General features: G+C 35.0%; 1 protein-coding gene across 1 annotated transcript; it reads right to left on the bottom strand.

Annotated features, from left to right (window-relative positions):
- Positions 1–33,505: 33,505 nt before the first annotated feature.
- DNAH5 (dynein axonemal heavy chain 5) lies at positions 33,506–139,197 on the bottom strand. Its single transcript, XM_052704175.1, has 79 exons — positions 139,141–139,197; positions 136,052–136,186; positions 134,353–134,437; positions 132,387–132,544; positions 131,579–131,800; positions 130,882–131,019; positions 129,516–129,692; positions 129,058–129,171; positions 128,047–128,154; positions 127,173–127,295; positions 125,229–125,444; positions 123,585–123,692; positions 122,854–122,939; positions 121,792–122,113; positions 119,087–119,293; positions 117,809–117,980; positions 116,405–116,550; positions 115,177–115,312; positions 114,428–114,700; positions 113,420–113,610; positions 113,236–113,335; positions 111,778–111,914; positions 110,950–111,151; positions 109,248–109,483; positions 106,915–107,133; positions 106,164–106,226; positions 105,402–105,640; positions 104,490–104,730; positions 103,801–104,000; positions 103,096–103,249; positions 102,285–102,448; positions 101,484–101,640; positions 100,597–100,809; positions 99,691–99,915; positions 98,334–98,506; positions 97,133–97,311; positions 96,063–96,250; positions 94,015–94,209; positions 93,554–93,688; positions 92,885–92,992; positions 90,424–90,577; positions 89,711–89,857; positions 87,809–88,050; positions 82,915–83,091; positions 82,225–82,429; positions 81,619–81,761; positions 80,785–80,919; positions 78,898–79,020; positions 76,712–76,925; positions 75,887–76,110; positions 74,171–74,381; positions 71,122–71,279; positions 69,913–70,043; positions 68,344–68,497; positions 67,506–67,773; positions 66,344–66,575; positions 64,603–64,717; positions 64,189–64,365; positions 63,171–63,374; positions 61,593–61,772; positions 60,628–60,765; positions 59,874–60,009; positions 58,638–58,954; positions 57,507–57,662; positions 56,845–57,027; positions 51,490–51,733; positions 49,780–49,894; positions 49,303–49,493; positions 48,092–48,213; positions 46,970–47,119; positions 44,829–45,074; positions 44,103–44,322; positions 43,245–43,450; positions 42,134–42,337; positions 41,383–41,598; positions 39,222–39,434; positions 37,057–37,209; positions 36,298–36,529; positions 33,506–34,618 (listed from the first exon to the last, which is right to left on the bottom strand). The coding sequence occupies exons 1-79, from the start codon at positions 139,195–139,197 to the stop codon at positions 34,467–34,469; spliced, it is 13,890 nt and encodes a 4,629-aa protein (XP_052560135.1). The 3' UTR covers positions 33,506–34,466.
- Positions 139,198–144,179: the final 4,982 nt, after the last annotated feature.

Here is a 144,179-nt window from a genome sequence, read left to right as displayed (position 1 = left end):
AATTAATCATGCCTAAAATTCAGTTATTTTATTTATACATGAGTTCTCTAAATTTTTAGGTAAAAAGTCTGATTAATCTATTTCTACTTATCTTTTACTCCCTAGTATGGTCGACCTGCAGTTCTTAAGGATTTCTGACTGGATGACCTTGGAAGTCCCTTCTAATTGTAATGATTCTATAATTCTAAACCATGAGCAGATCTGCCACACTCTGTCTTCAGCAGATACTATGTCTTTACACTGGCACCAAACAAAACAAGTTACATAATAGTTTTAATTTCATCCAGTTTGAACTACTATTTTTTTTTTTTCAAATGAAATGAGCATTGAAATTTCACTGATTCTGATCTTTTTTTTTTTTTCATCCAGACAATGAGTTATATTTCAGCAAATTACGCATGAGTCTGATATAATGATTAGTTATATAAAGCCAATGTTTGTTGTTATATATAGTAGTTATATAGTTACTATATTTGCTGTTTTCCATTCATCCACCACCACATGACAGAATCTAAATGTAGCTACTACAAGAAATATAATTTCATATGCTTGTAAATAATACTTCTGCTCAAAATGTGATTCATTAAGTAACAACAAAAATTTTAATGTCTAGCAAAAGCTTTTAAAAGTTATTTGCTGCTGGACACCAGTATTGCCATACTTCAAATTAAAGTCTGGGAATTTTACAAGGAATTAATGAAACAAATATAAGTATTCAAGAATTTTGAGAAGGCAGATTATCATCCTGTTTTGCAAATCAATGAAAATAAATTATTCCTCATAAACATTGAACCTTTCTGCGTTTAGCATATGCTGAAGACTTAGAAAGACTTCATAACACACACATCTTCTCACATCACACGTGGGAATAATGAAGAAGCTTCTCATGTATATCTACCTCATGGATCAAAATCCATTTATTGCATTTCTTGCCAAGTTATATAACCCTTCATATCGTACATAAAAACTGGTAGGAACGAATATTTCAATTTCAAGGAAATATTTCAGTGTCAATTTATTGACAACACTGAGCGCTGCAAAGAGCCAGAGCATGCAACTGAGTGACCATTTCTTATTCAGTCATATAATCTATAAGCTTTTCAGTGCTAATAAGGCCTAAGGCTAAACACTACTCAAAAGGTCAAAACCACTACTTTGTGTAGCATGTTAGCACGACAGGTTTAAAAAAAGAAGTTAAACCTAATGGTGATGTGGTAGTGTAACTCCAAGCATGCGTCTTACACTAGCTTATCTGAGGAAGATCTTCATTCCATTTTAGTTAGCTACTTGTAGCTTAGTCATGTATCAACAATCTAGTTACAAGCAAGATCAAAACAGGTTGCTTAGCCCAGGCTTAATAAACAAAATGTCTGTGGTTCGGCCAAATGAGCTTCTTAGAAGACAGATGCAAGACATTCCTTCCTCCCAGAACTCCTGAAAAATGGGAGTTCTTTACAAAAACTCTGCCAGGACAGTCAAGGCATCAGTACAGAATAAATATTTGGTGCGTTCTATAAATTGCATATAAGTAGTTGAATACATGATCTAAAACATACTCTAGTTAAGACATAGAAAAGCTTGAAGGAATGTCAAAGTGTTACTGAACTTATAATTTTGACACTCAGTTGTGAAGATCAGTTTGTATCCTCTCTCTTCTCTTCTCCATACTTGTACATAAATACAATGTAGCCAAAGCTACCAAGCTTCATACTCTTTTTTTTTTTTTTTTTTTAAACCAAATGGAAATATCTCTCTCCTTCAGCAACTGCCAAAGCTGCATTGAGAATTACATCTCCCAGTATACAAAAAGTTAAGCTACATGAGTGAGTTTACCTCTTTGACATGTAATAAAAAAGTCTTTAGAAGCAGTTCACATAACTCCAGGGCCCACATTTCAAGTTTTTTGTGCCTTTACTGCAATACCAAGGTCAGCATTACATTTTTTATTCCAGAAATCCCTTTGCCAGCTTGAACGAATACTGAAAGTTTTTATATCCTACAGTATTATCATGGCTTATACACCAGGGACTTCTTTTACTCTTAACTAGGCTCAACCTGGCAACATGACTAAGCACCATTTTCATTAATTTGCATAAATATGCAAGATTTTCTATGATCTATTCCGAGTGTCAGGGAAGACACTGGGACTCTTGATAACCAGCTATGATTCTGATGACTTAGTCAAATCTAGTATAACCATCTCTATCACAGAGAATGATGATGCATGGCAGAGCTCCATGTGATACAGTCACATCTGCTGCCATTCTGGCTTTTTTGGTCAGTTTGGGGTCTGTGCTGACACACATTTAACATTACATTAGAAATAACTTTAATATGTATACTCTGAATAATGCAGGTTTGTGGAAATTATACCCATCTATATTATGGCTTGACCAAAGGCAAAAGTAAAATTGATTGTGCCCATTTTTCTTACAGGTTAGAGTTTGAAATTCACAGATTTTGAATTTGTCACAAAATGGCTATGACTAGTTTGCTGTAATGAGATTCCTTCAGGAAACTTCATCTGTGACTTCTTTTTTCGTAATAGCACTAGCACTAATGCAGGACACATACCTTGCATTCCCTGAATAATTTAATCTCCTAGTACAGACTTGTACTTGCCACTCAGTAGCACTGCCTACTTATAACTGAAAATGCATCAGCCTTTTTTTCGATTAAAAGAAGGTTCTGCATACCAAGGTAGGAATAGGAGGAGGATTGAGTGGAAGAGGAAAAATACTAAGATGTAAGGGAGCTACAGTAACTGTTGTGCATACTTTCCTTTTCTATTTCGTATGTCTGCCAGAAAAGACAAAGTTGCAGGAAACTTCATAGTGAGTAGGATAAAGTCCAAGCATCTTTTTTATGTATCAGCCAGCACATCAATTTATAGTGAGTTTGGCATTGCATTGTTTGAATAGGCTCTTATGTTACAGATAAATATTCTGTGTTTGTAGTATGAGGCAGTCTATGAAGAGAGATTTATTTCCTCTTTCAGTGAAAAATGTCCAACTAAAGCTCATCATTCACCATTTAAATGGCCACCAGCCACTAACTAAAAACTAGCCCATTTGATCAGAGGGTTGTAGCTTACTGATATGCTGTCATATTTCATGGTGGCTGCAGACTGAAAAATAGAAAGAAAACACAGGGCTCACAAGAGGGCTTTTGACAGTTGCTGCCATGAAATGCTTTCATTTGTCACTGTGACAGTGAACAAGACAACACTGACTGAAAAAGAGGACATGAGAATACAGCTGGCTACAGCTAACTTCCAGTGAGCCCTGATATGCAAGCAACTGAACGCTGTAGGTTATCTGCATTTTCTTGATTGGTTATCAATACTCATATTGATTATTCATATTTTTAGAACTATTAATGTATCTCAGATGCTGCAGACATGCATAAAAGCAATGGATACAGTCCCAGATTCATTAATATATGCCTACATAAATTTTTTAATCACAGCAGTTTTTATTTTGTCTTCATTATTTCCCAGGTACAACAAAGTCTTCCATGCTTTACTATTCTAAGACAAGATTAAAAAAAAAAAAAAAGAAAAAAGAAAGAAAAAAGAAAGAAAAAAGAAAGAAAAAAGAAAGAAAAAAGAAAGAAAAAAAAAGAAAAAAAAAGAAAAAAAAAGAAAAAAAAAGAAAAAAAAAGAAAAAAAAGAAAAAAAAAGAAAAAAAAAGAAAAAAAAAGAAAAAAAAAAGAAAAAAAAAGAAAAAAAAAAGAAAAAAAAGAAAAAAAAAGAAAAAAAGAAAAAAAAAGAAAAAAAAAAGAAAAAAAAAGAAAAAAAAAGAAAAAAAAGAAAAAAAAAGAAAAAAAAGAAAAAAAAAAAGAAAAAAAAAGAAAAAAAAAGAAAAAGAAAAAAAAAAGAAAAAAAAGAAAAAAAAGAAAAAAAAGAAAAAAAAAGAAAAAAAGAAAAAAAAAGAAAAAAAAAGAAAAAAAAAGAAAAAAAAAGAAAAAAAAAGAAAAAAAAAGAAAAAAAAAAGAAAAAAAAAGAAAAAAAAAGAAAAAAAAAGAAAAAAAAAGAAAAAAAAAGAAAAAAAAAGAAAAAAAAAGAAAAAAAAGAAAAAAAAAGAAAAAAAAAAGAAAAAAAAAAGAAAAAAGAAAAAAAAAAAGAAAAAAAGAAAAAAAAAGGAAAAAAAAGAAAAAAAAAATTCATACTGCATTTCTAAGAAAAGTCTTTCCCATTCTACTTCAATAACATTATATTCCTACTCCTGAAATCATTTCTAATGTAATTTATTCTCCAGATAATGCTTAAATCAATGAAAGCATTAAACGAGTTACAAGCCTACAATCTAAATGTGAAAAAACAACCTTATTATCTGAAATCATTGTTGCATCATGCTATCTGAAGTATATATACAAGACTTCATATCACTTTGTGTCAGAAAAAAACATACAGTTATTGTAGCCCTTACATTTTCAGTAATGCTGGTGAAAAATAGGTCAAGATGACAATGCCCAATAGACGTATTTTGAGAACAGTGTTTTTAGTTATTATTCACTATCACGTTAACATCACTGCTAATTCTATTGAAAGTTAAAAAGGAAAGAACTATGCCAAGCTATATGATTTTCCACTTAGATGTAGTGATGGGGAATGATTATCCTACCAGTATCACAATTTATTTCAGGTTTCTCAGTAGGAGTGCAAAATAGTATTTATTAGAGACCCTTAGTATTTGAACTCCCTGAGATTATTATGATCCTGAATGAACAAGGAGCTACTTTCTTTACGTACTTCATAGGCTGCAAATCATTTGCCAAGCCAGAAATATTGCGGACAAAAATAAAACAAATAAAGTGGGCAGAGGGAAGAAAAAAAAAAAAAAAAAAAAAAAAGGAAAAGAAAAAACAAAAGAAGAGTAGAACAGCACAGCACACTTTCAAGTTAGATCTCCACTGGAACTCTGCACATCCTCTACATGAGTATCTCTAACAGACCTTGATCACCTAGTCATGGCCCTGAACTTCAACTTCAATCTATATAGCCACGAAATCTCATACTTGGTGTACAATTAAACTTCAGTTTTAGTAAATAGAAAGACAACTGAAAATATCACAGTTCATGTTACTAATACTACCCTGTTTATAAGTTCTCTTGAACTCCCTCAGATGTCACCCCAAGCTTCCCAATACGTGAAGGAGTCAGAGCCAGGTTCTCCCTCCAGGAAGCTAATCCACGGAAGGCTAACGTACAAGTGTTTGATGTCACTGGCCTAAACAACTTTCCAAATTATCGTCATTATTCCACCAATGTAAAAATGTGACCGTTTTATCTCTTCATACATTTACACCTCATGTTCCCATTTCCTCAAATGATTTTACTTTTCATCTTCTGTACCTGTATCTCCCACACATTCATCAGAAACTATTTGCTCTGCACTCTCCATTTTCTTGGGTCATTCACTGTGTTAGAATAGTTTTCTATTCTAAACAGGGAGAAAATGGGGAATAATTTCTCCATTTCAATAAACACTTCAGAGAAAGCCATTTTAGAATATCAAATTGTTCCCAAGAGCACAGACCACTTTTCCCTCAAATAAAATCTGATTTAGTAAAGGGACTGGAATTATCTTTAATAATTTTATTTAGTAGATGATATATACCAAAAAGAAAGAGAAAAAAGCTACATGATCAATTTCTGAATATATCTTGCTTCCATAAAGAAACTGGGCTTGATGCCACTTTACTATGTGAAATGGCTTTTCTTCACATTCAGCAAAGCTCTCTCAATACAGAGTCTGAGAAGAGTATAATATGAATTCAGCCTTCTTCGGTCATGTTACTCATAACCTGAGGGCATTTTCTTTTAAATAGTGTCAAAATCCAATAACTCTAATAAAAGGAGTAAATTCCCAGTACAAATTAATGTGAAGTTTAAAACTCCCACACACAAAATAGCTAATAATACTATACTGCAAGTTATGATCCATTACCCAGAGTCTATCATTAGTCAATATCTCAATGTGACTATGGTGCCTTTTTCACTCATGGTTACGTGATGAAAAGCACATACAATTCTTTGAGATTTCTCATCCTCAAATTTAATGCAAGTAGATCTCAAGAGAGAATTGTGACCTGGCTTATGGAATTATCTTTGCAAATAAAAGGCAAAATCAAAGCAGGCAAAGGGCTTCATGCTACTAAAGCAATTGAACACAGCCAGTTAACTCCACAGAGCAGCCAACGTCCTAGTTCTTAAGCTGCCTTCCCAGTGAGCTGCTTGAATTGTAGCTCTTGCCTTGATGGTTGAGGACCTGCCTGCAACAGCACAGACTGATTCTACATTTTGCAATGTCAGAGAACCATGAGGGCCATTGGCTCACTCGAGCTAGGAACATGGGCTCTATCCAGGAGGGTCAGGCAGGGCCTGGCAGCCAGGGCCTATCCCAGCTCCCCAGAGATGAGCAGGGCAACTCCAACCTGATCACCTCCCTGGGGATGGGCAAATGTGTGGGAGTCATCCCACATGCATGCACGTGGGAGTCCAGGAGTGGGAGTCCCATTGGGGCCCATCAGGTCAATAAGACCATCAGGCACAGGAAGGGCTGTAAAGCAGCTACAAGGAGAAGCAAAAATTGTGTCCAAAAAGCAGCACCCTGAGGAATGCATCCAGCTTTCTTCACAGCAGATTTTGGTCAACCCTCTTTGGACACAACAAGAAAAGTCCTAGATGCCATGGCATCCCAAGTTGTAGCATTCTCCTTCTTTGGCAAACACAAGCAACACTACAGTGCAAGAAGTCATATTGCTACTGGCTTCAGCAGAAGATAGTTCCCAGACCATAAGAAAATCAAGAATCCTTTTCAGCAGTTTCCTGTTACTGTCTCTCCTTTATTCTCACAAATATTTATCATTTTCAAGGTGTTAAGTTTTATCTCTACTGGCTGGTAGTGACTGAAAAAAAATCCACTTTTATCTTTTGAAATAGTAATGTTATCTTTTAAGTGATAGCTTTAAAATTTTTCCATGATTGTATGCGTATGAATTTTCTAATGCCTTATTGCAAGTGATGCCATCATAAACTTTGGCTTTGTCAGAAATATCATAATAAATACATTATTTTCTTGTATAAACTGTAGAAAGATTTGTTTTGATTACTACAAATTACTCATATTCCTTCTATATACTTTCTGTCTATTCCTTATTTTCTTGTTTAAATCTATCTTTACTTTTAAATATGTTAAATTCATTCACAGTTCCTGGCTTTTGCACAGGACATAAATCATTAAGTTCAACCGCATGTTGCAGATGACACCACCATAAATAAGCCACATTGTAGTGCTTTGCATTCTTTATATATTTCCACCTTCCAGTCACATTTCTGTCACTACTCCTTTGGTAGTACCATAACACAATACAACTGCTTTCTCTTCTTTTTTTTTTTCTTCTTCAATCTTCTCATTAAGCAATTTTATAGGAAATTGGATATAACACAACTGCTAGCAGCAGCAAAGCCTGTTTTTACTTGCCTTATTCACAGGAAATCATCCATGAGAAGAGTAGTAGGATGGACTTGAAACACAGAGTAAGAGTTATTCAGAAGCATGCCATGGTAAGTTTCTTTCTGTACAGAAATTACCCTAAATTCTTAATTTGCTACAGTGTAAATGGATCCCAACTTTATCTATTGCCTATTCACAAGAAGATGCTATTTATTTCACAAAACTGCGGATAGTCTTTTGATGTTCATGGAAAGCAAAAAACACACTTCTTTTACATAGGATTATAATCCTCATGTTTTAGATGATTACGATTAAATAATGATCTCCCAGTATTCCTCCAGGCCTCCCAGTTTCTAGAAAACTTTACCCAAATTTACTGAAAAGATCATAATATAGAGATTACTTTTCTCAAGTATGGAACTATTAAAAAAACTCCCAAAACATTACACTACTAAGTACAACTTCAAAACAGATCCAAAAACTTCCACATGCCAAAGCTAGATATCTGATACGCAGTGCCAGTTCATATCATCTCAGCACTCAACCATGAGCTTCAAGACTGTGAATACAGCTTCAGTTTGTAATAAGCAGGAGTCACATTTCTCACTTTCAAAACATCATAATTCAGATTTCTCAAATTTTACCCCTGGAAAATTAAGCAAGTGTCATCACCTTCCTACAGTTACCTAACATCGGTTTATGTCCGTGCTTCATTTGCTTTTTTAACAATTTGGCCCATTCTTGGTATCATTAGCAGTGTTGTTCAAAAATTTCAAGTACTTCATTCTCAGAAATGAACTACATAGATCTAAGCGATGGCATGCAGCTGACAGCAGATGGAAATTGCTTCACTAGACTTTGCTCTGTACCATATTTACCTAGTTACTATGCTTTCTTTGTCATCAACATATCCCCTGCATACGAATAAAAAGCTAATATAACTCTAAAAAATAATCCAAAGCACATTGCGTTTTCCTGCTTGTTGTTAGCTACAGAATAAAAAAATAATTACTGTCCATGATTTATTTTATGTTTATAGAAGTGTTCAAGTAAGGTTTAGATCTTGTGTTGAAGGACATGGCTTAGTGAGAACTACTGGTGATAGGTGGACAGTGGCTAGATGATCTTGCAGATCTCTTCCAACCTTCATGATTCGATGATTCTGTTAGTGAATTATAACATCTTTTTCTTTTCTTACTCTAGTGTTAGGTTTCTGCTTTAAAATACATATTCCTCATTTCTTCTGTTACATGAAAATTGCAAAGTTTCAATATGTTGTTTTCAAAAGATCTAGCTAAATACGTACTCTCTTATTTTAGAGAATGAACAGCTTTTGCTTAAGCCTCACCCAAACCTATTATTCTGCGTTAGTGTGTAGCATTGATACAAGGAGATAATCTACATAAGCCGAAAGCATGATGCTTACTACCTATTAGTGTTCCTCTTTAGCTTCAGCAAGGTGACAAAGATATTCTTAATTACTGGCTCAAAAATACAGCATTCAGAGCAGCTAGTCTGGGTGTTCCAGAGGTGAACGTGTGCCTGTTTAATGAGCAGAAATATTTAACTGGGAGCTTAATGCTTATAGAGAGATTTCATTCATTTTAGTTGGTTTGTTGAACTAAACATATATAAACCTTGAGGTTAAATTTTGAAACAAAACTCCACATGGTTCAGTAGACAATACTGTACCTATTAAAATTGCATAAGCAATTTCTTCAGTTTTTAACTAGCTTTTCTATTTTAATATGTTTTATTAGTACTGAATGAAAGCCAGCAATTTCTTCTCTATTGGTTGCTCATTTCTGTTGCAACAAATTACACATCTATCCATCTGAAATGATGGTGCAGCTGTTAGATACAAATCTCCATTTTAACTCTAAATCCACATAGTGAAAACCATCAGAAATTCAGTCAACCCATATTCTGAGGTAGCAATAGCAGCCATTGGTGGAACTCAGACATACTGTCCCTCATTTAACACCCTAGTACACTAAACCTTTTCATACTCTTCTTCTTCTCTCCTTTAGAATCTCTACAATTCATTTAAATATTTCCTAAGAAATAACAATTTACCAACTAACAAAAGCTACTTTGCAAGTTTTTAATATCAGCACTCAGACAGCTACTCACACATATGGAACCTAATCACAGCTTTTGTCACTCAATCACAGCACTAACCATCAGTTTTTTAAAATCTGTCTCGTTCCTGATCTCATAATTAGCGATGCTCATGATAGCTTAACGCAAATATTGTAAAGAGCTGGTAATATAACTATCACAAACCTTCCTTTGATTCTTGTGTCAGTTGAGGCCACATGGCAAATAAATACTTAGTATATGCATCATTGTTCAGTGACACAAACAGCAAGAGGCACATAGCAGCAGCACTTAATTTTCATTACTGCACACACCATTACTCACTCAGTTTGTTGCATTTGCATCTAAGCCTTCAAATTTGCAAACTTGCCTTTCCCACTGTACACTTATTGCCATTTGTTATCAGTTCAGCTTTATTTGGCAACCACCAGCTGATCACTTACACTACTCACTGTTACATACAATGAGTTAAACTAAATCGAAACTGCTATCTCTAAATTATTGTACAGCCTTAACACTTAAATATTGGTAACACATTAAGAATAGATTGCAGATAGCACTTTAAAGTTTACTGTTTTAAATAAAACATTATCTGTGTTCTCGAAGGTGACAGTCTTTGTTTTCCACTTGCTGCTCACTTAAAAAAAATCTAGTCATCTAATAAGAACTTCTGCAACATGTTCACATTATTTGACTTGTTCTGTCTTTCATCATTTCTTTTATGCACAGTTGTAAATGTGTATATGCTTCATCAATAAACTAGACTTTTCTCCAGTGAAAACTCCTGGACATCATTCTGAAGAATGATTAATCTAAAAATAAAAAGCATGAAATATTACAAATTATTTAGCACTAATTAAGTAAGTAAGTTTTTACTATACAAACAAGGATTAACAGTGTTTTTATAGAATAAAAAAAATGGAACTGATATGTCAGTTGTACTTGAAAGCAATTCTGCAAATAACTGAAACTTCACATAGGAATGTGAAAAAGTGGGAATGCCCACTCATAGGGCAAGCTAATGCATATATTAAGAGCAAGGAAAGAAGAGTACAATGACAATGAAATCCTATATGAAAAAGTTACATGTATTATATTCGCGTCAAATGCAGCAACTATGAAGTTAGGACCAATGCTTACTTCATTCCCATGAAACATCACCAATTCAAATATTATTGAAATTAATAGCAAAAAAATTTTAATCCTATACACAGAGTGCTCAAACTAAAGCTATTTTAGAATTGATCCTTTCCATCGAGATCTTTTTTTCCAGAAGTCTGATGTACAAATCTAGCTTGTGTTTCACCGGTGCTGCCATGAAGTGACAGTGCAATACTACGTTATCGTAACTTCAGAAATCATTTGATTGAGATTGCTACACACACACACACACTTTATAATTTCAACTTTTTTTTTGTATTGTAATGCTCAGATTTCCCTCACTTCCCAGCCTCCTGAATTTGAACACTTCACTCAGATGTGTGTTAGTGGATTACAAGATGTCAGCTGCCAGCATACTTTGCTGGTAGTAATATCAGGCAGTTGATTTATATGAACAAGATCATTAGAACTGATTAGAATCCACTTGGACTCATTTCACTGTTTTTTGTTTGCCTCTTTTAAGATTGTTGTTACAACTTTCTACTACAGTCTCTGTAAAGTTATGGTTGTTCCATACAAACATAAGGACAGTAAAATAACTGAAATAACTGGCCACAGTTAGCCATAAACTATGGAGAGAAATTATTGGCTAAATCGAGTAAAAAAACTAAATTCTAGAGACACCAAGACAAGTTCAAACAGAGCAAGCCTGGCATCTCCAGAGAGAGAAAGCCTCACTTTTGAGATCTAACATATACAATAATGAGTCTGTGTCCTGTTGCTATCAAGTGAATCACTGTATTAATGAATTATGGAATCAAAATACATATGAACAAAGAAAACTACAGTAATCCTTCCATGCAATACAATCATTTAATATCTCTGATCAGACCTGATTTCTAGAGCAGAGTTCGCTTTCGGCATCCACACCAAGGCTACACAAGCCAAATAATGTTATAAAAAACATTAAATTTAATTTCCAGTTTTGGAGTAAGTCTCAAAAAAAAAAAAAAAAAAAAAAAAAAAAAATGAGGTCAAAAGACTACAGTCAAGATGGTGAGCACTATAAACAGTTTATATTGCACATGTGGCTAGTAGTAGGATGGTCTGGAGACAGTAACGAGTGCCTGCGTAAGAGAAGCTTTTAAATCCAGCCCCATCAGAGCAATAATCCCTATCTTCAGTCTACTACTTACTACACTACTACACTTACAGCTGTGAAACCAAGTACCAGCAAAGTTTTGAACTTCCTTTGACCTAGTGAAATAAATCATACTGCTGTTATGACTCTATGAGGAGCCACTTCTGTTGCATGACATGCAGCCAAAACTAAATCCTCACAGGACACTAAGACTAAATAATTTCTAGATACTACCATCACTGAAGTGCTGATTAAAATCTCGTGCTTTAAAATAAGCCAATAAATAAATAGATATTTATTCTGTCAGTTTGTAAACCATTAGAGGTCCTCAAGTGGGAAAAATTACTCATTTACAGAATCACTAAATAATGCACCTGTAGGATCCAAACTTGCTATTATCTAACCAATCTGTACAAAATTGAGAAATTAATACAGCAAGTTCATGTTTTTCAAGGACAAATAGAAATGAAGTAAAAAAAAAAATACATAATCAGCATTTGTCTGGAATTTATCACTTCAGAGAAGTATTAGTCAAATTAGTCAAAGTTTTCATATTAATAAAATACTTTAAATCTTTCCTGCCATTGCTGAAATACATCTTTTTCAAGAACAATTAGATTTAACCATTGTTTGAATAAAGAGGAAATTATTATTTTTTTCAAATAAAGAGGAAAATATTACCACAAATTGATTGATGAAGTTTCCCATCAGTACTTAATAGGATTTTTTTTATCCTCAGAAGATTAAGCATTTTCTTTCAATAAATGCAATTATATCAAGTCTCTAGAACACAAACTTTCCCAGCTTTAGGCTTGACATTCTGTTTTATTGCCACAGAGGATGATGATTACTTCTTCATCTTCAAATGTAATTAAAAAGCAGTCAAAGTTCTTTAAAGTAAAGATGACATTTCCTAAAGGCTTTATTTACTCTGCTCTATTCCTCTGCCCTCTCATCAGTCCCTCACTGCAGCTGGACTCATGCAGTCTGTGCAGGATCTTTAGCTTGCATAGCATCCAAACTTGCTATAACCTTTCCCATCTCTTCCACATACAGTTCTTTTGTAATACAAAATACTTCTGATTGGCTATTTAATTAAACAGATATTACTTGCCTGTTATTCATATCCCAAAAATTGAAACCCTGTCTTTCCCCACCACTTTCCCCCTACCAGAACCTCAAATATGTTGATTGTAAACCTGTCAAGCTGCCTTTCTTCTTCCCTGCTTACTGTGGGGTCTTCTTTGGTTAGCATTTGAATTCAATTTTTTTCCTATCCCAACTTATCTCACAATATGCAGTGCTGAATGTTCAGTTCTTACATTGAACCTGCATCTCCACTACTTATGGCTGTTATTATTAAGGTGGCAATGAATATCAAATAATAGGCTGCATCTCTTCAACTTTTCATCATATTTCTGATAGAGTTCACACACTGGTGAAAGGTTTGTTTTCTCAGTTACTTAGCTGCACAATAGATCAATTATATGCTCACTAAATAGCCAAGCTTGATTTAATTCATGCTGCAGTCCATTTCACACCTTGTTGAACTCCTTTCTGCCTATCATTAGAAAAGAGTTCTCTCATTAATTTGACTCGGGCTGCTGAAATATTTTGCTTAACATGTCACCTAGTATTACTTAGAACAAATAAATTAATTTGTTGTAAAATCTTATGACCAATAATGTGTCATACATTAAAAGAACGACAAGTTATGTTTCACTTTCAAATAATTATCAGTTCAACTTGATTGTAGGCTTTTGAATTAGCAATCCTGTAGTGATATTTAACCACAAAAAATTAACATGCAAATAATGAATATTTTACCTGTTTCTAATTTCATTTTCTTTCATATGTTCCCAGCAGTTTTTAAGATTTTGAGACTTCAGGAGAGTAGAGGTGGAAGGACAGACAAGTACAGGCATCTTTTTGTGTTCAATGCACTAGCAATTATAGATTTTTTAAAATAAGCAGTAGTATAATACTATGCTTTGCAAAATTGTAGCCATTAATTTGCTAAAGAGTCTAGATATGTTGGACTATAACTCAGAAGATCTGGGCTCACATATCAGCTTAATCATGCTTTTACTGCAAAGACAGAGGTAATTTATCTTTAGCATTCCTCACTGTTTTCCTTGCTGCATTTCATGCTTACTACTTTATATTAGTTTTGGAAGATAAAGGCAATCACCAACAAGAAACTGTGCTGTTGAAGGAAAGCTTTTAATACATAACATAGTTTTTACAGACTCTACCACAGATACAGAGAAGGAATACCTACTTCCTAAAATGTTGGTCTTTTGTCCTATTATTAAACCAAGCATAAACACAGTTATGATTTTGAACTGTATTCATGCTCGCTGGAAACTGAGCATGAAACACTCAAAAGATAGAAGAACTGCAATATCTAAGAAGGCTGATTCCAGACTCTTGGCCTCACACATTTGGGTGCAACTTCATTACATCATTTTATATTCCTTTGGCACAGGGTATGCCCTTCAGCAGAGGATTAAGATGCGGAAGCCCAGAACACACTCATTGGAAACAGTGCAAATAGGGTATGTCCAACTTGAAGCCCATGGGCTGCATGCAGCCTGGCATAGCTTAGTGTGGCCCACCCCATCATGGCAACCAATCTGCTCTGCCATGTAGCCCAGCCCAGCCTCAGACACATAGTCATTGCTCAGCAACAACTGAACATTGATGCTCTATTACCACTGTTTCAGCTGAAATCAAAGCAGGAGGAGGACGTTGTGGAATCCCGAGTCAAGTTAAGTCAAATAATCGTATGCATTTGGATACACTGGCTAAACACAGTCTTATGAACAGTGAAAAATATGCAACTGTGCTGTTTAGATTAAGGAATTTGAGAAATGTTTCAAAATTACTGAAAAAAAATTAATTTATATTTGTGACTCCATTTCAGCAGAAATAAACACATTAGCTACACATTTTCGAATAGATTGTATGGAGCTGCAACGAGATGTTCAACTAAAAATTTGATCGTGTCTCTTTACGAGGCTGTTATAAGATCTCTCTTAACAGAGAAAGATATATCTCACTTCACAACTGGCCTTGTTCAAGTCATCACTTTTTGGCAGTACTCACATTTGTGAACAAATATTGTTAAGGATAAAGTACAGGAAGAGTAAAGTTTTAATAAAAAATCTCTGACAAACATCTTGACAACTCACTAAGAATGGCAACAACTGAGCTAGACTACTGCGTTAGTCTCACAAAAACAGGGTCAAGTATCTCACTAATTTTACGTTTTTGTTGTTTTCTTTTTTATATATATTAACAGTTAATGTAAGTCTTGTTACTTACATATGTTAACTATATGTTTTACACGGGCTGCTCTGAAAGTAGTGCCTCATATTTCAGTATCTTGCCCCACAGTGTTAGAGGCGGCCATTGGTGATATGGTTAAAACTTCACACTTATATTCTATTCCTTTTTTTTTTTTTTTTTTCCCCCATGTGACAGATGGCAGCCAAGTGGCAGTCTGACAAAAATGGCATCTGATATGGAAGGTCATGAGACAAAGGTGCAGAATTTAGTTCCACCATGCTGAAAAATTTTCACCTACTGACATTCATTGATGCTTGATGAACAATTACAGAGAACAGGCAGTGGATGTGAGCACAGGGAGGTAATGGGTGGTAAGTTTCAGCAGGGGTGACAGCAACAGTGTGTCATGACCTCTGGTGCAGATTTTGACAAGTACAGCATGGAGGATCTTGTTTGCGGCTGGCAAAAAATGCATAGCTAATGGTGGTGACTGCTGAAAAATAGTGTTTTGTAGCTGAGAAATTGCTCTATCAAATAGTGTTATTGTACTCATTATATTTGTTGCAGTTTCCATGGAAATAAAGAGGAGGCACTACTTTCACTGCAACCTACATATATGCTGCCTAAAATAATTCCTCTTCATCCACACAGCACACTTCTCCCAGCAAGCTCTTTAGACATTGTTTCAACATTATAACGTGGTTATCAACAGAGGAACTTCTTGAGGCAGTACACTGAAGAAGGTGCTTTAAAAATCACATTGGACTTGTTTAATATGTGCAAAAAAGATTAATAACTGAAAAAACAACTGCAAATAAAGATGTTGTAGACATTTAAATGTATCGAGTACATAGTGATTTGGCAACAGATTTATCATCTTCACTCTACTGGTGAAAGTGCTTACTAGTGTAAGTCTAATCTACAGGTCATAAACAAAGCTTTTTGGTCTGATGAAAAACAAGCACATCCCAAATTGATCTGAATTTATGACACCTGTTCACTTTATAGCAATTTTCAGTACTATGAGCTATCATCACCAGCAGGACTCATAGAGGAACAGTAATTTGTCAGATAGTGGGACCTTACTCACACCCCCTTTCCCTTCCATAACAAAAAATTCTGGCTCAGCATTGAGGCAAGTTGGAAGATCATATCAGCCTGAGCAGCACCATTTTGAGCACTGCACTTCTTCCCTGATTAAGCAACCAACATTCACACAAGCCTCTGCCAGTCTGGCACCAAGTGAATGCACTCCACATTATACATTTATCAGTGTTCTTTCCATTCACCAGCTAACATTAAATGTAATAGTCTGAGAAATATATCACTCAGTAAGCAGTACTAGTTAGACATAATAATAGTCCAACCATTAAGCAACATGCTCAGTATCACTCAGGCAATGATTTCTGTAGATAGCACCTACTATATAAATTCCAAGTTTTAATTTTTACAGAGCTTCTGCTGTGGGAAATTTAATAGAAAATCTGCACAAATTTGGAATAACAAATGTAGTCTTACTGTAATATTATCAATTTACACAGATGATTTGTCTAACGATGCAACTCTGACAGACTGATTAACACAAAGACAAAAATGATACTGATTGTCCTTCAATTGCACCATTTCGGATCAAGCAAACAGACACTATATTAGTCATAAAATAAACAAATTGCTAAGCATATCTCCTAAAACAGTTCAGTATTAACAGAAATGTAATATTACAGTTCTAGAAAGTAAATCCCAATACACTGATTTTCTCAGAAAGACCTGGATTTCAAGCTTACAGTCATAGCTTCTGAATGTATAAAGTAAAGTGTACAGCAAGATATATCTGAAAAACAACAAAAATTTACCTCAGAGATACATGAATTGTTCCTCATGAATGATCTTGGTCAGATTCTGTTTTTCTTAGAATCAAGCAAAACAAAACAAATCCTGGTAGAAAACAATCCTGTAACTCATATTTCAAGGTGTTTATGAAAACCCCTAATGGACAATACTTAGACTACATTATCCATAAAAATAAAAAAACTTAGAAAAGTCTTTTACTTTTAAACTGGTTAGTAAGTTCACATACATTTAAACTCTGCTTCTTCAGTATAACACACCGGTTTTCTTGTTTTGTTAAATGAAATATATTCAAGTGGAATAGGAGTTGACCTTTTCTTTCTTCCTTCATATCCCTACTTTGTTCTGTATGTTGTCCTTAAAACCTAGTCTCACAGTCAACAGAGGAATATCTGACTAATAAGTCTCCCACCTGATTGGGGAAATAAAAAGCCCTGGAGCAACATATTGTGTGATTGTTATGATTGTACCAGAACTAAAGCACCGTTCAGGACAATCCTATAACACTTTCACATGTTCCTTTTAAAAAAAAAAAAAAAAAAAAAAAAGGGAAACTAGTACCTGTTGGTGTTGTTATTACATACTACAGCAGTGTAATTAGTGTTTCTGTCTACCACTAGCGTACTAGGGTAACTAGAGGAAATTCCTTTTTCCTGATGTAAAAATTGAGTAAAGTCCCAAGAAAAATCAACTGTAAAAAAAATCTGGTTCTCTATTGTTGCAAAAGGAAGCTTTCTAATATTTCAGTTTCCACAACCACACTACAGGACAATGGGTCACCATATAAGAGCAGATCAAACTTGTTACCAGGAGATTTCAGATGGCTCTACAATTACTGGTGAAATAAAATACAAGAAGTCTTCCGCTGATTCCGTAAGGAAATACATTGATTCTGTAAGGAAGGCCTCTGGATGGAATATTAATTCTATAAAACTGCAACCCCTCTAGATATCAGTGCAACTATCATGACACAGCTTGACAGCCAAACCATTTTTATCTGTCTTCCAGATGGATAGTGGAGGGAAGCAGTGCCAGGAGATGAGATCTCCCTTAACTGCAAAGCAGTACTATAAGAAGGATAGTTGGGAAACAGATGTTTTCTTCTAAGTTGAAGTTTTAGAATTATCTCTAGTGCTTGTTGTACAATATTATACCACATCTTATGGAAAGAGAATGTTAACTGTCCTAAAAAAAAAAAAAAAAAAAAAAAAAACAACTGTCATAAACTTATATGCATTGCGAGAAAGCATTTATATCTCTTTGCACAAGACTTTCTCATAAAACAGCTTCCCAAAAACTAGACATGTCCAGGGAACCACATGCTGTATTTCTCAAACACTACAAAAGAATTGAAGAGGATTAGGAGAGAATACCATTAATTAATAGTTTAATCTCAAAGTGCATAACTGTAACACACTATCTCAGCATGTAATCTTTTCTCATACATTTCACTTCCTGGTGTAAAGGGAGCAAAGCGTGTTGTATATGCAACATACTTCTCAAAACTACTACCTGTACTCCACAGGGAAAGGGTTTAGGGTACATCAGGTGATCAGCATTGTGCTTCTCATTCTTCAGACACAGATCCCTTTTAGTAAGTCTTTAAAATATAAATAGAGGAAAATTTTATGGTACACAGGCTAAATAATTTTGGTAGCAGATTTACTGTATACACATCTCTTTGCAACATCAAATATTTATTTGCAATATCTGATATTGTAATGAGCTAAGTTATAATAAAGAGAACATCCATAAAATTACAGAATCACTTAACAGAAATCTTAATTTTCTGTTTATTTTATTTCTAGCTGTCAGGAATAAATGCAGCTCAGCTCAAATTAGTGGATGCAGTCTCAAATCCATTCAATAGCTGACTTCATTGTATTACTTCCCATCATGCTGTTACACTTAGTAATAGCACTACCTTTGCAGCAGAACTCTTGTCCAAATAAAGCTTCACCTTGCCTCAGTTGCTAATGATTTTGCGAAAGAACTGCATAGAATCATTTGAATTGGAAAAGACATTTAAAAATCACCTAGTCGAACTCTGCTTCAGCGAACAGGGACACCTACAGCTAGATCAAGTTTCCCAGAGCCCCATCCAGCCTGATACTGAATGTCTTCAAGGATGGGGCTTCTACCACCTCTCTGGACAACCTGTTCCAGTGTCTCACCATTATAAAAAAAACTTCTTCCTCATATCCAGCCTAAATCTCCTCTCTTTCTGTTTGAAACCATTTCCTCTTGTGCTACCACAACAGATCCTGCTATAGAATCTGTCCCCTTCTTTCTTATAGCCCCCCTTTAGATATTGAAACGCCACTATAAGGTCTCCCCAGAGCCTTCTCTTCTTCAGGCTGAACAGCCCCAGCTCTTCCAGCCTGTAAATTTATTTGGCTTAGTCTGATCCTCAATAGAGAAAACAATATTTTCTTTTTTCTAAGGGGAGGAAGTGGCTAGAACATTGTACAGTCTTTGCCTTAAGCTGTCTTAATATGAGCTCCATAAAAGCCAGGTACTGGGAGCCTCAAGTGATGTTAATTTTGGTAAGCATTTCCTATTAAGCACTGACTATACCATAGTCATTTCTTTTCAACTGGAATTCTAAGTAAGCTCTTTAAGTTAAGTTGCATCTTCACATTTTCCAATTTTCTAAGAAATGTCACCTCTTTGTTTATGGGACCTTTGCATTTACTGAGTGCATAAAAGAGTGTATTTTTAAACCCACCTTTGGAAATCCTTTTTTTTTTTTTTTTTTTCCTCCCCACATGCACCATAACAGACTCACACTTGTTATGGTTCCTTCTAAGCTTAGGCCTAATTTGAGAAAAACTGTTATAATGTAGAAGTTATATATCAAATTATACCTCTCAAATCTAAAGGTCACATTGTACCATTTTAATGAACTTCTAAGCCTAAAGTAAATAGGAAACAAACAGTGGATATCAGATATTCACTGTTTAATAACTATTCTCAGATGACCATGGTGTCTTTCCAATGTGATCACTGTACCACCATGTGTTCATTATACATTTGGCACAGGACAGCACACTCGCACAGCTGACACTGCCTTCGTTTCAATTCCTTTGCTGATACCCTCTTATTTCTAGCTAATTTTCTACTGGCATTTCTATTGCAAAATTTTGAGATTGTGTAAAAAGGTGAGTCTTTGCCCTGTTGTATATTTAAAATGGTCTGGGCTAAAAACACTGTTCTCCCTGACACGCTTATGCATTCTGACTCCACTTCCTATTGTAAGCTGCTACTCTTTTATTTTACATCCTCTCTTTATGAAGAGGTCTCTAATAATTCAGAAGTAAATCAGTATTCACAGAAGCCTTAACTAAAAGGAAGGTTGCAAGCATGAAATCTTTTCTGCTGATAGGAAGTTCATGGACTCCTTAAACTTTCTGTGGGCTGAATCCATCTCTGCTGAGTCTGTCTCTGTAGAGCAGTCAGAACTCATCCACATCAGCACTTGACAGTGCAGATCAGCATCTCTCATCTCTGAGCTGCTTCATCTCTATACCACATTGTTTTGGCTCCATCTGGAATATCTTAAGGCACTTTCTCTGTCAGCAAGATATTCAAGATGACAAAATTCAGTTTTTTGCTCAAGCATGCTCTGAGCTGCAAATGCTGTGGGATCTGGCTGACTCAGAAATTCAGTGCTCAAAAAACTCGTGAGAAAACAATCAGCACAATATTTCTTTTTTCTCATTTGTAGGTTGCATTAGCTATTTCTCATAATAAAAGACCATTTGATCAAACATCAGTGATGGAATACAACACAAGAAGTGGAAGAGGATGCAACACGCTAGCATCTACCAATGATATATTCTTAGTTTCTTTTCATTTCAGTTCTGTGAGAAACAACTCTTCAGCTCTTAAAACTTGCTTGGCTCAAAACATTTCTCAGAAGCTTGGTGTTGGGCACCTGCATGTCCTTTAGCTGAAAACATCCATTTGAGTGCACCTGTGAGAACATAGCCTGATAGAGGTTCTTTAGTCTAGTCATCTGTGGCAGGTTACTACTTAACCTGCCTGACTACATAGTATCAATTAAAATGGTTAAAGGATTACTGCTTCACTGCTTTAGACATTTTAGATTGACATGCATAAGCTCACAGCATGTAGTGGCAAAGTTGAGGACACTGCAGTATTGAATATTGCCCAGATTTACCCCTTTCCCCTGCTTTCTTCCCAGTGCACCTCATCATAATTGACTGTGCCTCATTTGGTTAATTACTCATGATTTTGCCATTGCTAGAAAAATTAAAACATTATAGGGATTTCTCCAACACAGAAAACTGTATTTAAAATACCTCTTCTAATCAAGCAGCAATTTAGTTATTCCATACTACCACTATGAGCAGGTTGACCCAGCCAGTCATGTTCTGGCAAAAACAGAGAAAAAAATACATAGCAACAGTAACTACTCCATAGAAACAACAGCTGTAGAACAAAAGGAAAATGCACAGAAAGATTTTGAATGCTTATACTTGACCATTTCACTGCTTTGGCTTCTATCATTTCAGCAAAAAAGATTCTAGGGGGAAAAAAAGGTTTTGACTTAAACAACAGACACATTAATTTTATTAAAAGTATTTAAAATAAAAGAAAGAAAAGGTTAAAATTGTAAAGCCAGATGATAGTCAATTGGGAAACCAGACAGGGACAGGTTATCTAAAAGAAACAAAGAGATGCAATGCTTATCACTTTTTCTGAGTTGAAACTGCAAAATAGCAGCCAACCCTTCAGGGTGGCTAATAAGCCGGAAATGAACTTTAATGATTTTATTTTTTTTTATTAATGCCAATACATGAGGGAGTACATTTATATACTGTTAAGTCAGATCTCTACTTTTCTGTTAATACTAGCACACGAGTCACTGGCACAAAGCCAAACTTTGCAATAGAACCCTACAGCTGTTGGAAAAGACTCTTCTTGCTTCTAATCCCCTTTGCTGCTATTGTTTCCTCCTTTCTACATCTGTTTTTGTATCTAACAGATGCAAAAGATATCTTATTCTCTGTTCCCGTAACCTATGCCAGAAAGTTTTCAATCCCTTCTCTTCTTCCCCTCCTCCCACTTGTCTATAACAGTTCCCTGGATCTTCCTAATGTTGCCCTCTGCCTCCTCTGTATGCCAGTAATGGCTTTACTCCCTAGTCTTTTACTCCCCCCAAATTTTTCTATTTCTTGATATACTCAGCCCACCTGCGTGAAAGCCAAGGTAAACTGTAAGAGTGCAGGTCCCCACAGATTATTGTCACCATCTGTCCTGAAGTCTGTTGTCACAGAGGCCCCAAGGAGCGAGAAGAAATCATTGTGGATAAAGTGGCTTCAGTTGGAAAGAAATGTAGCTAATTGCCAAATTGCATTCTCAAGCAAAGCAGCTCAGAGATTTTCTGTGAAGCTTAAGACTGACAGTGTATCCAACATTTCATCAAATACACAATTCCCACTCAGGCATTCCCTATCTTCTGTGAACAACAGCACTCAATATGCATATTTCCTTATAGTCTGGCACTTCTTCAGGAATTTCTGTCTTCTTTTAAGAAAATGCAACTTTTCTGATGTTAGTAGTGGGTTTCAGCACATAGTGCTCAAGAGGCTGTACAGCTTAAACCAGCATCTCTTTACTTCTACTTAGCGTCCATTCCAGATGGAACCATTTGCAGGTACATTGCACTAATTTGGGCTTTGCATTTTTTATTGCTGCCTTTAGTTTTCATTAAAAAGTGTTACAGCTAGACAGATTATCATGGCAAAAATGGGAAGAGAAACAAACAGGGAAGGAATGCTCACCTATGCCCAAAGATCTAGATCCGCAGGAAAGACTCTAAGGAGAAGGGAATCTCCAAAAAGAGACCCTTCCCAGTGGCAGTCAGCCCTTAAATGGTGTCTAGTAGAGGTGCAGCCAGGTTCCACCACTTCTGGCTGAATTGCCTTCACCTGTGCTCCCGTGGCTGATTCAGTCCTTGCCTCAGGTGATCAGTCAGTGGTTCAGGCTGTGACTCAACAGTTCCCATACAGATAGTTAAAGAGTAAATTTGTCTTGCAGAATTTCTGATAGACAAATTGCTCTTTTGTTATGCCCCTTCAAAGATAAGCTAAAACTCAGCCATACTTCGCTGATTTAAAAATTATATGGTATATTTTTTTATTGATGCAAATGGATATCCCTTGGCTGGGTTTCTGTTTATACATTCCCAGAAAACAGAAGATGCATGTTTGTGTACGGCCTTACTGAACGTATTACCTGTTTTCATGGATGTTATGATCAGGAAATTTCCGTTTTAAAAAACACTGCCATATGCCTTTTCAAGCACTCATTCAGGGGATGGTTACATCAAAGGTTTTGCCACCTGTTTTTCTTTTTTAAATAGTAGCATGAGGGCATAAAGTCATTAAGAATCCTCAACCTCTCTTCATTTAAAGTGTTACTTCGTTTCCTTTCACACTGCCAAATCATGTCAGTAAAGAAAGGGGAATGGCAGGAATGTGTAATTCTGACATTTTGCTTTAAAAATGAGATTTCTTACTAACCATGCTGTATGGAAAACAACATTACCCAGAGGTTTAGAAGAACAATAATTCAAGAAATCCTCTCAGGCTACTATCTACAAAAACAGAGGGGTTATTTCCGCTTCAATATTTTTCTCCAAAATGTTTTGTTCTAGTATTTGAAGGAATGCACAATATTTTCAAGTTCTTTTTAATTTTGGAGGGTGGTGGTTTTATAAAAACTCAGTTAATGAATTTTGTTAGATAAGGAAGAAATCTGTGTTTATAACACAGTTAGCTTCACAAAAATTTACATATAATTCAAAGAAACAACAGCAGAGGCCTGAAACGTGTTTAATTCACTCAGTGAAAGTCCTGTGAGCAGAGGTGCTCATGGAACACAAACTCCAAGATTTTATTCTTTTTTTCTCATTTTTTATTGTTATTGTTCAGCTAAAACAGCAAATTCCAGAAGTCAAAAAGTGTAGCATTATAGACAAATCTTTGTGCAGACAAGTTCTCCTGAACAAATTAATAATGAAAGTTATTAATAGCCAGACAAGATGTTACAGAAGCCGTGTCCAACCTACAGCCTGGCCTGACCCTGTGGCCACATCCTGTGACCTTTCAGAGGGTTGCTCCAAAAGTAACGCCCCCCATTTTTTTAATGATATTTGTCCACAACATCAGAGCTGGATGTTGGTGGTATGGTGGTATGGCAGTTGGGAATGAATCTTCCCACCAATATTCCATTCCATTTTGTTGCCATGTGATGGATGGCAGCAGAGGAGCAGCCTGATAGAATGGCATCTAATATGAAAGTGCTTATGAAGCAAAGGTCACTGAATTCCTCCACTATGAAATAATGATACCCACTATATTCATTAATTCATTAACACTTGTTGAATGTTTATGGCAACCGAATAGTGGAGGTGAACACAGTGAGGCAGTGGGTGGTGCATTTCAGCAGTGGCAACAGTGACAGCAAGTCACCTTGGTTGGCACAGATTTTAAAGAGCACGCACACAAGTTTGTTCACTGCTGGCATGGTGCTGACTATGTTGAAAAATAGTGCTTTGTACCTGAGAATTTGCTCTACCAAATAGTGTTGTTATGCTCTTTGTATATGCTGTAGTTTCCATGGAAATAAATAGGAAGCATTACATTAAAAGACAGATCTGTGTGCTACATTGCTATACAGAATTATATCCTTTGGAAAACACCTCTATGGTTATCAAGTCTGACCACTGACCAAGCACTGCCAGGTTACTATTAAATCATGCCTCGAAGCAACCCACGTGTGTGTCTTTTAAACACCTCCAGGGAGCAGCAATGTGCACATGGCAGCACCAGCTCCATTTTGAGTAAGAAGAAGACATTATCTATGGGCCTCTAAGCCTCACAGAGTCACTCAGCAGGATGCAGAAACAAGTCAGAGTGAGCCAGGCTCTGTCAGTGACCCAATAAAAGCAGTGAGGGCCATGCATTCACAATTTATCTCCTGGTGATGTCATAGCCTCACTCTCAGTGATACCATTTGGGCTGGTACTAAGGTCATCAAGCCTAGTCAAAAACCTAGAACTGCCAAGTCTACCATTAAATCAGACGTCCAATCCATGGTCCTGGACAGCCAGTAATATAGCCCTAAAAGCTTTGAACATTATTATGTGATTTTTTGTGATATTTCTCATGAGTCAGCTGCACGTAGCACAAACGTGAAGTGTGCAGATGACAAAAGAACACTGTGGAGTGGAGGGCAGAGTGCCTTGCTAACCTCACTTCTCACACTGCCACACACATCAGTTGAATCAAAACCTGCATGTGCCACACATTATATGCCCTTATGCTACTTGGCAGGTAAAAAATCATCACGTTTTTTATATATTTGCAACTCCATTTTCATTCAACATAAATAAGTTACCTGTATATTTTCAAATGGAATATACAGAGCTGCAATCAGAAATTGAACTCAAAGAAAAAAAATTATCATGTCACTTTACCAGATTTTTATAAGACCTCTCTTATCAGAGAAAGATATCTCCCTCTCTTCACAGTCACTCCTTACTCATGTCATTGCTTTTGGCAACATTTGTGAATAACTATTTTCAAGGATGAACTACAGGAAGAGTAAAATTTCATCAAATATCTCTGATGAATACCTTGAGAGCTCACTAAGAATTGTAACCACTTCCATCAAACCAGACACTGATGCATTAATTTCAAAAACAAGGTCAAATATTCTGCTAGTTCTATGCTTTTGTTGCTCTCTTTTTATGTTTTAATTTAAAAAAGTATAAAAAAAATAAGTTTTGTTGTTTGTATACATTAACTATATTATATATTTTAAATGCAGCCCAAGACAATTCTTTACTCAATGCAACCTGGGCAAGCCAAAATGTTGGACATCCATGCCTTATAGCTTAGTATTGCCACCTATTGGTCAGCAAGTGACATTTTTTTGTTTTTATCCTCTCTCCAAAGCCTTCCTTCTATAAAATTACACACCAGAGACCAAGTCAGAGTGTTCTGGTAGCATAAAATCACTGAGATGATGGAAAGCTGCTCACTTCCAAGAATAAAACACATTTTATACGGAATAGCCCTCTTCATCATATTCTTGAAACTAAAGACTGTTTCACAGAATATGCACTGCAACAAACTGAACACTTGAGCCCCTTATTGACTCAGCCCTGAGAAACATCACCAGCTAGATATGCCTGCTCTAAAGGATAGCTATTCTCTCGCTTGGGTACTCTGGTACTTACTCTGTAATTAATGACATTATCTCTGACACTAGTGTATTTATACGCATCAAAAGCTGAAGACATCATGTTGCAATCACACTACGCTTGTCTTGTCTGTTGTTCCTATTTTCCATTTGCCAGCAAAATTGATTTCAGACAATAATCCCTACGATATTTCTTACAATATTAAAAATTGTATGTGGTGTTCCAAACTTAACTATGGAAAGATAAAGCAACTACATTGTCAATGATTATTCATCATTGTTTCATCAATGTTAGATTAAAAAGAAATCACTTGCTGTATTATGAATAATGCCAACGTGATTTGAAATCAGCCTCATGTAACAAAACCCCAACTTGGGCCACAAGAAATGATTTTCTACACAGCATTTGAGAGATACACAAACAAAATAGTTAATGATTTTTATCACAAACACAGCTCCCTTAAACTTGGTCGAGATCAACTTGAGGGGATTTGAACATGGGTGCACATGACTTTTACAGAGTGAAGAAACCACTCCTCTCAATATAATATGGTACACATAACCATTCAATCTTATTTATTATGTTTTAAGCAGAAAGTGCCCACACAGAAACATCAAGCCTGGGAATTAATTTTGATCAAAAGAGAACATACATTGAAATGCGCCTCTTGACATTACGTTTCTAAACAAGCAAGCATGCAATCAGTTGTGGTGGTGTTCAGGGTTATTTAAAGTGATTTTTGGAAAATAATACAGATCTTTCATTTGATTCCTGTATTTCTGTGCATACTTAAAACCACAGTTTTGAGGAATTCTTTCTTGTGAGCTACACTTATCTACATATTTGGTCACAGTTTGAGACTTACAGGATTCTTCTTTTGTATTATTGACACTGACTCTCACATCACTTCCACATTCTCAAATCTTAGATCACCAGATCTTTAGTATGTAGTTGCTTATTTTTAAGCACAGATATTATTTTGTCAAAAATAATATACACCTTTTCTCACATTAAAAAAAAAATTAAAACATCATAACCTTATGAACACAGAAATTCCATATGTTCCTTTTCTGAATCACCATCAAAGGAATTATAGCATCGTGGACTTCCTCAGTGTTCAGAAAAAAATGTTCCAGGCAGGGGAAAAGCAAAAGACAATATTTATCCTCTGCTGTGTGTGCAGTAATTCAGTAATAACAACAATGCTTGCATTACTGGTATCTTTTAAGTAAGGCTGCTCCCTGCAACGCAACAGAAGTTAAACACTGCACTAGTCTTGTGATGCACAGTCTTCAAAGCTGTATCTTCAAAAGTAAATTTGAAACCTTAAATATCAGGCAGTAGTAATTAAACTTGGTGTTTTACTTCTTTAGAGAATGCACCTTCACAAATATTTGCAATAACCTAACATTAAACAGCAGTTTCACAGACCATATTTAATATTGCATCACCTTAGATTTGGCCAACTAATTTTTACTGGGACTCTATCTTAAGCCTCAGAGGTCATTAATTCTTGCCTCATAGCATCACACATCTCTAACTCAACAAATTTCATCAGACACAGAGGATGAACTTTTCAGCCTCCTCAATAAGCCAATATATATGTTTTCCTGATCAGACGGAGGTTGAATCTGTTCCATAAATAAATACAGCAATAAGCTCCACTTTCCACAGACAATTCCCTAAGCTACTCAGCAATGGCTTCTACATGAATACCAAGAGTTCAGTTTAAAAAATAAGTAAAGAAAAAAAAGCCATTTGAGAGAAGGTCATCTACCCAGCATTTCAATCTTTTTAAAACATACAATTTGTATACATACATTCTGATATTTATGCAGCTGCGCACTCTACATTTGGATAGTATCAGTTCCATGTTGTTGTGTATCATGAAGTACAAGCATCTTGTTCTCCAGATGCAAGCTGTTGCTGGTGCTATGGTAATTCCAGACAAAGCTGATTGTGTGATGAATACAGACAGGCTTTTCTGAACTGTCTGGTTCTACTGAATAGCAAGACAAGCATTCACAAGCATCCTTAAGCAAAGACCGAAATGTTAAAAAGGTGTTGGGAAAGAAAGGAAAAGTTCTGAGGAGGACTGATCTGTCAGATGATATTTGACATGGAATAAAAGAAAAACTCACTGTTGAGTCCAGTGTTAGCCAGAATTAAGAGTACTCATGGAAGACGACATCTGCATGGCTGGCAAGCACAGTTGCCTCAAGCATAGGGGCAGATGCAATCATCTGTGGCAGAAGCTTGCTGAAAGCCAGAGAAAACAAAAAGCTTTTATCAATCAGTGGAACCCAAATCCAAGCAGTGGAAGAAACAGTAGAACTTGATAGCAGAGGGAAATGGAAGAGAAAGTTATTCAGGTTGGACTACAAACCTCTGAACTCAGGAGACAGCATGTTTTAGAAAGTGATAATTTTTCTAACAGTAGTCTTTCACATTTGCTGCTTTAAATGCAGCACTTTGACACTCTTCCCTAGGCACCAATGACAAATACAGAAAGCCGTTTGTCTATGAAATAAAACCAAGTTAATGGCATGGAAAACACCAGTTTTCTAGGTTAGGTTACTCTGATCTTAACCCAACAACTTAATAAGCTTTACATTTCCAGCTACCTGCATGAAGCTGTAAGTACTACGTACTTTTTTATTTCTCAGGGAAAAAAAGCTTTTTTTCTGCACTGCTTTGCTGACACCTAGTGAGTGAGCCTCTGCTCCAACAGCTCTGGGCACATGAGCCCCCCAAAAAGAGATGGTGACAGAACAGCCTCTCTTTGCATTCTCCTTGCAGTGAAATGCATTTAAACGGCCCCAACTGAGATTCAGCAATGTGCTGAGTCATGCATCAACTCACTGCAGAAGAATGCAATGCTGATTATGTTGATAAGAGATGAAAAACATGGAAGTGTGTTAAAGAGGAGAAAGAGAAAAGAAGCACACTGAAAATAAGTAACAGTAGAAGTTCTCTCCTTGCAGCCTAAATGCCTTTTACAAGGATGACTGACCCAAGGCAACCCATCACTGGTTGGGACTTGGGTCTTTTCCTGCCTCACATATTTAACTGGGATATTTCATTGCCCGTAACTTTTGGTTATTAGCTCCTTTGTTGTATGTTTTTGTGTATGTAAAATATGAACTATAAGCAACTGCTTATTAATGTTTCAAAGTTATTTCCACTCTAATCCTATCATTATAATTGTATAAGCATGACATTTGATCCTTGGCTTAGCTTGAAAGAAAAGCAACTTTCTCCGCTTCATTGAAGCTGCTTAATATTTCTGGGGGATGGCACGAGTTGGATGTCACAGTATTTCCCGGGGCTGAGGAATCCTGCAGCTCACCACAAACACACAAACTAACATTTTTAAATACAGTGCTCCTGTTTTAAGTAGAAATTGATGAACTTAATCAAAGTGCTAACGATCTGGGATAGCAGTGATGAATAAGAGGGCATCTCACTTTTCAGAAAATGGCTCAAGTGAGTGACAACCATATTACAAGACTCACACTTTTCTGGGTGCTTAGAAACACCTGCTCTAAACTTTCAAGGATAACAAGTCAGGGTAAACGAGCCTGAACTCTCAGATAGATAGACAAGTAAAAGACATCTCCAAAACAGCATTACATCTTTCACAGTTTCATCAACAGCAAGTATCCTAAGGACTGCACAGGCCAAATATGAGTACAACACAACAGAGAACACACATGAGAAGGTGCCCATGGAGGGAGTGGATGTACTTCTCAGACACAGCTGAAACTACCTACATCAGCACTGCTGAAGTCCTTCCTCAACAGCTTGGTATTGGCCACAGTGCTTCAGCCAGTCAGAATGAATCCTGCATATAAATGGGAAGCACAGACATTTCGCTTCTATCTCCAAGGCGCAATGATATATTTCACCTTTATTTGTGATAACATTCAGGCTCATAATCCACTGCATAACTCAACAAAATCACTATCATCAAAAGCCAATTTAAAAACACTCAATTTTTACACGGGTATATATTTTTCTTTTAATTAAAAATATTCCTTTATTCAGAAATTTGTTATGGAAAACAAATTTTCCTCTACTTATTTCATATTTGAATGGTTTAAATTCAATAAAATATTCTACTTGGGGCAGTCACACATGACTTTTTGTAATTAAAGAAACCTGCAGAGAATCTCTTTGGCTGGTTTCTATCATGCATAAGACACAGCTCTGGATAAATTAATTCTCAGCACTTCTCCTGTAGTAATCACACTCTTCTTTAATAGTTTTTTCCTTCCAACAATAAACACGAAAACAGTGCCTGTAGATGATTACAAAGACAAATAACTTTTAATTGCTATTAAAGGAAACTCATTCAGGTTTGTATGAATGTAAATACCTTAATGCCATCTTTTAATCACATATATTCAGTAATGTTGGTTAATCCTGAGATTGAACACAGGCAAATATCAAATCAGATGAACACCTCCATTAGACAAACTGAATCACATTCAGAATTTTTCTTTCACACATTATTATTTTTCATACATCACTTTCACAGCCTGAGCCACAAAAGGTTATTGAAAAAAGAGGACCATTTAATATGTCATTCACTGAATTCTCTATTAACAGTAATCAATCCATCCAAAATTATTAGTCACTTCTGCTTTCACCCTTCACCACAATAATTACAGTTTAAATACTATAATCAAGGAAATAAAATTTCCCCATTGGGGGAAAAAAAAAAAAAAAGAAAAAAGAAAAAGCAGATAAAGCAAGAGAGCAGAAGGCAAACAAGATTATTTTAACAGATAAGTTCACGCATATGGCTTTTTTTTTTTTTTTTCCCCCAAAAGCTTCCACCTCTGAGCATTAACCTTATTTAACTGAATGGCTGAAACTTCTCTCTACTCAGTACCTATTTCGATTGTCTTGATCCCTCCTCAGTCCCTATCTCCCCTTCACACAAAGAACATCCTATTCTTGAGAAAAAGTACAGAGATGTTTTTTATTGACTGCCCCAGTGCCACAGCTTGCACTGTAAAACCCACAAGATGTGATAACGTGGACCACATCCCCGAACTAATTATAAAAATATTAGTGCTGTTCCTATGTTTTTCACTGTCAGAGCTTTTGCTAATACCAACATCAAAAATACATGGAACATGTCTGATTTCCCTATTCCCAATGGACAGGTGCGAGAAAAAGAAACAAAATCAGTGTGTTTTAGTAGAGTGAGAACTGCATCCAAAATCCAGATGGCCCCACTCTAGGATATACACTGTGAAATCCTGCTACTTTCTGTATAGCCATCACCACTGTGACTCTACCATCCAATCAAGTCATCAAGACAATTTAGAATGGTAATAGAGTTCTTGAAGGTTTGGTACAATCACTGGAAACAATGTGTATCTTAAAGTTTCTGATATATTTTTTGAGAAAAACAGAAGTACTCTATACATGTCTAATATCCAGATCTTCATACTCGCTATATCCACAGCTACCAACCATGGTTAGAAGTAATAGATCTAGAGAAAATATTTCTGAAAATAAAACTAATTGAGTAAATAGAATGTACAATAAAATATTGTGGTGATTTTGATCCCTTCTACTTCTTCTCAGACTTTTTCCTTCCTCATTACAAGAATTCATTCAGTCCCATGAAAATGTACTGCCCTGCTCATAAAGTACTACTTTGAGACAGCCTCTGGCTGTACTGGATTGCAAACACCAAACACAAGGGTTGGATGATATTTCCATGGCTTGATTTTCCATCTGGTCATTTGTGTGTTATAGAGAACAGAAACAACTGCATATCCAGAGCAAACAACTAGCTCATGAAGCACTACTTTTTTTTTTTTTTCCTTTCATAAGGATTTATTTTCTATTGCATTTTGTCATAGACCCTTCTCTTCTAAAAATTCTCCTAATTTCATTCAAGCAATATCTTTAATATCTTTATTGGTCTTTCCGAAGTAAAGATTACAACGCAGAATTTGGAGAACTAAATGAGAAAAATAAGCATGAAGTGATTTCTTATTCTTCATAAGAATTGTTTCTTTGTTGGGTCACTTTTTTCCAAAATGATAGAATAACTTAAAAATATTTAAAAGTAAAACTCAACATGTTTCTGTCTACTCTGATACATATTTTTGAGCTTGATTATTCCTCAATAGAGTGTCAAGAAGAAATGTGAACCAACTTATTTTATGTGTGAAATGAAGTAAACATTTTTTTCTTTGAAGGCACAAAGTCATTTCAATTTTGACTGCAATAATTTTTTATTGTCTGCACGTTTTCTGCAAAACATCTCAATCGAAACAATATTGATTCATGTAAGTTAATACAAAAGAAATTGATTTTTATGTATGATGACTTAGGAAGGGGAGAATTTTTGAACACGTTTTATTTCACAAAGCATTTCTTAGACACTCTTTTTATAATCTTATACAAGAGCTAACAGGTTTCACCATTTCTCATTATTTACTTTCCTAGTAAATATTGATCTGATTAGCAAGGAAACTGACAGATTTGGTTCGGAAATATTGGTGGGGGGTGAATAGTTGGTCTGGGTGATATTGGAGATCTTTTTCCAACCTTAGTGATTCTATGATTTCTTACAGCACCTTTCCCAAACCAATCTAATAGATGAGTCCATAGCAATACAGTAGATCTGATGTCATGCCAAAAAGATGGATTTACAAGGCAGAGTAATCTGTTGAAGACAACCAGTATACGCACAGGTCAGCGATTGCCAAGCAAGCCCATTGCATTGAGGCAGATCCAAGGTCAAGTCAGAAAGCCAAAAGAGTAGGTGAGGGGCAAGGTCTGGACCACAGATATGGGCACAGGCACAGCTGCAGTGTAGCTGCAATTTAGCTCCTTGATGTGGACCAAGTACACAAACTAAGTCCTTGGTATAGACGAAGGGCAAGAACTTCACTTTAACAGCTTCCACTTGCAAGGAGAGGCAGCCTTCAGTGAGACTTCCTACCAGATCTTCAGTTGTACCAAATTGTACACAAGCCCAGGCCACAAAGCCCCTCAGAGAGCAGGAGTATGCACTCAGAGCCCAGACATGATCCTGCATTTCAAAAGAGCTTCTCATAAAACCTTTCCATCCTTATCTTTTTTTTTTTGTTTGTTTGCAGGTACCTAAAAAGTTGATGCCAAGCCTTATAAGAAATGGAGGTAGGAGAATAGAAATAACAGTAACTGCTTCACTGATCTATCAGCCTTTGGCATAACTAGTATCACCAACACATATTCATTTGGGGAACTTCCCTAATCCCCATGTAAGCATCATAGAAAATACCACAAAAAAAAAAAAAAAAAAAAAAAAAAGCACGTGAAGTTCATTCACTGACAATTACTTTGTGGTTTGATATCATCACACAGTATTTCTCATCTTCTTTATATTATTAAATGGTACAAAAAATCATGATCTGAGAAGTGTCATTTGAAATAGAAATGACTCAAATATTTTTAATGCAGATGATCTGCACAAGAATATTGTGTATCTTTGAAGGAGAAGAAGGACTTGGTGAAAGACATGAGTTTATGGTAAGTTAGAACACTGATGAGCAGTCAGAGGACTTCCTGGAAACTAAGCAGAGGTAATAACATTTCTCTTTGAAAATAGATTCCTATGTGGACCTATCTAGATGAAATGCAAAAAGTCTGCAGCAGACACATAAAAACTTCTTCCCCTCCAGCACATACTTATAAGTCAAGAACCAAGTAATGAGGAATTCCAGCAGCTGTCAAATGTTATACCATGAATTTGTTCTCCAAAATTAGTGGAACAGATGCAACATTATTTCATTTTTACTTTCCGTACTTAGACAGCAAACTATAAACAATCAGCCACAAGACAATCATGGAATGTCATCATGAAGAATATTAACTAGTACAAGTGATCAACTCAACTTAGTTTTTCAGAGTGGAATAAATTGACAAATAATGCATTTAGTTGCTTAAAGGTAAGCCTTGATACAACCATAATTAAGCACCAAAAGATAACTATGTTCAAGTCAATCTTTATTCAAGGTGAAATAAAGCACACAGTAGTGAGATATTTATCATTAAAAGACAGATATCAAAGAGGATCAGTTTAATAAATTATTATTACTCTAAGTATTAGCCTATGTAAGCCTGTTGCACAAGTTCACTGAGAATGATTAACTAAAATTACCATAATGGAGTCTACGACTCAGTAAATACATTTTAATAAAGTGATCCATCCTATATCTAATTGATACAAACATTTACAATCAGAAAAAAATACTCAGAAACCTTTTTTTGAACACTATTTGACATCACAGAGAAGTGCTACCCCACGCAGTACCCAGTGCTCTGGAGGCTGAAGCGTCCTAAGATCCACAGCAGCAATGTAATTCACATCTGTTCGAATAGCCTTCTTGTAGACTGGACACGAATATAGACGTGGATCTTTTGAAGCTGAGATGACAGAAAAGATGTAGAAGAAAATCAAACTGGGTTATAAAAACAGGATCTTAGCAGACTGGGCACAAGGAAATAAAAAAAAAAAACACCAAAGAAAAAAATTTCACTTGATTCTCACATTGTTCACCACCATGCTATTGCCAATGAAGGCTACATTCTACTTGAAATTCTGGGAGATTTAGGATTTAATGTCAGCCACCAGTAACAGGATATAGCAAGAAATGTAAGTGGACACTCTAGCCTGATTAGCACAATTACTAGTTCAACCTGTCCACTGAATATTAGTTATTAATAATATATTATTATTGTGTTAAAAAAAAAAAAAAAAAAAAAAAGGAAAAACAGTGAACAATTTGTTTTGAAATGCATTTAGTATTTCAGAGTATGCACCACTGTCTTCTTCACTTAGGAATCAGAACAATAGTCTAGTCTTGCTTAGTATCTCAGAGCTCATTACTTAGTACATTGGCTGCTTTCACAGTGATTATGTCTCTTATAAAATATTACCTACACAAAACCCTGGCAAAATATCATGTAAGCAAGCTCTGCTTCTGGAGATGGAACACTTTTCAACAGAAGCTTCCAATTGTAGACTCAATATTGGGTATTCCCGTCCTACTGCATGTTTCTCTTCAATGGCCCTTTCTATTTTACACACATATGCCACAAAAGCAAACATTAATCTAAATCATACATATCCACAAAACAATTTTTTTGTTGTCCTTTGGCCTCCTAATTTCCTTTCAGTTCCTACAGCCCTTTTCTGCCTCAAATGCCAAAATGTGTGATATTCCATCACATCCCTCCACTGCTTCCTTACCTGTCTTAACTCAGCATAGCTCAGTCCAGGAAAAAAAAAAGTATAATTTTATATATAAACAGTACACATATAAGACATTATTTATAAATACTTTAAATGTGTAATACATGTTATATATACATACATCTATGTAGTGTGTACATATATTTATACATATATTGATATATATGAAAAACTTGTATATTACATTGGCTTTTAGTGTATGGGAAAGGTTACTTGTGTTGGGGTTAAAGAGGCTAAAGAGTAATAAAGTTATGTACACACAAATTTTGATTCAAACATCTTCTCAATCTAGAAGCTGCATTCTGCAAATATCCAGATTTCTGATCTTTAAGCTATCATATAAAATGTTTACCAATTACTTCAAAATATCAGTGAGAAAATAGACTAACTCACTCCAGTGCCACACAATACCCAAATAATCTGAGAAAAGTAAGCAACAGTATCTCCAAAGTTGTATATTAATAGCACCACTAGCATGTACATTAATGTTAAAATTATTAATTTCTACTGGGAATTAAGACCTTTAGTCACAATGGAAGACTGAAGGCAAGCATGTTTTTCATGAGGCAAAGAACAGTTGATCTGCAATATGTTTTAGAAGTTCTTAATGCAATTAATCTATCTAAATATTAGGGCAAGAAGTACTCATTATTTATTATCAAGAAAGTCAATAGCTTGCTTTTTGTGGAAGACTAAGAAGTCTCCCTTGTTCAAACAGACTCAAGATGTTTACATGAATGGGATACAGCCTGACGAAATTCCTAAAGCCCAAGAGTCTTTCATGCCATTGAAATAAAAGGGTGACAATGAAGTCTATCAAATTAATGTCTTCTGCAATACAGCTACTTACTGTTATTCTCTGCATATATCCTTATAACTGGCATCATCTCGAAGAGCACCTTGGGCTTAGATTCAGTCAGTCTCATGTTTTTTCTGTCCCAGCTAGCTCCTTCCAAATACAGCCCATACACGTAGACACCTTCCACAGGAGGGCTTGTGATATCATCCTTCATCCATTTAGTAACCTCATTGCACAGCACTACACTGTCCAGAGCCCATCCTTTGTTAGCCCTTGTTATTTCCTGCCCAAAACAGATAGAACCATGATCTATGCTGATGAACATAGATACTTACTGTTCTCTTTTAAAGCAAAAAGTGGCTCACTTGCTAAACTATTCTGACAAAACACAATCACTAAATCCACAGAAACACATACAGTAATAAATGCTCCAAAGTTCATACTTGACAAGTATAAATAAATAAAATTCAGCTATTGAATTGCAGAAGTGTAAAAAAAAATAAAAGAGGAAAAGAAGTTCATGAGATATGAGACATTAATTATCCACTCTAACTTAATAATATTGTAAGGCAGTGTCTACATACATAAGGCCAGACTCAAGGTAGGAAAAATAACATACAAGCTGTTGATAATGAAGAAGCATGTGGCAGAATAACACTCAGAAAGTCTTAAACAGTCAAGCATTCTTATGTCTTCCTGGATGATAAGATAGAGTCATGCGCATAACTCAGCATTCAACACAGTCGTATATATATATAAAAAAAAAGTATATCTAATAACACACAGAGTGAGACTTTAAACACTGTTTACCTGTCTCATTGCAGTTAAAAATCCTTGAGGATTAAAAAAACCTGTTATCCAGAAGCAGTTTGGTCGGCTTTCAAAAATCCAACTGTAAAACTGGTTGTTTCTTTCTAGAAGTTCAGTAAACCAGAAACCAAGTGTACTGGAAGCCCAAGATGCCTAAAAAATAATGAACAACATGTTCATTTTCTAATCTTGTTCAGCAGTTTTAAAACATCATATTCAAGTCAATAGAATGCGACTCTTCACAAGGTAGTAAACAACGTGACATTAGTAAAGCATATTTAAAGTTCATTTCTCATAAGTTAACTTTTAGTCTGATAGTTGCCTCATACAGAAACCTGAAGAAAATTCTTGTTCTGCTCAAATTCATGGCTACTATTCCATTTGGATATGCTTAATGCTCCCAGAGATAGTTGTCTATTTTAAGACATTTTTGCAAAATTAGATAACTGTGAGAACTAGAAAGAATCATTGCCTATGTGTCTTTCTAAAGTCAGAGTCAGTGCCTCAAGTTATTAGGATTTCTGCTGAACCTATTTGTTTTTTTTTCTGAAAAAAAAAAAAAAGAAAAAAAAAAAAAAGGAAAATTGAGCTTATACTATGGAAAGATTTGTGATTATTTCTCTCTTTATTTCTCTCTTTGAGTAGTCCTATTGTACTTGTGCTGTGAAGCATCTACTATGCTCTATGTTTTGTACCATGAAAACACTTAGTTAATAAAAACAAAGCAAAACAAACCTCTCTACGTTTATTTCCATCAGTTGCTATTAACAACTCTCGTTCTCCTTGAAAACAATTTATATTTCCGATTTGTAAGTGAGAGAGTGGAATAATCTAATTACATTCTTTAAATCAAAGAGAGCTGTCAGAATTCAACCCATGGGCTGAAGACAAATGTAATACAATGAAATCTTTTAAATTAAAAAACTTAATTGCTTTTAAAGAAAAATTAGCTGGATGGCTGGTTAATGTTTTCAAATATAATCAAATATTCACACTAAAATACACAAGTGGAAGGATTCTTCCATTATTCTAGCAGTTAACTAATTCAAAGGAAGCCCAATTCTATCTGAAGTTAGGAGAGCACATTTATGTCCATTAAACAAGTCTATTGAGCTGTCCAGTGAGTATGAATTCCTCAATATATAAAAAAATTACAGTAAGCAGCTTAATAAAACCCAATGCCACTTGTATCCATCAGACACTCTTTCCTCTGAGACAGATAGCATTTTATTTTATTCTGTATCAGTGTATAATTATTACAGAATATTTAATTTTACCTCAGTTTCAAGGTACCAGGACAGCTAGCCTAGCACAATGCTAGAATATGAAAATCAATTTAATTGATCTTAATTGATGTTGCAGTAAACACCACTTCAATATCAACCATATCAAACCAAGCAAAATGATATGATCAAGACTTTGCAAGTCTTCAGAAGGGCCATGACAATGGCTAAGAGACTGGCGCATCTATCATATGAGAAAGGCTGAGAGAGCTGGGACTGTATAACATGCAGAGGAGAAGCCTCAGGGGAGATACTGTCAATGCTCATGAAGAGAGAATGAAGGTTACAGAGTTCAGACTCTTCACAGTGAAAGGACAATAGGCACAATACAAAACATGAAAAATTTCCTTTTAGATTTAAGAAATCTTTTTTTCTTCATTGAGAGTGATTGAACACCAGAATACAGAATGGATAGAAAGACTGTAGATTTCATTCTTGGAGAATCCTATGATACTTTCTCTAGTCCTGCTTAAAGTAGTGTGATTGGACTAGACTATCTCCAGAGGTCCTTTCCAACTTCTACTAGTCTGTCCTAATCTCAAAGAATAGCAACACTGTACTCCATCAGTGTGGGTGCTATTTTTGAAAATCTATAATTACATTTAATGTTATACTCTTCTCTCTAGCTTTCTAACCACCAAAAAGCAACAGTTTGTCAAAATGGGAAATGCCTGTATCTCCCACACGCATTTCTGGTTTTATAAATTAAAGAGGACTTGCTTTGACTATGTTTATTTTTGCCCAAATTCTATCCCAGCAGTTGCACAATATCCTAATTAACATGTACACTTGTGTTTAAAAGAAGTAGTTATTATATGTCTAGAAGGTTATAATAATTTCCTCTAACAAAAAAAAAAAAAAAAAAAAAAGATGTGCACTTACTTTTTTCCAGCTTGCAGGAATCCTCCCATCATACATGCAGTCTAAAGCATCCCTCAGATTTTCACTCATAACAATTGTCCCATCAATGGCAAGTTTTAGATCAGTCAGAGTGCTTCTTACTAATGAAATAACTCTCTGCATTTGTTCAATCTCCTGTCGCAAAAATATATTCACAGGCTGAAAAGGTCCCATGTTCTTCAGTTTCTCTTTTACCTATAAGTAGTAAACCAAAGACACTTCAACAGAAATAAAAGCCAAGGGTGTATATATGTCCAGGTCAGGCATCGAAACAATTTTTAAAATATAATACTAAAGAAGTTAAACAGTCAGCTTGGTATATTTCTCAAGTGCTCTGCAAGACAGAAATACAGCATTTGTTCTAAGTAAAATCTATGATACTGAGACTGGCCGTAGTTTTAGTTTGAATTATGATTCAGTCTCTATATAATTCTATAAGCTAAGGTAATTTAAGCATCATTTAGGCCATATTTCATCTCAAGAACTTCAACTTTAATGCCAACAGGTAATTTCCATGGTTCACTCTGTACAAACCAATCAAGAGTGATTACCCCAGCCACTCTGCATCAGAATATCAGCACTATTTATCAGCAGTGTCTGGGAACTATCACAAAGGCAGGCAATCTTGTATTCTAATAAAAAGTGCTGATATACTTTTATCAAAAGTGAAAATTTAACAATTTAATAACAACAGATCACAATAACAATAGATATTTTTTAATTTATATGGCCTTCTACTCTGCACTTGTGCGGTTCCATTTGGAGTTCAGGCCTGGAGCCCCCAAGACAAGAAAGACGCAGAGCTGTTGGAATGGGCCCATGGAATGGGCATTCAAAACCAGATTGGACAGGGCCCTGAGTTGCCTGATATAGCTGGTGGCAACAATGCCCGTGCAAGAGGTTGGAACTAAATCATCTTTTAGGTCTCTTTGATCTACAGCTATTCTTTGACTATATGATTCTATTTGTGAGGTAGGTAAAAAAAAATTACATACCAGTTTATTCAGATTTTGCTACACATATATTCCAAAACAACAACAAAAAAAGGAATTCATATAGCTATTGACAAATGAAATATTTTGTAATTCACATTCACTTTGATTACTATAAATTACATTTAAATTTGTCATTTTAACCCTAGTTTACAACAGAATCAGGATCAGAGCTGATCCTCCCCAAAGATTTTTCTAAGGCTAAGTTTACTTATATAATGACAACATATAAAATATGCCTTTATTAACTGTCATATCTGGAGATGCTAAAAAGAAGCTGGAGATAGGCTAACAGCTACCAGGAAATTTAGCCCATCACTATAGCAATACAATTCTGAGAAGCTTATAATCTTCTGCAGATCTCAGACTTCTGGTTCAGTAACTATGGCCTTTTGGAAAATCACAAAATTCAGACTTCTAGGAAGACTATAGTTCAGAACCCTCAGCAAGTACAAACCTTTGAGAAACTGCTAGATAGTTATTCAAAATTCAGATAAATCATCTTCTCAGACAAAGTACATTAACATAATTATATCATTTGAGTGAAGGGAGACTATGTAACTAATAATGGGCTACAGAAAATATATAGCAGTGTGGGTACCTAAAGAGAGTATTTGAAAAGTTATTACTATGAAAAAAAAAAGAAAGAAAGCTGTCATATTGTACAGGTCTCCTCGCTCCTTCTTCAAAGAAAAAAACAACAACAACAAAAAAAAATCAAATCCTTTTGCTGAAAAGTGAAACAACCTAAAACTACCTACATGTTGTAAGCAGAATCCCAGAGTAATACATGTATTAATGTCGTAACACTTCTGCAAGCATAAGTACACTTGTAACCTACTACAATGTCAACAACCATACCTGAAACACTAATAACTCATTCTGCCCTCCCTAGTGCAAATGACAACTTGTGCATTAAGTGGTTTCATTTTTTTGAAAAGCTCTTTAAAAAAGTCTTCAGTCCATACTTAGTGACTTCATTATAGATGTTAAGTATCTGGTCAGACCACTATGAAATATGTTTTTAAAGTATAGTCTGGATGAATGAGTATAAACACATTTTTAGAACATCCAACATAACTTCTTTTTTTTTTTTAATTCATACAAAGTAAGATATAGCAAATGTCTTTGACAGAATTTCAATAACTCACTTCAAACGGTACATAATCAGCAGGAAGCTTTCCCAGCATATCGTCAGCTAGTCTGGCTACAACTGCCTCTCGGGTTTCACCTCCTCCACCAGAGCTGTCCTTTGGCTGAATACTGAGGATGATGTCCAATATATCTTTGGAAAGTTTACTTTCATAAGTGATATCAGCATTGGGGTGCAAACCAAATACCTCTGGTGTGTCATAAGCAGGAAGACTCTATAAAGTGAAAAATAAAAAGAGCACAACTAGAGATAGATTTATATACTAATTATATTCTAAAAAAAAAAAAAAAAAAAAAAAAAAAAGGTCGATTAAGAGAATAGATTTCTTCAAACAGACTTACTGCAAATATCTTGCTTTGAGCTATTTGTTATGTCACAGTTCAAGTCACACTAAAGTTAACAATAAATTCAGGTTTTACCTCCATACACTATTTTAAAAGTCACCTTGTTCTGCCATATCTCAACATTGTTTCTGTGAGGATGTACTCAATGTCTGGACTCCATTCTATACTCTCTTTAATAACTGTATCCTTTTCAGTACATCCCTCCAGCAAATCACAGAAAAGAGTACTGATGCGATGATAGCACTAACTACTACTACACAAACAGATAAGCAAACAGTTAGAAGGCAATAAAGAGTCTGGGGAGACAGAATACATAAACTCAGAAGACAAAATTCCAGAACTCAGGAACTTGTGAGAAACTTAAGGGAAACTTTTCTTCCTGTTAAGCAGCTTTCATTTACCAACCTGTATATATTGAAGGTATTGATCCACCATAGTACATTTGGGTATGCCATATCCTTTGTAGAAGCAGAATTCTTGACTGAACATTTTTTCATTGAACCAGACCTTAACAAAGGTGTTCATCAGCCTTTTGTCATAGTCATCTGTCACACGGCCACCATACTGGATCTCACCTATCATGTAACAAACAGTACTCCAGGAAATCCCCTACAACCAGACAGAAAGAATTGACTTCAGCTAATCCTCTTCTCTCTTATTTACATCTCCCTTAGTATGATAATCTGATACAGTAAATCTTGCATTTCTGTCTCTTTTGGAAGATAATTATTTTCTTACTACTCTTGTGTTATTATAACACTGTGTCTGCAGAACACCCTCAAGGATTTCATAGAATCATGGAATGGCTTGGGTTGGAAGGGACCTCGAGGATCATGAAGCTCCAAACCCTCTGGTGCAGGCTGAGCCACCAATCCCCATATCTAGTACTAGACCAGATTTCTCAAAATGGAATACCTTGACAACTAACTCAAATGCTCTTGTGGCACCTGAGAAAGAGGGATATAACTATACTCCCATCATGCTTTCAGGTTCTTTTGAAAGGTTAATTGCAAAGTGATCTGCCATATATCCCTCTATATATAACTGACCATATGAAAGTAAGAAGTTCTATACTATCAGTAAAGGCAACCGTCTGCTTCACTTTGCTGCCAAAATAGCTTGGAGAAGTCAAATCAGTTTGAGTAAAAACACTGAGACAAAAAAGTATAAAAGTGGATTGCTTTTAACTATCTGATATAGTCAGCATTGAAAAGGAGATCTATATTTTTATTTTTATATTATACTTGTGAAGTTTTAGAAAGAGAAGGCTTGGAGCGTTGTTTTTTGTTTGTTTTGCTTAAATATACAGTATTGCGAATTGCACATGCACGGATTTAAAAGTCTAATTTAAACCTCCTGTGCTGCAAGCATGTATATTTGAAATACTGAATGTTTGTGGAAATTAAATAATAATTTAAAATTGTGCTTGAGTTTCAGTTATTGGAAACTATGTAATACATTCTACTATTGAAAATATTCATGGCATTAATCTATCTTCGTCAGAAATGTTAATTACCTTCTTGGAATCTGTGCCATCCAAGTGGTTTTGAATGAACTGCACAGTGGCATTGAAATCAGCTTGGTTAAACTCATAGGGTATATTCCAACCCAGAGATCCAAATTTGCGTCTTTCTTGAATAGTGGAGTGTAGAAAAGCTACAGCATACAGCATCGCTTTCCACTGTACCATGTCACTGACATCTAGCAAATCTTGGCTGACACCTATTGGTTATAAGTGAGTTTTATAAGAAGGAATAGTATTTTAAAAAGTACTTCAAATCAGTACATCAATCCTAGAGATATTTTGTTGACTATCTGCATCACCCAGGAGAAAATTACTGTCCTACATATTGTTCTATGCTGGAGATTTTTCATTCCAATAGCACAAATTAAAACAGTACTATAAATTAGTCCAGACAAAAAGAGTAAGCTTAAGAGAACAAACAATTTACTAATAGTTGAATCCACATTAAGTTACTTTCTCCAAAGACTCTTTAAATACAGACCTTTATTGAATGCAGTAAAGAGCACTTAATTGCCAGCAAAGAAATCGTGTTGCTTTTCTGCCAAAATACACAAGGAGATTAAAAATTTAAACATTCAGAACTGTGTAGCAGCCAATATTTGAGAACAGAAAAAGTAATTCCATGCTTTGCTATCTATATAGTTCTGGTATCAGAACTTCAGTAGATCCTCTCTTCCTTCTAATTTTCACAATTTCTAGCTCAAAGAATCAAGACCTGTCCTGACATTGTTGCGATCGGTTCCTCATAGTTGTTTCCAGGCACTACCAGTGGCTATTGAGTGACCACATACTAACTGTGAAGAGTCCAAAAATAACCAAAATTTAATTTTGAATCACTGCAGCACTCACCACTGTATGTTCTCTTTAGTCCAGCTCTCAGCCCTTGTGGTGGTTCATTGGTAAATTTAATACACATTTGGAGCAGGCTGATGGGGAACTGTTTGTGGATTTCAGTTGTCATCCATAGTCGAAAGCCTTCATGGACAGTCTCTGCCTCTATTATTGTGTCCATCAACTCGTCCAAAAAGTCAAGTCCAAGGTGGCAGTTCTGCAAAAGTGCCCAACCTCCCTAGTTTAAAATGGCAGAATCAATATATTATCAACAGTGTTTGCACACTAAAAGCACTGAAATCAATCTTGGTTTATGAAGTAGGTTAAGAACAAAGACAATGTACCTTAATCAAATCAGAACAGAGTATAAGCACTCTACGTGTTTATGAAAGAAATTGAAGTAAGAAATTCTCCACAGCCAGTTTTGCCTGATGACGAAAATGTAAAATTCATGCAGTTCAAATAATTGATCAATTCAAATATGCTCATCAGTCAAGAACTGGCACCAAAAATTCCATTTTGTATAAAACAATCATGTCTGCACAAAAATCAAGAAGTTTATTATGTTCAATTAAGTGAATGTGAAAAGAAAGTTCAATTGCTGAGGATGTGTATTTATGCAAATAAATACAGTTTCTTAAACCAGCATTAACTACACAACAAAAATCTTTGTTTTATGGCAAGAGTTTCAGTTGATAAAGTTTCCAAAAAAGCATTCAGATATTTGTCATATTTGTCTCTTACATGAGCCATTGTCTGCTGCAGAAGTTTACGAGCATGGATTTCTTGCCCCTGGCCCATGGAAACATAACGTGTCTCTGTCTTCAGCCTTTTTCCCAAAGCAATGATGGAGTCTGTTGGATCAGAGCCCATGGAAAGAAAGCATATGAGAGGAACACGTGGATCTGACTCTTCCCATGTCTTCTCCAAGTCCAAGATGACTCCTTCTGCATATTTCTCCCCCATAGTGTCAACAACATATTTTCTTGCCTATATTAAAAAGGGTAAATTTACTATACTACATAATCACTTAATATCCTTTTCTTCCCAGTGCAAATACAACTGCTATGTGTGCTGAAGAACAAATGATGTAAAATTTATATAGGCCTTATTCTACATAAAAAGTATAAAATATAGAATGCTATACTGTATACATTTTAATAGCAGAAATAAAAACACGCAACTAATCTGTTTTATTTGTTAACATTCCACGCTGTCTTCGAAAGTTCTTGCAGCTTTATAAAATCACTTAAAACTTACTAAATAAATATTCTATTGTGTATATCTCCATGCATTGTTGTATATATAATACATCACATATAATACCTACATATATTACAGACTAATAAAAAAAATAACCTTGACAAATACGGTTTAAATATTTGAAGATCCTATTTTAGGGAACAGATAAAAAACATAATAAAAAATAAAAAACGCTAAGCCTCAAAGTCATTAGGTCTTTCCCACCTTTATGCTTAAACAAATTATAAATAAATGGTAATAATGATGAAAAAATCAAGAAGAAGTAAGTAAGAAGTAAGATCACCTCTGTTATACCTTATTTATTTACTGCAAAAAAACACATTATTCTTCCTTTACAAAATGTAAAAGGCTCTTTCTCAAACAGCTTCAGATAATCTTTCCTGTATGCTTTCCCAATACATTGCTTGTCTCTTAATCTCCCAGTTAATACTTAGAATCATAGAATGGTTTGGGTTGGAAGGGATATTTAAGATCCTGCAGTTCCAACCCCCTGCTATAGGCAGGGACACCACCCACTAGACCAGGTTGCTCAAAGCCCCATCCATCCTGGTCTTCAATGCTTCCAGGGAGGGGGCACTCACAGCACACAACCTTACTGGGCAACCTGTTCCCAGCAACCTGTGTAAGGGTCTCAACACCCTTACAGCAAAGAATGTCTTTTTGATATCTAGTCTAATGTAAGACTTCTGTGTTACTTCTCAGAAAAACATATTTAGCATTTGATAATTTATTTGTTTTCATAAAACAACCACAAGATGAAAAGATATCTTGCCCCTATTAGCAGAACTGAGGAAGAGCTAATTTTGCTTGACTAGTTTCAGATTCATTGCACGCATCTAAGACATTCATTACACAGCATCGCTTAGCCTTTCATTGACTATCCCAATAAATGATGAGCCTTTCTTTTAATTCAGTTGCAATGTCTAAAGGCTTGCATCCATAAAATGAATACCACATTATTAGTGATGTATTCTGACTTCAGTAAATTACCAGTCATCACTCTGAAATTATCAGCAGTTGCATAATTCTTATTCTTCTGCACTGGAGCAACACAAAGACTCCTAGAATAGTCTCCTAGAACCTGACTTTAAAAAAAAAAAAAATTATTTTTTTTTTAAGATTTAGTTTTACATTTATCTCTTTTCTAAATAGACTATTTGAAATTAAAAATTTTGAACAGACACTAACATGGATTTTTCTAAGGTTGGTCTTACAATTGTTCTATGCAAGAATTGATTCCTCAGTTCAATTATTTTCATGTTATGTTTTTCCTCAGTCAATAAAGTAATGAAAAGATTTTATTTCAGCCTAATAAGAGGACACTTCTACAATACCAGTGAGTAATATTAGCAAGAACAGTTAAGAATAAAGCCTGAATTGATAAGGGATAAACACATCAGCTTCCAGATGAAATCCTATATCCATACTAAACTATATCAGAATTATTTTGAGAGCTTGTAAAAATGCATAGGTTATCTGTCTGATAAGATTTTCAGAAAATTCAGTGCAAAGGTCCATTAGAAAAATTCCTTTTAAGTATTAAATAAAATGTTACTGAATTTGAATTCTGTAACTATTATCTAACAACACCTGGATAGATTATGCTGGCCATATAAATGTACCTGAGCAATGGTCCTGTCAGGGCATAAAGATCTGATAAGAAGAAGATGTCTGAAGCAATCCAGGGTTTGACCATAGCCACAAGGAACTGGTTCTTCTTCAGGATTCTCTTTATCAAACCAGATTTTCCACTCTTTCTCTGCTCTAGAAATCTGTAGTTATACCAACAAAGGAGTAAATGTCATATACAAGTCATATAACAAACACTGCAAGCTCGCAAGCTTTTAGTGAGGGTCAAAGATGCTTAATCCACACACAAAGTATTTATCAGCGTTATTCACAGATTTAGTATGGTTATTAAGAGAAGAGAGGACAAGCTTTCAGCTTTTCAGTACAAAACTTCACAATGCAACAGTATCTTTCTAAGCATTCATATTCTGAAAAGAAGGGCTACTGCTAAGTACTTTCCTCTAATGAAATAACTACATAGAAAGATCAGAAAGCAGATAGCTTGATTGGTAGCTTTGAGAACACTAGGTACATATCTACTCCCCACAGTACAGAAGGTATTATTCACATGTAATACTTGCAATTTACTTACTCCACTTTATTATGTGGAATAAGTAAATTGCAAGTATCATATGTGAATAGGACTACAGTACTACAACAATAGTACTTTACTACCACACTTAGTATCATCAAGGCTCTTCAAGGTCCATATAACCAGTAAAATACTGGAACAAACATAAAGCATAGTTTAAGAAAGCAAGACAGGGATGCAAGAAATTCTAATACTCTTGAGGAAGAAGAGTCAAATTCAAATGTGAATTGGATAATGGCAAGTTGTAAAGATGTATAACTATAGTGTGTGAAAGTTTCTATTTTTTTTCAGTTTTCCTGTGTTGGTTTTGTTTTGTGACTGTTTTTTGCCTGTTGTTATAGTTTTGGTTTTGAGGGAGGGGATTGTTCAGTGGTGGCTTTTTTTTTTTTTTTTTGCTACTTCTCATTTTCTTATTTTTAGGTCTTTTTATACTGTTTGCTTAGCAGTCAGGGCCAAAACTAATTACACTAAAGCCATCGTTTTCATTCTGTTTACAAAATAAACTAGTTTCTCTCTCTATGTCTTGATCATTATCAAATAATCATCCCCAAACAACAGATTATTTTAAAAAGCTTTTGCTTACTCGGTCAAGAATATCTGAAAATTGGCTAAGTTTACTAAGCTCCACTAAATTCAGCCAAGTCATATCCAGGATCCATTTAGCTGGTTTGGGAGGACAAGCTTTAAGGTCCAGGGAAGCACCACCTGAAAGAAAAAAAAAAGAAAAAGGAGCGGAAAATCTGGAACACATAAGGTAGATACCACAAGACAATCTCACATGACTTCCTGTCCTCCAGTCTGGAGATATTCTTTATAATATAGGATAGTCATCAATAAATTTCTGAGTAAGCTTGAGTTTACAGAGGAAAAAGCTCTTTTTCTAATACTTTTCTTCAAACATTTATTGCTGTAGAAAATGTGATGATTTATTCAATATGTGTATTTGCGTTCCTTGGAATTCCAGTCAAATTAAAAGAAAGCAACACAAATAAAAATGAGGTTACAGGGATTAACCATCAGTAAGTCAAGCCAACTTTGGTGAAATACAGTCCGCAGTATGGTTAACTTACACAAATTTGGTTTTCCTTGTACCTTAATCTTTGTTTCTTTCATTAAGATTTACTTAGACGTGTCCTTGTACAATGTGCCTGAAAATAAATATTATCTGAGAAATACATATTTGAGAAATTAAGATTTTCTGAAGATTCAACACGAACAAAGTAACAGTTCTAATCCATAAATAAATGTTGCCTAGAAAATTAGGAGCATATTAGAAACCCATGGAAAAAAAGTATGAAGCCACTCCACAATTTTCACTGCAGGTACCCTGTATGCATGGCATGAAGACTAATGCCATGAATGTGTCGTGTTCAGCGAGAAGTCAGATATTCTTTTAAACTGTTAGTTTTGCTTTTGTTTCCTTTTTGCTTGCTTGTCAGTCCACAGTTACCAAATAAATAAAAGGTTAGTATAATTATTTTTCAAAGTAAAATCACATACATGGTGGTATTTGAACAGCAGACATAAGTATCAGCTGAAATGATAGTTATCAATTTTCCTTATCAAATTTCCATGATTCTCATAGCTAAACATCAAAATTTTATGTGCCCCTATAAATTAGAACTACCACATGAAACTGTCTGCCACTAGTACAGAATGATAAGCACGTATTCCTTTGCTTGACTGACTTCTCACGTTCAAAAAGGAAGCACTAGGCTAGGAGACACAATCACAGCTCATAAATTTTCTGCAATAATATATATACTCCACTTAAAACTGTTCTGTAGTTTCAACCTTTAATAAGCGTCAGAAATTCTTCATGCTTCACTCTGTTTCTTTGTATATCAATCTTCAAAGTAAGTAATAATGTGAAAAGAAATTTGTGCTCCTCATAGAGTCCTCGGGCTGCATATTTGAACACTTCATATGTCATATGTTCGATAATATTAGTAATCCTCTTGCTAGTTATAGGGCTTTTGGCAGACCTGTTGGAAAAAAGATCTGTGGTTGAATGTCAACTTGGATAGATCTTACTAAAGAGAATGCTATGTAGAAGAGAAAAAGGCATAGCTCAAAATTCTGAAATATCAGACAGCAAATTAGCAACAACTTTCAGACTGAAGGAACAACAAAAAAAAGATTTCAGTTCCTATGAAGTCATTCCACATAACTGAAAATCAACACAGTATAATGTTTCCTAATAATTTAATAGCTAATCTACTACACCTCCATGAATAGATAAGTATGAACAATACTTGTTAGCAAAATTACCTGGCTAGGGAGCTGTCAAAAAGCCCCAAAAACTGTCGAAGTGAAGTCTGATACATCACATTGACCATGCTCATCTCAGTAATTAGAAAGTACAAGATGCTACCTCGAGTTGCAACTGAAAAATAGAAAACGTTTTCAATGTAGAAAACTTTAAACAATACAACAAAAGCATTGAGTTTAAGAGTACACGTAATCTGAAGGTCTTTGAGTTGCTCCGCTCTTTACTGGCCAGAAAAACACTATATTAAGTTAATCTTCATTTATGCAAACAAAATCTTTACTGTAATTAATGCATACTATATAAAGTTCAGTTTACAAATACGAGCATATTTAGAGAAAAACTAGTTGTTGGGATATTCCGTTAAACATTTGATTATAAAAAGTATGATAGTTTCAAGAACTGCTTGAGCATTCAAACCAGTTTCTCTTACAGAATTTTATAAGAACCATAAAAAAGCCAAATGGATTAAATTGATTTAACTTACCCAGCACTGATTTAAATTACTTTCAGAAGCCATTTGGTTTTAAATACAAAGATTTTATAAAAACCACAATGATTTCTGCTACATTAACTGTACCATTTTATACATTTCCTAAAATCCAAGTATAACATTCCAGATAGCACCTTGTTTCATGTTTTCACCTGCCAGCTAAAAGCCAAAAGACTGATGAAATGTGTTGACAATAACTCCTTAAGGGTCTAAAAAAATATATCAACAAAACAGACACAATGCATTTACCTTTATACTGCTCCCTAAAACAGTGCTGTTTTGAACTCAACCGTACAGTTACTCAAATACCCTAAAGACTACTTTCACTGACAGTCCATAAAAAGTGTCAACATTTTCACAGTTGAGAGAGAACAATCAAGCCATCCAAGCTTCTTCTGCAGTAGATTAGAAAGACAGGTACACCATTTCCTAGATACATTTTGCTTACAGGAAAACACAAGTGCTTCCCAACCATTATGGTCATCCTGATTTCACCCGGTCATTTCTCTTACTCTAGGTATTGCTCTTTTAATCATATGCTCCAGCCATTTCCCTTCTATCACTACCTTCATAGAATCACAGAATCATAGAATAGCCTGGGTTGAACAGGATGCCAAAGATCATGTAGTTTCAAGCCTCCTGCCATGGGCAGGGTTGCCAACCACAAGACCAAGCTGCCCAGAGCCACATCCAGCGTGGTCTTCAGTGCATGCTGGAATCCTTGGATTCCTTGTGGAATGCATCCACAACCTCCCTGGGCAACCTGTTCCAATGCATCACCACCCTCTGTGTGAGGAACTTCTTCCTAATACTTAATCTAAATCTCCCCTGTCTGAGATTAGAACCATTCCCCCTTGTCCTTTCACTATTCACCCTCATAAACAGCCATTCCCCCTCCTGTTTATATGCTCCCTTCAAGTATTGGAAGACCACAGCAGGTCTCCCCAGAGCATTCTCTTCTTCAAGCTAAAGAAGCCCAGTTCCCTCAACCTTTCCTCAGAGGAGAGGTGCTCCAGCCCTCTGATCATCTTAGTGGCCCTCCTCTGGATCCATTCCAAAAGATCCACATCTTTCTTGTGCGGGGGCCCCAGGCCTGGACGCAGTACTCCAGATGGGGCCTCACAGAAGCTGAATAGAGAAGGACAATCACCCCTCTCTCCCTGCTGGTGACTGCTTTTTAAAGCAGTCCAGGATATAGTTGGCAAAACCTTGCACTCACCAGGTCTGTATTCTTCACGAGCTGAATTTATCTGTACCTCTGTTTCAGCAGAATTTTGCAGTTTCTGTGTTACCTCCTCAGCTGTCTTTTTAGTATTATTCAGTACAATTATTAAACTGTCATCATCTGCCAGAGAACCCTTAGTGCTTGTAAGTCGGAATAGAAGGTTATCTTCCAGCTCTTTCATCCTCCTTCTGTTTAAAGTCACGTCTTCCATAAGATCTGTTCTTTCTTTCTCTAATTCCTGTTGAAATACATGGTAATAATTGGAAAACAGAAAAGAAATCAAAAGCAAAATATGACAAGGTACTTAGTTCTAAAAGCGCTACTCTAACTGAAATAGTGGATGTCTAGAATAACTGCACTAACATATAGAAAGAATTCCAGTTGTATTTCTGACAGTAGGTCTATCGCCATCTTTCCAAACTTTCTATGTAGATACGCGTTAGCATATCATTCCAACAAGTAGGATGGAGAATGCTGATGTCCTAACAGATCTATGAGTCCAAGAAATTAATTGCTTTTCTTCTTCTATTTCTAATGAAGACAGGTGCAAACATCTTTCAAAAACCATCCTTTGAATTCACTCAATCTAATGCTGTCTTCATTTATGCCCTGTTTTTCAATTACTATATTGTAAATATAGTCTGTTCAACAAGGATCTTTCTTATCAACTAATCAAGCATCAAAGCTTTCCAGCACATCTGAAATACTTCTCCATCAGACAGGAATAACATTAGTCTCTCAAAAAAATGATTTGCTATTTAAGAAAAGAAAGAATATAAAGCTCAAATTGAATTTTTTGCTACATTTATTTAGCTTGTTACTTTTAGTAAACACAAGTAAAGTCATGTGTACACTTTGTTTTCCAGTAGTCATACTTAAAAGTTAAATATATATGTTGACCAACAGCTTTACATAAAGGCAAAAAGAAAAGCTGCTTAAAACATTCAAAAAAAAAAAAATGTTCAGAGATGCAATGACTTTTAGATTATTCTTCTGTCTCTCTTAAAATAATTTAAAAAAAAAAAAAATTTAAATATAAATTCCTCAGAAAGAAAAATACTCCATTGAAACAATATATATGTTTCAATACAATGAGGTAAGAAGGATGAAAAATGTGAAAGGAAGGGTAAGGGCCTTTCAGAAATAAATATGAATCTCTGCCCAGTTATCAATAATTACTGAGAAAGATGATAGAGATATTAGCTATGTCTAAAGAGGAAGTCTCCTGCACTGTTTACAAAGGTCTGGTGGATGTTTTCAAAGTTGGAGACCATGTTCACTCCACCTTTGCCAAGTCCATCCAAGCACTGCATTTAGGCTGCTACTTCTTCCAAGCAGGTATAAAACCAGGATATGATATGCTATCTTATGAAGTACCAGAGGCATCATGAACCTGAGACCTTAGCAAGGCTTACAAACAATTTTTTACTTTACCATTCCAATAGCCTTCATTTAAACACAACTGCTACATACTTTTTTCTACTTCCTGAACTTACAGTCTTCTCACTCCTACATTCTGCTTAACATTCCTAAATATTTGAAAGATTTTGGTTTTTGAAAGTAAATTCTTTAATCTTAAAAAGGAAATTAAAAATATATATATTCTTAAAAAAAAAAAATATATATTAATCTCATTATCATATTTAGTTCTTTTTCTTGTCACTGTGCAAAAGGTCTGATGAAACATATCACCACCAGGTAGAAAAGATTTATTGGGACTGTTGTCATAGAGTAATGTAAATATCAAACAGTGTAACAGATGTAGAAATAAATTCAATGATTCTGACAAAAGCAGATAAAATAAAAGACAAAAAAAACATGCTATTAACTCAGTTTCAATCATCTGATGTCTAATGGAAATGAAAAAAAAAAAAGCAGGTAGCAATTACAAGCAAGAGAAGAATTATTTTGGCTTCATGAAGCAGAAACAGATTTTAAAGTATAGCATTAAAAGAAGGTTAGCATTCAATTAAATAATTATGCTGAAAAACCAGACAAATTAAATTTCATGTTGCACTGAGTGCAACTGAAAAGGTTAAATGTATTTTAGAGTGCAACATATTTAAACAAAAGAAAGCTGTTTTCCTTGCAAGAAGAGCCCAAGAAACACATTTGATACAAAATGATCAAAATAAAGCAAGTGAAGCAATACTGGATTTTGAAGTGAAAATCCATTCATTAAGCTTTCAAAATACTTTGTGCAGATCAGAAAGAATACACATGAGAAATTTTTCTGCAAATCTTCAGATATTTCTAGTTGTAGCATCTGGAATGCAAAAAAGCAAGCCATGTTGCTAAACTGAAGGAACTTGCACCAAAGAAGCTATTTCAAATCCAGTGTTGTCTAAGTGCTTTCAGATGTTGATGTCACTTTACAAGCTTCACCAAGGAATGCTAGTTCTTAAAATTATGTAACAAAAGCTGCTAAATAGCTTTCATGGCTGTCACAAAACTATTCACAAGTGCAAAAATTTTAATCAACTGTGTGCCCTTCCCCACCACAAATCTAGAAATATCAGTGTAAAAATGTACACAGCTTCAAATATTTCTTGCATACTATAACTCTATTACTAACCTGTCATAACTATTTCTAGCATGCTAAATAAGAAATTTCTTTTGCAAGTTACATAGCGACCAATATAGTAAAGAAAACAATCATATAACTAAAACAGTATAAGTCACATATCATTCAGACATGTATCAAGTCTCTCAAAGCCAAATGTTCTAAGAAATGAAGATTAACTAAAGTTAACTTAAGTAACTTCACAGAAATACCAGCTACCCATTGACATGCTTAGCTCATATCTTACAGATTGGTTTAACACTCTGAAGGAAAAGAAGAAATCAGCATCAGTATTCTTCCTGGTAATCAATATTCTTTTAAATGTATGACACACAGATTCTACCAATGGGCATGCCAGAAAGCAAATAAATTAAAAATCACACTTGGCAGAAACCCTCTTTTGCTCACATCTACAGGTCATTTGTTCTCAGGACAGATCAGTATTAGAGACAGCGCAATGGGAAGAAAAAGATCTACATATGCATGCCGAAGAACAGTAACTCTCCATTTTGCTGGCTGTGCTAAAGTCACGGTGAACAAAACATTCATTGCTTTCCCCTCCTACACAGAGTCATTCTCACTGAAGAATGCAACAGGTCTGGGTTAGGCATAATCTGCCTTCTATAACTGGTGGCTGCCTTTCTGCTTGATGCCCCTCATGTACTCAGAAGAAGCTTCTAGGGGTATTTGTTCCATAACTTACCCAAGTACTGAAGTGAGGCTGACCAGCATGTGGTTATTAGGATATACCTTGCTCTTCTTGCAGACAGCTGGAGTCACTAAGAATTGCTCCTGATGTTGCAGCCTTTCAAAAATGATAGAGACCAGAATCCAATGGCATTAGCCAGATCTTACAGCACCCTAAGTAACACCTCATCTGATCTCACAGACTTGGGTATGTCTAATGAGCTTAAGAGATCCTTAAAGCTATCTTCGACAGTGAATACTGCTCGATTCTTAGGAGACTGCTAATAGATTTGGAGACCTAAGAGGCCTGCTGGCAAATCTTACCTGTGGAAACTGAGGCAAAAAAGACACTGAGTTCCTCAGCTTTTTCTACAGCCCCTGCCACTGGGTTCCCTGCCCCATGGAAGAATGGCACCAAATTTTTAAGTCTGTGTTCTGCTGCCGATGTACTTACAGAGACTTTTCTTGTTCTTCACCTCACTCATTAGTTTAAGGTCCTGCTGAATTTTAGCTTTCCTAACTTCATTCCTACATGTACAGGCAATGCCACTGATTTCATTTCACAGTACTTCTTTTTTATGTCTGAGCTCAGTCAAGAGTTCTTATGTTCAGCTGTGCTGGCCTTCTGCTATGCTTGCTTTAGTGTGTTGGAGAAGAACAAGTAGAGTATATAATGGAATTATTCAGCATTCAAACTGTGAAATTAAACACAATGAAAATACTGTGGGGAAAACAAAATGCCAACAACTCAACAACAATTCTGACAGTACAGTAGGCAGTGACTTTTAACCACTCTGTAAAAACAAAGATATTTTCATTTCAGAGCTCTCAGCTTGTAGAACAGACCACTAGAATGGGCTCACTGATCCATTTTCAGTGATTATTTTTATTGGCAGAAAAAGATGAAAAAACATATGCCTTCTGATGTGCATTTGCCTGAGTGATCAAAAAGAAACTGTGATAACTGAAGGAATCTGCTAATAAAACAACTGTCATTCTGAGGAGTATGTTGTGTTGCAGGACTCAGAAGTAAAGTTTGGCCATAAGTATTTGTGTACATACACATCATGGGATGTTTCAGATGGTGATAATGCCATTACATAGTGAGTTGACAATCTGTCGCTGGTTGAAGTGAATGTAGTAGAGCAATGAAGCTGTCTGACAAAATGCTAGCTTTCACAGAATAAATATTGTTTTTCTTATGAGCAATATGGACTGATCAGGGAGGAAATGTAACTACTTCACATTAACAAGGAAAGTCAAGCCATTAAGTAGGAAAGTCTTCTATCAAATAATAAAATAATTATTTTATTTTATTTTATTTTATTTTATTTATATAAAATATAATTTATTATTTATATAATTTATATTATTTATATAAAATAAAATAAAATAAAATAAAATAAAATAAACAACCATAAGACCCCAGTAGCTTCTGAAGTGCAGGAATGCATTCCTTTCCAGAGAAAGTAAACTGGAACCACTGCCAAAATTTTAGTAAATGTGGTCATAGATTCATAGTGTTATAGATGCATAATATCCCTTTTGATCTAACACCAGTTGACTTTATAGTCTGAGAGATTAAGTGTCCAGTAATTTTAAAGATACCAACCAGCATTCAGAGCCACTGGTGGTACGTTTATTGGTATTGCCATTCTGAACTTGGAATTGTTTGATTATTATAGCTGTATTTTCAAATTAACTACTGAGCTCATTTCTTCTCAAAATAAGGAAGTAAACTATGTCCCTTGCAATCCCTTGTCATGAGCTCCACAGTATTTAGATGGATAGATAAGAGTTTCTGTTCCGGATCATTTTCCTTTTCCTTTTCACAGACCATGCTCATCATGTTATATGTCAGCAAGGCAGGAAAAATAAAATAAAGTATCATTGCAACAACAACAAAACAAAACAAAACAAAAAAAGGTCATTTTTTTCCAACCCAACTTTTAAATCATTCTAAATAGGCTATATTAACATCACAACAGAGAGAGATAGAAAGTTACTCTACAAACTGGGAAGAGGAACAAACTAAAAAGAAAGTGAATTCTTCCAGAGGTAAACACATAAAGTAAGGAGAAAGTAATTATTTCTTTTACCTGTTTCTCAGTCAGAATGACTCTACCCAAGAGTTGATTTTCGAGACCTTTCATGGTCACAGTAAAGTCAATGATGGAAGTTCGAGCACTAATTTCAGGAGAGTAACCTGGATTTGGCAGTTTTGTAGTAATGTAAAGTCTGAAGCCATTCATCACATCTACTTCTTTGTCACCAACTTTCACCTTAAGAAAAGTACGAAAAAGAAGTCTTGCGACATCAAGGGCCAGTACACATTCTTTCAGTCACCACGTGTAGAAACAAATGTATTTTTCTATTCAAAAGTACAAACATACAGCTTAAAATTACAGGTCTGATGCAATGAATTTGTTAAACGTTAAATTTGTTATCCATTAAACACTTTAACTGATAGGTTAACATATTCTGTCAATTCTGATTGAGACATCCCAAATTGAGAGCACAAAAGCAAGCAAATGGGAATGTTGGTACTTTCTCCACTTAAAAGTTACCATAAACAAAGGGATAAGAAGCAGTACAGGTTAAATGTCTTAATTATATGTTAACTTAAACTCATCTTTGCATCACTGTTAATCAAGCATTAATGACTTTTAACATTTTAGATGCATATCTTTAACAGCTGTTATTTTGTGGAGGACAGAGAGGACACTGATTCCAGTTGTTTGATCATTTGTTTTGTTTTTACCTTATTGGTGGAACCGGATTTAATGAAATTTCTTTCTAAAATATTATCTAATGCTGGGTCAAGCTCTTCACCAACATCTTCTATCAAAAGAGGTCTTCCAAGAGAAAGGCTGTCTTCTAAATGATTTCTAAAATACTTGTGATTCAAAGAAGTGATCTAAAAATAGAATCGTGGAGCTATATGATAAGTTTTGTCCAGAAACCAAACATTTAGCCTGTTTTACATTTAAAGATTGTTTAATTTTATTCACATAAATTATTAACAACAGTCCTATAGCTTAATCAAGGCAAAGACTGTGACTCCGAGAGAAGATAAGTTTAAATGTATTATATTTTCAAATGCCACTGAATGCAAACTACTAATTTTCAACTTTTTCAGTAAAACAACACTCAGTATGTAAAGTTTCGATATCCTACGAGTGCAATGAGACCAGAAATTCACAGCATCTCCTGTTAGCCACAGCCTTAGTTGGTTGCCAACTATATCCTGGGCTGCTTTAAAAAAGAAGTGGCCAGCAGGGAGAGGGGGGTGATTGTCCTTCTCTACTCAGCTTCTGTGAGGCCCCATCTGGAGTACTGCATCCAGGCCTGGGGCCCCCGCACAAGAAAGATGTGGATCTTTTGGAATGGATCCAGAGGAGGGCCACTAAGATGATCAGAGGGCTGGAGCACCTCTCCTCTGAGGAAAGCTCGAGGGAGCATATAAACAGGAGGGGAAACGGTTGTTTACTAGGGTGGATAGTGAAAGGATAAGGGGGAATAGTTCTAATCTCAGAAAGGGGAGGTTTAGGTTAGGTATTAGGAGGAAGTTCCTCACACAAAGGGTGATGATGCACTGGAACAGGTTGCCCAAGGAGGTTGTGGATGCCCCATCCCTGAAGGCTTTCAAGGCCAGGCTGGATGTGGCTCTGGGCAGCCTGGTCTGGTGGTTGGCACCTCTAGCAAGGTGGTTGAAACTAGATGATCATTGTGGTCCTTATCAACCCAAACCATTTTATGATTCTATGATATTTCTCAAGATGTCCTTTCTCACATAAAAATTGCTTTTTAATTATTATTTGAATCACAGATTTGCCATATTTTGTCAGCTGAGAGTTTCTAGAGGCTATGAAATCACAAGCATTCCTATTACCTGAAGTTCATTTTTGCCTTCCTTGTTCTTAAGCCAAATTTTACCCTGTGCCTGTGGATCAATTAATAAAGGATAACGAGATGCTTTAGTGACAATGATTCCGTTCTGTATGGATAAGTCATCATTTGGTAATCCTTGCAGGCTCCATTCACTAATAGTAGAAGCATCAGTCAACATTTCTATGAGGTTCAGATTGTTACCAAAGGGAATTCTCCGGGTTTTCATTTCCTTTTGCCAGTCATTTAATAGCAGATTGCGGAACTCTTCATTAAAAGGACCAGAGTAGGATAGAAATGCTGTAGCCAACAAAACATCACCTGAAAAAAGAAAAGAAAGTGAAGCAAAAAGAAAGGGAAAAAAGAAAAGGAAATAAATAAAGAAGAAATAAATATAAATTTTAAAATTCTATTCTTGATGGAGATTCTTCCTTCTCAAGTTTTTAATGTTTTTGATGGTAAGTGGAGGAATGTACTTTGGCTCATGCAGATGACACATGAGCTTCATTCCCCAGGATCGTTATATAATGAAGCAATGATACATTCCACTAGATAACATATTTACATTTTTATTTACATGCACCTTTTCAGTGCAACTCTAGGAATCAAGAGAAGAATATGTTAGTACAACATATTATATTGGTTTTATGTGGCAAGGTTTTGATAGCAGGGAGTTGCAGGGACAGCCACATACCCAGAAACAGACAGTTAAACTGGCTCAAGCAGCTCCATTGCCACTGCATTTCCAAGTGTTTATTTATAAAATTAAAAATTACTTCCATGAAATAGAAGTTTCATTAACATTAATAACTGCATTTAAAATTACTGACTTTATAGTTAGAAGTCAGTATAACTTAACATTAGTGTTCATTTTCTCCACGTATATCCTCTTATACAAATTTTACTGGTGCTTCCTAACACATCACTCTATGGACTACTAACTACAAACATCAGTCAAGTTAAAATACCAGTGTCACAAGTACGTACTGCATCTTATGCAAGTAACATCTGCATAGCATAAATAGACTATTGTAGGATTTAAACAAACTTCAGCCTGATTGCAGACTTCTCCTAGCTGTGTTTAAACAAGAAAATTAATAACAATTGCCTCAATTTTTGCAATGAGAAATTTGAACTACAAAGGAAACATTTGAAATTCCAAATGTTTTTAGTTTCACTACACATTACAAGTAGATCAACTAATTTACTTCCAAGATCAAGGACATGAACAAATGCTTACCCACTAGCCTCTTGGTTTGCAAGGCAAATTCTTTACTCTGTTTTGTCCATCTATCTTTTTCACCTGCTAGACCACTTATTAGACTTGAAGCTGTTTGCATTTTATGCCGGCAACGATCAGCATCTTCAAGCAAAGCCTATAAAAAACCATAAACCAAGAAATACGTTTTACAGCTATGTATCTGATAGGCCAGAAAAATCTCTAAATCTAATGAATCCAGTATAACAACAGCGCAACAATTTATTTTTAATTACATATCATATCACTTTATAGATTTGGAGGGAAAGTGACAGGGAAAAAGAACATCAAAACCCACTAGAAATACCTGCCATAAATATGGTTGAAATATGGTTAGTATAAATATGTTTAAATATGGTTAGTATATCTTCTCATAACTTTCATGTTGGCGCATATATTAAAGCATGGGTGATCGAGCCTATTACCTACTAGTTATGGGAAAATCTGCATTTCAAATAGATTATACGTTTATATCATATATTAATGAAACTTGATGTTACAGTACTGGACACGAAAATAGCACAAATAAAATACTTCTTGCAGGGGTGGGAGACAGGAAGAGGAGGAGGAGGGGAGAGAGGGATCCAGAGAGGAAGTACCCAACCACTCTTTTCCACTGTCTATCAATGCTTTTTCCAAGGAATAATGAAGAGTTATGAGGGAATACATTATGTTTTGCTCAAAGCATGGGTGGCAGCCATCTGTAACAGTCTCTTTTCTGCAACGATACGTTCACCTGTTTTTCTCTCATGGCTTTTTCATACTCTGCCTGTACAATATCTAATTCTTCTTGCTTTGCACTCAGTTCTTCTTGAGCATTCTGCAGATCCAACATAGCAGTGGTTAGGCGGTTCTCCTGGATTGCTAAATTAGCCTGTGAAGCAAATAAATAAAATAAATACATTCCCACATAAAACATCTCAAAGCATTTGCCAAAGAGAGTTTCATTGCATTGTATTTCAAAATCAATAGAGATTTCATGATTCATTAAAACCTTTTATTTCACTTCTATAATAAACTAACTCCTTGCAGGGAGCTGCAGTTAATTGCTCTAATGTAAATTAGAAAAACAAATAAAAAAATTTCAGGGCAAACCAGCCATTTCCCAACAAAGTTTGGTCTGAACTGGCCTTTAGAAAGACCAGTGTCACCAAAAGCTTATGCTTAGTCTAATGAAAGATACTAGCACTAGCAACAATTCTTCCTTCACTCTAGGTCACCTCCATTACACCCCCATTTTGACATACATTCAAAATCATGCCTGACCACGTTCTTTCTGACTTTCATTCTTACCTTCCAATGACTATTTAGGCCTGTTTTCCCCTAAATAACACTGATGAGTAAAGTCTCTGTACAGTCTCTTTATGAATTAAAATGCTGAATGAAAAGAACTAGATCCTGAGATTTTTTCTTAAGATAAAGCAATTGCAACTGTGAATTAAACTAGATGGCGACTTCAGCCCTTCAGTTCAGGAGCCCAGAGGCATAAAACTGCATGATCTATTTAACGATCTTTACAGCCTACGAAAAGTAGTACATTTGATGCATATTTCACTGTAGAGTTACTATTTTCAACATAATAAATTCCTGTAGAGGCATGCACCAATTTGAATAAGACAACTGATGTTTCCAGTAGATTAAATCCTCAGTTGCACTTGGGTAGGGAGGAGAATGAGCAAAAGTGTGTATGTTGCTTTTTACCTTTAAGGGTAATACTTCTTTGTTGATGGAAAAAAATACAGCCATAGCTTTGGTCCACGAGCAAAGCCCAGCAACATTCCCACATACTCTCTTAGCTGTCTCAATGTTGTAGTCCATCATTTCAAAATAAGGGCTCAAAAGCTCTACCACTTCTTCATTAATGGTGTCCTTCGGAAATTGCTGAAGAAAACGTATGCAATATACAAGTAATACAAGCAAACTACACAAATATGTATTTTAGTGCAAACAAAACACTACCAGAATCAGAAATGTTAATTAAAAACAGTTAATATAAAGTTGTCTATCTTGTGCATATCTGGGAGATTTCCAAAGACATTCTACTCCATTCTGTTTTCTCATGAAATTGAAAGAGTTCATTTCTGATCATCTTTATCTTATCTGTTAATGTTACACAAACTAGCAGTCAAGTATGAAATATCACTGAGATTCTCTTTGAAATTCCATTTCCTTTAATACTGAATAAATAAAAATCTTCTAAAAGAGAGGATTAACAGGCAAACATTCTATGAGATAGTCCTTGCAAAGAGTAGCCAGCTTCCCCTTAAATTACCTTATCTCATTAGTAGTACGTGTTTCAATTTTAATTGTTTTCACAGTTTATTTTTTTTTAAACAATGCCTTTCCTATGTTCATCCCCATAGCTTCCAACTTTATACTAGAAATTTTGACCAACAGATATTCTACTCAATTATCTATTTTCAAAGATTTATTTACAAAGTATAATAAAAGTATATCCTTGAAACTGAAAAATAGCTGTTCTCTGTGCATAAACAATAAAACCTTGAAGACTTTCAGTAAACAAAGATCCTGACATGAGTAGATGCAACAATGAACATCGTATAAATAGTATCCATGGTACTATGAACCAAACAAGTTTGTATGGTCAGGCCATTCATCTGTGATTTTCCACTAGACCAGAAACAGTGTGATCATAAATGTAGAAATGTACTGCTATTTTATAGAGATATTTTAACCAAAATATACACTTCAAGATGAGAACATCATTTCTCCAAATGAAGAAATCAGGTTATTATGTTCAGTGGTACAGTGCAACATAAGAAATTCTCAGATTATTAGTAGTTTAAAACATGGACCAGTGTAGATTTATTCACCAAATACTCATTTCATTTCTACAGACATGATACAAAGCTGAAAATCTCAAACTTCAAAAAATTCTGATTTTATCTATCCTAATAATCACTGATTTTGTGTATGCCACAAAACATGTTACAATGCTCAACAGGTAGGAAAACAAAAATCTTGATTAGCTCTAAACAAAGGCAAGTAATAGCTGTTCAAATGCTTAAAGCTTTGAATCACTTGTCACTGAAGTTAATTTCATTTCCCTACTTAGGAGAAGCTATAACTGACTTATGACCTGATTTTCCCACATGGATTTGAGTTTTATTTCATTATATCATACATTTAAGCCCTTGACATTTCAGATTTCTTGCGTACCTGATTTCTCTTCCAAATTGTTCTCCTAGGAACACTAAAGAAAATACATTTCCCTATTGTCTTAAGGTTAAAATGACACAAAACAGGTTATACAAATACCTGTAGGTTCTGTAAAAAGTTCCCTGCTGTCATCAGTTTCAAAGATTCTTGCCATGACGGGGTGGTACAGCTCTTTTCCTGATCAATTTTTACACTGTTCAATTTTCGTTGGAAAAGCAGTAACACACAGTCCATGATACGCATAATAAGGTGAGGAGGTCGACCAAGTGTTCGGACTGTGGCAATATCTGCAGGCTTTATAGTCTACAAAATTAAAACAAAAGAAAATACTTTTATTATTTATTAAACATGGAAAAAGGTCACCAACAGCATTAATCCACTTCAGAAGAAGAAACTTACTCTTCCTGATTTAAAATAATTTTATCTCTCAGAAGCATGAAACTGTACAGATCCTTCAACTATAATTTGACTACTACCTCATAGCACCTGCTAGGAAACAGCAGCTCAGCCACCTCACAGCAGCACCTAAATTCTTAAAATGACTCCAACCTAGGAAGACAGAAATATTCTGAAATTTTATATTCTTTTTCTATTTTAACGCAAACCTATTCACACAGGAAACTCAGTCTAGAAAGGAAAAAGCATTCTGTTGATAATTGGTAAGTGCATCTCTGCAACTTCTACTTTATTGTTCTGGACAAATTGCTGATGATGAAGTGAGCCTTTGAGAAAATTAAATAAATCATAATAGTATATGAAACCTTTGTCTTATTATATATGGCAAAGTCAGTCAAGGGTGCAAATCTAACACCATAACTTGTACATTTGGTTATTGGCACATTATCAACCAACAGCACAAAATATATCAACCGGAGTTTCAATTGAAAATTAAAATTGTCCATTTGCTGAACAACTGATTGCCCATTTTGGATTTGGCATTTGGGTGGAAAAAGATAAACAAAACTAAACCTAAACAAACTCCAGATAGATATATCTATTTGTATACATCTTCTGCCAATCAAGGAGTTACACAGAACATCTGAAACCTTACATGTTTCAAAGGAGCACATTTTTGGGGTGGAAGAAATGTTATACTCAGTCTGGAGTTAGTACCAACCTGTAAGGCTGCTTCTGCCTCTTCCAAAGCAGGCTTAGCAGCTTCTAACTTTTCTTCAGCAATGGCTTTGTCAACTGAGATGCTGTCCACAATAGCTTGGGCTTTGTCTTTCACTTTCTGAACTTCAGCCTTCACCTTCTCAGCAGCCTGTGCTTTTACAGTAACTTCCTTCAATACCTAAAGAGAAAATTCACAAACAACATATTAAAGAAAATATCTCACTGAAAGAATTTATATTTTCATTGTAATATTTGATCTGTTGAATTCAATTTTCAGAACCAGAATGTCTTTTAAAAAAGATGGTTTTGCTGTCACCTTTTTAAGCTTCTATTATCGCTTTTTTTCCCACAGCCTAACCTCCTCTTACACACACACACAAAATTAAGTGCAATATACTTTAATGTTTGTACATACCATGTCAGCTTTTTCATTAGCAATCTGAAGTTCTTTTTCTTTTATCTCCAGCTCTTTGCTTAGAGCAGCCACTGACACAGAGGCCTCTTTCAACTTTTCCAGCCCAGTATTAACTCTGGAGTTAAAAAAGAAAAAATAAAAATAGTAGTACATAATTCCTTTTAAAATTTACATTTTCCTTTCCAAAACATTTCATTGGTAGAATGAATCAGATGGATTTAATACCAAAATCTGTCCTACACACAAAAAAAAAAAAAAAAAAAAAAAATTCTTCAGAAACTTCCACATACATTTCTGTTGTTTTCAGAATCAAGAAAGTAAACAATAAACAATTCTCTCAAAAAAAAAAAGAACATATGACATGAAATATTCCACACTTTAACTCAAAGTGAATGTATTCATCATTACATTCAAATCCTAAATTTTGGCTCCATTTATGTCAATGACCCTGCTGAGCTCCAATCTGATACTCTCATAGGACTGATTCACAGCAGAAAGCATTTTGGGATCACTAGAATCCTAAGAATTTTTGAGAAATCGTGAGATTTCTCAAATCACTATTTCTTGTTTGAAGAGGATATTAAAAAAGTTAATAAAATCAAAACATCAAAATCAAGACCAAACAAGAGAGATTAACAGGAAAATAGCACTAAGTTAACACTTCTCTCATTAACTTCTCTCATTAACATGCATTCGAAAAGTGTTTGTTTGGTTTTTTTTCTATCAAAATCTAAGTACTCGTATACAGGCTCTTCAAAAGTTTATCTGTAATCTAAGAAAACACACATTTCGAACTGCAGAGTCAGAAAGAATTACAAATGTAGCAACTTCAAAGTCTAAGCAGGACAGGAACAGGTTAAAAATACATAACAGATAAAGAATAACATATACTAAAGCCCTTCAGTTTATGCAATTAAGGTGAAGTGAAACAAATTTATGAGTATGGAATAATCTGGTGCACTTTAACTTCAGAATGTGTAAGGGTGGATTAGATATCTCCCATTTTATAAGTCTTCATTGATACCATGAAGATTATGAACTCAATTTGACTTCTAAAACAAAGAGTGTTTCAAAGTGAAATAAATTAGTCTGAGTATTTCTTTAAGGCTTTTAGAATTTTATGCTGGTCTTTCACAATCAAGAAGATAGGTTTTCTTAAGGGTGATGCCAACTGATACAATTTCACATTCTATTTGAGTATTTCTCATATATCATTAAATCTGCAAATAGATTGTAGCTTAATAAAGTGCTTGAAAAGCATAATTAATATATCAAAAACACCTAAAAATCCATAAGCAAAGGTTCAATAATCACATAGTTACACTATGTGATGACAAAACCGAAAATGCCAGGGTTCTTTTTACCTGTTCATATCAGAAAAATACAACTGTTCAGCAGGAAAACAGAAGTTGTTCTCAGGTAAACTGAATTTTATTGTGAATTTGTTATCAAATAACATGCAAATATCTTCTTTTATTCATTAAAAATACATGTTAATAATTTATATTCATATCTTTCCACCACCATGTTCTTCAGTGCATCACTACCCTTGAGTCTTCAAGCTACGCGTCAAGAGCATCTAATATTTGTTCAAGTAACATCTTTATACTATTTTAGGAAACTTCAAAGAAAACTTTTGCTATGCAACGAGACCAGGCAGGCATTGAAATAAATACACCAGAATATATCTATCTGAGGGAGAAAACAACAAAAAGACAGCAGTAAACTGAGTAGTATATACCTGTTGGCAAATATCTGCAGTTCTGCACGTTTTTCTTCATATGTAGTTTTATAACCTTGAATAAAAGACAGATAGGATTTGGGAGTCACATGTGTAGAACGTCTATATCTTTGAAAGTAATCAGAACACTTCTCTGCCACTCCATCCTGGAATGAGCCCATACACTGCACAATTTCTCTCTTTGTCTCAGCGGTGCAGTCCATATCATATGAGGACAGGAAATGTTCAGATACTTAGAAAAAGAAGAAAAGCATAAATGTAAGTAAATCTTCAGGAAGTACGTTTAGTTTATAAACTAAGCAATCAATATGCACACTACCTATCATGACAAGCAGAAGTGTTTCACCTAACTTAAATCTTCATTTGCTCTAAGTAATTGATCTGTTCACCACTTATGCATATTTAGCTCAATATGTGTCTAAACTTTAAACAGCATTACATTTTTAACACTTCTCCATCCAATATTTTGTCATTTATACGATAGTATTGATTACACCAAGTAATAGCTCCAGAGAAGAGAATACCTCTGGAAATAAAGTCTTCATACTACAGTTATTGAGGATATAAGATTCATCTTATCACTGTCTTCTATAAATTTAATTTTGAATATACGGAAGAATTACCAGTCAATTTATTGATAGCTATGACATGGGAAATGCTTTTACATTGCATGAGTGAGATACAATGCCAAGCTCACATAGCTTCTGAAACTCTAGTCTTCCTCAATCTGCACTAGCAGATTCTTAAATTATTCCATACATATCTGCAAAAAATGTATGGTCAAGGATCTGGTACCCTTTAATTTCCAAAATGTGCATCTACTTCTCTGTAAACCTGCCCAATTGCTAGCTACCACGAATTGGGTAACCACAGCCTCTCTCTGTGTCTCATCACAGGCATTGTCACCAAGTGTCTTTGGTGGTATTTTGCTTTCTTTAATAGTGCTTTCAGTCATTTTTAAGGAGAATTTTTCTTATTCATATCCTTTCTTCTGTCAAAAGCATTTCAGCAGCATAATACAGCAAGAAGAAAACACCAATATCTAATTTATTCTGCCAGTATGCTGGCAAAACAAGCTTTGTTTGCATTCAAAGCATTTAGAAGAACTTAATGACCATGAATCTCAGAATTAAATAACTGCAAAGAAAAAACCTACACCTACCAGCCACTAGAGCATCCTTAGGCCATCGGCTGAACCAATCTATAGTGCATCCAGAAATGAGGGCAGGGAACTTTAAGGCCCTGTTTCGGAACTTTTCACCTACTGGTGAAAAGCAAAGAACTACATGAAGGTTCTGACAGACTCGAGTCATGAAGTAGTCATACAAAGTTTCACTGGTTGGAGGTCTACGTGGATGTTCCTTCTTGAAGGTTGTTATGAGGTCACTCAGGATTTCATCTATTTCATCACGAGCAAATAAGTTTGACACCTTTGAGAAAAGAGAAGGTTTTTTTCACCTTGTAGAAGATGACCCAAAGGAGAATATATAAACATATGATTGATTTAACACATAGCCTTTCAGGAAAGAACACTCATTTCAGATACAGAAGTTCTAAGGACCCAACCCACTTTTTTTTACACAAGAACTTTTTTCTGAAGTGACTCTGTTAAAAACACTGAAATCAAACTTGCTGTAAAGTAAAATCTATTCTTCCACGTGAAAAATAAAGCAAAAATAAAATAAAAATAAAATAAAATACAAACAAAAAAAGTCATCCTACCCATTCTAAACACATTTTCCATATAAAAACTAACTGCAAATTAATGAGATTTTTAATCTCATATATTTTTGATAAGCATCAGTGATGTTCCCTAAGTCGTAATATTTTTTTTTTAATTGTTATCATGTTCTGCAGTTTATCAACACTTAAGAGGGTCTGACAAGACAATTTTTTTGTATGGTATGATGATGTGCATTCATTAAAATAGATTCTGTTATTTTGCTTCAGAATTATAAAATTTAAAAAGCAATGAGAAAGATGATAAGAATGTATCCTACCTCTCCTGATGATAGAACATTATTCAAGTATTCCAAGAAAGACTCATCTTTGACCTCATTGTCTGTAAAGAGAAAACATATGCCCTTTCCCTGCAATCCTGAAGTTCTGTAAAGAAGTTTCAGATCTTCCATCAAGTTTGAAGTGTTGTAAGATCTACAGAAGAAGAGTCATGTTAATCTTCACTCCCTTTAAAACAGGTTTCTGGGTAAAACAAAAATAACTAGAAAACTTAAATAAGAAATAATTTCTTGGAACACTGGTGGATAGATAACACCTACAGATACAGTACAGTGCAAGGTACTGTATAAAAACAGAGTGTAAAGATAACTTTACACTGTCAATATTACTGGCCACCATAAAAAATAAAAATTCACAGAAAATCAATCGAATTTAGCCAGTATGAAAGATTTTCATGACTTTACACTTCAGGCCAGGCATGTCTAACCCACAGCCCAAAAGCCACATACCCAGCTCAGTTTACAATGTGGCCCTCACCCCCTTCTGCCGCATCATCATGGTGGTAGTTCTGCCCTGCCAAGTAGCCCAGCCTGCACACAGGACACAAGGAAGTCACAGTGCAGTGCTGACAAGTAATATGGCAGTGGAAGGAAATCAAGTCATTTTTCAAATATTACAATTTTAAAAGACATTATATGCAGAAATATGCCACCAAATCCGATGCATATCAAGGAATGGTTCATAAAGACAAAATAGCAGAGCTGATAAAAGTGTGTAATCTCAACAAAATATTTTATAAAATAAGTTAAAACTCAAAAGGACTGTTATAAAAGCTAGTTAGGTGATGGCAAATCTGATTGCAAAAAAAAATCAAATCAGTCACCATTTCCTGATGGTGAGTTTATTAAGCAATACAGCTCAACTTGACATTTTTATTAGAGGCATTGATAACAAATACGACACTGTAGAAATGGCTTCTTTGGTGCCACTGAAAGACATAACTTAATCTCCTGATTTGTAAAAAGCAGTAAAAAAAAAATTTAAAGCAATTTTCTTTAACCTTTGTCATCATATCTGGTATAGCTACCAATGGTGCCCCAGTGATGGTTGATAAAAAAAAAAAAGAAAGACTTATGGCACAATTGCTACCAATACCTCACATTTCATGAAATATCACTGAATCAGACATCAAGAAGATCTACATGCAAAAACTTCAAAAATAGATAATGTCATGCCAATCATCACCAAAACTGTGAATTATGTAAAGTCCAAGGGGTGAATCATTGCCAGAAACATCACACAAGCATAGTTTTATGCTTTTTGTTGCTGGTTTTTTTTTAACATTCTAATAAAAAAAACATTAAAAAATAAACTCTGTTACTTATATACATTAAATTTATTATATATTTTACATGTGGCCCAAGGCAATTTCTGTTTGCTCAGTGTAGCCCAGGCAAGCCAAAACGTTGGACAACCATGCTCTAGGCAATAGCACTTGCCCTATGTTGTGCTTATTCTTTCTTCCACTGCAGAGACTGGGAGCACATTTTATTTATAGGAGAACTTCAGTGAGTAAGTACTTAGTTGCTTAAATTTTAGTTTACACTTACCGAGTTAACATGATCTGGAATGTATCATAGCCGGCTATGAATGATGCTAGTCTTGTCAAGCTCTGCTTTCCAGAGCCACCAACTCCAACTAAAAGAGCATTTCCACGAGGAGTACGAATCACTCGAGAAATCTGTATAAGTCATTCATTAAATTCATTAATCATCATATCATTAATCTGTATACAGTCATTTATTGCTGAAATGTGTAACGGTTACACACCCAAAAATCTAGTGCTACTGCAATAATAGAATTATACTAGAAATGCAGAACAAACCAAAATTTTAAGTTTGCATTAAAGGATTCTATACTACTATCAATACACCTATGAGCATTTTCACTTTGAAATATTTTCTGTAAACCTTCCAGCAACAACCACTTTATTCCATCACTGCAAACTTTCAGTTATCAATAGAACTGCACTTCATACTTCCAAAAAGCACAAACAAACCTCAGCAGTGACAGGCTACAATAGTATGAAAGATCATTAAAATTGGAAACTAAATTATAGTTTCCCTCATTCAATACCCCTGGACCACTTCAAGTAAGTGGTCTGTAAGACTCTAGCCTTCTTCGTTGTAGAAGAAAGAAAAGAAGAAAAAAAAGAAGAAAAAAAGAAAAAAAAAAGAAGAAAAAAAGAGAAAAAAAAGAAAAAAAAAAGAAAAAAGAAGAAAAAACAGAAGAAAAACCTGCTTCTCTTTTGTAAGAAGTTTATTCTATGTGAACAATCCTCTCAAGCTGAACTGTACTAAAAATTATTGTCAAGTTTAGTCTATCCTCAAAGGAATTTTAAAAGTGAGCGTATCGGGGATCTACAAAAGAAGTTTGGAATACATTTATTCCTACTCATCCTCCTTCATCAGCGGCCAATTATGTCCTAATTTGATTTTTATTTCACTCATTCCAAAGAGAGGAAAGGCTCTCAGAAGAATTAATAAGAAGAAACATTGAAAAATAGTTAGGATACTTTGGAACATGACCTCACTAGACATGAAAGATGGAATTTTTCCATCTGAGGAAGAGCTGAGTTTTTAATATTTGGTCAGAAGGTGAAACACAAAATAGCAAAAAATGACCTGCTTCAATAATACAAGTAATTTACCTTGATTTGTGCATACCTTCATTCATTTTGAAACACAATTGAATTCATTTGTGCTGAAGACAAGTGAAAAACAGCAACAGCAATAATGAATTGCAAAGCAAGATTGTACCTTTACTAAATGAACCATGGCATCCTCAAAGAAAACCATGTCCATACCAGTGCCACGGGCATTCTCATTGTATGTTTGTAAAAACGTATTTAAACGATTCCGTAGCTGACGAAAGCAGTAAACTGGCTCATAAATTTTGGGAATCCTTACATCAACTTCTGATTTTTCTCCTAGAACAAAAAGTGCATAATGAAACCTCAGCAGTTCAAATGACTGACGGAGTTACAGTGTAGCTACAATGAGCAAGGGAAGTTAACTGAAGGACTCTGAGTATTCAAAACTAGTTTTACTATACATAAAATTTCATATTAGATATACGTATGACAGTACTGCGTATACTTTCCTATACAGAACAGCAGTCCTTCTTTCTCTGCCTCCAAAACCTGAATAGTGAAAATCTGAAAATAACATCGATGCTAGAAGCAACAGTCGCAATGGAGAATAAAGGTAAATAAATATTGCAGTTAAAAATTGCAAATAACTTTTTTTTTTTGTAAAAGAAATATATTCTAAGCTGATAAAATTGTTTCAGTGGTTAAAAAAATTTACTAATAAAATGAATCATTTAAGCACTCAAAGAAATGTACGTTCACTGTGAAAAAGCATATGCTTGCTTCAGCAAGGGATCTGAAAACCACATAGTGCTTTCGACACTTCCCAGTCCAGAGAAAAGGAGGAAATTGCAGTATCTCCCATATCCATTCATAAGCATCAATCATGCCTATAGGAGACCAGCCTTTCACTAATTGTTACAGCAAATAGGATCGCAGAATGGCTGAGTGACTTCTGAAGGCCATCTGGTGAAAAACCTAGCTCAGTTGGGGCCACTTCAAACCCAGGAGGCATGTCTAGACAGCTTTTCAGCATCTGAATATTAGAATAATCCAGATGTAAATAAGTTTCTTAAAAGCTGAATGAGACTTTTAAACAACTTACTCAGATATTTGATAAGGAACTAATAGGGAATACAGCAAGGAGTTAAACAGTAGTGATGTTTTTACATTTTTGAACCATTTAAGAGAATGATGCCAGTTTAATCCTGTTCCTGCAGTTTTATTATTGATGACAAAAGACAGCATGGTCAAGTACCAGACCTAAGAAAGGGCAGACATTTAAATTATTTACAGAGGTAGCAACGGAAATATATTGTTTTAAACTCTTCTCTAGCTCAAAGATTCAGAATTATAACTACTAAATTGCAACATCAAAACTTATTGATAAAAAACACATTTGAACAGCTTGAGGGTTGGTAGAACTCTAGTACCTCTAACGATTTTTGTGAAGCAAAGGTCTGAAGGTTGATGTTTGGATTACTTCATCTCAGGTCTCTCAGGGATGAATATGTTGCAGTAGTACAAACCAAATAAACACGGGGCATGTATGTCAACTTACCTCCAGTCTGAGCACATTATTCAAAGTTGATGTTAGATGAATATTCTACGCATTTAAGAGCTCAGAAACCCGATTCTTGCTGTTATATTTCATAATAATGAGCAATACTAAATTCCATTACAGGGACAACTAAAACAAAATAACCATTTTTATGCTTACCTCGTAGAGTCAAAACAGGGAGAGGTTCTCTAGACTGCCAAACATATTGAAGACAAAACACATCCTTTCTAAACAGAGGCCCTCTACTTTGTATTTTCATGAAATTTCATTCCAGATGGAGTATTACTCGGGCAGGTACAGTTAAATAGTAACAAAAGCTAGTCTGAGAAATACATACTTCTTTTCACATTCATTTTTCAGATTAATGTAATACTTTCTAGTTTAAATTTCCATATTAAAAGTCACTCTTCAATCACTCAGTATGTATTCTGATTTACATTTCAGTCTTCTTTGCATTCTCAGTTTCCACGTAATTTAAAGACATATTTAGCTACTTTCTCACACCAGATCGATTTCTACTAGTTTTGGGCCCCTCACTGCAAGAAAAACATTGAGGCCCTGGAGTGGGTACAAAGAAGGGCAACAAAGCTGGTGAGGGGTCTGGAGCACAGGCCTTATGAAGAGCGGCTGAAGGAGCTGGGATTGTTCAGTCTGGAGAAGAGGAAGCTCAGGGGAGACCTCATTGCTCTCTATAACTACCTGAAGGGAGGTTGTAGTGAGCAGGGGGTCAGCCTCTTCTCTCGTGTAACTAGCGATAGAACTAGAGGGAATGGCTTCAAGCTGCACCAGGGGAGATTTAGGCTGGATGTTAGGAAATACTGCTTTTCTGAAAGAGTGGTCAGGCACTGGAATGGGCTGCCCAGGGAGGTGGTGGAGCCACCAATCCTGAAGGTGTTCAAGGAACGTGATAGGTGATAGGTGGATGGTTGGACAGGATGATGTTGTAGGTATTTTCCAACCTCACCAGTTATGCCAACCTTTTGCAGCTTCCACTACCCATCAATACAATGACATGAACAGATAATTGAATCATCCAACAGTTTAATAATGACTTTCACCAAATCCCCCCAAAATCTTTTTTCTGTTCTTTTTTTATCAACTGAGAAGTACTCCTGGGTTATTTAGCTAGCTGGGTCTGCTGCAAAATTTTTATTTAAAATAAACGAGAACATTGTTATAAACCAGATGCATAATCCAGGAGCTTTTACTAGTATTACGGAGATTCTGAAATAATACTAATTCATTACAAAATAATATATTGTGTACTTTTAAAAAAGTACTGGGTAAGCTCAGTGCTACTATTCATACACCACATCTCTGTGTTAGCTATAGTGCTATGTTTTATCTAATACAGCAACTCAACTCAAATCATGCAACACTTCTTTCACCATTTTAGAATAAACAATTCATATTTGTTATTTGCCAGTTTTACTCACCTTGACGGAAATGGAAACAAGACCCTTCTATACAGATTATCTGAATATAAATATGGACTTAAAATCCCATAAGCATGTTCCAAAAATTGGTAATATCCAGTAATAAATGTAATATCTATCTTCAAAGTCACTGGACAAGACAGCCGCACTCAAAGTATAACCTTACTTGTGCATTTTTTAAATTCTATCCTTTTCCCCACTCCACCCACCACAATGACTACCAGAGCCCATCTTACCAGTTCTTTGAGATACATCCCTTAGGAAGTCAACAAAGAATGCATCAATTTCAGGATTCAACAAAGTTGTCTTTCCTTCGAATTCCTCCTCAATGAGTTTTGCCACAGCTGCGTCAAACCACTTTACATCTTCCAAGGTTGTGAAACGATCAGCAATAACACTCTTACATTCATGCTTCCACAATTTTATTAATACCTTTTTAGAAAGCAAACAAACAAAAAAAATCTCCATGATTTCAATCAGGTAAGGCTTGCCAGTAAAATTATGTTGATGAAAAAATGTTTCTAAAATATTTTTAAATCATAATAAAATAGGAAAAGAAACAGTGGTAAGTTTGGTTTCAATCAGCAGAGAGATCTTAAACATCTCATTCAACCCAATAACATTTCAATTTTATACTCAGTTAACTGTACAAAAAGCCTTTATCTAGTATTCCAAACCACAACATATATAACTATATAAGATTTTATTTCTGTAGCCCTAAGACACGCTCTATACATGGGAACAAGGGTTTATACATCAATAAACCATTTCCGTAAATGATTACTGTCTAAGTGGAAGTTGCGTGAAAATAATGGCATCATATCATGAACACTAAATTCAGAAACACAGATGTCACCAGTAACAAATCCAAACCAGAGCAAATTCTGTTATGTATTATTTCACCAAATTCACTATACTTTTCAAATCCTTCTATTTGGTCAGAGGCTGTAGAATAAAACCTAACAGACCTGGTTTTAATCCTACACAACTACTGTGCAGTAGTAGAAAAGATTCCAAGTACTTCTTGAAGAATTCATATTAGTCTACAGTGCTTTGTATACCTGATGCATACAGTGTCAAGTCAGATCTGATATTTAAATTCATATAATGAGATTTTGAACAATACTCACATGTAAAATCACATTTGGACTGCTTATTTTTTATTTTGGAAATTAAAATCAATTCTAACAATCAAATTGTAGATACAGTAGGAGGCAGGAGCTTGCTTATTCAACAACTAGGAAATTACACTAAATATTAAGTGACCGTATAGCCCAGATATAATACATTTTTTTCTGTGATTACCATAACCATTGCTTTTCCAGAATTTCATGTTTCACTGCTCAAAAAACTGAATTAATTTTCCTTAAAATACTTGAAGAAGAAATGATGCATAAAGTATTTAATTTTTCTGAAGGAAAGGTGAGTTATGAAAAAAAAAAAAAAAAAAAGAATCACTATGACTTGTTATTTCCTCTTGTTTTTAAGTTGAAAGCCAGAAGTTAGTTGTTAGACAAGTATTAGGCAGTGATTGCCAGCCATAGGATAGTAGTGAGGGAGAGGATAAATGTTTATTTTTTTAATGAAGATATATGCCTTTTCAATGAATTAAAACAAAAGTGAGTTGTTTGTCATAATTTTCTTTGCTCCCTGCTTTAAAATAAGCATTATTCATTTTAAATAAGCATTAGTCAGCAACAATACAAGCAGACAGAAGCTAAGCCTCTTCTGTCAAAAAAGTTTAACTTATAGTCAGGAAACGAAGTTTTCATTTTAGGTGGCACTGTAAAAGCCGGACAAAAATATTCCCTCCAAAAAGCTGAAAAATGTTTTTCAATCAAAAACAATTTTTTTCTAATGTAATTTTAATGCCATCTAATTATACATTACCTCATTATGCACTAACTATGACAAAATCACTGATGTGCTGCACTTACCTTTGGTTCATTGATCACTTCTGATGTAGCGTTCAGCATTCCCTGCCAAATTCTCGAGAGATCTCGAAGGTTGAAGACATAATGGAACTTGGCGGGCGTGGGCAGCATTTTCAGCTTGGTAACCTGCCACAGCCTGCGGGTCAGCGGTACTAGCTTGGATACTGTTTCTTTTACATCTTCTGAAAATCCTCGCTCACTACAATAGTGCCCTTCTCCAATTACACCTTTGGAAAAGAAAATTGCCAAATGACAGGTTTTCTAAAATTCATTACTGCAACATCAAGGGCTATGATCTTTTCAAGCATATCTGTTCCTTTTTATTTCCTTTTTTTCTTTTTCTTTTTTCTTCTTTTTTTTTTTTTAACCCCTTTCTTTCTCTCATCTTGATTCAGTTGGTGTTGCAGAATCTTGTGCCACAAACACACCAGATATTTAGCTCTTACAAAGCATTTGTATAGTGAATCACTTCACTGAGAGCACTGTGATCCTGTCTTTTTCTGAAAGTCCGGTCATTAGCACCTTGCTCTTAACACCAATAGCACCTTTGCAATTCTCCAGCATTGTCACCAAAACAAGGAGCAGCCTTCATCCATTTCTTCTTAACTCTGGCATACAAATAGATTCTGAGGTCTAACAATTTACACATAATTAAGTTGCAGGTGCAGAGGGATTACTGAAAGAAAAATATGCCCCTAAGCAAATTAGAGAGGGATTAAGTTTTAGTGTTAATAATAATGTTTACACATAGAGGAGCGGGAAAGAAAAAAAGAAAACAAACCTAGTATTTCCAAAAATCATATGGATACAAAGCTAATTTTTCTTTACCAAAAATTTTGTCAATAGAAGAATTAGAAGGCAGAGTACAGTTGAACACAGAAAACTGTCTCTTGAGTCTCTGTGGAATGTCATTGCGACCTCCCCCAGGATGGATCATGGCAGCCAAAAACTGAATGTCCACAATGTTGGTAAATTCTCCAGGCTTTTCCAGGTTATATAGTCCATTTTGTTCCATGAGCTGCCTAACTATCTCATTAGTGACCTGTAAAATAAGCAGGCAGTATGCAACAGAACACAAAAAAATGGAATAGAAAACATACTTCTGTGCTTGAATGTCCCAATATAGAATATAAATATTATTTTCTCTCTAAAACTCCCACTTTTGTGTTTGTTTTTTTCTGTAGAAAAATGTACTGCTGCAAATAATTTAGACAGTACTTTTCACTGATAATACCTATGAAGAATAATCCTTGTGGAAGAAAAGAATTCCTGATTTAAAATTAATCCTTCATATCTCAGTTCAGTCTCACTGGAACACTGCATGATTTCCAACATAACAGTATTGAAAACAGTTTCAATACTTCTCCCTTTTAACATAAAATTTCCAGTTTTCACAAGCTCAACCTCATGTATCTTTACATGTTGCATCTGATACCAAGTATTTTGACAAAACTTCCATGTGCAACAACAGCAAATATGGTTTTTCAAGCTGCAAACGTTGGATTACTTCCATAAAAAGCAATGCAAGATTCTTTTTATCAGATATAGATGAGGCCCCCTTCTTAATCCTATAGAGAGTTTACTATGGGAGTATTTTTCTCTAGAAATTCTAACATTAGTTTCCAGAGCATTATACTTCAGAAGTACCTTATCAATGCAGACAGTGATTACTTCAGTTTTTTTCAAAAGCAGATCGTTGTGTGTCACAATATTTTAATTATCACCTACACAGTCATGATATGTGTGCCAAGAGGTTTTTTTGTCTAACTGAAGGTTTTCAATTTTGTGAGCAATAAATGAATATCATAAAAAACAATTCTAAAATCATACAGCCATATTTCATGGAATACCCAACCATCTAAGTGAGCCTCCCCAGGGCTCAGTTCTAGTTCCAGTTTTTATCAGTGATCTGGACGCAGGATTAGAGCAAATCCTCAACAAATTTGCTGATATTAAACTGGGAGGTGCTATTAACTCTCCGGGGTAACCAGAGGCCTTGCAGAGAGACCTAGACAGGTTGGAACACTGGGTGACTAGCAACAGCATGAACTACAATAATGGAAAATGACAAGTTTTACACCTGGGACAGAGTAATGCCAGATTCAGGCATAGACAGGAGATGAGTGGCTGGAAAGCAGCTCAGCAGGAAGAAATCAGGAGGTGCTGGTGACAGCAGCTCAGTATGAGCCAGCAGTGTGCCCTGGCAGCCAAGGGGCAAGCTGCGTTCCAGTGTGCATAAGCAAGAGCAAAAGCAGCCAGCCAGAAGAGATGATTCTCCCACTGTATTTACTGTTGGTGTGGCTTTGACAATGCTATTGAATATTGTGTGTAGTTGTGGCCACCACAATATAAACAGCATGTTAAGATCCTTAAAAGTGCCCAGAGGAGGACACCAGAGCTGGTAATGAGGCTGAAGGCATTGTCTGTGAGGAGACCTTGAGGACATTACACTATCCAGTCTGGAGGAGAGGACGCTCAGAGGTGACCTCACTGCTCCTTGCAGCTCCCTGAGTAGGAGAAGCAAAGGGAGGTACCAGGCTCTGCTCCTGGTCAATGATGGCAAAAAGGGAAGGGCATAGGACTGCTAGAGACAAGATTCAGACTGTGCACTAGAAACATTTTTTTTTAATCAAGAGGGTGGTCAAATGCTCAAACAGGCTTCCTAGAGAGGTGTCTGTCAGTGCTCAAGAGGTATTTGGATAATGCTCTCAGTAATATGCTTTAACTTTCAGTGAGCCCTGTTGATATCAAGCAGTTGGTCTAAGTGATCTTTGAAGGTCCCTTCCAACTGAACTGTTCCATTTTATTTTAGCTGCTTATTTAGTCAGTATATTTATTCTACTTTAGTTTATGAAAACATAGAGCTGCATGTGTTCTTTAAAAATACCATTTAAAAATCAAGTATACGTACCTAGTTTACTCCCCATTGGCTGACTGAAAAGGCATTTTGCACTGAAACAAAGAAAGGAAGAAAATAGCCTTTCCCATCTTATTTTCTCTTTTACAAAACTAACCTGATCTCCCCATTCATTTATTATGGGCATATTCACATCATCAATGAAGACTGTCATCTTTTTGCCTGCAGGTGGACCATATGTTGTGCCCATGCGCTTGTCCATGTAACTTTCTATTGTGCGCTGTTAAGAAACAATTATCAGAAAAATTAAAAAGAGCCACACTTTTTCATATGAGTCACTCATTTAACCACATTACAGGTAATTATATAGTATGTGTAACTCTTGTTACACAGAATTTTACAAAGGAAAATTTATACAGCACTAAGTGCTGTTGGTAATAGCAGTAATCCAACTGGAACACCTGAAATATCATGCTATACCATGAGGTTGGTATAAAATATTCCAAATATTAAGTTTAGACAACTGTGCCTCAGTTTCGTAATTTTGAAACCACCTCAAATTATTTTCCAATTTCAAACTTGTCAGTTTGCTGAGCTTCTCAATTTTAGAATGGTATTTTAACACATAATTAACACACTTGTTTGAGACTAATGCAAATAAATGAGAATCCATGAGGCTTAATTTTGTGTATATAAACATTGAAATGCACTGAGAAATGTTTCAATTTCAGTGATGCTAACGAGGATCATAAAGAGTATGCAATATCTTCATCTACATTTGTATTCTACTGAACTATTTTATAGTCCATGTAGTTGAGGAGGACCTTAGATAATCATTGCATCCACTTGAGGTTTAAGAGAAGAGTATTCATCTTGAGATAGAGGGGAAAGCAAAGGAGGAGAAGTAGAGAGGAAAAGCGTAGAAGGGCAGTCATGACATCTGTTTGAGATGTCATGCCAAAACTTCCAATTCTGAAATTCAGTTTTTTTAATGCTAGTTGGGCAGTATGAGCTCCACCAAAGCTTTTAGCACTACTTTTTGACTTATTCGACTGAATAATGCAAAATATAAAACTTTTAATGAATTTTAAGAATCTTTTATTGTGATACATATTCATTTTATCTATCCTCTGTCAGTTCAACCACCTGCTAGCTAGCATCTGTAAATACTGAGAATAACAAATTAAATATCTGTTAATATTGCAAGATCAAACTAATAATCTGTCAGGTCTGACAGAAGCGATTCTTAATGACCTTTCCAGTAGACATCAATACACTACATAAAATCATAAGGTGATAATTATATTCATACATGTAAACTGAATAGACTTAATGAAATCATTTTATTTTTTTTAGAAGCATGCTTGCCACCACTATTTTTTTCAGCTTCTCACCATGAAGCCAGCTTACAGATGACACCTCAGGCTCAGGGACAGGACTTATGCTTACAGCACAGACAGTGCTTAAGCTAGGCAAACAGAACTATATAATAAACATTCACTAGATACATGCAGATAGTAGGTTAAGGAATCTTGAAATAAATCTAAGTAGCTCAGCAGAAATTTGGACAGGCAGCACAATTCAGGATTTAAGTATTCAAGGCTCTGTTTAGAGCAGCTGTGCTGCATGTGTTACTTTTTAATGAGTAATGTAATTTACTTCAAATTGCAGACAGCACAGACTTTATGACAGATTGTTGTGGGTAGCACTTACTTTACACATGGGTTTTAGTGAAATCTAAGGAAAGTCGCTGACAGCTCTACCCAATTAGTGAGAACCACTACATCTGACGTAAAATCATTAAGTATGGTGAAGCAAATAATAGGCATGTAATAGTCTAAGAATAGCTCAACAACTAGTGAGACGGTTTACAGAAGTCTTTCAAATCAAGTGCCTTGTCCATCTGAGTAGGTAATTTTTTGTTTCTGTGCTCATTTGCAGCTAAATAGACCACTTTCAGAAGTATCTTGCCAACAAATTCTCAGTACCTCCATTAATCTCTGAATCCAGTCACATACTATTGGAGAGTGAATGACTACTATACCTGGAAAATTAACGGAGTAGTTGCAGAAGAAAAATTCAAACTCTTAGCCATGTGGCTTTCGGGGTTATATTTCGACATAAAACATTTGATGATAACAGTCTTTGCAGTTCCTTGCTCACCAATTAGTAGAACAGCCTAGACAAAGACAACAAGGAAGTAAGATAACACATAAGAGCGGTGTATTTTGGCAAAGCCTCACTAATTCCACATATCTTCTCAACAAAGAACATGTGGAAGCAAAATAGCTAACATTTCATAGGCCTTTGCAGGCCTCAATTGTTCACCTTTGGCAGCAAATGGTCTTGTCACTCACTACAATTTAAAGAACAAAGAAGGAGATTAAAAAAAAAATGATGTACCATCTAGAGCCTCATTATTTGAACCACTTCAGTCACTGGTGTTATTTACCATATCCTCCTTATTTGACAATTTCAGTAATGAAAGAGTTTTATTCTTTAAAAAAATGTCTATGAATTCTGTCATTGACCCGTCTGGACAGAGTTCCTAGCAATTGAGCCTGGCGCTCTGCTATTCTGGGCTCTCTTCTGAACCACTTCTGTTCCACCATGGCTACACTGCATTCCCATTATTTCTGGAATAGGATGGATGGATGGTTGGAGGGACGGGTAGTGAGAAGCTACAAAAGGCTGAGAGCAGTGAGAGTAATAGAATTCAAGTATATTCACATGAATACAGCTCCAGAATCACGATTATGGTTTTTTATCACAAAAATGATGTTCTTCCTTTTCAGTAATTTCCTATTTCTCTCCTGATTCAAAAACTCCACCATGCATACTATTAGCAGTATTTAGATGTGAAATGCAGATGAAGTACCTTGCCCTGTTTAGCAATGGTTTCAATAAGGAAATCCATTCTCACGTTGTCAACATTTGGCACAAGAATGGAGCTATACTCTGGCGTGCTGCTACTAGGATATACATACTCTTCAACACGTGTATTCCAGTGCATCCAATTACCTAATAGGAAAGAACTAAAGTTAATGTTTATAAAAACTAGATATTTTCACTTATTTTCTATCAATTTGATTTCTCTGTGAGTTCCTCTTAAGTAGAATATTCTCACTCCATAAATACAATTTATCTGTCTCACTACTCTCAGACCCCTGAGAGAAGCAACAAGATCCACTGTTCCAGCTGTTTCCTAAAATTATGACAAGAACATGATTTTCCAGCTTGACTATTTATTCACTTGATAATTCATTCACACAGCCCATGTAGCTTTCTGTAGCAATATTTCCACATTATGATTTGTCAAAGGGAATAGAAAAAAAGCTTTATACAATAACACCAACATAAAGTGCAACTGTAAAACAAAAAACAAGGTAACTTACAAAAAATATGTCTAAATTAATAATTGAAAAGCAAAATTTAAAAAAGAAATTCTAAGTTCTACCCCGAAGTACTCAAGTGGGTAACTAACCATCAGATGCCACATAATAATCAAATATGGTATTTTCACTGCCTTCTGGAATACAGGGAAGATCAAGCTTTACTGTTGCACAGTTTCGAAGCCAGTGCTCCATTTTGCATCTGTCTTCCAGTTCTAGTAATGCTCCTATGCTCCACATAAGAGAGAAGATATACAGCCTTTCCAAGTATTTTGCAGTCAGTTCCGCACCTTGCTCCTGAAGGATTAAGTTAATTTTTTATTATCAATAGCCTGAAAATTCTGCTTGATAATCACTAGAAACAGTAGGTTAGAAGCCTTCAGTCATGTTTAAATTTAATGATGCCTTCATCAACAAATAGACTGAATAATTATCTAGTGGACTACAAAATAGAGAAAACGATCCAGCAAATACCCCTTTTAACGACCCATTACACTGTTTGATCTGTTTAAATTCTAGTTTATAATCTGGTAACATCTCTTTGGAAAATAAAAAACACCCCAAAGGAAAGCTGCTGATGCATGCTTTGTGTGAAAACCAAATCCAAATGTGAAAAGCAGGCACAGGCCTACTCTTGCTTTAAAATGAAAGAAAATATTCCCAACAACCTGTACTTTCATTAATACCCCAAGAATCCAAAAAAATCTCCTTTCTATATAACTCCATGACTTAATTTTTTTTCCGTTAGATTACGAAAATATAAAAAATCTGCACTACTTTACCTTAGGTGGGATAAGGCCCTGCATCATATTAATGCTCTGCATAATCACAAAGGCTTCCAGCATCTCAGTCTTGCTTTGCAGAGACTGAATGCTAAAGCGATATAAGTCTGGGAATGATGAAGAGTACAGCCCACGTAGAATTTCAGCTTCTTGAAAAGAACGCCTTTTCAAAAAACCCTGCATAGCAAGAAAATAAATGTTATTTCAAACGCAAGATAATAAAGTCAATCTCTACTAATTCAAAAAGTCCTACAGACATGGGAAATTGATATCTCTTCGGGAAAGTTGATTTCTCTTGTTGTAGGGCTCAGATTCCCTGCCTTTTGGGCAGAGTTTGGCAAGCAGAAGGTGGATGTGGAAATAAATAACTCCTACTGGATGTGGATAGAGAAGCATAAAAAGCATTCGCTGTTTTAAACAGCAAAAAAAATAATTCTTTCAAATATATATATATTTAAATCACAACAGCTGTGATTAAACTCCGCAAAGAAAGAATATGCATTTAACAGAAGTTTCATTTTTTCTGCACAATGTTAGCTTTTAGCTGTGATAGAGAGAGCCTCAGAAACATCTGGAAGGTGGAGAGAAAAAGGTTGCATTTCAGGGAGGATGTCTGCTGAGTGTCCATAAACTTATGCTGTGTGCTTGACTATTAATAGTATTTTTATTGTGCATCCCCATATATGTTAAAGTGGGTAAACAAAATATAATTAAAACTGCTTTATAAGGTCACAGAATGGTATCTGTGCTTTAATGCCTTTAGCTTAAAGTTACGACCTGCTTCTTAGAGTTACTCTGAAGTCTTCCCTCACCTGGGTGGTAGAATTCTTTCTTATTTCCCATCAGTTTATTTCCTATATAGAATACACATTTTTAAAAACACTTGCAGGTGCTTCTCCAAAATTTATACTAAATGTTGGAACAAATTGAAATAGAGTAAATACTATTTCAACATGGCTTTTTTGGTGCGCCTATGGTGTTACACTGGAACAGGGTTCTAGGGCACTTCTGGAGTTTTAGCGTATTGAGATTCTCAAAACTCAGCTGGATATCCTTTGCAATCCACTTCAGCTGATCTTTTTTGAAGTAGGCTCAACTACATGGTCTCCAGTGACCCTTTCCAACCTCACCTATTTATGCACTTCTGTGATTCTCTTTCACACGTCTACTTTCATTATTTTCTGAAACTCAATTTTTCACTGCCCAAAGTAAATAACTTATTACAAATAGGTAGATGCATGAAAAAGCTTTCTGGAAACAGGTAGATGGAAAACAAAGAGTTAAAGATTAAATGGCAGCACTTTTTAAAACAGGTAACTGGAACTTGACCAGTTGTTCAGAAGATACTAAGACACAAAAGCTGATAAAATATTGTTTTTTGAAGAGGTTGATGACTTTGATCAATTTGTAAAATCTGCTTTAAAGTATATTAGACAAGACTACCAATGTAAAATGTTTTAGATCTCTTTCAGCAGTTGCTTATGTATTTATATTTAGGTATTTATAGATTATGACAGAAAATCTAAATATATACAATGCTTTCTTGAGCTACCCATATTTTTTTAAATTAATTTTCAAAGTTCTTCTGTTCTTCAACCAATACTGCGTTTCCTTCTGCATCTGAAAAATAGGAACTAAAGAAAGAAAATTCCACTTAATTCTGTTGGAAAAATCAGTAAATCCTTTATTAAAAAGAAAGAGAGAAAGAAAGAAAACAGCTTCATGTTTCCCTTTGTTCGTTGCTGCCACTGAAACAAAAGATTGAATTAGTGAAACTTCCTTTGTTCAACACTTAGTCCAACACAACTTCATTTAGTTTCTGTACCACTCTGAAATGATGAGGTAAACCAGGTCTGATAAAGCAGAATGCCCATTTTCTTTGTTTTTGCTGTATTTTCTGATGAATCCACAGCTCGATTTAAACTGAAACATTCTATGAGTGTTGTGTGCAAATAAACAGGAGAGAATACCAATGCATGGAGGCAGAGCTGTGCAACCCTAACATCAATACGCCTTAGGCAGTGTTGTAAGTATACAGAAACTGGAATCTCACGGGAACCACTGTCCTAGATGCATAATTTTCACTTACACTTTTCCAAATAGCCATATGAATTTAAAAAAATAAAACAATTAAAAAGCACAGTGTTGCAGTAATATACATAAGGCACTTGTGTTCTCTGCATTTGTTTGCCTTGGTAAAAATTGAGGAACAGTCAAATTATTAGAAAACTTACCAAAAAGTATTTTTGGTCTTGGTAAATATATATATATATATAAAATAAATTATTGATGATTGTCAAGTGTTGCAACAACTGAACAGCTAGATTCTTATGACTTCATATGAAGAGAAAGGAGAACAGCTCCTAGACACTACCAGACAGAATGGTGGAGATCATAAACAGGCTGGAAAGCAGAAAAAATGAATATTTCCTGTTGTTCCCAATCTTTGAGCACTGCAAAGCAAATATATTTCTGAAATCATGGTGAAAATTTTGTAGAAATCTGCTCTCGCCTTAGTTTTACTAGCAAAAGAACAGTTTCTTCTGTCTTTTTGTTGTTGTTGCAATAAAATAATGAATACCCAAAAATTTTAGGTCAGAACGCTAGAGGTATTTTACTCAGGTAGAAAAAAATAATGTATTAAAATAACTAGGAAAGAATATTTGATTGCATCACTAATCTGACAGGGGCAAAAAAAAAAAAAAAAGAAAAAAAAAAAAATCAAGAAAAAGATCCAGACATTCTTTCTTCTGCTTCTGGTTGAATTTCACTAGGTGAACAGGATTGTAATTGCCTAGCTATAATATTCATTTGCAGTTTTTAGTTGAGTTTGTATTACAGGTTGGTGTGAACCTTACTGAATTATCAAGTCTTCTCAACTCTTCCCAGAACTTCACCAGACTCATGCTCAGGACACACCTCCCCCAGGGGCTTCACCACCTCCTACTCCTCCCTGAAGAGCACCAGGCTTTGTCTGCTGCTCAGGACCTGAACTGATAGATACACCCTCTCTTGGTTTCTGTTTGCACTGAAACCTTCTATATGTTAAGAACAGCTGATCCAGGCAGTACCAGAGACCATCTCCTGGGGCACATCAACTTTTCCTGGATTGCCAGACAAATCAGGAAGTTATAAACAAGGAACCCTGTCAAAGACAGCTAGTAAGACTTACATGCATAAGAAGTTTTATGGGTTAAAAAGACAAGAAATCTGAGAATGTAGAGTAGGACCTCTAAAATTTGAAATGTCTGAAAATTAATACAAAGCCAACTGTATTTGTTTCTGACTAGTTAAATAGCATTGCTTAGATGAGCCTTAATTAAATTTTCCACAGGTATTCTCTACTTGAATTGGAAAATAAAAGAGAGAAGGAGATTATAAAACTCATTTTAAAAGTGATAAACAACTTCTTAAAAATGAGAACAGCAAAATTCAGTCCCTGAACTCACAGTAACCCATTAAGGTTTGTTGTTTTGAATCTGCAAACAGGGAGTAAATTATATTCTATTTTCTTAAACAGGAAGACTACATTATTCCTAGCTTAATAAAGTTGAAAGTCCAGGATGAAGAAATGTTAATTTAGGATTATACAGAAGAGAAGTACATTAACTTGGTTTTCAAAAGAAGCTAATTAAGTAGCTCTCATTATGAGAACAGGAATTAGTCTTAGAAAGAAGAAAGTTTCAATTTCTGATATTCATGAAACATTTCATGTTTTATCAAAGCACAAATCACCTAAAATTTTGGGAAATTCATTTTTTTATTGCAACAAAAATACCATCAATAAGACTGCCTAAATATGACAAAAAATGAAGATAAATAAATATTTATTTTAATTTAATGAAAGAAGCAAAAAGTGTTAATCCTGAGAAGCTTAGTTTATGGATAAATTTCTAAGACAATAAATGGCTTTATAATAAAAATAAAAGTAACTTGAAAACTTTTTTTTCTTTACTCCTATTGTCTCCACCATTTCAGAAAACTGGAGTTTAATGTTGAAAGTTCTGTTGAGAGATACTACTGGGCAACATTATGTTGATTCTTGTCAATTCTTGTATTTCATCTTAACCAAGACATTTATGCTCAAGTCTCTAAACGTGTCATTCACTATATTGATATCATTACTAGTGGTCAGTCAAGATGAGGACTTTTTTTTTTTTTTTATAAGCTTTGGCCATGTGGAAGACAACATGAACAAGAAAAAACCTTTACAAATCAGATTGAAATTTGAATATGTTATACACTGTTCTTCCCTCTAAAACACATCTGTAACATGTTCTGTTTTCCTAACAGTACCATTGGACACAAAACTGCAGAGAGAGAGCATAATCACTGCTTGCTTTTTTTTTTTCTTAAACATTTTGCTTCCAGGAATATTAAACTGACAATTTAACAGGTAAGAATACACATTTAAAAATCAAAATTTGTAAATCCTGCGTTGACTTTGTTTATGGTTCTAAATGCCAACTGCAGTCAAGTTTATGAAATATCAAGAGAACCTCTATTTTCTTGAGGACTGCAAGATTCCTGAACTAGCCTATTGGCTCTTTATTTTTCCTTGCTCTGAAATTATAGCAGAAGCTGCTACAAAGTTGGTATTTTGACACTGGACTTGCTCTTCAACTGCATAAAATACCTTGAATTACAAATCTGTTGAGATGTGAAACGTGCAAGTTTTTAAAAGTGTAGTATGTTGACTATGTTCTGAAAAAAATCCATCTTTTGTACAACCATAAACTCTGCTATTTTAAATTCTCAGATATAAATTTATACAAGACAAAAGCTGTTTCATATCTAACCACAAAATTAAGTCCTAAAGTAACAGCAATGAACTGCTGAATGCTAGAAATAAAGCTTTCCATACATAAGCAAATATAATTATTTGCTACTGTACCTCAAGGATAGGGCTCCAGTTGAGAACTGATGAGCTCATGAATACCATCCCATTCCTTGAGACTGTTGCTGGAGAAGCATTATCAATATTGTGAGGTTCAAAGACTATTTTACAATTTGGTGCCATAGGTATACGATCTCCATTTGCAAGTGTTAGAGTCCTGTTGTCATCCAGGACAGAATTAAGGTTCTCAATCCAAATAGCATCAACTGGACCATCAAGAACTATCCAGATGTGGTCACCTGCAGTCCAAAATGATTGACAAAAATGCCTATGAAAGAAGTTTCAGTTTCTTTCAAGGATCAGTTTCTTCTGTCTTTAAATATATTTTGCACTAATTCTGAATTCATGAACACGGCCACAATCTCATCTTTAAATACAATTTCCATTCGCATTACTCACTTTCAATTAAGTGCTTCATTTTTGTCACCTTACCATAATAATTATCCTTTGCCCAGTACATAAAGTGTCATAAGCATAATTCATCATTCTGTAATAGCCTGAAACACAGTTTTATGGATTCAATCTTCAGTTTAATAATAAATTGAGTTTATTTCAACTTACAGAAAGCAACATAAAGATAGAAACAATAGACCTATTTTAAACCAACATTCATCTGTTTCCAACATGCTAGTGAGATTAAATGAAAGAAACACTTGAAAAGCCACTCTCTCAAGTAGCAAGCTTAGTTTCATATCTAATGGAGGTCAATCAAGATTCTTGTTTTTTATACTTATGCTTATGAACATGACCCTGTTCCCTTTGAAGTTTCTCTGAAGTTTCCATTTAGTACTGGAAACGTATCTCAGCATCTGCATGTGTCTCCTAGGAGGAAACAAGGCCCTGCTTGCATGACTTAAATACTGGGTAACACTCTTGCCCTGGCAGCTCCCTTGGCTTCCAGCTCCCCACCTCTTAGGTTTCCAGCCCTGCTGGGCATTTCCAGATGGCTCTGTAGTCAGAGATCATTCCAATCTCATCTGCCTCAGAGTCCTTACTTCCTAAGCCTAGGTGCTGTATTGCTAGGCACAAACCAGGATGGTTCAGGCTAAGTAACCTCCTCACCTCTGAGCCAAATACCTTTGCATTTATAGTTTTTCATAACTACAGTGCAGGTTTCTCAGGCATGAGATGTTTGGGAGTTCACTTCATAAAGATGCGTTACTAAAGTATTGCAAATAGTGAATCTTGTTGAGAAAGTCACAAAAGTGTGCTAACTTAATATTCCATGTTGAGAGAAAAAACAGAATCAACATGCTACATTCTCATGGGTATTACATTTCCAAATTTGAAACAAAACTATTAAAATTAAATCCTTTTTTTTTTTCTATTGTAAGGAATCTGTATACTTAAAGAACATGAATTTTGTTGGAAAATTGAATAAACAATGTTAGATTTTCTTTATTCCTTTTCATTTCCAACTTTAGTCATATAGGCCTAATGATAACGTCACATACTAATATCCAGACACAAGAAAGAAGAATCTGTGTAGCAACAAGTTATCAAAGCCTTTACTTTAATTAAAATATCAGGCTAAGAATATGTCAAGATTACTTTATATACACCAGGCAGAAACTGATTGCCTAAAAGGAATTACCAGTGCCATTTGAGATGAACTATGATATGTGCAGGGCTACCAGATATGACACTACCAAAGGAAATTCACATCCTTCTGTTATGGCAGTTTGAAACCAGGTGAAAATGCTGACAACACCAAAATTTTGTCACAATTCATTGCTGGGGGAGAAGATTTTGATCTTTCACTTTTCTTTTGTACAAGAGCCTATCATGTCAAAGAAAGGGATCAGCAAATTCTGCGAAACAGTATTTGCTCTCCACAGTTTGAACATAAAGCACTTAGAATGGAGAATTTTCAAGTACAATTACACTTTTTTGTCATACCTTTCTTGGCTCTTAATGTTTTCCTCCAGAGAGAGGAAAATATTCCATCTGTCCAATCATTTGTTGCTACATCAAGACGACCAAACATCTGCGGTGCCGTTATAGCTTTAGGATTCATTCTCATTTCACGATGTGGCTGTCCACAATCTAGGCAAGCACACTACCAGTTAGTTTTGGTATTTACACTCAGTAGGCAGAAAACTTTTAAAAATTCAAAAGCTTTACATCCAAATGGATAATTTAATAAGTATTCAGGATTGTAAGAAATGGTGTACTTTTTGGTAAAGTTCGTAGCTGGAAAAAACTGATAGAAGTAGCAGCTACTTTATAATGCAGATGAAGACACTGTCTTGTTAACTGTGTTCAAAAAGGAAAAGGGCTAAGTACTTATGATGATGAAAAGCTTTGAGCATTACTTCAGCTGAATCTGTGAGACACTTCAACCACTTGTTCCAGCTGCCTACCCAGACAGCACTGTTCTCAGTGTCACTAGAATAAAAATTTCTGATGTATGCAAAACTGGATCTGTATGTTATATGACTTTGAATGTCAGTGAGGTGTTTTTAAAAGATACCACCACAATACTATTTAGATTCACAATACATTGAAATTAATTTTTCCATTAACTTATCCTCACAGTGATATAATTTAGGCTTTCTATAAAGAATCAAAGCAAAATGTTACAACATTTTATAGTAAAAATGCTCGCACACCTGTCATGGCTTTCATCAAAGTGTGGATACAAGCAGTTTTTCCTGAACCACTGGGTCCTAAAGTCATCAATCCATGTCTTACTCTCTGAGTTTCAAAAAGTTGGATAACTTTCAGTTTCCAAGGAGGATGACAAACAAGTCCAGCATCCTCCACCTACAGATAGTGTCAGAAATACAAAACACCACTATTTCAGTCCACAGGATATCTTGATATTTTATAAATATTTCATCAAAATAAAGTGTTTGCATATATAACAGCTATTTGGAAAAAGAAGTTATTTGGTGTTCAAATTTGTATTCAGTACAGTAAGCTCTGATAAAGTATTTTCTTTTTCTAGCTCTATGAGAGTTACTCTATCGTTTTAAGAAAAGGCAGGAACTTTAGAGACGCTCTTGCTAGCAATGTCTTTCATAGCTACTTAGTGTCATTCACTTACCTCTCAGAAAGGTTTTTTTTTTTATTATTGTTGACATTTCTAATTATAAAGTTCTTTAAGTGTCTCCAATACCCAAAAGTTCTTCTACAAAAAAAGTTGTTAGATATTTATCAGTGTACAGAGAGACCTTTGAGAAACTTCTTCACATGATCCTTCTGAGAAAAGATGTGATGTTTTCCCATTTTTTACTGGTTACAAGCTTAAATAAGTTATCTCACTACAATGACATTACTATTACTTGTGAAAGTGACTTAGCTGGAAATGAGTAAGAGAAAAATTGGAATAATTTCTAAAGGATTCAGACCACTGTATATGTCTTTGACTAAGTAAAAAAAAATTCTTAAAACTCACGATCATATCATACAATTGAAATTCCCAAAATAACAATTATAATTTATTTTAAAAATAATTTCTGTATTTAAAATATGTTCCAAATACGTTCCAATTTTAGAAAATGTTATCAGTAAAAAAAGCAGTAACCTTTTATTAAGAGTTGGGTGGGGTTTTTTTGAGTTTTTTTATTTCTCTTCTTTACTGTTACATAATTATCTGAGGAATTCTTCAAATTCTGGAGGAATGTTCAATAAAGCTGATTGTGTAAGTGTTCATACTTCATTAACCTTTTCTATTCCCACTGATGTTCTTATGCTAATCCTATTAGTGTTTCAAAAGATCTAATGAAAACCAAAATAGAAGAAATGCCATTTTCCTTAAGCTCATGTTCTCTGTTAGACTTCATACAACCATTAAATCCAGATTCACATAAAGGCAAATGTACACAGACATGTTTTCCAAACTGATCACCACAAATGATTCACACAGAAAACACAAGCTGTCACAATCACAATTCAGTGACATCTGTTAGAATAAGACTAATAATGACGTGCCAAGAAATATTTATTAGAGGTGGCTTATTGAAACGTCCACACCTCTTGAGTGAGAGAAGGCAAATAGTCCCGGTGGAGTTTGCCCTGGGAAATCCATTCCATGACTGTCCCCTAAGTGGCATGACCTGTGACCTTAGCTGTTAGCAAACACCAGGAGAGCCTGGTATGCCAACTCTAAGGAAAAAATAACATGGAATGTGAAGCAGAGTGGAGGTCCCGTGGCCAAATGTGATCATTCTGCAGGGATGGAGACTTGATGATACTGATGGAGCTGATCAATTATCTTATTTCTCTCAACCAGCCCCAAGCCAGCAGTTTTCCACCCTTTGGTCAAAAACAGGTTCTCTGAGTTAATTTTGTAAAACAAAGATATGTTTGACTAGAGTCACTCAAGCTCCACCTTAAAGTAAGAAAACAGTATAAAAATGGCTTAAGAGAGAAGGATTTCAGGGGAAGATACTATCACTGATAAGTCAGCAAGACCACAGTTGATTTTTGGGACCAGCTGACAGGCTGGGCCTCTCTTTCCGCTCATAGGGATTTCTACTGGATGAGATCTGCACACTCAGCAACATCAAGTGCTTCTGTGGGAAACTTAGAGGTCTCTATAGAGTTATTCCATAATTTAGGACAATTGCAGTCAGCTGTATTATTCGTGATCTTGGTTAATCTCACATGTTTTGCAGGCAATGTATTTGTCATTGCCAATCCAAAAGAATTTATAATCTGGTGATTTAACAAACTGGACTAATAACTAATCTAGCAGGAGAGTTCTCATTCGGTGTGGCTAAATGCCTTAAAAGCAGTTGTGAGAGCCTGTTTAGAATAATTGGTAGTGCATTATTTGTGAATCCTTAACAGCAATAACTCATATATTGAATTAGATCAGATTTATACTACTGAATTGGACAGTGCTCAGAATCTAAGCTAAGCTGCCCCTCTGATATCTGAGGATGAGCTGGAAAGAAACGGGGTTTATTTTCTGCCAAACTTCTTTTCCTTTTCACACAACACATGCCAATGGTAAAGACTGACAGAAAAGCTTACTATTACTGGATAGATTCAAAACCACTAATGTTCTTAGACAAGCCATCATGCTAGCAACACCACAAAAGTATAAATCAACAGAAATATTACCTGTTTGTCAATGGCAGCTTCCAGTTCAGGATAGCTTTCTTTATCAAGATGGATATCTGGAAATAGATCTTCAATTAAACTCAGGAATAAGGGTTCATCTTCATCAATCTAGTGAAAGTCAAAAGAAAAAAAAAAAAATTAAAACCTATTTTACTTTTCCAAGCATCTTGGAAGACAACCCTTAACCCCTGTGGGTTGAAGAAATATTTCTAAATGTAAGGAACCACCTATGGTAACCCTCCAGGTGGTAGACATACTAGCAGAACACAATAGAATGAGATCATGACACTTCCAATAATCAAAAGTAATTGAAAAGAGATTTCATTAACAATTTAAATCAGATGAAATGGTACTCATTAGTACAAACAACATTATTTTAAAATAATGATTAAATACAAGAAGCAGAAAACATTAGGCCAAAACTTCCATAGAGGCTCTTATATACTCCTATTTGGTAATGTATTTCTGAAGGTGCATTGGAAATACGTTTATTACAAAAATCTGAACAGGCCAAGTTATACAGGGAATGCAACATTTCCAAGATAGCATCAGAGTAAAAGGCCATAGGCAATATTCCAGTGAACACCTGAACAGATTTAAACTGTGTTTCCCAAAAATAAGTGGCTCTGAAGTACAGGCTAGTTAATTTACCAGATCCTCAGAGCTTACCAGTTTAGACAGGTTCATGTCTCTCAGCACACGCATAACTATGGTAGATTCAGTATCTGTAGGATTTGCTCTTTTTGCTGCTCCTAATGTGCGTAGCACTGACAATATATTCCGTAAGCCAAAATCATAATGCACCTAGAAGATACAGAAAGTTTGGGAAAATATTCTCCTAGTTTGTAGGGATGAAACAATTCTTTTTTTTATCATTTAAGGTATAAGAAGTGATACATGCAGCACAAATGTCTCCTAACATCTGCTGTGGGTTACTCACAACAGATTCTCAGCACCACACAGTCACTCCTTTAGGGGGATGTCAAAAAGAACTGGAATGCTAAAAGTGAGAAAATTTTAAGGTTGAGATAATGGCATATTAATAGGTAAATACACAAATTAATACTAATAATTTGTGTCACTATTTATAATTTTTCCTAAAGATAATTCTTTCCTCAAATGAAAATCACCTGCTTTGATAGCTGTTCTTCACAGAACTTGTACAATGTAAAGAATTTCCTTGCCAACACAACATTAGCAATAAAACCACAACTAGCCAACTTGACACGAATTATAATTTGACGATCAGGAACCATCATGGCCACTGAACGGAAGTTGATCTTCAAGTTTTCAGGAAGTTCTTGCCGTCCAGCATATCCTGGATTCTGGAGAAAATAACAATTTTTGAAGTTAATTGCATCTTGCACAAGTTGAAGAAACAACAAAGGAACATATTATCTCATTAGACAATGGGTGTCCAACATTTTGGCTTACCTGGGCTGCATTGAGAGAAGAGTAATTGTCCTGGTCCGCATATAAAATATATAAAAGTTAATGTATATAAATAATGAAACATTTCATTTTTTATATTTTTACAAAAACATTTTATTTTAAAAGAAGGAAAGAAAAAATATAAAACTAGTGGAATACTTGATCTTGTTTTTGCAAAACTAATGCATCAGTGTCTGGTTTGATGGAAGTGGTTGCAATTATCAGTAAATTCTCAAGGTTCTCATCAGAGATTTTTGATCTAACATTTATTTTTGTGCTTCATCTTTGAAAACAGTTCATAAATGGATGTGCTGCCAAAAAGTGATTACATGAATAAGATATGATTGAAGTGAGGGGTATTTTTCTCTGGTAAGAGAGGCCTTACAAAAGTCTGGTAAAGAGACATAATCAAATTTTTCTTTGAGTTGAATGTCTGGCTGCAACTTTATACATTTCATTTGAAAATCTGAAGGTAATGTATTTATGTTAACTGAAAGTGGAGTTGCAAATATACCAAAAAATTGATGATTTTTTTTTTTTTTTTTCAGATTTGTTTACCAAAACAGAAAGCACAGCTACATATTTTCTACTGTACAAAGGACAGTCTTCATGTTCTGGGATAGATTCAGATTTTCATGTTCTGGGATAAATTTTCCTTTTGATTCCATAAATGACTTGATTTCATTTTGCAAATCACAAAATCTTTTCTTTTTTTTTTCTTTTCTTTTACCTTTACTTCGCCACCTTGCTTCAGCAAAGTAAAGGATGTCCCCATGATCAGCTTCCAAACTTTTAAGGATCTCCTGAAATAGGCAGTGATTTAACCCCTTGGACTTCATGAAATTCACAGATTTGATGACAATTTGCAGAAACGTTAATCCAATAGACGTTGCAAAACTATTTAAAATCATATTTTATACTTCCTCTGAGCTTTTGAAGATGTAAGAGTACTTTGGATGTTTCTTCCACAGTGAATGTGTTAACTTATTAAATTACATTAAGAAATGACAGAAGCCCAAGTTTAATGATTAAATAAAAAAACTTACACATCTGCTTAACAACAAAAAACACGTGTCTGCACAGGTGTAGATGTTATTGAAATATTATTATTGCTAACCACTGTGTTTTATTTGTCAAAGTCATGAAAAATATCACAGAAGAAGTTTACAATCTTGCACGGTCACATTACTGGTTGTCCGGGGCCGCAGGAGGCAGCCAGTGGGCTGTGGGTTGGACACACTTAAACAAAAGTCATTTTAAAGCTTTAAATTACATGGAAAAGGTGAATTATCAGGCAGATTGACCATCATATCCCTACAGCATTTTAGTCACTTTATATCCACAAGGTATGAAAGATGTTATACCCAAACACTCCAAATCTAGATTTCACATGTCTTACAAGTCCTGTTTTGACTGGTTATTTCCAACTAAATCTCTACGGTCATTTTTCTACATTTGTAATAAAATGCATATTTCGGGAACACAAATGTAGCATTCAGAAGTTATGGGACACTTAGATAACTTGCCTTTATCAGAATGGCTACTGTAGCAAATCAATTTCTTAACTGAAGATGTTTGATGTCAGTGAGAAAAGACTGAGTAAACCGTCTTTGTTGTAATACTTACTCCTCAAATTGTCACTGAGTACAAAGAGCTGACTGACAGAGTTAGAAAGTGCAGGTAACATACTAGTTTAGAAACAATCATACAATTATCACTGGTGTTTGCAAACCTACTGAATACGTACCATAGTAAGAAAGATGCCAAATTCCGGGTTCATTTCCACGTTATCTCCATCAGTGAAAACAAAGCTTTTCTTACGCTCTTTCTTGCATGTCAACACAATTGCAATTTGCTGTGCAGCTACTGATAGTACTGGTAAATCAATACGATTGAATTCATCAAAGCAACCCCAGGAGCCAGATTGAGCAAGACCTTCAAAGAAAAGAGCAACTAAGTATTTGCCCAGAATGTTGGTAATCCTTTTTTCCTGAGCTCCTCTGCTCAGGAAAAAAAAATTCTGTTGAGACATTGGGAAAAGGAAAAGCAAGAATATACAAATTTTCAAAAATCTATAAGCCCTTCTTGGACACAACATGATTAGATCTCTGCTTCTTCTATCAGTATCTTCAACATTTTCCTGTTCCTCTGTACCCAAAGAAAATCTCTGTAATAAATCTTTGAAAATATGACAGGATATCAATAGCTTATTTTTCAGATTAAAATAAACAGCAAAGTCAGTTTCATTCAGAAAAAAAGCTGAGGGTCATTCTGTGCCAATGTTCCATTCATCCTCGGGTATTATCAGGAGGGGGGAATCATCATCAAAATTGCACCAAGAAAACAGTCAAGGACCTCCACATGATCTCTAACATGTCATCTGCAATCACTGATGGATATCACCTTCTGGTGCCTTCTTGTATCTATCTACCATCCGTAAGGTATGCCAAGACTTGGTTTAAACACATATACTGCTACTCATTCATTTCTTTCAAATGACAAGAACTTTGACATTTGTAAGGAGAAAAAAAAAAAACTGAAATAAGAAACCAACACATTCTATTAATACACAGCTTTTTCTTTTTGTATTGATAGTCCTCCTTGATTATTTTAAAGATATTTATATATCCTTTCATAAGCTGTCTAATCTTTTCAGACTTTCCTATTTCTTGGAGTGTTGCAATGGTATTTAACATTAACAAGGTATTCATTACTTGCAGTTATTAAAAGGCAGAGAATCAGCTGCTGATTACATGTTGATCTTGATTTATAAAGCCATTCTCTGAGCATTTGTAACTCATATAGTCCACATCTTACCTTTGAAGATCCTCCCAAGTCCTCGGAAATCCATCTGATCTGAACAGTTGAAGACAACTACATATTTACCAAGGCACCGTCCCATATCTTTGATGGTTTCAGTTTTTCCAGTTCCTGCAGGCCCCACAGGTGCTCCACCCATATTCATGCCTAAAGCTTGAGCCAGAGTGATGTAACATCTAGAAGGAAACAAGCAATTATTACCTAAAGGACTGAAACATATGGTTTTCTGTGCAGTGCCAGAGGCTCTTACTCAAGTATGTCATGAGGAAGGCTTTGTTGATGGAGATGAGGAAGTGCAAAAATGCATGTGAATATGATTTAAATCAATCAGAAGAAAAACCATGATGTGAGTAGTATTACGATTAGTCTCCTCAAATATAAAGTGGAATATGCAGAATGAAAGAAAAAATTACAGAAAATCTCCATAATCCATTTGGATAGCTTAGTTCCTACGTTACTCAAGCTGATGCAGCTCTTAACTATGTTATACTGTGGAGTACAATAATGAAAGAGAGCTATTTTTATTTTGCTACCCATCTTTAAAATTTGATCATACAATGCATCTCATTTTCACAAACAAAACCTATGTGATGTAATAAAACATGTCCTATCAATTATATATAAATAGAAGCTGTAGAATTTGCTATGTCGTTTAAAAATATTTTCTTCAAATCTCTTATTTTGTTACTGTTTATTTATAAATCACTTTGTGTTATTAGTTAGATGAGCGGATCTTTCCTTTAATAGTCTTGCAATTACTGCTACATCCTTCTAGATCAAAAACCTGCAATATACTGCAGCTGAATGAAATTAATTTCCCTGTTTATTCTTACTTAGCTATTACCATTAGCTTGCTTGTAAACACACACCTTTGTCCTCTATCTGAATATTGTATCTGTTGGATGTATCTGACCCACAGTTTTATTAGTATACATGAGGATCATAGTGTCATGCATCATATGCATGGGAAACATAAGCTTGTGGCAGAAATAAACCTTATTATACATATAAACAGAAATATTCCTTATTATACAACACAGAAACAAAAATATTAAAGCAAATTTATTGGCTTCAGTAAGACTGTGATGGATAAACTCTGCAGAGATCCATTTTGCATCCAGAAAGTATGACTGAGTCGCTCATGTAAAAGACCAGATTTGGAGTCAAAGAAAAAAGGAATAAAATCAGTCTTTGTCACCTGTCTGTAAGAGGTGTGATGACAAGCCTGTCAGTACAGCCCAAGAATTCATTCTGGTATGTGAAACCCACATCAGTGATATTAATCATCATTTTATCATCATCTTCATTAAAATAAAATCTACACTGTTTCAGCCACTCAAAGTCTGTAGGACTCTTAATATGCATGCAAACCTTAAAAAAGAAAAAGAGGAAAAAGACAAGACTGGTGCAACATTTACTCTTGCATTTGTGTTATCTAAGTAGTATGTAAAGGTAGCACTACAAGCACATTGGAAGGCAAAGTATATCCTAGTAACACAAGAATTGTGGAGATCTTACTTTGATTATTACCACAAACATTCTTGAAGTGTTACTGCTGTCTCTGAAACTATGCTAAAAGCAAAGGAAATAGCAAAGTACAAATCTACAGTTCAATTCACACAATCAATCTTCAACTCTATCATTTTATTTTTACATCTGAGGAAATATAATATGACTTGCTGCTTTATGTAAAAACACAAAAGTCATTCTGTATGCAAAATGGAAGAAAATGATATTTTAAGACAATGAGATGCTGTGAAGACATTAGTCAAGAAATTCAACAGAGCTGGAAGGTGTTCAAAATTGACCAACTGTAAAGTAACTAAAAATGATACTTTTCATAAGATCGCTGTTAAGATGATTTGAAGTCGAAACAACGGGTCCTATTTTGGCACCTACCTATCAGCAGTGGGTAAAAAAAAATCAGTAATCCCTTCCTCAGACAACATAATTTCAGTCAAACCCAGAGCTTCCTAAAGAGAAAAGGCATGCCAAGATTTTGAATGTTTAAGGAGTAAATGCCTTCGTTTTCCTAATTTTAGTATCCTGTGGCAACATGAAAAGGTGTGAAGTGAATAAATAAATCCCTAAGTAATAAGATATTCTATTGAAACTAGAACAGAGATGACAGCAGCTTCAACCAACTTCAAGTCTTCTTCTGTTATTATAATACTACCTATTCTGTTTATTCCTTCAGAATCACAATGTAGCCCACATAAAGGACGATTACTTTCAACACAGTATACAAGAAATTTTTTTAACTGACCACACAACAGCAGCATCTAACTTAGATTGGCCAACACAGAACATCATAAAATTCTTCTATTGCTGGGGCAGACCACAACACAAAATTTCCTATAGAGAAGCTGTGACATGGATTGAATAAACTCCAACATTTCTGTAAGACTCAAGTCACAACATCATTACAGGCCTTACAGAAATTATTTGGCTTAACAGGCAGGCATTCATATGTCACAGCTGTGCTGTCTACTTGACATTTCATACTGTTTTACATGGCTACCACCTCATAACCCAGTACATTTTTCAGTACTTACCAGACCATCGAAGATGTCCCTCTGATGCACGTGAATAGTGATTAATGTCTCATATTTAATTCGTTCGACTGGGTTAAGGTCTTTTGTTGTCATATCTATCAATGTGTTTAGAAGATCCAGGAAAAACTGGTTTGTCTTTCGCATAATTTTTTTATCATACCTGGCATTAGTCAAAGCTTCCTCTGAGTCTCTTGTCCAAATCATTTGGATCCCCAACAACCCAACCTTAGGAAATATAAAATGGTATGCTTCATCTTTTCACTTTCCTCTTAAATGAACATTCACAGACACAGATAGTAATAAGAAGAAATTGTTCTATTTGTATAAAATTATTTTTCTATGCTTCCTTTTAAAAGTCACAGATTCCACGCATTTAATAGTTCCAACTCCATTTATAAACATCTATAAAAGCCTGCAGAGACACAGCCTATCAAGCAACGGCAATACAACTGTTCAATATAATTTTCATCATAATATATAATAGCCAATAGGTTATCAGAACAATTAATGTTTCAATTTAAAATATTTCTTTAGTAATTCAGTAACTTTTAGTTCCTTCTCTAATCACGTTCCTGATCACAAGTGAAGAAGCTTTTCCTGAATTTATAAACAAACATACAACCCTACCACTTGTCCGTTAGTAGTTATTAAGTGTGAAAAGAATAGCATTAGCTCTATTGCATTAATTTACTGTACTCAGCTTTTTTTTTTTTTAAATCAGGAGCTTCAGCATAAGTTTTAATCTTTTGTTTTCAGATATCTAAATTGGAATTCAAAAGATTGCACCGATTAATTTATATGTCAGTTTTGCATCCAGCTGCAATCTTAATTTCAAAGAGAAGAAAATCCCACCAATGTACAAATCTATATATGAGCAATTTTTCATTGATATAACAGTGATTTTACCTGGGCTGGGTAGGTAGAAAGAAATTCAATCAGTTGGAAACTAGTTTCCTGGATATGCATAGCTGCCTGGCGAATAACATGGTGCAGTGACAGCTGGGACTCCTTCAACAGAGAATTGAGCCAAACTTCCACATTACCTTCAGCCATTACAGGTCTACTCAGCTCAACAGTCTCACCCTCTCGCGAACTAATTGACAATATACGATCATATATCTAATAAAAGCAAGAAAAAAACAATTTGTGATTAATAGACTGATTATTACGTCTATTACAACTGGCTTTCATGCTAGCATTTCATTAAATTTATTTAGATACATACAAAATTATACCAATCTATTAAGCAAAATGTGAACACAATAAAACCGTTGCTTTAAGTATGAATAAAGGCTTTAAACAAAACATTGCCATCTAAAGGAGACAAACCTCAGTACACTGCTAACACTCAAATTTCACTTCATTTCAATGAAGACACTCATTTTCCAGTAAGAAGAGAAGAAAACCTCTCCTTATTAGTGCATATCCTAACAAAAGTTGCAGACTTAAAATAAAAAACAATGGAAATATGGAAGTTAAGGAACATGGACAACCAAAAGAATTTCATGCATGGGGAGGTAGCAAATGTCTAAGGAAATACGTATATACACAGGTAAAAGAAAACCTGTACTGCAATCTATTCTTTTCATACAGCGTAAGAAAATTGTTCTTCAAACAACATTTTTCCAGGCAATCTAAGCATACAAATATGCTTATAAAACATCCTCTCTGGTGAGCTTCTGATTCTAACCTATATTAAGCCACAGAAGACAATTCAGCTTGCTATTCAACAGATATCATGCATTGTTTAACAATCTGAAAGAATGCAACTTCAAGGTTTGGGGAGTACACACCCTTTCATGGAACTTGACAGTTTTAATGTTGTCAAAGACATTCAGCAGATGTGCTTGTATAGTGTGAGAATCTGATGCCTGGCCAAGAATTTCTAATAGGGCAGGATCTGATACAAAGAAGAATCGTGGAAATAGGAGACGCTTCTTCTCCAGGTACCTGCATTTAAAAATATTTGTTAGGAGGAGAAGCAGTAGACAGAAAATGAATTAGGTTACTTTATACATCCTTTTCTTTTTAAATGTGGTGTTTCTCACTATTCATTATTGCTTTTATTTTTTTAATTTGTGGTAGCAATAACAATTCTTATCCATCATACCTCCATTTTAAGCACCTGCTTGAAGACTACTCTTTTAGTACCAGAAATAATTTCACTGAAACCTCTGCTGCTTTCTATAATGTAAACACTACTAAAATGAAAAGAAATTATTATGAAGCTGGTGTTTTTAATTTAGGTCAGTTACTTGCTGCTTAGTTGTCTTATTCTGAATTTCTCCTAGACCTGAGAAGGATCTGGAAAGATATTCAAACTTAGACTGCCTGTTGGATTGAAACCAGACACAAACAGCTTTGATGTCATCAGAGAAAGACAGTGACAGCTTAGTCACTAATCAAATACTTAGCAGTAAGTTACTGGCAGTATCTTTGGAAGACTTGCATCAGCCTGCTACCTTGTTTACTAAGTTCAACTGAATTCATAGTGAAATAAAAACAGGATCTTTATGAAGTCCATGGGACTTGATCTTTTGCTAGTTACACAATTTACAAACATTCCCTTGAGACTGATATTGTAGTAATCTTACCCTGTGAGTGATTTCTGACAGATTTCAAGCTGTTCTAGTAAATGTGGTAGTAACTGTCCCATGATTTCATCTCCAATGCAGCACTGAACAACATTAGGTGCTTCATGAGCTCTAGTCATGATCCTTACCCAGGATTTATCAATGTTAGAGAAACGCTTTGCTTCCTGTTTAAATATAGAGAGGTGAAGAAATGGAGGAAGGAAAAAAAAAAAAGAAAAGGAAAAATGAACCTTCTGGAAGAACTGGCACCAGTAATCCTCTCACAAGTAATCACAACACTCCAGTCCCAAAGATTTTTCAGCTTAGAAAAACAAATCTGCTTGCATAATAGAATTTATTTTATACTTCATTGACAAACCTGATATCCACTTTCAAACATTCTTAGAGAAAAACACAGAAAATGTCTTATTCTGGAGAATGCACGCTCCAAATTTGAAGATTTTTTCTAAAAACTACATTAATTTTAATTCAAAAAGCAATGTAGAAAAGTTTAAGATTCCTAGCAAAACTGCAAGTAGTACTGGGCTAGTGACAAATATTACTAGATTAACATAATACTAGTACTAGGCACAACACTTACACAAGTACTGGTTAATAATTTAACAGTCTAGAAATAAAGAGATCAACCTGAGGACCTTTTATTATTCTTTCTAAGGCAATATTTTGGTAGCAATTTGTTACCTAATGTCTTACTAAGTCTAATTTTGCTAACCATTAAGACAGTGAAGCATAAGTTACTTCATTCATTATGACATCATAGTTACGTTTTATTCTTTAGAAGCTCAAACTGAAAAAATGCGGATCTGAAAACCTTTGGAAGCTGCTTTGCTATGTCACCACCAACAAAAACAGCTTCTAAATAAATCCACAAGTTCTGCACAGTTATCCAGTTCTCAATGATATCTGTTGTGTTGGAAAGATAGTGCACCCATTTCTGAATCTCTGTCTTGAAGGGCGTGTTGTATCTAAAATAAACAAAAGCAATTTGTTTTAATTTAAGAAGGAAACAAGTCTCTTAGAAGCCAGCACAGTCCTCAAACATGACAAGGAGGAATATTCTTGCCATTTTTATTTTTGTCAGGATCTGTGTTCCTTGTTTTATCAAGGGGCTTTGACTTTCCGCACAAGGTAATCTGTAGATCATTTTAATAGGGATTTTCAGTACCCTCAGAAAAAAATCTTTGTAAAAAAGGAGGTGGCCTCACTGGGGCAAAATAGCAATGCCCGTAATCCCAACAGGACCCCTACCACAACAGGACAGTGCTCCCTTTTATGTCTGTCTCCACTCTTGCATCCACGGAAACTGTTCAACTAATTAGTCAGGAAATCTGAATAATCATTTCAAAATATTTTAATGCAGGAATATCGACAATGAGAAGTAGCCCATGAACAGCTCAAGGACAAGAAAGCTTTTAGTTTTTATCTAGATGTTTACTTTCCTTCCCCTTTGTGAAATAAAGCCTCTTGCTTGTATTTATAACTCACACATACAAGTAGACCCTGCTCTTCTTGTTACCTGTTATTCATGAGAGAGCCAAGAATCATCAAGCTGTCCTCCATGGTAGCAATTGTTTCTGATATGCTGTCTCCTCTTAAAAGAAGTTCCCCACGGGTTTTAAAGTTTGCAAAGACAAATGTTCTGTTGTCCCATTCAGCTATCACTTGTTTTAACTTCTGTTCAATGTCTCTTTCCTTCACAGCACTTACGCAGATATCCTTTTAAATAAAAAGAATGTCAAAACAAGTTATAAACCATTCAGTTCTTTGGCATCCGAATCCAACTGTTATTTCCTTTAACCCTAGTTAAACTGAAGAGCAACTATTTAAGCAGAGACCCCTTCCAACCCAAGCCATTCTATGATTCTAAGTGGGAAGATCTAAAGACATGAGAACACCATAGCTAATAATCCATGTATCAGTTCACAATATGGTAAAGTTAGTGTGGCTACTAGAATGATATAATGATTATTTTCATACCTCTAATATTGTAAAACATCCTCATTAATGAATTAATTGTGAGCCACACTACATGTTTTATACAGGGTTTACACTACAATATGCGTCATTATTTTACACAGAAAACTTTACTGACTGCATATTTCTATGCTCTTTCTTTGCAGTGTTTTCCCTCTTAATACTGCTACTCAGATATCTTTCTGACCACATTGTTTAGTTTCATGCATCATTTCTCTTCCTTCTAAATACCTCTATTTCCTCCTTATATTTGAGTAGAGGAGCCTCCATAAAATTCTTCAGTCTCAGTGTTTCACCTTCTACAACAAAGTTGTGCTCAGTGAGTTCTGTTATCTGTTTCCAGTGCCGAGGCATCATTGCCTTACTTGACATGCGTTCCAGCAACGGGCAACATTCACAGAAGTCTTCAATAGTCTTCTTTAGGCCAAAAAAGGCTGGCCACTCCTTTACACCACGAGGAAGCTTATGGCATCTACATAAAAATAATCCAAGCTTTTTCACATATATTCAGATATCCCACTTTCCACTTAGCCATCATACTGTTTTAACAGTAGATGACATATCAAGTTCCCTGTATTTAGAGGATTTTGTATGCAACTAAATCTGTTACCAAATTATTTCACTGACCAGTAACTGAATACTCACAGGCTCAAACTAAAGGAGTGTATCTGCATAATTCTATTGAAGGTCCAAGTGAACCACCAGATACAATTGAATCACTTCATATCTTGATTTCATCTTTTGGTGAGGTTCATGATAAGGACTGCTCTATTCTCTTGCAAAAACTCTGTTCCTCTAGTTTTGTAGCAAATATATTCTAGCTACTTCAGGCATCTCAGGTAAATCTCTACCTCTCATGATTAATAATGTTAAAAGAAACAAGGTAAATTTCCTTTATGAACAAAATAAACTGCATAAACTTTAACGTATGTTCAAATGAAGAGAAGAAAAAATATATATCCAAAGCTCTCTAAGGAGCAATAATCAAATAATCCTCTTTATTTAGAGCATATTCTAGCTTCCTTAATTTAGGAAATTAGTAATGAATATATTTTTTCAATTAAAATTAATAGTGCTATTACATTTAAGAAGTAAAAAAAAATAAATAAATTTAGCCATCTTTTCAGAGAACCAGTTTCTCACCTGTTCTGAAATTCCATAAGTTCACCACTAATTTTTCCAACATCCAATTCTGACCAAAGAATATCATAGTACCCACTGACTGTGTCAAGAACACAATTATATAGATTATAGAGTTTCTGTAACAGATTCAGTTGCTTCTTTATTTCAAGTAGCTGAGGATATTGTGTAGCAGGCAAACCAAAAAGATCTTCTCCATCAGTGTAAGTAATGTATTTCCGAAAGAGATTATCAAATCGATTCTAAAGAGAGAGAGAGAAATGAAATGTATTTAAGTAACTAAATATTCAAAATCTGGCATTATGCTTAGAGGTGCATTGTGGAAAAAGGAGAACAACTAGAAGTCATCATTACAGGAACATAAATTAGCCCAGTATAATTAAATATTTGAAAAGGAGAACCAGACAGTATTTTGTTTTAAGGGAAGAAGAACAAACAGAAATGGGCAAAAATGCAGATGTGAAAAAGACACAATAATAAACACAAGAACAGCTTATAACCAAATACACTAAATTTGAGAATAGGCTCAGCTCCAGATGTATGTATTAACTATTACTCAGGTCCTAAAAACATAGTTTTAATCAGCTTGAAAATGCATGGAAAAAATGTTACCTTAACTTTCATTACATTAAAATAGCTTTGACAGATCAGTAACCCTATGTACCAACAAAAATTAGTTCAACTAATTCCCAATTCATTCTCAGAGCCTTCAGTTGTTAGTTTATTTGCATTAAGCAATAAGAAAAATCTTAGAATTAATAGTACCTGAAACATGGTAAGCCTATCACTGGCTTCCTGAGGCTCTAAACCAACCACCAGCGGCCCACTCTGAAAAGAATGGATATATATGAAATTAGAGCAAGTTTAGAGGAGAGGGAAGGACATCAAATTAAACAACAATGCTGATTTGAAATGCAAACATTTTTGGTGTTGCAAGACCTCATACTTACATCAGGTAACAACTGATCTGACAGATGACAGAATTACTAAAACAACCATTTTATTTTCATTAAATAAAAGCAATTTGCTTTCTTTTAATATAGAAGTTTTATTAATACTGGAAAAGGTAGGCAGTACTAGAAAAGGTAGGCAGTAGTAGCTCCTTTTTCAAGAATAAATATTAGTTAAAAGACTGGTTTGGCTTGACATATTCTGCTGAGAAGGAACATAAGAGTTGAAGTCATTTGTATTAATATTCCCTGCCAGAAATCTCTTCTTACATTCTAATTTAATTTCTCTTAAATTCCAACTTTTATATTTGCACATGGTAACAAGCTATGTATTAGGAACTTTATATGTCTCCAACCTTTTAGAGCTGATTACCAGCATAAATTTCAGTCACACACAAAAAATAACATAATCTTGTCCTGCATGGAATCTCAGCTACCACATTAACAAGAATAAGCATAGTTTTCAGATAGTAGAGGATCATCATGCTATTTAGTCAACTCCACAATCTTTCCATGCTTCCACTGCTCTTCAAAAGCTCCTCTAATCCAATATCGCAAACTCTTACCTGTTCATAATCTGAATAGAACTGTGCACAGTCTTCAGTAAAAGCCTTCAGAGAGCTAATAAGCTCTCCTCTGAACTTTGGCTGCAAAGCAATGAGCTCATTCTGCACTTCATTTGCTCGGAGCAGCAGCTTTTCCCAAGTATAGTGCAAAGTATCCACCTTCTCTGACTCTTCCTTGGTCACAAGTAGATCATACTTGTTTAATATAGCATAGGATTCCTGTCAGAAGGTTGGATCAAGATAAACAAAACAGTTGCAGATGCTAATTGTACACGTTTAAGTGCTAACATTTTAAATACTGAAGAGTACAGAAAAATATTTGCTAGAAAGAAAATTTGTTCTTTTTATTATAGTATTGGCACAATCTGGCAAGCCAATACCCAACTTGAAGAAATATAAAAAGAAAAAAAATACCTACCTCTCCTTCACTTCTAACCTTCCCATAGACTCTGTGAAGGTTGGCTTCTTCTCCCATGTAACTAGCAATAGGACAAGAGGGAATAGCCTCAAGTTGCATCAGGGGAGGTTCAGGATGGATATTAGGAAAAATTTCTTCAAAAGAGTGGTCAGGCATAGGAACAGGCTGCCCAGGGTGTGCCTGGAGGTGTTCAGGAAATGCGTGTATGTGGTACTAAGGAACACAGTTTAGAGGGTAATATTGGTGGTAAGTGGATGGTTAACTAGATGATCTTAGAGGTCTTTTCCAACCTTAATGATTTTGTGATTCTATGATTCTGCTTTTTTATCTTTGCTCCAGTGTCCTACATCTCCCCAAAAACAATTTCCATTTAAAGTACTTCTCAATTTTACAGGTTTTAGTTTTATTTTAATAGGAATATTATTCAGATCCATGTCTTCCATTGTACAGCATGACCCAATCTGGATATTTATTACATGATGTAAGCCATGAGAAAACAACTAACCAGAGGCCTGCAAATTAGCAAAGAAAACAAGCATCTGTCCATATGGATACTGAAGCCTCACTTTTTGTTTTCAACAACAAAGCATCAATAAATCATTTCAAAAGTTACAAAAACTAATATGTAGCAACAGATTCAAACATTAAAACTGTTCTTCATTCATAGAAACACAGAATCACAGAATGGTTTGAGTTGGATTGTTGCATTAAAAATCATCTAGTTCCAACCCCCTGCCATAGGCACAGACATTTTTCTCTAAGTCAGGTTGATCAAAGCCCTGTCCAAACCACATCAAATGATGGAGCATCCAGAAATTCTCCAGACAACCTGTTCCAATGTCTCACCATTGTCATCACTGAAGATTTTTTCCTTATTCCCAATCCAAATGTCTCTTTCAGTTCAAAATCATTTCTCCTTGTCCTGGCATTACAAGACCCAGTAAAAGTAATTCTCATTACTATAAATTTATTTAATGTTCCCTTCACTTATTATGAATTAGTTCAGCAATTGAATTTTGTGGGCTAGCAGTTTCATTTGAATTTTTTTCTGAAAAGAATTATTTCTTTATATGTTTATGTTTAATATGTTTACATTTTTCAGTTTGATCAACTTGCAAACAAATTATCAACATGAAATCAGAACTATCTGCCCATCACTCTGTGTGGAAAATAGGTTAAACTATTCCAAAAATCTGACCCATGACTTCCTGTGCCTACAGACTCCAAGAAACTGTCTGCAGAATTGGAAGTTTAGGAATCCTTGACTACCAAAGCTCATTGCCTAGGCTCATGGTAAGAGCAAACCACGACAGTTCTCAGAACTTCTAAAACGTCAGCTCCCAAGAGATCCCATTAACAATTCCATTGATAGTTCTAGCTGTGGGTGTGCTTCTCCTTTTACCTACTAGTCCCCTACTTTGCTCCTTCATGGAACTATGGAGACCTTCACAAGGCTGAGGGATTCACTACTTCTTTGTAATGAAATACAGAAGGGCTCTATGCTGATTTTTAATTGTTTGCACATAGAACATTTCATAAATTTCCTCAGGTCAGAGAAAATCAGGTGAAGAAACAGCTGTGAGAAATTTGTCTGAGAGCAAGATGTCAGTTTTGCATTTCCAAAACAGAATTTTGTGTTGATCTACTTTAATTAAAAATAATAGTAATAATCAACACAAACAATATAAATATGAGTAACCAGGAACTGTCACGTGTCTTGGCAAAAAAAGTTCTTCTGAATATCTAGTTAATCCTGCATTTTGCCAAACTACAGCATTCTACAGAACATAGCAAGTCTGCAACCCAGCATTAACCCACCTGAAATCATATGTTTTCAATGTGCGCTAAGTACCAACGCAGAAAACAAATACTGTGCAGAAACATTACCCAGAAATGCAACATTCTTTTTAACTACCTCAATGGGCCCAACTTGAGAATCTATGGAAATCTGTAATTCTCTGATGTCTTTTAGTGCAGACATGGCTGTTCTTATGTCATCCAGATCCTCAATGCGACGATTTAACTTCCTGTCAGTTTCCTCTATAAAAGTGAAAATTGTTTCCATCTCTGTTCTGTACTTCTTATTGCAATGATGACCCAAAACACTCATCCAGTCTTGGATTTCTGCTCTCAGTGCTAGCTTCAGATCAGCTGAAAACAGTGAACATTTATAGTTATTTCAATATTTTAGATATTTTTTAAGATGTACTTTTAATCTTATTTCAACATGTATTCTTTTCACTCCTTGTTCTGTTTTTGCTTTTTTTTTTGTCTAATTTTCCATGCAAACAGAAGATGAAATTATTTTGACACCTTTGAGTAATTTATAGGATTACCTGCAATTCAGGATTGTTTTCCTCATAACCTTCTCAAAATACATCATCTTTCCAGTAGGAAGCTGGACTCCACATTTCTCTCATTTTGTTGATATAGCATTACATACATTTTTGTCCCAAAAACTACTAATAAATTCATTAATAGTCTTATCAATGTCTAAAACTTTTCAAAAATAAACTTTAAAAAAATCAGGGGTGAATGCAGGGTAGAATCAAAAAGTCTGACTATAGAAGCTGAAGCTGATATTTAATGAAACCGTTATATCCACCAAATGGATACTTTTTTAAAGATTCCATTGCATCAGTGGAACCAAGGACCAAAATGTAGAGAAACTTGAAATCTTGCCAAGTTCCTACCCAATTTGCAGCAATCCAGCCCATTCCCTATAGCTCTGCCCTTCAGTTCAGATTTCTTTCTCATTGTTCTCAAGAGAAGTCAAAAATTCAAACCAGTACAAGCACTACATAACATTTTAGCTGGATATAAATTCAACTCTGTTACAGCTAGATGTTCATTCACTGTGCATATTTCACTAGTGCTTCCTCCTTTTTACAAGTATCTCTTTCCATGCTTTATCTCTTATACCTGAAGGTATTTTCAATCTATAAAATATCAGACTCATCCTATCTCCATCGAGTTTTAATAGCCAAGTTTTACATGTAACAAAAGACATTTGTTTGATACTTCCTCCTATTGAAGAAGCCATTTTGCTCTCTCAGATTTGTCATTCACTGTAAATCAGCTGCATATATTTCTTACATTCCATCATAGTTCCTGTCGTATCTGTTATAGCAATATAAAATGCTTATGTGACATGGAAACTGAGCTAGAGAAAAGTGAAGATGCTAGGCTTCCACAGCAAAAAGGGAAACAGTAACAACATGTATGCTTCACTTAATTAACTGTATTAAATAGACAACTTTTCATTTGAAACCAGCGTTTGAAATTTCATCACGTGCAGCCAGGCAAGGAGAAAAGCAACATAAGCATAGTACACTCCTCTCAAAATATATATACTTATTGAAGCCAATGACATAAGAATGAATAAACTCTACTATCCACTCCATAAGTGAACAGAAATGTCCAGGCAGGGGAAGAAACATCAAATGATCCTCACAATACTTTTTGTATGCATTTACATCCAAACAATAGCAACCACTTCACATTTCTGCTTCATATCTTTAAGCTAGCTCACTCATCCACAACTAAACATCATTTCTCCTCCCTATAGGAATCAGAAAGTATAATACTGTAGAAAGAAGTGGAAAGTTGAACTTTACCAGTGTACAGTGCAATAGCTCCCACACAGATGTATTCAGGCTCAGAACTGACTTTCATCTCCAAGTCTTTGACAAGTAGAATTTGAGATTCCAATTCAGAGAGTAATGGGTTTCCCATCATGAATTTTTCAATGGTCTTCTCCTTGTCCCTCTGCCATATATGGTGGTAACAACTAAAACTCTCCATAGCTGTAAGAACTTCCTGAAACACATTACAAGTTCACAAAAAGATTAGCAAACCACACATCACACATAATTTCTTAGTGTATTAAGCATTCATTCATAAGAGGAGCAGGTTTGCCTCATCCTAGTAAAACAGAAGGCTGCTGGTAAACTTATGCTAAAGTAGGTTCATTAGCAATCATAATCCTTAGCACTGTTTGCTAGCTACAGTCAATTTGTCTAATCAGTTAAAGTATTTTACAATAAAGTGATTCTTCAGTCACTAACAACTTCTATATGAATAAAACTGTATTTAACACATTCGTGCAATTACTACCATTTCTATATTAAATATGCAGACCCAACTACAGTTAAGATATATTTCATGGTGTTTTACTAATTGTAGATATGTTTTCAGTCAGTCTTAAACATTAAATAATATGCAAACTCTCATGCATCTTTGAACACTGAAAACACGTTACCCAACATTACTTTCAAAGCAGAACTGTAAATTTGCAACACATCTGCCATCCACCACTCTACACTTTCTCATTCATATGCTTAACCAGGGCTTTCAATGCCTATCCTTTTTCCCCCAAAGATATTAAAATCGGTACACTTATATGCTTTAGACAGTAACTTAAATTAACATCCCTATTGTCTTACCTTTTTTGTAGAATTAATAGCAGTGGTGAGTAAAGATACCAGTTTAATAATTTCTTTGTTATTTGAAACACTCTTGAAGTAGTTCTTGCTCTGCACTGATTCAGACAAACTGAGAGATGCTGTATCTGAAGCCCCATCTCCAAAGGCAAAGTCAAATACAAAAGCAGGTTTAGTACAAATTGCTACCAGCAAAAATAAAGACTTTTTCAATAAGCATACATTTTAAAATTGTGTTTACTAATCGAAAAGACAACTAGAAATCTAGGAGGCCAATGTATTTACCACACATTCACAAACTTTTCCACTGTTGGTAAATTTGCTTCATCCAGGCTCTTTGTGAAATTTGGAACAAGTTCCTCCCTAATTTTTCAAGTGTAATCTTCCTCTTTTCCACCCAAAACGTTTTTCTAACAAAACTAACTCATTTTTCTCTAAACACTCTGGTTAATTGATCATTTTAAATAGAAATTAACATTAAATCCTAGCAGATTATTTTGAAAGGGTTAGGCCTGAAAATAAAAGAATAACAGATATATAATAAAACATAAGCAGAATGTCCTTTAGCTAGGAAATACCCATAGGATTGAAGTTTTCAGAAATTCATATTGCATCTCAAGCAAGAGAAAATCTTGGTTTTGAAAAACTAATTTAATTCCTCATGCAGTTCAAAGATTACTTACTACTTCTTAGATATACTAGAGGATGTTACCCTAAAAACACTCTATATACTTTTCAATTATCTGAAGTACAAAGTAGAAAAATTAATTTGGTTTGATTCTAAAAAATCAGATAGGAAAAGAAAAAAACAGAAACCTAAGACAAAAGCATCTTAAATTTGCTTAAATGAATGTCTTTGATAACTGAATTTCAAGTCTGATCCCAAAACATATTAATTAGTTTTAGCAATTTTAGTCTATTCAATCCTTCACACAAACCTCTCCGCCAATACTGAGATTTATCTAGATATCTCTACTCAACAACAGTTTTTGTTTAAGTCTAATTTATCCTTCTTAAAAGAATGTTAACACAATTTTAAAGATCATCTTGAGATACCAAGTCACAAACCACACTGGCAAATCACAAAAGATTTTGTGCAATGGCAGTGACTATAATTGTTTTCCAAATTCACTCAAAATTTCTGCTGTGCCGCCAAAGCTGGCAAACTAACAGATTCCCACACACTCCAAGTAGAATCCAAAGCAGGACAACTCTGAATTTTACAACAAAATCTCCTTACTCAAATTCCCACAAGAAAATATCTTCATGCCACCTTAATTGCTATACGTAGGAAAAGCTCTGGCATTGTTGCATCCTAGTTCTTCTCCAAGGTGGATTAAAATCTGTGAAGTCTTTATTCCCTTGCTTTTGATGTATTTTAGGTCTAAATCCTTTTACACATACTGTATAAATCACGTTTACCTAAAACTCAAATTGAGCGATATCAGAGCTTATCATTACCATGCGTGTTTTTCATTCCAATCTCTTTCATTCCATCTTCAGAATCACTGTCTCCACTCTCACACTGCAACATAGCTAATTTTCTCTCTAATAGTTCTTTCTGTGGAAGAAATAAAAGTTCATTTTCCATTTGCAGTAGTTTTTAAACCTTAATTTTGTATTAAGGACAGTTATAAAGACAAACCTTGGATATTCTCTCCTTACTCCACTGCCCAACTCCTTTCATTACTTTCACAATACTGTCTACAGCTTTGTTAAGCGTTTGCTGTACCTCATCCAAAGAAGGCTTCATGACAATATTAGGGATAGACAGGTTAATGCTAGTCTTAATGATAGGATGAGCACTTGTTTTCTTCTTAGAGGCATCGTGATTTTCTAAATGAAAGAAAATAACAGCAACAAAAAAGTTGTTCACGTTTATTTCAAGACCTCCATCTAGGGTTTATGATTATATAAACCATTTTCTACAGCACAATATTGAGTAATGAGTGTAATTTCTTAAAGAAAAAAGTCATGAGTAGTTTACAAGATGTATTGGTTAAGTCCATAGTAGCACAAGCGAAAACTAAGTGCCATCTTATTTTTGTTCATGAAACTCCTTGTTAACTTGTTCTCTGCAGCTAAGCTCAATTCAACAGAAAACCTTGTTACCTGGCTTGTACTCACAGACAGCATATTAAATTGGGCAAGAAAACTCCACTGTTCATATTGTTTGGTTTATGTTCCATAGAGACCAAAACCAAATGCCCTTATTTTTATTTCTTATAAGTAACAAAAAAATACTTCAAAAGAGTACATCATCATAATCTATAGAAAGATCTGATAGCAGTTAGTAAGAGAAAGACAAAACACTCTCTTGTCTTTTTTTTCATAGTTTTATGTAAAAGTCAAGGTCAAACAGGTAAACTTAAATGTCAAGTCCAGCTCCAAATATACTAACCAGTTCCAGAACATAGGGTCTGTCCTAAAAGAAACTTTATCAAAATGATACTTTTCTGTGTTTACAGGGGAAAAAAATATCCTCTGGAGAAATACTGTGTTATCAACTGTGATTTAACAAGACAGCTCGCTTAGGCTTGTCTTCCCTTCTCTTACTTATCTGGCTCTTTTTATGATATAGTTCTGCAATACTACATTTACATATATCTTTCCATAGGCTAAATAAGCAGGCAAAGTACTGCAATATGGCTACCTGGGAGGCTGATCACGGCAGATGCATGGACACGCTTCCGTATGTTCTCCAGAGTATTTCGAGTGAGTTTCAGAAGGGCATCAACATTACAACCATTGAAGTAAGAAAGTAGTTCATTGGCTTCTTCCTCTAATATTTCTGTATCTTGTCTCTTCTTCTTTGCCAACGGAGAGAGTCCAGCCCATATCTCAATTGAATTGTTGGAGGAAGTCAGGCTTTTTGATCTTCTTTCCTCCTCTGTTGCTAAAACATCATAAATCAAGTTAGTTAAATCTATGTAGGAGAACTGAAGACACAATAAAGCAACACTTCCATAGGTGTGTGAAACACAGGTAAGTCTTACAGAAGTGCAAATAATACTCATTTGTCATCTGTACCTGTATGTGCTGGTCCTTTTATTTCTAACTACCTTCTCTACTCAGTTCAAACTGGAGTAACAATCTTTCTTGCTTTCTCTAGGAAGTCCAGCACTTAATCAAGGCCTGTAAGTAGCTGTTTCCAATTTATCAATATTTGAACATGAAAGTTAGACTGACAACACTGTCCTGTTTCGCAGACGATTGTTAGATGATCCATCATTAGATGATCCATAAAGCAGAAGTCTTTAGACATCATATATTGATGGATACTACAGCCAGCTGAGATACAGCATTCCTCCCCCCTCTACATTACCAACAATATCGACCACGCACAAGAATAAGCACAGAGGAGCAGTACAATCTTACCTGTGCTTTTTCCCCTTCTTTCACCAGTGGAAACAACTGACTTCTCATCTTTTTTGACCTGTACCTCCGTGTCCAGTAACATGTTAATCAGCTCATTAGCCGCTTCTTCCACCAGTGAGCTTTTAAAATGTAAAGTCTGAGAACCTTTCATACAAAGCTCCTATTTATCAGATCAAAACAAACATATATTCTTATGGTTCCTGGTTTTATTTCTACTTCACAATCATAGCATCCTTTATTAGCACAAATTTCAAGGCTTTACATTTGTGAAAAACACAATCAGTGTACAACGTTATTTTAAAATCTGTTTGTTCTGATTTTTATTTCCTATTTCAATTTAGTTTTTGATTTTTTGTTGTCCCAAATAAAACATCATAAACGTATTATAAAATTGCTGTGACTTGTTTCCTAAATCACACAACTAATCCAGAGTTGCTGTTATGAATTAATGTTTATAATACATAACTGCGTTAAAGGGCTCTCAAAAGCAAGTACTGCTTAATTTTCTTATTTTTCCAAGGTAGGCATAGACATTAACCTTTCATTTGATCATTTCTATTTTGCAATATTTGGCTGTGCCACAGGGAGTATTAGCCAACTGTATTTTCCTTTTACACTCAGATAGGAGATAAAATCCATCCAAAGTTGAATTCATGAATGGAATAAGCACAAAAATTATTAACTGTGTGAAGGAATAAAAAAAGTGAGATTTAACAAAATTCAGAAATATTTTTTTTGATGGTGCAAATGAAGTGGCATTTCCCAGAATACTTTCACCCTGGTACTTCTGAGCATATTTTGCATATACAAACTCAAGACAGCTTCAGATTTTGAAAGATATTCAGTACACAATCATTTCCATAGTATTTACTCTCCCAGGAAACCAAGTGCACTTATTATGGAGCTATTCTCAAGCATCAGACAGGCAATTCTGTTATGTAAGGGCACTAACAAGCAAAAATGACCAAAAAAATACTATCACAAAAGAAAAGAACTTGAGTGGTATTAAAGCATAGAAGAAATATCATGCAGAAGTTGGCTTGACATTAATAAAGTGAGGAAAGAATGCTCAGCTCAGATATCATAGCATTTTGTATTTTTGTTCCTATTTAATGTTCCAGTGAAAAAAACAACTGCAGATGTCCTTTCTCCATTTTCCCACCAATTCTGCAAATACTACATCTCATTTAAAAAAGGAAAATATGTTAATTTGAAATATTAAACACTTCTTTACGAAAATGTTATCTATCACCTTAGTCTTTTGGAGAAATTCCTCACAGCTCAGTGGTTCATCTTCTGGCAATTTACAGAGCGGCACACTACTCATTTCTTGAAGGACAGCATCAATACGAAATTCAATCAAGTCATTCACTCTATCAAGCAATAACTCCAGTTCAGCTTTTGAGGCAAAGAGAAGATTCAAAACAAGCTTAAAAGTTTGAAATAACAGTTTTGCAGAGCCCTGATTAAATTCATACTCAAACAAGATAACATATTCAATTATATATTAATTTTACATCTTATCCATTTTATTTCAAACACCTAAATTTACATGGCAAGGTTCACCAGTGGACTCATAACTGGTGTTTTGAACAATATATGCTCATCTAGTATATTCTGTACATATCCTAAAAGACAGTAGGCAAAATTGCACACAAATATATAAGATTAACTTGAAATATATGCATTTCAAACAAAAACGGAAAAAAATAAAGACATCAAAACTCAACTGAGGCATTCCAGGAATACTACTCCTATAGCATGAATAAATTACCACTTAGAGAACCCAATAGCAATAGAAATTTTTGATAAACAAAATGACCATCCTTCAAAAAATGTTAGAAACTAAATAATAAAGGACACCAATAACTAGAATTTTCAGTTTTATACCAATTCGCTTTCAATGCTGAAATTGAAATAACAGCAAGGTGCCTCTTCTAGACTCAAACGACTTATGTTATTCAAAATTAAATTGAGTATAATGTCAGGCTAGCATCTGAAATGCATTTTAACTTGCCATTTCAACTAAAGAAAACTTCCACTATGACTTACATCATTTTAAAAAACAATCTAAGTTGATGTAATAATAGAGATTAAGCAAAAGGAATTTAGCAGCTTCAGAAACAATACATATCAGTGCAATCTTACTAACAGAATAAAAGCTCATCTGTTTTCTAAAGCATGCACATCTTTTGGGGAAACAACATCAGTGTTAGACTCACTTAAAAAAAAGAAAATGTAATAGGAAAAGCTATTGAGCAGTAACAGTGCCAACTCAGGGAAGATATTATTTCTTGAGAATTTTTATTGAAGAAACACAAGGATAGACTACAAAAAGTCTGAAACCTTGATATTATTAAAAAAAAGAGGTATCTTTCTCTGATGTAAGAATATACAGGAACTTCTGCATACTACCGTATGCTTGGTTAAACCCTACTGCCATCTCATTCACATTAGTAAAAAATTTCAAACAGATGTCAGAAAATAAAAAAATAAAGATTTTTTTTTAGAAGCAGAGTTTACGTGAAGTAAAGGGGACAGGTGAATATTCTAATTACAATTAAGCAAAAATCATATAAATGGCAGTAGGCTTAATAATGAAATTTGCATTTGTACAGAAACAAGCAGAAATTACTGAAAGAGGCAAATGACTTACCTAGCTTTCTAAAAATTGTATCAATATATTTCTCAATATTCAATGATGTCCAGGTCAGTAACATCAGACCTGGCTGGACAGCATCATCTATATTTGCTAACCAAGGGATCATCAATCGTTCAACAGGGTGTTTTATTTTTAGTTTAATTCTTTTATACTCTGCTAGCATCATCTGAAACAAACAGAGGATTAAAGCATTTTAATACACACTGTTCTAAACCTCTTCAAATACATACATTCATCGTGACTTAAGACATAAAATTATTCCACGTTACTGAAATTAGTGAGAAATAATAAAATTCTTAGGATTTTTTCCATTATTTTTGGCAAAAGTTCAAGGTTTGCTGCTTTTTACAATAGTGGAATTACTAATTCATAGGGAAATTCACCTTTTCTGATATAAAGAAGGATTTTTTTGTAAATATCTTATTCCCTAAGTGGACGTTCCCAGAGAAAAAAAATCCCAAGAAAAAAATCATCTAAGTTAACTTTTCAGCGGTTTTATTAGAGCTGTCTTAAAAGAGCTTCAATATGGTGTTTAGTTTTAAACGCCTCTTTAACCCACTGATCTATTTTCACATTTTGGAAGAAAATACCCTTGTAATAGCTTTATGATGTAACATGACACTTTTATCTCATTTCAGAATCAAGTAGCCCTTTGAAACTCTATTTTTCCAGACATGCTTTATCTTTGAATCTTTGTCTTCACTCATCTAGAACTTTGTCTGTTCACAGGGAGACAAAATGACCCAAAAGAATTACTGAATGAGAGAAGAGGAAGCTTTAGCTGCTCTATTTTAATCTCCTCTACAGACATTTATGTCTAACACTGATGCAGGAACTACGTTGTTACACGATGTCTGCTGGATCTTTTGAACTTTTTAAAAGCACGCCATCTGCTAACTATCCTCTTAAAACCAAGTGGATTGTTTGACTTGGAGTCAACGATAATTGACTCCATTGTTGGATGAGAGATAAACTGATTATCATTTAGAAAGCTAGCAATGGAGTGAGGCATCTTGTAAGTTCCTTTCCCTCCCCCTCTTCACCTCTTTCCCAAATTCTGCAGTACTTTCCTAAACCTGTGCAACTTTTAAGCAACTTCACAGAACATGCAAAGCCTGGAAATTCATTTTAAAAATGTCTTAAGAAAGAAAAGAAAAAACCCCAACTTGTCAATATTGTCTTAATATTGATCTTTTTTTAATTCTCATGTGTGTAGAGCCAAGTCATTTTAACATATGCCATACATACATAAAACAACTAAAATGAACCCACCTGCAAACTGTGGACAATATTCTTATACCAGTCTCTCTTCTGTTGAATAGCACTTGCAAATGGTGGGATATCAAGGCACATGTGAGCCATGCAATCTGTTTCTCTAATTAAAGTTAATATTTGAGGGTCAAAATTCACAAATAACTCTCCTGTTTCTGGAGATTTTACCAAGAGAGCTGCCTGAAGTCTTGTTTTAGTTAATTCAATCTGCAGGAAACAAAGTCATCACTCCTGATAAGACAAGCTAATATAACAAAACACTTTGATTTGGAGGTAAATATCAATTTGTTACAAAGAGATAATAAAATCAGGTATTGCTGACAATCAAGATTGATATGGTGAATCAAAAATAAAACTGTTGATGCAATCTGTATGCACTCAAAAACCTAACAATGAAATGAACTTTCATCATCTGACAGACATTTTTTCTGTTGGGTTCCTGGATATCCTAAGTCCCATTCCATAAGCAAACATTACATTCAAAACCATAGAGATTTTGACTTCAGTTCTCCTGAGTCTCATTTTCATAAAACTTAATGCACATTTTGAAAGCTGCGCACCTCCTTGATGAATTGAACTTAGACTTGGATAATTTCTTTAGACTTCTTTTATAACTGATTCCTGGTTTCTCCTTTAGCTTCTTTTCCATTTTCTAACAGTTATATAACTCTGCAATCTTAACAGCTTTATAATCCCTAATTATATCAAACTTTCTGGGCAATTTGTGACCAAAAAAAAAAGATTAAAATTCACATTCGTCATAATTCTTTTATTCTTAAAAGGGAAATCTAGTCACACTATAGATTTAGCTGTTTCATTTGAATACAACAATATCATTTGTTCTCCAGGTAACTAGAGGGGAGAAGATTCTTAAGAAGATCACTCATGGAAAATTTGGCTGACATCAGTCATTTCTTCCAGTTATGCCTGTTTTCAAGTTGTCCTTCAGCTCATTATTCACTTCTCAAATGTCATGCATCACTTTACTTTTATTTGGAGAATGTTTTAAAGTAACAGTTTCACAACCCATTGCTTTTTTCCATGCACTTCATCCTTCTCTATGTAATTCCCTGAAACTTTGCATCCTCTTTCCATGTCTAAAATACAGTGGACAATACTCTTTGATTCAACAGTTTCATATGTTACAATGCAATTTTACACAATTTTCAAGTTAACATCAAATGTTGTAAACAAAGTTGTCATATTCTACCCACTGACAGCCAGTTACTCTGTACAACTGCCTCAAATGGCAACTGACTTTTTTCTCAAAATGTTCATCGCCAGATCTTACTCAATTCTTCTCTGGGCTTTGGAAACTCATTAATCTTACTTTCACTTTCTTCCTCTCCCATCTATGTTTGTAAACGTGGGGGTGTTTTTAGGCAATTCTCATTACTAAGATGTTACACACTGTTAACAAAAATCAGGGGTATGTTAAATGCAAGAATCTTACACTGTCATAGTACTATAGTAAATTTCACATCTTCTATTAGTTTAATATGTCCGAGTAGAATTATGCATAGTATGAAAATTATGGCTTTAAAACTTACGCAGTAAAAAGAAGCAGATAACAAAATGGTTGGTATTCACAAAAGGCTAAAAAATAAAAAAAAAAGAAAAAGAAAGAGCCACTGAACCTATCTATTTCCACTGAATAGAAGGATAAAAATTAGTATGCCACAGCCCTATTTCTACTGCATTTGTATTCTACATATGACACTTGCCCATCTCCCATTTTACTTTTGTTCAGGAACAGAGCATGAGCTCCACCTTGTGTTCTCTGATATTTATGTCTACATCAGTCTGTACTTCAAAGCCTCAAAAAGAGACTACTGAGTAGGCAAGCACTATTTCAGGAGAAAGCCCCATGCATTGGTGTTAGATTGCACAAGAAACAGCAGAAGCTTCTGGCCTCAGATCTTCTAGTCTAAGACTAATTTTGAGAAAACTGATATTTATCAGCCTCAGAGTTCTTCATATTTTACAGAAGATGGAGTTCAGCTACAAGAACAAGTAGCTGCATTGATAACTGAGCCAGAACCTTCAAGAGAGTTTTTAGGAGATTTCGATTCCTTTCTTTTGATATTTAAGAGTCTGAGGCCAATTTTTCTACAATGTGATTTTGCCAAGGCAACAGAGAAACTGCAGGAGAAAAACGTGTGTATAGCACAGTAGAAACTTGCAGAAATTTCAAAGCTAGAAAGTAGTGTCTGAAGAAGCCACCTGATAATACAAAGGCAGTCAGAGGTTCTACATACAAAAACCAAGAAATCAAATTGGTCAAATGAGATTTAGAAGTTAAGGCAAACCATGTTTTCTGAAGAATATTATACTACAGTGTTCTACTTGAACAGATGCTTGACAGGAAGCAAATTGGTACAAAATACATTTGCATACTTAATATCTTATTAATTCTATGAGATGCTCTATTAGTTGAGACTGGATGCTTTTTATACATATGCCCACACTGAGGGCAAATGTGGATTATCACTTTAAAAGATAAGAATCATACTATTAAAGTTAGCTAAGCATACTTGACTATTAACCAGAGATTTCTTCGAACTGCTGCTACCCAGTGTTTTAGTGATGCCTAGCACAATCAGAATCCAGTCTGGTCTGCAAACCTAGATTGTACTGATCTACCATCAACAAAAACCTAGCATATTTTTAAAGAGAAATATTTTAATCAAGATCAGCTATTTTACCTGCTGAAGCCATCCCCTGTGATAGATCACCTCAAACTCCATAAGAACTCTTGCTACTTTGTTGTAGTTGTGGATTATGCGCTTGCCATCTGGCGTTTGCAGAACAGCTGGCAGCTGCTGGAAAGAATCCATGGGCTGCTGGATCCTATGGAATAGGTGGCGTGCCCACAAGATCTTACCAGCTATTGGAGGCAGATTACGAGCCAGTGGAGGATCCTGCTTCTGCTTACTGTAGAGTTTACAGACTGCTTCTATGTCATATCCATAGTTTTGAAGGATTTTCTGATACTTTTCATTAATGCCAAGATTAGGGATTTGTAATCTGATTAGAAAAATAATAATTAGAACAATCATTGAAAAATTCAGAAATTCTTCTCACGCGTTGTTGGAACTTTTTCCCAGACAACTTTGCATTCATTTGAAAATAACTACTTTAGTAGCAGATTTTCCACTAAAGCTTGAACAAATACTGTCACGACTTGATTCCAAGCAACCAAGATTTAGGCCAGATGATAGAAGTTCCCAAGTAAGCCTACACATTTTCCATTTTGTCGCTGTTTTCAAACACTGAACTAAAATTATGTGCAAACTGTAACCAATCTGCCACTAGCTGTCTATTCTACTAAGCAGAATAGTGTTTAAAAAAAAAAAAAAAAAATTGGTGCAAGAAAAACTGAGACTGCTTTGAAATAATCTGAATTTATCAAGACAAATTTTAACATTTCCTAATATAAGCATTCTAACAGATTAGTTTCATTATTCAAGAAGAAAACTAAGGTAAATATGCTAACAGAACAAAGTTTTCCCATACATATAATAGTTTTAAAACATGAAGTCCATTCATTACATTTTTGATACATAAAAATATGTGGTTTTTTTTATTAATCTACATAACTGAACAGACTTCCCTTACCAGAGCTGAGCAGTTGATGGAGTGGAGATTAAATTGATTTTGCTTTGTATTTAAGGAGATACCTGTTCTATTTCCTGCTTTCTCACCATTCTCAAAGTATCATTTCCATTTTCTGGCAGAATTCCAACAAAGTAAATAGAACATAGTACCTTTCAAATTTCTTCAACATACACAGTGCTCTTTCAGTGTTCAGAATATTTTCAAAGGTGTTGTCCATAAAAGTCTTTAACTGATCCTGAAGGAGAGCAAATAATTCTATAGTAGACATAAGGCACGTACCTCAAATATACCAGGTGTGATTTTACATGATTTATAATGTATTATATTAGAACAAAGTTTATGTGAAAGTTACTCAGTGAGTATCAATTTTCACTCTTTCCTACCCATTTCAAACAAAATACAGTCAACTTTCAAGGCATTTCCTTCCACTGTTCCCTCTGTAGCTATGCAACCAGAAAAGGCTTTTGAAGCATCAAAGGTTCCACCATACTGGGAACCTAAAAGAATGCTGGCTTAACTCTTGGGCAGACAAAGCCAGTTTCATTTAAATTTGCACTTAAACACCTACACATTTCTTCCATCACTTTGTGAAATCAGAACAAAGGGAAAGTTAATTGTCTAAGCCATTTGTACTGTGTATTTCCATTCAACCAACTAAATCAAGCATTTTTATGTCAGTCTTCCCACTATTACATTCAAATAGAATAACAAGAAACCCTTGCCTATTCCCTGGTTTAAATGCTGGATAATAACCAGCATTCAAGTTATTTCTCAATTTCAGAATAGAAATCTTCAGATTTCCATAATTTTTCTGTGGTAACTCAGAGGTACTATTTTTTTCAGGAATTATTAGTAAATTAAATTCTTTGATAAAACCTACATGTAGATCATTTATCTCTTTGCAAAACTCTTCATAGTCTCGGTCAAAATCAGCCTTCCGTTGATCCAAGAAATTGTAATCCTTTTTCTTCATGATGTCAACAATATTCTAAATAGTTTTACAGAAAAACAGAATTATCACCATAAAATCGTCCCAAGAAATACATCAAAATATTTATGAATTTTTGAGTTGTGCATACTTACATTTTAACTTAGTCATTAGTTATCTTTATTTGATGAGCAATATAAGCAAAAGACATAAATGACATACTTGCAGGAAACAATCTAGAGCAACGGCCATATGAATTCTAGGTTTTTTTATTTACTTTCGCTGTAAGTCAATTAGAATTGGTAGGATATTCAGACCTCCACTCCATAAAAGGCATTTGTTACCCACTGCTTCCCATTAAACATTTTCTCATGCAGGAGATCATTAGATTTATTTCAAAATTAACAGTTTATTTTCATAATAGTATTTTCCAAGTCTCTAACTCATTTAATAGAAAAACAGACTATTTAAAAATCACAGTAAGGTGCAGCATGCTAATAGCCCATGTCTTATCATTCCTTCCTTCACATAGCTGCTGTTCGCTCTAACGAAAGCACATCTTAATCAGCATCTCCCATGAGCTGTACACACATTTAAAGATTTCTGATAATGAATCACTGTTCAGGTTGCTAGTAGTTTACTAGCAACTATAAAGTTCAACACATGTTCAGCACAGCAGACTTCTACCACTTTACCATAAGCCAACTGAGCCTCAATTTTATTACTTTGCTGTAAAGAAACATCCCAGGAAAGAAGTTAAAAAAAATAAAAAATAAAAAAAAAAGGTAATAAGATAAGTAACTTACAAAAGAAAAAGCCTAAACTTGGATAACTTTCCAGAGCAAACAAGCTATATCATTTCTTCCCCTCCCTCACCCTAAAAATCTATGACTTAACACTTTGTTTCTTTCATGAAACACAAAGCTATTGGCAATGCTCTAGATCAGTAGAATTTTACATAAATTTAATGATCTGCTTTGCTGAAATAAAGCTATTTCTTTAATGAAATTGAGTAAATCTCAGAATCCAAGTTGTTTTTCTTTCTGTTTGTTAAAAATAACTTATTTCAAGAAATCAAAATTTGTTTGCAGAAATGCATCATTGAAACTGGACTGGATGTGATTTCACTTCAAGCTGTAAGGAAAATCTGACTGCAGCAACAGCCTTCAGAGTAACAGAACTGGCCTCTATGGCAGGCAATGACCAGGTGCCCCACGAACAATGGGCCAGAGATGAAGTGGTCACAGTACACGTTCATAGCCAACAAAACACTGTTAAAGAGAAAAATGTTGTATATCTCACTTTTTTGTCTGACCATAACACAAAACTAGGGCACCAATTACTCTTCTTATAAATTCTTCCTATTTCATTGATTTTTCAATCAATTTTGATTTTAAAACAGCTCCTTCACAGGGCCACCTGCCCTTTTTCACATCCCAGTAATATTGTAATTCACATTACAATATTAACTATTTCCTAGCAATTTTAGCACTGCTTGCAGAATTATTTTCTCTCTTGATAAATGTTGATTTTCAAAATTATTTAACGTTTCAATTTCAAGTCAGATTGACATGATATCCAAAAGTTACTATGTACCTCATATTTTGTGATCATTTCTTCCAAACCTTCTATCTTAGACTCTTGTAGAACTGAGTAGGTTTTCATAGTATTGAAAATATCTATTATCTTTAACAGACGTCGGTTAAAGGTTTCAAATTTTCCAAAGATATACACCTCACTGAAATCAAACTGTCTTTCAGCTGAATTTTGCTCCAGAGTCTTCTTCATGTTACGAAAGCAATTTTGATACTCCTAAAAATGAAGAAGTTCAAAGAAGAATTTCAAGCATGTAAAAAACAACATTGCTAACAGGTAGAATAAAATTTATGCAGACAGATATGATCTCCTCTAATTCAACAGTAAGTAGAATTTTGATCCATAAACAAACATTGCAACAGTACTATTTTGGGGTCACACATTTCATCAAATCAATAAACTGCATAGATGTATTTGTGCACTCCATCCTTAGTCAGTGCGGTATTTTCTTCCCTTCCTTTTAAAACAGGACATGGATCTACTGACCATCTAACATGACAAACCAGATTTCAGTTTTCAGAGACTGAAAATTATGATTGTGTATTCAGCACTTTTACTAAGTAAACGTATTTCCAACATCACTTTTAAGAATAAATCTCTTCTGAAGCTAAAATGCTATTCTACTGCAACTTAAATTTTCCATTGTGCTTCGTTAGCTGAGAACAAACTTAACTCCAAACCTGTTAAAATTAAATTATTCTCAAATTAAATAGGCAACAAACTTGCTGGAAATGGTTCTTTCAAGAGCAGTACTTCAAATACAAGCTCCATTATTTTCTATCAAATATACGTATCAATAATCACAACTGACAGGTATTATTACAAAGGACTCAGATTTTTATTGATTTTATGAAAGCTTTTGGACTTGGTAATTATCAAAACCTAATCCCTCAACATATTTTAATCCCCAGATGAAAAATCTGTTACATCTTAATAGAAATATACACCTTTACAGTTTGTTCTGATGGTAAGAAGTCATAAATTTATATTAATTTTTGCAATAACTATGAAAGACCTGTTGCTTCAGAAAGGTGTCAGGATAAAATTCTGTATTTATAAACGCATGTTATTATCAAGAAATGAAAAAGTAATAACAGAGAAAACCTGTTGTGAGCCTTCTGATACCTATAGGGAGGTTATTGAAAAGACAAAGCTAGTCTCTTTCCAGTAGAGTACAGACAGTGGCCACGAGACAGCATGTAAACTGAAGCAGAAGAGGTGTTCTGACTGGTTGTTAAGGAGAAAATCCTTCACTCAAAGGAGAGTCAAGCAGTGGAAGATGTTGCCCAGAAAGGCTATGCAGATTCCAGCCTTGGAAAATTTCAAAGGCAGGACTGAAGAAAGTCCTAGACAACCACATTTGAACTCATACTTGCTTCTGCCTTGGCTTAGAGTAAGATATCAGATTAGAAAACTGCTGAGGAGCATTTCAACCTGAATTAGCTAAATTCTAAAGGGTAAAAAAAAAATCCCCAAATGATCATGGAATTGTTTTTAAAAAAAAGTGTAGCCTATAATCCCAATAAGTCTAGTCAATGCAAACAGCCAGATTTTTGTTTGTTACATCATCCTTTCTAAAGATACAGCCTGTCGATTTGTCTTCAGAAAACATTTAGAACAGCGAGGCTCTCTATTTTCATTTCTATTACATAGATGAGAATAAGCTTTCTAGAGAAATTCAGATATAAAAAAACAAGTAGACATCATTTAAGAAGCATAGTTAAGTTAGCTTAAGTATGGAAATCTATGCTTCCAGAAAATAATCAGATACTGGACTGACTTTTCCATTAGCTCTAACAAAAACAACCGAGTGTCAAAGGACATTTTTCAGTTGCTTCATTTTCCTTCATGATAACATTCCTTCCTTGTATAAAATTAACAGTTTTGCTAATCATGCACACTTAAATCTCAGTCGATATTCTGCTTTTCTCCTGCCCTACCTACCTGTTTAAGCCGAATGGCTGCACGTAGTTTTTCCATAACTCTGTCTGGAGGTTGATTCCAGATGGTGGCAGTATCATTGTTAGTGATATAAGATTTACATGCTGTGATCATCTGAGTGGTGACCTAAAAGCAGTTTTAACCTTGTGAAAAATCACTTCAAGACAAAGCACTTCATACCCTCTTCTTACCCTTCTTTCAGTCTCATTCCGCACCTCTTACTCCACTGGCCTAAGACCTGCAAATTAGCAACGCCAAACACCATCAACACAGACCACATGCCTTCCTTGCAGGATTCAGCCTGTAGATTACTGCGCTTCCACAGTGTCATTGGTTAGCTACATCCATCCATCCTAAACCTGAACACCTTGTAACAGCCTTAAAATGGCATTGAGAGTAAAACTTTTTAAGATTTTGACATTTCTGAAACAAAAGATAAACCAAGGGTCCATGGGACCATGAAAATAAAAGAACAAGTTGTCCCTCCAACTCTAGTTCTTTCTGCAAGCAATCTAAAGGAGGTGGGAATATAAAGGTTATGTTAACATAAGCACTTTTGCAAAGCATTGTTTGTTGTAGGAAAAATCATTTTAATAAAAAAGTTCTTCAAATCTACTCATATCAGGGTTGATATTAGCCCTGATTTTCAAGTAGCATGAGATAATTCTCACAATTCCATATTATTCCTAGTAAAATAAGTTCTAACTTCAAAGAAGGTTTATCATTATTCCCAAATCTCTCTACATTCAAAATATAGCATTATACTGACCAATAGAAGAGCTCTTTAATTGCTTTTTTCTTTTGTATTCTCTCTTTCATTCAACCAACAACAAGAACAAAAAAATAAATTGACAATTTTCACACTGTCTGCATCTACCTTCACAAACAATGAGGAGATCTTTTCAGAGGTATTGTAATACAGTGAGACACTCTGAATCATTTTAATTGCATTTATAAGTCCTGGAATAGCATCCACCATGGACACCTGCAAAGACACACACAGTATCTGAACTTAGCAAAATATTTCTGTTATCATACATTAGCTCAACATCTATTTAGATAGTCCAGGATAGATATAAACACAGTATTTCTAATGTGTCTGACTCTTGTTTCCCTGGGCTTCTCCTGCAGTGAATCCTGTCCTACCCTCACCACTTCTACAAGTCCAATTTGGGGAAAATAATTTTGACATCAGCTTGGCCGGAAGAACTCCAGCCAGTGAGGTAAACATGACAGTGATAAGGGCCTATTTCAAATTTGTAACATTGCATTAAGCCTCACAGCCTCTCAACGACTGAACAATTTCCTTACAGTACTGGTATTTATAACAAAATCTGCAATGGGGAGGACAGTGGAGATAAAATTCAACAGGCGCTGCTCAGTGCCAGTAGCAAGCATGTCTACTTGTGCTTTGTTCTGTATCTTTAACACACCAATCTTTCATTAGTGAACCTCCAATGCTGGACTCGGAATCACCAATGCAAAACAGTTTTATCATTATGCCATAATGGGAAATAAACAGACTGCATTGTGAGTCTGTACCAATAAGCCGTAAACTGCCCTATAAATGTTAGCCTAAGCATAATCTGTACACCAACACAAAGACAAAAACACAACCATCATCTTCTACAAAGTGTTTTGTTGTTTGTTTTTTTTTTAATTGTCAAATATTTTACTTGATCCCATAGCACAGAATCCAGTTTCATCATTAGACTGAAATCTTTTATAATCATTTCAGCCAACTTTCAGCATATCTGAACAGTCTCAAACTGAATATGCATAACTAAACTGCTAACTATGCAATTTATAGACTTATTCTATAAATGACAGACTGTTCATTTCAGTTGGCTCCAGAGATTAATGATGAGATTCTAAATGTTTTGCTTACAGGGTCCGTGTTGTACAATGGGTCACAATGTTTTTCCAGGGAATAGAGATATCTCACATTATCTTTAGCTTCATTTACTGCATCTGTGATGCGAATGTCCAGCACTCTCCAATTCTAAGAACAGAAAGTTTGAAGAATAATAATTTTAAATAACATATTTCAAATACTATTTTGACCATGAAATTTTGAGATTATCCTTTTGTGTCAATAACCTTTAAATTAGTTCAAAAGCACAGATCTTGTACTTTAGACAAAGGGGTTTTCCAGTCATTTGCAAGAAATTAAACTACATTTATACTTTGTACATTTAAAGTGAGGAATATGTAAGACAGAGGAAAACAAAAGTCAAAGATACTTCAGTATTTTGTTCACCAGCAATATTATATACATTACCAAATTGAAGTAGGTTACACAGAAAATTTCTAGTCTTTACATTTGTCATAATTCAAAACAGAAACCTTCAGCAGCTTGGATTTAGCAGCAGTGAGCACCCCAAGCACTGCTTTCACATCTGGGCTCTTCAGCTGATCCATAAGGTAGTTGAATTTAGACAATCTTTTTTTCCAGTAATCAAGCTCTGCTCGTGGTCCAAGGTTGTCAGCTTCCTTCCTCAACTGGTCATTTTCTGCAAGAATCTTTTATCATACAGTATTATTAGTGATTGATACTAATACTTTTATCTGTACGGATAGTGTGGCTTAATTCATGATTTAATTCCCAGTATTAACTCCTGTGATAAATCACCTAGCCTAGCCACCACCTAATATACTCAGGCCTTTAATTTTGTCTATCTTTCTTTTGTTTTGAGTTTTGAGTTTGAGTTTCAAGTATTTCAAGAATGCTGGTACAGAAATTTTCTGCAAATAATCTACAAAGCTGGTTTCATAGTATGATTTTGACCATTAAATCGACTAGGAATTAAAAGCCTATTTCTTGGCTAAGGTGAATCTTTCTAGTAGTCCATTTGTTCCAAGAGTATATTACAAAGTAGAGAGGAACCCCAGTAACCATAATATAACCACAGTCAGAATATTTTCTCTAATGCAGTATAGACAGATGGAAATTACAGTAAATGCTGAAGTATTAATAGGAAGGAGCATAATTACTGTGATCCTTATCTAGTGGGTACCACTATCCTTACTCTGCTTTTCTACTTTTCTCCACCATCAACTGCTTCCCATTTCCAGAGAGACGGCATTGGTTTAAAAGAACCTTTAATTTGACTCAATAATAATAGTTCTTACAATAATTTGTTTGCAAAAATGATGAAGCCGTAGTCGTAAGAGGAAATGCAAATTCAAGTCCCTTTGAAAACAAGACAACGTGAGAACATGTCTATATTAATAAGTTATTATAAGCTTAAATATAAATAAGGCTCTGTTTGCACACATCTCTCATTGTAGAAATGGCTTTGCTTTCCCCAGAAAAGCAGAAAATAACTAGGACTTATATATATATACAAATAACTCTAACTTCTACTTATTAATTTTATCAGCACTTGTAAAAAGTATACTGACCTTACAGTATTTTAAACCATGTGAAGAGGTTTCATCAATGCATGGATGAGGCAATTATTAATAACAGGGAACTAAGCCTCCAAATTAAACTGTACTTTCCATACAAAAATGGATGGAAAAAGCTCTTTGTAATATTATGATTTAGAAAAGAAAGCACACAAAGCACACCAAAAATAACTTAAGATAAAGGTATCAATCACATTTATCTTTATAGAAAGGTAGATAGGTATATGCCAAAAGGATTAACTTCAACATCTGCTAATATGCATATCAGTCATATTTCACCTCTGTCCAGTGTATTATTTACCTGCTGAATCTGTTTGGTCCATCCTTTCATGCAGACTTCTATTCTCTCAAGATCTTCTGTGCTGTTAGCAACCATCAGATAATCTGCAGGTCCTTTCAGATTCTTCAGATCATAAGTTTCACATTTCTTCAGACTGATCTACAACACAAGTTAAGGAACTCCAAAATGCTGAAATATTTGTGACAAGTAATCCAGGAACTTTACACAAAGACTGATTTTCTTACTTGGGATATCTCATTTCATCTTCCCACTTCAATTTAAAGCAAACTGTTTTGAGCCTAGAACTGAACTCCAGAATCTGAACAACTCACCAAACCAGCAGCTGTGCTTCCTTGTCATTTCCTTCAAAAAGACTTAACAGTTGAAGTAACTGTTTGTTTTGTGTTAATTGTCTTGGTATAAGAAAGGCCACCAAAGAACTGAATAGCTCAAAGGAACTGGCACCAGAATGAAAAAAAAAAAAAACAGAAGCAGCTGCAGAATTTTTAAAACCATAAACTTTCACAGATGCTAAAGCCACAGATCCACGTATATCAAGTTGTTGATGACAACAAGCAATATTTAGAAACATTGTTCCTTTTCTCCAGCTTAACAAAAGCAATTTTACACGTATTCTACAAAAACAGTAAATTTAAGAACTACAGATCAAGACATTTCACAGCTAGCTTGTTTCCCAGCTGCTGCTTGAATATATTACCTTCTCCAGCAGACTTTGCTGAGTTCCTGAGAGCACACTAACAAACGATTCAACAGAAGTGAGGAACTCTTTCTTAATATTGTCATTTTGTTGATGTTCACCAAGTCCAACCCAGCCATAATCTGCAATTCGTAAGGCTGGAATGAAGATTTCTAATATCAGCTGCTCAACACTTTTTAGTAAGCCATCTCGGCCTACATCCATCATATTAAAATTTACTTCCTGTAAAAGACATAAAATAAATATTAAAATGGAAAACAACATTTTGCTTTTTTTCCCAGTCCTACAGTCTAAGCATCTCAAAAATTACAAGTATGTGTGAGTGCACTACTATTTCATGCAATAACAAGAATTCTTCTTAGCATGGCCTGTGAGATTTGCAGAGGGTCACAGTTTGTCATAAAAACTTCCAAAATATAATTTTATAAGAGACCTCTCTCACCGATAAAAAGTTGTTTATTTATACACTCATAAAAATAAAAGCATTTTTGTTTGCTTAATGTAGAATCCAATACTGCTTTAAAAACTTGATACTTAGGTGACCAGTTACTTTTCGTCATCTTGCATGATCACAAATTGTCATAGCATTATACTATACACAATGATATACTTCAAATTGCTGCCACTGCACAGTGTCAGCTTTCCCATTCCCCTCCATTTTGCCCTGCATTTCATGTAGCCAAACTGTCCTTTTGCTCATTTCACCATGTAAAAGGCCGTCAACTTATGTGCTGAGAGTAAATACCCCAAGATGAAAAATAATTTTCAACAAGATTACATACAAAGAACAGTAGTCACTAACTCTTACCTGATAGATATTCTCAGCTGTGATGGCTTTCAGAACATTAGATCTAATGAAGAAAATACATACACCAGTTAAAGCAACGTCCTTCCCCTCTGTCACAAATACTTTAGGTTTCTTCTTCTTTGTCAAGTGAGAATTAATTCCTGGAAAGCTAAAATGCTCTGTAGGTTGAAATAAAACAAATATTTAATAAACACTTATCATTTATTCAAAGAAAAACTTTTTAAATTATGTATCTATGAGTCCCAGTTCCTTGGTGCTTCACCACGACTTCCCAGTGAACGCACACAGCACCGAGAGTCTCAGAGCACCATTAGAATTATTTCATCTCATTTTGTCATTTTCGTATCAAAAGTCTTTTCTTCCTATTCATTTATTTGTTTTCTGCTCACTCTAATAAAAGGTTCAGGGTCAAGGTGCTCTTGCATAGCAATCCCTCTCTATCATGTAGTTGAAGATAATGCTCTACTGCTTAAAATAAAAAAAAAATAAAAAAAAATCAGCAAATATTGTTTACCTCAAATGAGCTATTATCAACAGAACATGCAGACCTAAGTCTAATGCAGAAAAAAATAGGAGCATTTCTGAAAACAAGGAGTGTCATGCCACAGAATATTCTTGGGGGAAAAAATAAATGAGGGAGCTACAAAGGGCTTTTCTGACCTTTCTTATTCCCCACACATGAATATGCTGCTCACAGGTTTACACTGTTGGTAACAATTGTAAAGAGTCACCAAGAGGTAGCAGTGTCTTATCTTAAATTGTCTGGGTTTTGACCACGTTATTTGTTTGTTAATAGTTTCCCAGCATTGCCTCAGAGAAAAATTCACATGTGCACACACATGCACATATTTTTCAGTGAACCACTGTAATAAAAAAAAGATTTTTAAAAATAGTTGTTGGTATCTGTAATTAAAGGAAAATAGTCAACCAAGGCAAAACGTAACAGTGCCACTCCACCTTTCTTGTTCAGTCATATGATCTGAGCGGCAGAGATCCCCAATTTTGGATCACATGCCCATACATCTGTCCCCTCACTTCTGTTCATATAATCTTCCTCTTTCCCTTCTCCTGAAGAAGTTTCTTCTTTACTTTGCAAGTACATCGCCTAAACAGTCTTGACTTGGAAATTTTTACAAATTTGATTTATTGTTAATTAACACAAACTTTCACAATCCTCGCACTTCAGTAATTTCAAAGGCCAGATCAACAACAGAAATTCATTTTCAGGACATCTCCGTGATGTATAAAGATACAGTAGATAATCTGTGATATCTTCAGAAGAGATGCGCTGTTACTGAAAACTGTGTTAAAAGCCGTTGAGCCACAAACTAAAAGTCACACTCAAAACATTGCAAAAATGTGATCAGGTGCGTCTCTCAAGCAAACACAGACATACTGAGAACTTCAGCAATCAGGATGGCTTCCATATATTCAAAGACAGATCTCTAAAATAAAAAATAGATACTTCACACCCTGGAAGAGCTGGCTCTCCTCAGCTCCTCAGAAGTACAGCGGGCTTTCCCTGAGATGGGTTTCATTCATAGTTGTTCCCAAAGATGAGCCAAATTTAAACAGAACTGGCTCCAGCACAGACCAGCACTGAGAGAAGTCTGTTCCAGATTACTCTGCGTTTGGTTATTGTAGAGCCAGAACTACCCTTCCTTCTCATAGCAAGGGATGGGCACAGTTAGGTAGCTGAACTCTTTTCCTGCAGCAGTGTTAATGTCAGCTATGTCTTTTCTTGTACATCCAGGGTAAACAAGCGAGGCTCTAAAGACCCACATAGAAGTGCACTAATAAGCTCCAGTATTCATCAGCCCTTATTTCATGAGCAAGGACAGGTATTCCTGAGTGACCAAACCTGACTTGCTTTAAGCCCCAATTAATAAAAACATCAGCTTTTTTTTTTAATTTGCGCACCTCAGAAGAAACACAACATGTTTCAGTAAACCCTATGTAGCTTTACCCGTATCAGTTGCCTCCACATCTTGATAGTAGAACATCAGATGGCGCAGACCTCCTGGGTCCAAGAATTTGTCAATGCGCTCTATCTGTTTGAGATGACGTGAAAGTATTTATGCCTGGCATATCCACTACAAAAATTTTACATGATCAAATTTTTAACAAAAAGTGCTTATAAATATATATCACATTACCAATGCCTAGTACTAACATTACATCAGGATCAGTTACTGCCTTTTCTAAGAAAAAAAACAAGGAGCAAGTTTTTTCCTTCAGTAGCACACGCTACTTAAGTATTTTGATTTTTTTTTTCTTTGCTGAACATAGTTCATTATAGTCAGGTCACACTCCTATTTATTGAAATCACTTATGCACATACTGCACATCATCTCTCAGAGGGCATTTCTACATTTGTCAAAGTGCAGCAGCAACTGACTGAAGTCCTTCCCCCATTTTATTCTTGCCATCATTCAGCTAAACAGCTGAAAACAGAGAGCATACATTCCATAACATAGCAACAGAGAAAGCCCATGTTTATTTATACTTTAAGCATCATGCCAATTTTGCAGTTCTCCATCAACCTCAGGCTGTCATCAGTCTTCCTTGAACTATACATGGGTAGTGCAGTCCAGGAATCTCATGTATAGGCTACACAGGACTTGGAAGAAATTTAATTGCTCTATGTTCAGGAAATTTTGGCTGAACCCTCCAGAAAGGTCAGAACAACTAATAAAATTGTTAAACAAAGTGTAATAGCTTTACTCAATAATATTTTCCAAGTATAATAGCTGGAAATATTTTCTTCATTGATAATTATTCTCAGGCAATAAAATTTTTCAGGAAATCCACCCAGAGATAAAATGCCAAAAGGTTGAAACAAGTTCTGTGCTTTAACTTGAGACAGTGTTCAGCACAGCGCATTTTCCTGTCTCATACAGAATCACAGAATTGTTGGAAAGGACCTTATTAGGTTAAGCTCGTGTTTTGCCAATAATAGCTCTGCTCATCCAAAGCCTGAAAGCTGAGTCTCAAAAGTCTCCAAGGACAGAACTACTTGGGTAACCTACTACCATGCCGATTTACATTCCTGGTGAAGAAGGATCTCTAAGTTGCACAACGTGCAATTTGTGGCTATTGCCCCTAGTTACATGTTCTGCCACTGCTAAGAACGGTTCAGCTCCATCTGTAACTACTCTTCAAACAATTGCAGGCAACCACTTGACAGCCCTTCAATCACTTGTTCTTGCTCTTCTCATACTTCACACGCTTTATGTCCCTGACCATCTTTGTAGTCTTCCACTGGATCTTTCAATATATTCATACTGAAATGAAAATATCTACATTTTAAAACTTAAGTTTAAAAACAAAGTGATTTATTTTCAAATCACAAACTATATGCATCTCCAATGCATATAATATTTACCTAGTAACAACACAAACACTTATGTCTTTAGTGGGATCGCTAGCCAGCCTATTTTGTCAAGTAGTTTTCTGCTGATTTAATTCCCTAAACTAGTTCACAGTATAGTCTCAAAAATGCTGGTAGCAGTCTAGTGAAAACAATATTAATATGCAGCCTAGTACAGACAGCACCCTCCTGCATCTGTGAAACCACAGTCTGGCAACTATCTCACTAAGTATTCAATGGTGGCATCAATTTTAAAGCACCCTCTGATCTTCACTTAGCAAATTAATCAGATTACCTGATTACCATCAAGAATAGCTTCTTCTATTTCTGCTTTGTCGAGATTCACACAAGTGGCAACAATATCCAGTAAGTAATCATGCCTGTCATCCAGTCGAGCACGCTTAGCCTCCCTTTCCTCCTTCAGCTTTTGCTGTTATAAAACACAAAGTATTTGAATTACTCAAAAATCACGATTTTGAAGACAAATATAAGGAAAATCTTGGAATTTATTTTAAAAATGAACAGCACTGCATCTTCCATACTTGTGGTTTAAAATTTTAGGCACTTAAATTTTTAGAAGCAGACTGTTGCAATTTTGCATATGATTTCCTGAGTTCTATTATCATATTTATCATAACATTTTTATCACTGGCATTTTGTACAGTATTACTTATTTGTTGAAAGCCTCTCTAGGGGGGAAAAAATGGTATTTTATAAGTACAGCTCCATTACCCCGCTAGTCATCTTCAATACAATTCAAGCTTTTGGCTTTTCAGTCTATTGACATAGCACCACCAAATCAACACAGGATTGTGACCTGTATTTGTTACTTGTGGAAGATATCATAAGTGTTTACCAACAAAGATAAACGCTGCTGGAGGAAGCTAAGATTTCATGCATTATCTCTTAATATAGTTAGAAGTAGAACAAGCAACAAGCCTCAAGGTACTCAAGTGTTTATAAATGTGCTTAACTATTGCTATTATACCATACTTCAGGCAGTATACCTACTCTTCTAATTAAATTGAATTCCCATATGTAAGACACCTCATTATATTGCAGACAAAACAGCCTTCTGGAATAGTTACTGCTACTACTGTGCTTGTGGATTACAAGATTTAATATAATTTCAGTTTCAAAAAAAAATTTAGAATTAAGTTCCATTGGTATTAAGTTCAATCTTTATTTCCTTGGTGACTGTCAAAAATCTAGTAACTGTAAGGAGTATGCACAAGTGACTTATGTACAGGCTTCTGCAGAGTTAATAGGACCTGCATAGCACATTTTATACCATTAAGTAAATTTCTTTGTTACTTCCTGAAGGAATTTTCAGATATTTACTAAACTCATAACTGCTAGGATATCTGCATAAACACTAAACGTACTGGAAATGTTTCTCCAGGTTAATGACAAATATACAAATAGCATTTCTCACACAGATATGCCTGAAGAATGCGTAGTACATTAATTTGTATACATATTTTATGGTTTTTTAGCTGTGTTTTAGATGTAGGCTTTGCCTATATCTCAGAGAAGGAATGAAATTTTTCTGCTAATTAGATACGAAAAGCAACCTTTTTTGGCCAAATCTATTCACAAGAGCTTTGCTATTTCAACAGCTTCAGCACAACTGGCTGTGCACCTGGAGCATGGAAAAATATAAGCACTAAGCCAATTAGTTTCTCTTTAATTCACAAAAACTTATTTGTATTTTGCTCAAAATACAGTCAGATTAATTTTTGTACTCTGCAATGTTTTCAGTACAGAGTTCCAGATACACTGCAGCAAACAGAATTCATCGTACACAGGTTATCAGTTCCCCCATAGGCATAAACTTTCATATGCTCACAGCCTCCGCTCCTCCTCCAAGCTGCTGTTTATGAGCTCAAATCATGAGCATCTTCTCAAACTAGAAAATCATGTCTTGGCATTAATTTCAGTTCTTTCAACATTTTCTAATTCAATCCTATAATTGCAGTCTCCCAAGTCCTACAGCATTTCTTTTAACTGTTGTGTATAGGAGTTCACATAGAATTAAACAATATATGATGTCTGAGAATTTTTTAATATATCACAAATCTCAAAAAGACCAATTAACCTTCCCTAGGGAACACAGGCAATTATGAACAAGATAGTAAAGCTACAGTTCTCAACAGACTAAGACAAACTTGCACTTATCATGTGTCGCTTTTGTAAGGCATTTGCATTGTTCTGGTGGATATCTCTCTACTTGATGTTAGTTACATGCATTTTTTCCCTGATAAATTTTTTTCCCTGATAATTTTCTACAATACAATTCAAGAAACACACAGTCTGTCTGTCATGCTTCCATATCTTGATGCTCACCATCAAATTCCCTCGGTTGCAGAGCCCACACTTGCTTTGTTGTCAAATGCAACAAGAAAATGTTTACTGTACTATATTGTACTAAAACATCAGTGATTTTATAGCACTGAAACAATCAGGACAAGATTTAGGTATCAATACTACAAACACATGAAAGGGTGTTCTGAAATTAATGCCTACTATTTTACGATGTTGGCCCACAATGTCAGAGGCAGATACTGGTGGTAAGGCAGAAGAGACTGAACCTTCCCACCAATATTCCATTACATTTTGTTATCATGACAAACAGCAGTAGAGGGACAGTCTGACAGAATGGCATATGACATGGAAGTGCAGATGGAGCAAAGGCATGTCACTGAATTACTCCATGCAAAAAAAGTAGCGCCAATGAACATTTATGGAGCCAAACAGTGGATGCAAGAGCACTGAGGTTGTGGGTGGTGCATTTCAGCAGTGGCAACAGCAACAGTGGCAACAGCAACAAGTGGATCACTTCTCCTGGAGCAGATTTTTGTGAGTGTGGCACGCAGGTTCCTGTTCATGGTTGATGAAAAAGCATAGCTAATGGTTGTAACTATGTTGAAAAATAGTGTTTTGCAGCTAAGAATTTGGTTTATCAAACAGTGTTTCAAACACTGTTATTGTGCTCTCTGTATCTGTTATAGCTTCCAAGGAAATAAATAGCAAGCATTACTTTCGAAGCAATCAATGTACAAATACCTGAGCACAAACTTGCCTTTCCAAACAAACTGTGCAACTAAGCCTTAGTTGATATCCTACCAATTAAATTATCAGACTGGCTGATCCATTTACAAGACTAGACAAACAAAAGAACGCCTATCTTTGACATATACCTATCCCAAATGCTATATCTTGCTTTAAAAAATAAAGTCTAATTAGAGTGTTTTATGAAATTAATACCATCCACTTACACTATTTTAAAACAGACATTAAAACAGACCCTCTACCCCAATTTAAGCATTATTCAAGCTGCATGGTTACTAGTCTGGACCTAATCCACAGTTCTATTTTCCTTACCTTTATAACTCTGCCAATGCTCTGCTTCCAAAGTTGCTTTCTTCCAGCTCTAAACATTGTACTACTTGATATAAACATCTATTTTCAACATAAGCCTTAAACTATGATACAAGATTCTTCATTCATCATTTTGCATTCTCCCCCCAGCCTTTTGTTCATACTTCTTTCATTCCTGTTCTGTAGGAACACCAAAAAACACCTAGAAAATACAGTAGACCTAAAAAGTTAACAATTACTAAGATTAGCACTGCATCTTTTTTTTTTCCCCTCAGTTCTAACATGCATTTAAGTTACTTGAAGACTGAACTGAGAAACTAGAGAATATACTGCCTGCGGATCTGCAGTTGAAAACCACTGCTACCAACCTAGCGTTGTTAAGGTGATATTGTTTGTATATAAACACCACTTAATACAATTCATCATGCTCAAGGGCAACATAACCATTTGCAAAAGTCAATATCTGATTTGTGTTTAGGCTTCTTAAGTAATCCTCATGTCAACAGACATCTCTGTTTCCTTGTCACAGGCGATTGTTTAAATATATAGCAACAGCAGTCAAGCAGCTTTCAAATAGCTATTACCTACAGACTACTAAACTACCAAATTTTTATTCATAGTTTTTATACAAGCACACTCAGTCTCAATTATTTTTCAGTTGCACAGTGGGTGCTTAATGAAAATATTTTTCTTCAGCAATGAATATTGGGTTTTTTCTTCTCAAAATCACTTCAATTTTTTTCACTTCAGTGACAGAATCCAAATCTGATGTCATGAAAATTCCAAGCAGAACAAGATAATCATCCAATATGAGAAACAAGAAGGCCCTTTTTTTTTCTTTTTTTTTTTTTCTAACAGCTATTTCAGGCTTAAAACGCTTCTAAATATTTTTCCCCCTACTGATATCAGTGTGAATCACATTTACAATCGTTCAACAGCCTCCTTATTGATAACATTTTCATGAATAAAAGCCATTTTCCTTGCATTACCTGAATTTCTTTGCAATTTTCGTCATCTACTACAGTCAAATCAGATTTATATATTGATAGATATGTAGATATATTTGAAAGAGAAAGATCTAAAAGAATTGCACTTTGTGTAAAATTAAACATTCATTCTCTAAACTCTTTATGGTCTCTCTTAATATTAAAGATGTTACTAAATATTACACAATGAATTGATTCCTAGATATATTTGAGATCACTGAAGAATTATTTTATTTTGCGTGTGATTTCTAATGTAAAAAAGTCAGCCCAACAGTCTGAACTTGCATCAAGAGAAGTTATCCCAAGAAAAACATCTCTCAAAGAAGAACCTAAGAAAGTAGAGATTTTCATAAAATGATGTAAGGTCATAGCAGCTACCTTGAAGAAACAAACCAAAAAAAACCATTAGGATATTTGTATATAATCCAGTCTCCTACACAACAAAAGCACAATTAGAGAGGGGTAACCGAGACAAGTATGCAGTTGAGTTTTGAATTGATCCAAGGATGAAGATTGTACAATTTCTCCAGTGGTATCTGACCATCCAACATGAAGATCATTCTCATACATCTAACTGGAATTTCCTCTATTTCAACTTACGTCTTGTTGACTCATATTACTTTGCATGTTCATTAAAAGCCCAGCTGTGACTGTACTCTGCTTTTAAAGGTAGACTGGAATACAATCTCCCTTACTGCTTTCTTCCTAGTGCAGAACAAAGCCAGTTCTCTCAACATCTTCTCATATATCATATATTCCAGTATCCTGGTCATGACACACTGCCAAACTTGCTCTATCAACCTGTTGGCTGTTTCACCCCAGCCTGTGGCACCTTTGCTGCAAGGTGCATTATTGGCTCAAGTTCGAGGCAAGTCCTTCTCTGTAAACCTGACATATAGCAAGCTGGCCACTAACATGTACTGTCATACAAGATCATTCCATCCTTGCAGGACTTAGCATTTGCTTATGTTGAATTTCTTGAGGTTTCTCTAAATCTATTCTCAAGCCTGTCCAGCAGCCATGCTCTTTGGTACATCATCCCCCTCCAGTTTGATACCATCAGAGTCGTGCTCTGTCCCATAATTAAATTACCTTTTAAAGGCACTAAACAATATGAGCCTCAGTATCATCCCTGAGAGTTCACTAGTAACTGGCCATCAGCTTGGCTTTGGTACCACCTGCATGCCAGCCAATTTTCCACCTAAATTAGCTCAGACAATTAGCACTTAAATCACCAGTTTGACTTTAAGGAAGCTAAGGGATACCACATCAGACACCTTGCTAGACTTAAGACAAAGAACAACTATTGCCTTCCCTTTGTCCTTACAGCCAATAATCCTGTCACAGAAAATAATCAGGTTGGTTGTACAGGATACGACACTTGGAAATCTCTTTCGGTGGTTGGCAGTCATCATTTTGGTTCTCCATGTGCCATCGTGTCTTTCAGAACATTCAGTTCTCATATTAGCTGATACATTATGAAAGTTCATTTAACTGTGCCAAGATTTTTTTGATGGTGTTACAATGCGGAACTCCAGCAGCAACTTTTCTTTCATTAGGGGTAATTAGCTGCCATCTCGTGGTTGAAAGCCCTAAGTGCACATTACATTTATGCTGTTTTTTCGAAGACCATAAAACAGAGCCACGGTAACATTTGAAAACTGAAATACAAAGTTGTCTTTTATGGAGATGATTACTTATAAATCACAGATGATTATCTACACTGAATAAAAGTAGAGGAACCTAAAGAAAAGCATATCATTCTCTGCTGTTCTATTTTAGTATAACTGCAATGAAAGAAATCAAAGCTCATAGTAGACTTTCTTAATGTACTTGAGCTTCTTTAAAAGTTGAACAAATGGAGTTTTCAATACCTTTAATTGAGACAAGGAATTCTAAGCTGCTTTGTTGACCAAAACTAAAGCTTCAACATATTCAATCGATCATTGCTGAAAAATACAATTTCTACTAAGTAAGAATATCTCTTCAACCTATTTGTTTGATGAGATAAAAGATATGCCTAAGGCAAATAATGTCATCTTGCTGCTGAACAGGATAATTTAACTATCATGTAGGAAGTCCAAATGTAATTCCCTGTTTTGCTTTATGCAAGACATTAGCTCTCTCTGTTTGCCTGTTTCCTGCACTGTTAGGAAAATAAAACTCAATTTAAAACACAGCAAAAAATACTGAATATATAAACAGACAGAAACACATAAATAGCCAAAATAAATTAATTAAACTTCTGTTTACAGGAATAGATAGGATGTTTGGGTCTTACCAAATAATTACTAACTCAAACTAACTATCAGATTGGCAGCCATTACAGGAGATATTTCATAGAATAACAGCATTCTGAGGGACAGATGGACTTCAGTTCAAGTAGCCATGCAAAATATTACATTTTCCATTTTGAGCAGCTACAGAATCTCTCACTCTCTCTGTCATTTCCCACTATCAGTTATTTGGATATTGTACCCATCATGTTCTTCAAGCACCCCTAACATTGCTCAAATGTCCTTGCTACCTCAAACAAAACTGTCTAATAAGAAGGATAAATCCTCAACACATAATTTAAGACTGAGAGAGGTCTGAATTCATTGGAAGCTGGAGACACAGCTAAAATTGAGTGGCTGTGAAAGAAGCAAGTTTAGGATCTCTGACCCTTGAGAAAGTGGGCCAGAGGGGAGTTTTTAAAACCATCCGAGGAAAATCTAGTAGCCATTGAAAAGCACGTGGTTTCAATCAGTATACTCATTTGGATAAAATGCCAGGAGCCTTGCATCCTCAAAGCAGGTCACAGAGCAGAGGCTGTCGCTTGCCAAAGCAGGAATCATACCAAGAGGCAGGAAGAGGCACTGTCCCTTTGAACAGGTGGAAGAAAACAGAAAATTGAATAGAAATCCTAAAGAAGTGCACATCAGCTTCTACCTAAGTGTAAGAAGTTCTATAGGACAAAGTTAGAGGAACTGAAATCCAATCACTAACTTGAGATGTTCTATAAGAGCAATAAAGTTTAACATAAAGAAGGTATTATTGGAATACTGCATCATGTACATCAATATATTTACAAAATAAGAAGGATGAAAAAGCTTACATCAGTGTAAAAGAGCTCATGTTCAAACAGACAGTAAGTTAAAGGCCAATGAAGTCATGTTTCAATAATTATTATTAAATAGACATTAAATAGGATATTGACAGTAACAATCACAGGAACCCCTATGGCAGGAAGCAGTATCAGCAGGGAACTTCAGGAGTCTTCACGTACACTAGGGAAACATCACACTACTTCAAAAAAAGGAAACACTGAAAATAAAATGGTAAAGACAAGCAGTCAAACAAATTAAATGCTTGTAGACAACATGCAAACACGTACTAGAAATGCAGAGCAACTGCATAGCTTCTGCCAGAAACACTTGAAGTGTAAGTAAACCAGCACAGATAAATAACAGTAAAAGCAAAAAGGACAACCTCCCACACTGAAATGACATGTAATCTGCATCAGTATCAGAGGACTTATAAAATGAACCTGTTCAGTCTTGCAAGCTGAATGAGAAAATCTGACTAGGTAAAATAACAGGCATTATAATCAGAGAATTAAGTGCCAGGCAATTGATTTTATTTCCCAAGAAGAAGTGAACAAGATTTTTGAAAAAGGGAGAAACATCTATAACGATCTGGTGAGTTTCATTGAAGGGGTTAATAAGCATACATGTAAACAAGATTGATCTAAATGACCTGGATTTGCAAAAAACTTTCAGAAAGATCCATTGTCAAACGATTTTAAGAAGAGCATAAGGGAAACGATCCTCCAGGGAAGGAAATTGATTAAATGGTAGAAGAGGATAGGAATAAAATGAAGAGCAAGTCCTTATATAAGAAAGAGATAACAAGCAAGAGTTTTCCAGGCGACTGCATTGTTCAAAGCACTTGCATGGGAAAGGGGAAAGCTGTAAGAACAAAGCCTTAGATGAAACTAAGTTATTTGAGGAACTACCACAAAGAATTATACAGCCTTTCAAGACTGAACAACTCTGTCAACTTCTTAACTGGTGA

This window comes from Tympanuchus pallidicinctus, unplaced genomic scaffold, assembly GCF_026119805.1.
Source record: "Tympanuchus pallidicinctus isolate F22 unplaced genomic scaffold, pur_lepc_1.0 scaffold5, whole genome shotgun sequence".
Lineage (NCBI taxonomy): Eukaryota > Metazoa > Chordata > Aves > Galliformes > Phasianidae > Tympanuchus > Tympanuchus pallidicinctus.
This window is presented reverse-complemented; position numbering and strand designations above follow the sequence as displayed.

What these genes read in the sequence shown, in the direction of transcription:
- DNAH5 (XM_052704175.1), bottom strand. Translation starts at nt 139,197, where the DNA reads ATGTTTAGAGCTGGAAGAAAGCAACTTTGGAAGCAGAGCATTGGCAGA. An exon ending in TCTCCTCATTGTTTGTGAAG is followed by an intron (nt 127,296 to 128,046) that starts GTAGATGCAGAC and finishes AACTGCTTTTAG; the next exon opens with GTCACCACTCAGATGATCAC. An exon ending in AAGAACAGCTATCAAAGCAG is followed by an intron (nt 93,689 to 94,014) that starts GTGATTTTCATT and finishes TGTATCTTCTAG; the next exon opens with GTGCATTATGATTTTGGCTT.